Source organism: Schistocerca cancellata, chromosome 6 (genome assembly GCF_023864275.1).
Source record: "Schistocerca cancellata isolate TAMUIC-IGC-003103 chromosome 6, iqSchCanc2.1, whole genome shotgun sequence".
In the NCBI taxonomy this organism is placed as follows: Eukaryota; Metazoa; Arthropoda; class Insecta; order Orthoptera; family Acrididae; genus Schistocerca; species Schistocerca cancellata.
In genome coordinates this window covers 488,290,395-488,434,573 of record NC_064631.1, presented here as the reverse complement: position 1 = coordinate 488,434,573, position 144,179 = coordinate 488,290,395, and the positions used below count along the sequence as shown (strand labels likewise).

At 42.8% G+C, this 144,179-nt stretch overlaps 1 protein-coding gene across 1 annotated transcript; it reads right to left on the bottom strand.

The window, feature by feature from the left end:
• Positions 1-31,203: 31,203 nt before the first annotated feature.
• Positions 31,204-141,973, bottom strand: LOC126191004 (probable cytochrome P450 6a14). Its single transcript, XM_049931685.1, has 7 exons — positions 141,878-141,973; positions 66,853-67,315; positions 63,622-63,876; positions 47,688-47,859; positions 46,377-46,607; positions 36,836-37,087; positions 31,204-32,155 (listed from the first exon to the last, which is right to left on the bottom strand). The coding sequence occupies exons 2-7, from the start codon at positions 67,297-67,299 to the stop codon at positions 31,980-31,982; spliced, it is 1,533 nt and encodes a 510-aa protein (XP_049787642.1). The 5' UTR covers positions 67,300-67,315; positions 141,878-141,973; the 3' UTR covers positions 31,204-31,979.
• Positions 141,974-144,179: the final 2,206 nt, after the last annotated feature.

The following is a 144,179-nucleotide window of genomic DNA, read 5'->3' as shown; positions in this document are numbered from 1 at the left end:
CACCTGCCCCTCTCTCGCCCCCCCCCCCCCCATGTCTGCCATCCTTCGCAGGTATCAGCCATCGGCAGTGGCATTTGTCATAGAATCTGCACCATGGATGGCACACCTGTGCATTATAAAGCTAGGCATCTTAACGTTTCCAAACTTCTGGGCGCGAAAGAAATCGTTCAGGATTTACTGGCTTCCGCTGTGCTCTGACCATCGGACATCAACAAGTCTTCACCTATCCACCTTGTTCCTAAAGATAGCTCCTTACGCTTGTGCGGGAACTACAGGTCCGTTAATACTCGAACAATTATTGAAAACTATCCCATTCCTCATATCCAGGATTTGACGCAATTACTGCATGGCTCGAAGTTCTTCTCTGTGTTAGATTGTTCCAAGGTGTATCACCAAATTCCCATGCACCCACTGGATATTCCAAAGACGGACATCATCAGGCCTTCGGCCTACTTGAATACTGTTACATGCGTTACAACTTGAAAAATGCTGCGCAGACGTGGAAACGGTTCATTGATTCCCTTTTGCTACCTCTGGCTTTCGCTTTTGCTTATTTGGATGACATCTTTATTTTTTCGTCGTCTGCCGACGAGCACCAGTCTCACCTTGATGCAGTTCGTTTTACTCTCGTGGCCAATGGTGCGGTGATCAACCACAATAAATCTCAACTCTGTTCCACATCAGTTACATTCCTAGGCCATACTGTCTCGGCCGATGGCCTCCAACCAACGGATTCTCATCTCGAAACCATTCTCGCACTGCCTCTTCCTGAAGGTTATGGTCAACTTCGTCATTTTCTGGGTATCGTAAACTTTTATCGACACCATATCCCTCGGGCTGCCTCCGTCCAATCGGCCCTTACCGACTCCCTCTCCTGTAAAAATACCACGGGGAAATGAAACTTGGACTGGACTAAACACATCTTCGATGCATTTGATAATCTGAAAACTGCCATCGCAAAAGGCGTCACTCTCGCCCACCCAATCCAGAGTCCCATGTTTATACACTACTGGCCATTAAAATTGATACACCACGAAGATGACGTGCTACAGACGCGAAATATAACTGACAGGAAGAAGACGCTGTTATATGCAAATGATAAGCTTTTCAGAGCATTCACACAAGGTTGGCGCCGGTGGTGACACCTACAACGTGCTCACATGAGGAAAGTTTCCAACCGATTTCTCATACACAAACAGCAATTGGCCGGCGTTGCCTGGTGAAACGTTGTTGTGATGCCTCGTGGAAGGAGGAGAAATGCGTACCATCACGTTTCCGACTTTGATAAAGGTCGGATTGTAGCCCATCGCGATTGCGGATTATCGTATCGCGACATTGCTGCACGCGTTGGTCGAGATCCAATGACTGTTAGCAGAATATGGAATCGGTGGGTTCAGGAGGGTAATACGGAACGCCGCGCTGGATCCCAACGGCCTCGTATCTCTAGCAGTCGAGATGACAGGCACACATGGCTTTAACAGATCGTGCAGTCACGTCTCGATCCCTGAACCAACAGATGGGGACGTTTGCAAGACAACAACCATCTGCACGAACAGTTCGACGACGTTTGCAGCAGCATGGACTATCAGCTAGGAGACCGTGGCTGCGGTTTCCCTTGACGCTGCATCACAGACAGGAGCGCCTGCGATGGTGTACTCAACGACGGACCTGGGTGCACGAATGGCGAAACGTCATTTTTTCGGATGAATCCAGGTTCTGTTTACAGCATCACGATGGTCCCGTCCGTGCTTGGTGACATCGCGGTGAACGCACATTGGAAGCGTGTACTCGTCATCGCCATGCTGGCGTATCACCCGGCGTGATGGTATGTGGTGCCATTGGTTACACTTCTCGGTCACCTCTTGTTTGCACTGACGGCACTTTGAACAGTGGATGCTACATTTCAGATGTGTTACGACTCGTGGCTCTACCCTTCATTCGATCCCTGCGAAACCCTACATTTCAGCAAGATAATTCACGACCGCATGTTGCAGGTCCTGTACGGGTCTTTCTGGATACAGAAAATGTTTGACTGCTGCCCTGGAAAGCACATTCTCCAGATCTCTCACCAACTGATAACGTCTTGTCAATGGTGGCCGAGCGACTGACTCGTCACAACACGCCAGTCACTACTCTTGATGAACTGTGGTATCGTGTTGAAGCTGCATAGGAAGCTGTACCTGTACACGCCATCCAAGCTCTGTTTGACTCAATGCCCAGGCGTATCAAGACCGTTATTACGGCCAGAGGTGGTTGTTCAGGGTGCTGATTTCTCAGGATCTATGCACCCAAATTGCGTGAAAATGTAATCACATGTCAGTTCTAGTATAATATATTTGTCGAATGAATACCCATTTATCATCTGCATTTCTTCTTGGTGTACCAATTTTAGTGGCCAGTAGTGTATTACAATCGATGCAAGCGAGTCAGCTGTGGGCATAGTTTTACAACAGCACACCGCCGACTGCACCTAGCTACTCTGCTTATTTCCGAAAAAAACTTACCAGGAGTCAATGTAAGTGGTCAGCTTATCGCAGTTTATGTTGCAATCAAACAGTTCCGGAGCGTCATGGATGGGTGCTCTTTCACTATCTATGCAGACCAGAAACCTCTCTTGGACGTGATATGCTACCCAGCAAAGGACCATCCGCCACAACACTTCTGGCACATGGACTGTATTTGCCAACATTCCTCGGATGCTTGTTACATCCACGGTGCAGAAAATGCTGTAGCTGACTATCTATCTCGTATCTTGGTGCTTAGTGCACCCTTGAACTTATATGAGCTCACCTGACTCCAGACTGAAGACATCAATACACAGAGATTAATTTCGTACAATTAGTTTTCACTCACTATCCAACCTCTTGTCCTGCTCTTCAGTACGGGATCTTAAATCAATACTTTACACAATTTGTCCCACCCCGGAATGCAGGCAATGACGAGACTAGTCAGCTATCAGCCGCCTTTAATGAATTGTCAGTCCAGTTAAAAGTTGATTACTTAACTCTCTACAGTAAATTGTTGCTTTCATAGGATGGATAGGATGTGTGACTGCTGTGTACAGATGCAGGAGGAGCTGGCCACTGTTCGCGAACAGCTGAATGTGCTGATGGCCACGGTCAGCCATCTTCAGGCTTTTGCCTCGGACTGTAGTGGCCGTGATGAGTCTGGTGCGTCATATGGTACACCCCCGGTGTTACATGCTTCACCCACGCTCCCTGCTGTTGAGACATCTTCATGGGTACCGGGTGCAGTTGGGTCACCCTCTCCCCAAGGGAAGTGGCAGGTTCAACGGCGTTCGCGTCGCACGAGGCGGGGGGTCAATATGGAGGCTGGCCGTGTGGCATCGCCCGCTCTGCATGTGAGTGGACATGTGCCCACTCCTTCAACAAGGTCCGAGCAGGCACATGGTGGGAGGGGTTTATTAGAGATTGGGAGCTCCAATGTTAGGCGGGTGATAGAGCCCCTTAGGGAAATAGCGGAAAGGTCGGGGAAAAAGGCCAGTGTTCACTCTGTCTGCTTGCCAGGGGGTCTCATACGAGATGTGGAGGAGACCCTGCCGGCGGCGATAGAGAGCACTGGGTGCACCCAACTGCAAATTGTTGCCCATGTCGGCACCAATGACTCCTGCCGTCTGGGTTCAGAGGTCATCCTCAGTTCGTACAGGCGTTTGGCGGAGTTGGTGAAGACGGAAAGCCTCGCTCGTGGGGTGGAATCTGAGCTAACTATTTGTAGTGTCGTTTCCAGAACCGATCACAGTCCTCCGGTTTGGAGCCGAGTGGAAGGCTTAAACCAGAGGCTCAGACGATTCTGCGGGGATCTGGGGTGCAAATTTCTCGACCTCCGCTATCGGATGGAGAAATGTAGGGTTTCCCTGAATAGAACAGGCATGAACTACACGCAGGAAGCAGCTACAAGGGAGCGGAGTACGTGTGGAGTGCACATGTGGGTTTTTTAGGTTAGAGAAATCCCTCCCTAGGCCCGACAAGACGCCTCCTGAGACGCGATAAGGTAGCAGTAGGCAAAACGCAACAGGGAATGACAGTATTAATGTGGTAATAGTGAACTGCAGGAGTGTCTATAGAAAGATCCCAGAACTGCTCTCATTAATAAACGGTCACAATGCCCACACAGTACTAGGAGCGGAAAGTTGGCTGTAACCAGATGTAAACATTAATGAAATTCTAAACTCAGATTGGAATGTATACCGCAGAGACAGGCTGGACCGTGAAGGGGAAGGCGTGTTTATAGCGATAAAAAGTGCAATTGTATCGAAGGAAATTGACGGAGATCCGAGATGTGAAGTAATTTGGGTGAAGGTCACGGTTAAAGCAGGCTCAGACATGGTAATTGGATGTCTCTATAGGCCCCCAGGCTCAGCAGCTGTTGTGGCAAAACACCTGAAGGAAAATTTAGAAAATATTTCGAGTAGATTTCCCGACCATGTTATAGTTTTGGGTGGAGATTTTAATTTCCCAGATATAGATTGGGAGACTCAAACGTTTATAACGGGTGGCAGGGACAAAGAATCCAGTGAATTTTTTTAAGTGCATTACCTGAAAACTACCTTGAGCAGTTAAACAGAGAACCGACTCGTGGCAATAAATAACATATTAGACCTTCTGGTGACAAACAGACCCGAACTATTTGAAACAGTTAACGCAGAACAGGGAATCAGCGATCATAAAGTGGTTACAGCATCGGTGATTTCAGCTGTAAACAGGAATATTGAAAAAGGTAGGAAGATTTTTGTATTTAGCAAAAGTGACAAAAAGCAGATTTCAGAGTACTGGACCGCTCAACACAAAAGTTTTATCTCAAGTACAGATAGTGTTGAGGACCAATGGACAAAGTTCAAAACCATCGTACAATATGCGTTAGATGAGTATGTACCAAGCAAGGTTGTAAGAGATGGAAAAGAGCCACCATGGTACAAAACCCGAGTTAGAAAACTGCTACGGAAGCAAAGGGAACTTCACAGCAAACATAAACATAGCCAAAGCCTTGCAGATAAGCAAAAATTACACGAAGCGAAATGTAGAGTGAGGAGGGCTATGCGAGAGGCGGTCAACGAATTCGAAAGTAAATGTCTATGTATCTATGTACTGATTTGGCAGAATATCCTAAGAAATTTTGGTCTTATGTCAAAGCGGTAGGTGGATCAAAGCAAAATGTCCAGACACTCTGTGACCAAAATGGTACTGAAACAGTGGATGACAGACTAAAGGCCGAAATACTAAATGTCTTTTTCCAAAGCTATTTCACAGAGAAGATTGCACTGTAGTTCCTTCTCTAGATTGTCGCACAGATGACAAAATGGTAGATATCGAAATAGATGACAGAGGGACAGAAAAACAATTAAAATCGTTGAAAAGAGGGAAGGCCGCTGGATCTGATGGGATACCAGTTCGATTTTACACAGAGTACGAGAAGGAACTGGCCCCCCTTCTTGCAGCGGTGCACCGTAGGTCTCTACAAGAGCGTAGCGTTCCAAAAGATTGGAAAAGTGCACAGGTCATCCCCGTTTCCAAGAAGGGACGTCGAACAGATGTGCCGAACTATAAACCTATATCTCTAACGTCGATCACTTGTAGAATTTTGGAACACGTATTATGTTCGAGTATAATGACTTTTCTGGAGACTAGAAATCTACTCTGTGGGAATCAGCATGGGTTTCGAAAAATATGATCGTGTGAAACCCAGCTCGCTCTATTCGTCCACGGGTTCCCAGGTAGATGCCGTGTTTCTTGACTTCCACAAGGCGTTTGATACAGATCCCCACAGTCGTTTAATGAACAAAGTAAGAGCATATGGACTATCAGATCAATTGTGTGATTGGATTGAAGAGTTACTAGATAAGAAGGCGTTACAGTCTGGAACCGCTACGGTCGCAGGTTCGAATCCCGCCTCGGGCATGGATGTGTGTGATGTCCTTAGGTTAGTTAGGTTTAAGTAGTTCTGAGTTCTATGGGACAGATGACCTCAGAAGTTAAGTCCCATAGTGTTCAGAGTCATTTGAACCATTTACTAGATAACAGAACGCAGCACGTCATTCTCAATGGAGAGAAGTCTTCCGAAGTAAGAGTGATTTCAGGTGTGCCGCAGGGGAGTATCGTAGGACCGTTGCTATTCACAATATACATAAATGACCTTGTGGATAACATCGGAAGTTCACTGAGGCTTTTTGCGGATGATGCTGTGGTATATCGAGATGTTGTATCAATGGAAAATTGTACTGAAATGCAGGAGGATCTGCAACGAATTGACGCATGGTGCAAGTGTAATGTGCAGCGAATACATAGAATGAAAGATCATTTATCATTTAGCTTCAATATAGCAGGTCAGGAATTGGAAGCAGTTAATTCAAATGGTTTAAATGGCTCTGAGCACTATGGGACTCAACTGCTGTGGTCATAAGTCCCCTAGAACTTAGAACTACTTAAACCTAACTAACCTAAGGACATCACACACATCCATGCCCGAGGCAGGATTCGAACGTGCGACCGTAGCGGTCGTGCGGTTCCAGACTGTAGCGCCTTTAACCGCTCGGCCACTCCGGCCAGCGGGAGCAGTTAATTCCATAAATTATCTGGGAGTAGGCATTAGGGGCGATTTAAAATGGAATGACCATATAAAATTAATCGTCGGTAAAGCAGATGCCAGACTGAGATTCATTGGAAGAATCCTACGGCAATGCAGTCCGAAAACAAAGGAAGTTGGTTACAGTACACTTGTTCGCCCACTGCTTGAAAACTGCTCACCGGTGTGCGATCCATACCAGATAGGGTTGATAGAAGAGACAGAGAAGATCCAACGGAGAGCAGCGCGCTTCGTTACAGGATCATATAGTAATCGCGAAAGCGTTACGGAGATGATAGATAAACTCCAGTGGAAGACTCTGCAAGAGACGCTCAGTAGCTCGGTACAGGCTTTTGTTGAAGTTTCGAGAACATACCTTCACCGAGGAATCAAGCAGTATATTGCTCCCTCCTACGTATATCTCGCGAAGAGACCATGAGGATAAAATCAGAGAGATTAGAGCCCACACAGAGGCATGCTGAGAATCTTTCTTTCCACGAACAATACAAGACTGCAATAGAAGGGAGAACCGATAGAGGTACGCAAGGTAACCTCCGCCACACACCGTCAGGTGGCTTGCGGAGTATGGATGTAGATGTAGATGTAGATGAACGTTTCGTCTGGCCCGGCGTGCAACATGATTGCCGCACCTGGACCCGCACGTGTTTCCCTTGCCGACGTAGTAATGTAGGCAGACACGCGCGGCCTCCTTTAGACCAGTTCGACGTCCCAAGGGGTCACCTTCGGCATGTCCAGATTGATGTGGTCGGTCCTCTTCCCCCTTCTGAGATGTGCAAATACATATTATCTATCATCAGCCGCATAACTCGTCGGGTTGAGGCGGTTCCTCTTGTCTACATAACAGCAGAGACCATAGCACGCACTTTCTTATCCGCATGGCTCACAAGATTTGGCTGTCCTCTTTCATTCACTACTGATCAGGAACGACAATTCGAGCCCATGATTTTTGCTTGACTGTGTGTGCTGTGCAGTGTAACAAAATTCCACACTACGTACGGCCTATCACCCGCAGGCGAACGGCCTGGTTGAGCGGTGGCACCGAACTCTAAAAGCCACACTCATGTGCCACGGTGGGTTTTGGTCTGAGGCACTCCCTTGGGTCTTACTCGGCATCTGTTCCACCCACAAGAAGGACCTGAATGCTTCGCTGGCAGAGATCCTATACAGAGAGCCGCTCCTCCCGCCAGGAGATTTCGTGGAGGGCGCACCGCCGGTTGACGCCATCGACCTTCCGGCCCTTGTAGAATGGGTGCATGCACACGTCGCTTGCCTACAACCATCCCCACCTTGCCCTCATACCACAAAGACCTGGCATCTTGTGAAATTGTGATGCTGCACGATGACTCCGTGTGTGCGACTTACAACCACCTTGGTCGGGCCTGCACCGTGTCTTACATCGTGGAGTGAATACTTTTGTAATGCGTCTCAATGGACAATTTCATACAGTTTCTGTTAACTGCTTAAAACTGGCGAAGTCTCTCTCCGAACAGCGTTCTGACGCTTTCGATCTGCCTGTCATCGGCGCTGTCACGCCTGCTGACACTGCCGACGTGACCTCGAGCGACATTCCGCCGCCTACGCAACAGTGTGACGCAATTGACCCCGTTGGCGCGGTTTCCGAGGCGCCCACTTCTCCCGCTGGACGCCGTCTTCAGCCGCCGCGCTGGCACGAAGATTTTGTGTTCAAGTGAGAAAGGTTCCCTCCGCCGTGCTCCTCACTGCCGGGGGGGGGGGGGGGGCTCTGTGGCACCTCTGGCATAAACCTCCATATCTCTGGACTCGATCATCTTTGATTTATCTTTGTCTATGCTCTCTCAGCGCGTTACGTTTGTACAGCCATGTTGTATTCACTTTCTTTTATGTTTAAATAAATGTTCGACATCTAAAGTATGTTATAAGCTTCTTTTCAGTACCAATATCCAATGCTTGTTGAACGTCTATAAAATGTTTTGGAAGGCCCCTGTTAATAATTATGTACTATTAGGTCGAGTTGCTCTGATTGCCAAATAATATGATCTTCAGGAAGATGTGCCATGCAAATTTCTGTGTTCTTTATAACTAGCAGACTTTCCCTGGGAATTGTTTTTACCCACATATTTCTCTGTCCTTCATCACAAGGACAAGAAAAACCTGGCAGATGTTACCCATTGTTATAGTTTTGTAACTAGCTATCTGTATATACACTCCTGGAAATTGAAATAAGAACACCGTGAATTCATTGTCCCAGGAAGGGGAAACTTTATTGACACATTCCTGGGGTCAGATACATCACATGATCACACTGACAGAACCACAGGCACATAGACACAGGCAACAGAGCATGCACAATGTCGGCACTAGTACAGTGTATATCCACCTTTCGCAGCAATGCAGGCTGCTATTCTCCCATGGAGACGATCGTAGAGATGCTGGATGGAGTCCTGTGGAACGGCTTGCCGTGCCATTTCCACCTGGCGCCTCAGTTGGACCAGCGTTCGTGCTCGACGTGCAGACCGCGTGAGACGACGCTTCATCCAGTCCCAAACATGCTCAATGGGGGACAGATCCGGAGATCTTGCTGGCCAGGGTAGTTGACTTACACCTTATAGAGCACGTTGGGTGGCACGGGATACATGCGGACGTGCATTGTCCTGTTGGAACAGCAAGTTCCCTTGCCGGTCTAGGAATGGTAGAACGATGGGTTCGATGACGGTTTGGATGTACCGTGCACTATTCAGTGTCCCCTCGACGATCACCAGTGGTGTACGGCCAGTGTAGGAGATCGCTCCCCACACCATGATGCCGGGTGTTGGCCCTGTGTGCCTCGGTCGTATGCAGTCCTGATTGTGGCGCTCACCTGCACGGCGCCAAACACGCATACGACCATCATTGGCACCAAGGCAGAAGCGACTCTCATCGCTGAAGACGACACGTCTCCATTCGTCCCTCCATTCACGCCTGTCGCGACACCACTGGAGGCGGGCTGCACGATGTTGGGGCGTGAGCGGAAGACGGCCTAACGGTGTGCGGGACCGTAGCCCAGCTTCATGGAGACGGTTGCGAATGGTCCTCGCCGATACCCCAGGAGCAACAGTGTCCCTAATTTGCTGGGAAGTGGCGGTGCGGTCCCCTACGGCACTGCGTAAGATCCTACGGTCTTGGCGTGCATCCGTGCGTCGCTGCGGTCCGGTCCCAGGTAGACGGGCACGTGCACTTTCCGCCGACCACTGGCGACAACATCGATGTACTGTGGAGACCTCACGCCCCACGTGTTGAGCAATTCGGCGGTACGTCCACCCGGCCTCCCGCATGCCCACTATACGCCCTCGCTCAAAGTCCGTCAACTGCACATACGGTTCACGTCCACGCTGTCGCGGCATGCTACCAGTGTTAAAGACTGCGAAGGAGCTCCGTATGCCACGGCAAACTGGCTGACACTGACGGCGGCGGTGCACAAATGCTGCGCAGCTAGCGCCATTCGACGGCCAACACCGCGGTTCCTGGTGTGTCCGCTGTGCCGTGCGTGTGATCATTGCTTGTACAGCCCTCTCGCAGTGTCCGGAGCAAGTATGGTGGGTCTGACACACCGGTGTCAATGTGTTCTTTTTTCCATTTCCAGGAGTATATTAAGAAAGTCTATCCAGTACAACTTAGTGTATTAACTTATATATACAGTCTTTCACTTATTAATATTGACTTTGTCTGTTGCTTGTAAAAGTTCAATGACAATAAAACTTACATTATTATTATTATGTAATATATCAATGGAAAAAACATGAAACGTCAGAGAAATGCACAATTTCTTTACTATCTCGCCATCCCTGTTGTCACATCTGTCGTAAAAATGCGTTGAAGTGCATACCATTGCTTCTGTGCTGAATCGGAGAGTTACTTTCATGTTTCTGAATAATCTTCTTGTTATATTTAAGTTTCGTAGAAATATCTGCTGGTGTGATTACGCTCGATCTAAGAGTGCCACAATCTTGAGTGGGTCGTTTTTGTGGTGACATTTGAGATCTTGGTCCTGTGACTGCAGGTTAGTCGCTATCAGAATCCGCCTCTCACAAAAATACAGTATATGTCTGAAAGCTTAATGTACTTTTATTACACTGGTGCACAATGTTCACATTCCGGTTGCTATGGGTTTACTTATCGATTGTCATTTGTTATTTGTACGTCAACTGTTGCTATTTGAATTTACATTACATTACATTTATCGTTTTCCGTAGATCCCAAGACCTTTGATACGCTCTGGTAAGTTATATATATGAGTACCCTTGTATTTGACTCCTTTTTGCACTAATGTCACGCTTTTATAGTCCTTATACAGATTGTTTTTGGTTCTGGTATTATAATCATGTTTTGCACTATTTTGTGTGAAAAGAGACACGTTGGAAATGTCAAAGGACATCAATGAGTGTATGTACTGATAGTAGAAGTTAGAATACCAAGTTTCTTAAAGAGGTCTCTGCATGATGATCTAGGACTAACACCAGATATGATTCTAATGACTCGTACCTGAATTTTGAAAATGTTCTCTTTGTGAGAGGAGTTTCCCCAAAAGATGATCCCATAACTCATTAGTGAATGGAAGTTGGCTGAATTAACTAACTTCTTCATTTTTAAATCACCTATTTCTGCTATCATGCATACTGCCAATATAGCTGAAATAAGGCGTTTCATTAAGTCTAGAGTGTAAGTTTTCCAACTTAGATTGTGATCAATTTGCAGCCCTAAAAATTTGACACTGTCTACAGCTTTAATATCATTGTTTGAATACATTATATTTGTATTGTCAGGTATTCTTCGTCAGGTACTAAAATTCAGTGACAATCGATTTGTTGTGAACCACCCATTGATACTTACAAATATTTCATTAGCTGATTGCTCAGTGTGATCAAGGGTACTGTTTTTCACACCAATACTTGTATCATCTGCAAATGCGACAAAATTTGTATTTTGTGACACTGCATGTGGAAGGTCATTAATATTTAACAGGAAAAACGAAGAACCTAAAATAGAGCCCTGGGGCATCCCTTGTCTGATGGTTTCATATTTTGAATGACTAATGTTATGTGGTAAGCCTGATACAGGCACACACTGTTTTCTATTCAAAAGATAGGATGAGAACCATGAGCCTGCTACTCCTGTTATCCCATAATATTTTAACTTTTGTATAAGGATGTCATGCTTAATTCGATCAAAAGCTTTAGCCAGATCACAGAATATTCCAAGTGGTAATAACTCTTGATTTATTGATTCTAATATATCATCTGTAAAAGCGAATATAGCTTAATCAGTTGACAATCCTTTCCGAAATCCAAACTGATTGTGAATGAGAATATTTTTCTGTACTAAGTGCTTATAAAGTCTATTGTACATAACCCTTTCAAACACTTTTGAATACACTTTGGTCATTTGGATATAGTGAGTGGAGCTGTGGATGCTAGAAAATGGATTACCGTGTGGAGAAACCGGAACATAATCAGACATATTCTTCTGTGTGAGCACAATAGAGGAGTGACAGCAGCGGAGGCAGTCAGAAACATTTGTGCTGTGTACGGGGATAATACCTTCGGACAGTGCATGGCAAGACAATGGTTTTCTCGTTTTAAAGAGGATTGTTTTGAAATTAGTGAATCTCCACGTTCAGGAAGACCTTCGTGGTTTGATGAAGATCGTTTAAAAGCATTCATCCACAATGATCCACATTAGTGTACTAGAGAACTGAACTGTCAAATGTGATGAACTGTGATCATTCCACAAACATACAACGTTTGTATGCAATGAGGAAGGTTCAAAAATCGGATGTAAGGGTACCGTATGCTCTAGCCAAAATCACAAAAATCAGTGGGGGCCATAAGAGCATTTCTGCTTGCTCATCATTAATTGGCTTAGAACAACAATGACCATTCCTATTCTGTATCGTTTCTGGTGACGAGAAATGGTCTATATGCTAACATAAGTAAAAGAGAGAAATGGTTGAGCCCAAGCTAAGTAGCAATTCATTGTACAAAGACCTGCATGAATCCAAAGGTAATGTTATGCAAAAGGTGGAATAGTGACGGTGTGGTGTGCTATGGGTTGCTTCCCTGAGGTGTAACCATCACTGCTGAAATTTATTGTCAGCAACTGAGATGTCTTGTAGGCGCAGTCAAGGAACAACGACCAGGAAGACTGCATGAAGTGATGCAGCTCCACGATAACGCCTGTCCAAATTCTACTGGACTGACAAGAAACACTACACAAGAGTTGGGTTGGGAAGTCATTCCGCACCCAGCTTATTCACCTGATCATGCGTCCTCAGATTTTCACCTTTTCCGCTCTCTGTCGAACAAACCTCTAGAACTTCCTTTCCGGATGAAAATGAACTCCGAATATGGCTCAAGGAGGTCTTCGCCTCAAAATCACGTGATTTCTACAGTCGCAGAATCGAAAACTTGTCTCAGCATTGGCAGTTGCTGCAAATAGTGAACAAGAATGTATTATTGATGACTAAAGTCATACACGTTCTGTACCAATACAGATTCTTTCACCAAGATAAAACATCAGAATCTCTCTCTTGAAACAGTAACAATTGAATGTAGCAAAGCGTAATAGGTTTCGTATAAAATGTCACTGCACATAAATATTGTCATTGGTTGAAAGATATTCGCTTCATTAACATATAAGTATAATCAAATAACAGTTCATCCACTTGATACACAGGTTGTAAAATGGTATTATAGAATTGTGATATTACGTCTGCACAGTCCACCGACTCAACGAATCAGCTAACTGTATTCCCGTCAATTCTGCACTAAGCACAGAGTAGAACCGAATGAGTGGCGCAGTGGTTATCGCACTGGCTCGCATTCGGGAGGACAACGGTTTAAACCCGCTTCTAGTCATCCCGTTTTAGGTTTTCCGTGATTATCCTAAATCGCTTCAGGAAAATTCCAGGATGGTTCCTTTGAAAAGGCGGGACCGACTTCCTTCCCCATCCTTCTCTAATCCGATAGGATCGATGTCCTCGCTGTTTGTCCCCTCCCCCAAATCAACCAACCAACCACAGAGTAGAAAAATCTTTGGAATCAGCACTGTGTTCTGCGAACAGCAGCATGTAGCTGGGGTTGTCCCAGGATGACGCTGTTCGTTTATGCTTTCTGCAGGGTTCGAAGAATAAAATATAATTCACGCATTTATTTTGTTTTTACCATTTGTTTGATCGTAATAGTAAGAGGCCATTTTGACATCACATACAATAGCGCAAGGCCCACCGCAATATCGGCAATCGATTCAGCAGACGCCATATTTATTTTAGCATATTTAGCATATATTTTGTATTATAACTTGCAGTAGGCCGCTTCCAGGCAACAGTACATGAAAAATGCATCACAAACAAGTCACTCTTATCAAAAATGGTTCAAATGGCTCTGAGCACTATGGGACTCAACATCTTAGGTCATAAGTCCCCTAGAACTTAGAACTACTTAAACCTAACCAACCTAAGGACATCACACACACCCATGCCCGAGGCAGGATTCGAACCTGCGACCGTAGCAGTCCCGCGGTTCCGGACTGCAGCGCCAGAACCGCTAGACCACCGCGGCCGGCCTCACTCTTATCATAAAATGTCAGTAACGCATCAATGATGTAGGTCTCCAATAGATACTAGGATAAATACGATGTAAGACAAATAACACGTGAACAGGCTGTAGCGTATTGTAATGGATAAGGTCGTGATTTACAGAGTCGAAGGCTGTAGGTTTTCATCTCCCTACATCATAATTTTTAAAATCCTATTGCTGTTAACATAATCTGGGCCTTTCTTACAAATGTAATGCCAATATTTCTGCAATATTCAATGTTTCTACATTTCTGTGTGATTAGAGAACGAAAAATGAAATAAATATTTGGTTGCTTATTTCCGAATATATGGTGATTTCTGAATGTGGTTAGGCAGGAATCTAAGAAAACAGTCTAAACTGCTGCAAATGAAACGAGCAGCAACGACGTTTACAATATAATGCCTCGCTTGTCACAAATATTTCGCTGTTTACCTGTATTTCTGAATATGTGGCGATTTCTGAGTGTGTGGTTAGGTATGAACCTAAGAGGACAGCTTAATTGCTGTGATGAAACGAGCAGCACTAAAATACACTTTCTTCCTTCTGACAAATATTTAGCTCTTTATTTCTGAACTCTTGGCGATTTCCGGGTGTATGGTTTAACAGGAACGCAAGGGGACAGTTTAAATTGCTGTGAGTGATGTGATGAGCAATAACATCCATATTCTTCCTCGTCAAAAACATTTCGCAGGTAACAAGACAACTCAAGTCCTCCTGCAAACCAAAGGCAATTCCGGTTGTTATATTCGTGCCGGTAAGGAGGTATGGACAAGTGTAAGCTGTTATACATGCGAGAGAGGCTCACGTGAACAAAAGTCGACAGCAGTTCCTGCACCCGTCGATGTTGCCCGTTACGTCAAAATGAAGGCAAGTTTGCAAGAAGTGTTGTGAAACGAGTGTTACCTTTGTTGTACCGGCGCAAAGAGAAATACATGAAAGGAGAAAGTGTTTGTATCGTAAAGTACTGTTTTGGTTTCGTCCCAGTTTCATTTTGAATAAATGTTTTAAGTATGCTATTACGTGTGCAAAATGTTTAGGACTGTTGGGCATCTGCTGCAGTCGTTTGTAATTTTCATCACTGTGTTCACACACACATGAAAGGTAATTGAAATCCACAGACTGAAAAACGTTCGTTTCATTTTATAGTGGCGAACATCAAGAGAGAGTGTGTGAAAATTACATGTTTTCCTCTTGAAACACATCTGACAGCTTACACATATGTGATGTATGGCCAGGTCGTTTGTTCGAAACCAGAACATACGCCCTTTATGCAAAAACAAAATATTTGTGAAATGTTTCACTGTTGTCTGAAACGATTGTGTGCGCAATGTAGAAGAAAACGGTGTGTGTGTGTGTGTGTGTGTGTGTGTGTGTGTGTGAGAGAGAGAGAGAGAGAGAGAGAGAGAGATAGGTAGGTATCAAATGCAAATTATTATAGTATCTACAAAAGGCCTACATCTGTTCCACAACATCTACGAAGCAAATCTGTCGGCGCTGGCGATGAATTTGTATTAAAAAATTTACAGGGAGCATTGCGGACGGGTCTACGCCATCCAGACATACAGTGGCCAAGCTGGGAGTGTATGTTGACAACGCAAAAACTGTTTTGCGCATCTAAAAGCGCACTCCAGAGATATTTATACTACAAGGCGCTAATGCCTGTATTTATCATAAAGACAGTGCTGTAGGTCGTTTGTAACAACAAAGAGCTTACATTAGAAGAAGTGTGTTTCACAGCAACAAAGACGAAAAAATGCTCATAGCTCATAAGGTATACATTTTCGAGACCATGATTATAGGAAGTTTTTGTCTTGGTTTTTCATTACCACATGTGAAAATATGGAACTTTTTTTAAATACCCAGTACTTTCCATGTCAGTTTTGTTTTGCGCACCTTGTATTTCAATCAGTAACTCCTGCCGAGTAATTTGTTTTTGATATCCTTTCTTCCAGGAATGGTAGTCATGGTGCTAGTTCAGTAAGGTATGTAGAAGAGCTTCTGCAGGAGACAGGTATGTAGGAGACAGGTTATAACAGAATTAAAGCTCTTTGTGGGGGGGGGGGGTATTCGTACCAGGATGTTCATTTGGTTAGACCATCGCTGCGAAAGGCAAGGTTCTAGATTCGAGTCGTGGTCCAGGACACAGTTTTCTTAAGAAAGTTTCTAGCTCGGTCTGCTTGCATGTGTTCCGTTTCTTGTTTACTGATGAGTATTCTGGCTTGACTTGCTGATATGGCGACACCTTTGTACATCTCTCCAAGATCTTGTTCCCTCTCACTCACTGATGTTATGTCGTCTGCTTAAGCAAATGTGTGAAACCTGCCACTTTCCATTCACAGTCCATTACATCCTTCCCTTTGCTCTCTGTTATGACTTCCTCCAGGGTGAGATTAAACGGTTCGCTTGACAATGCATCTCCCTGTCTTAACGGCGTTCTTATGGCGAAATGCTCCCCAAGTTCTTGCTATCGCTCTCGATTCACTCATACACACTCTAAACATTCCAATGAGTTTATTTGGGAACGGAACCCCTTCAAGGTTTTATACACGCTATCTCAAAGAATACTGTCATAAACACTTTGAAAATCTATGAATAGTACCTGGATTTTTCTATCTCTTTCCCAATTTTTTCAATAATTTGCCAAAGAGAAAACAAATTGTCCAGTCTGATATTCTCCCATGATATTTTCTGCAATTTGTTTTACCTTTAGAAAAAGAAAATGTACAAAGGATACTGTATGCCGCATTAAGTAGACTGATTCGTCGCTAATTAGACCAATACATCTTGCTTCCTTTCTTGTATGTCTGACAGAGGATTGCTGTATTCCAGTTGCCTGGCAGCGCCCCAGTCTTTCTAATGAGCTGAATGAGTTTGGACAGCTAAGTCTGTAACTTGCTTCCTGTATCCTTCAGCATTTCTGCATAGACCATATTCTCTCCTGGTGCTTTATGTTTTTTTTTTTTCTTCCATTGCCTTTCACTATTCTGTCGCCTTTGTTTCTTCTTATTTTTCATCGAAATATACCTCTGGGATAGAACAGCTGAGTAGATCGTTGAAATACTTTTTCCATCGTTTTGAGATTGATTCAGCATCCATATCCATGATTCCAATTTTGTCGTTGATGTACTGAGTTCTTACGTTGATCGCTTTTCTTGCAATTTTCACATGCACAAAGAACCTCCTATAGAACCGGGTTTCTGCTATTCAGCTCCACATTTTCAAAAATTTTTATTACGTATTTTCTCTTTTCAGTTTTAAGTGTTCCTTATGTTTGTCTGTGAGCTTCTAGATAAGTTATCTTTAGTGCTTCATTATTTGTATGCTGTAGCTATAACTCACGTGTTTTCTTCCTTCTCTTAGCCCAGTGATGGATTTTGTGAGTGATGCGCTGACCCAGAATGATAGCACACACAACTTGTTAATAAACACTTTTAATAGGCTCAAAGTTTACACAATACGGTGTCGCTAGGTCACAAAAGAGCTCGCCGAAAACAATACAAAGAGCTTACAAAAGACAAAATATAGCTTGTTGTAACAGTCAACTGTTCATTATGATTTCCCGGTCGACTTTCAGGTCCCTACTCCAGAGGAATTGCTGCTCCCCCCCCCCCCCCCCAAACTTTTTTTTATTAACCCAGAACCCAAGGAACGTCGGGGAACTGGTGTTTGATCTGCCGTCCTGCCCTCTCGGCCTACATTTAGAGCGCAAGCCACCGAACGGTGCGCGGCGGAGGGTACCCTATATCACTACTAGTCTTTTCGCCTCCTATTTCACTCACAAATAGAGTGACGGAAAAGCGACTGTCTACATGCCCCTATACCATCCCTAATTTTCGTATGTTATCTCCGTGGTTCTTACGTGAAATATGTGTTGGAGGCAGTAGATTCGCTCTCAGTCAGCTTCAAATGCCGGTCTACTACATTTTCTCAATAGCGTTCCTCGAAAAGAACTTTGCCTTCCCTCCAAGGATTCCCATTTGAGTTCCCTAAGCACTTGCGTGTTATTCAAACCTCCTGGTAATAAATCTAGCAGCCTCCCTTTGAACTGCTTCAATGTCTTCCTTCAGTCCGGCCTGGTACAGATTCGAAACTCAGGAAGAGGTTGCTCTGCATGCTACATGCAGCCTCCTCTACGAAGGAATCACACTGTCTCAGAATTCTTCCAATAAAACGAAGTCGACCATTCGCCTTCCACGTTCCATTTCACATTGCTTTGCAACGTTACATGCCGATATTCAAATGGCGTGACTGTGTCAGGGGTGACACACCTAATGCTGTATCTGAACATTACGAGTTTGTTTTTCTACTCATCTACATTGACTTACCTTTGTTTTCTACATTTAGAGCTAGCTGTCATTCATCACATTAACTAAAAATTTTAAGTCATCCCGTATTCTCCTACAGTCACTCGAAGTCGGCACCTTTCTGTATACTATAGCATCATCAGCAAACAACCGCAGATTGCTCCCCACTCTGTCCACCAGATCATATATATAGTACATAACAGCGGCCCTTATTTCTGATGAACACAAGCCGTTGAGGACAACATAGTGGGTTCTATTACTTAAGAAGTCTTCGAGCCACTCACATATCTGGAAACGTATTTCATAAGTTCTTACCTTCTTTAACAGTCTACAAAGGGGCACCGCGTCAAATGCTTTCCGGAAATCTGGAAGTATGAAATCTGCCTATTCCCCTTCATCCATAGTTTGCAGTATGTCAAATGAGAAAAGGGCAATCTAAGTTCTACATGAGCGATGCTTTTTAAAATCTTGCTGATTCGTGAACATAAGCTTCTCGGCCTCAATAAAATCTGTTGTATCGGAACTGAGAATACAAAGTTCAAGGATACTGCAGCAAATTGATGTTAGGGATATGGTCTGCAATTTTGCAGGTCCGTTCTTTTGCCATTCTTACACTCCTGGAAATGGAAAAAAGAAAACATTGACACCGGTGTGTCAGACCCACCATACTTGCTCCGGACACTGCGAGAGGGCTGTACAAGCAATGATCACACGCACGGCACAGCGGACACACCAGGAACCGCGGTGTTGGCCGTCGAATGGCGCTAGCTGCGCAGCATTTGTGCACCGCCGCCGTCAGTGTCAGCCAGTTTGCCGTGGCATACGGAGCTCCATCGCAGTCTTTAACACTGGTAGCATGCCGCGACAGCGTGGACGTGAACCGTATGTGCAGTTGACGGACTTTGAGCGAGGGCGTATAGTGGGCATGCGGGAGGCCGGGTGGACGTACCGCCGAATTGCTCAACACGTGGGGCGTGAGGTCTCCACAGTACATCGATGTTGTCGCCAGTGGTCGGCGGAAGGTGCACGTGCCCGTCGACCTGGGACCGGACCGCAGCGACGCACGGATGCACGCCAAGACCGTAGGATCCTACGCAGTGCCGTAGGGGACCGCACCGCCACTTCCCAGCAAATTAGGGACACTGTTGCTCCTGGGGTATCTGCGAGGACCATTCGCAACCGTCTCCATGAAGCTGGGCTACGGTCCCGCACACCGTTAGGCCGTCTTCCGCTCACGCCCCAACATCGTGCAGCCCGCCTCCAGTGGTGTCGCGACAGGCGTGAATGGAGGGACGAATGGAGACGTGTCGTCTTCAGCGATGAGAGTCGCTTCTGCCTTGGTGCCAATGATGGTCGTATGCGTGTTTGGCGCCGTGCAGGTGAGCGCCACAATCAGGACTGCATACGACCGAGGCACACAGGGCCAACACCCGGCATCATGGTGTGGGGAGCGATCTCCTACACTGGCCGTACACCACTGGTGATTGTCGAGGGGACACTGAATAGTGCACGGTACATCCAAACCGTCATCGAACCCATCGTTCTACCATTCCTAGACCGGCAAGGGAACTTGCTGTTCCAACAGGACAATGCACGTCCGCATGTATCCCGTGCCACCCAACGTGCTCTATAAGGTGTAAGTCAACTACCCTGGCCAGCAAGATCTCCGGATCTGTCCCCCATTGAGCATGTTTGGGACTGGATGAAGCGTCGTCTCACGCGGTCTGCACGTCCAGCACGAACGCTAGTCCAACTTAGGCGCCAGGTGGAAATGGCATAGCAAGCCGTTCCACAGGACTACATCCAGCATCTCTACGATCGTCTCCATGGGAGAATAGCAGCCTGCATTGCTGCGAAAGGTGGATATACACTGTACTAGTGCCGACATTGTGCATGCTCTGTTGCCTGTGTCTATGTGCCTGTGGTTCTGTCAGTGTGATCATGTGATGTATCTGACCCCAGGAATGTGTCAATAAAGTTTCCTCTTCCTGGGACAATGAATTCACGGTGTTCTTATTTCAATTTCCAGGAGTGTATATACAGGAATCACGTGCGCTCTTTTCCAGCCTTTGGGACTTGCCACTGAAAGAGAGATTCGTGATGAATGCAAGATAAGTAAGAGGCCAGTAGCATAGAGTGTTCTTTGAAAAAACCGAACTGGGATTTCATCCGTACCTGGCGACTTATTTGTTTTCAACTCTTACTGTTGTTTCTTTACTCCATGAATGCAGGAATGCTTATTACTATGTCGGGTGTACGGTAGTCTGTTAGATGGACAAACGACGATATGTTTGTCAGATTCTCCTGCGTGAACGATTTTTTAACGCGAAATTTAAAACTATGGCTTCCGTTTTGCTATTTTCAGCTGCCATGCCAGACTGGTCAATGAGTGACGGGATGGAAGCCTTAGACCTGTCTAGCGATTTTATATAGGACCAGAATTTTCTCGGGTTCTCGGCCAAATCTTTTGCTAAGGTATGACGGTGGTACTTGTATGCTTCACACACAGATCTTTTCACAGATGCGTGAATCTCTTCTAAACTTTGCCTGTCGTCATTTGCACGTTCTCTTTTGAACCGAGAGTGTAACACAGCCTCTGCTTCCTCAGCATTTTTCTAGTGTTGTTGTTCAACCATGATGGTTCGTTTCCCTCGCTGTTGGTAGACGTCCTGGCGCAAGTAATTGCGCGGCCACTGCTGCTCGTTTATCTACGCGATGTCCATGCCGGTCGAATTCGTCGTCTGGGACGAAGTGGTAACGGGTGGCTGGTCTCAACCCGTAGACGTATTTCGTCCTCCCAGCTGAATCCGTGCCCGTCGTCTATTCTGCAAGGTGAGCGGACCTTAAGGGCACCACACCCTCCCTATCTAACCCGTGTTAATTTAGGCAAGTATTTGACCCATTTCTGAATAACCTATTAATATTTTTACTGTATGTTACATGATGCTAATAGAGTCAACTGTACTAAAATCTACTTAATACATTTTATAGTTTTTAAGAAATAATTTTTTAAATTTGTTAACAAAAATATTTAAGTTTTTTCTGCAGAAAATATTTTTTTGTGAACTTCCTAATGGGGGAATATTAGTGAATATAGTACCAGAGGCGGCCTCTGAAAATTTCATTCATTGACCTATGATAGTTTCTAATACATTGGGGCATATGTACTGAAAATTTTAGTTTGCTGGAAATTGACTTTAAAGAAAAAAGTTTTGAAATTTACTTACAGTTAATTAAAACTGTACTGCTGCATATTATGGCCCTTCTTCGGCCTCTAGCAGGTCTTCCAGCTTCTTTTCCACCTTCCTGGATGTTTGTCTTGCTTTCTTGGGCATAATAGATGCAGACCTGTCTGCATCGGCTATCCTAATTTTATCGCAATGTTGCAGCCCAGTGATCATATTTTCACCAGGATTAATACCCAGCTTTTTCAGTACCCAACACTTATCAATATTACCACAATTGAATTTAATAACAGCTTCAGGAACTCCTAGTTTCAGTGTATGCATGCCTACAAATACAGTTTTAGGAAGGCGGTTCCAAATTATGCTGTTGAAACGTTCATTTGGGTTCTGTGTCTGCCCATGCAGACATTTCCTTAGAAGATCAGGATAAGCCAAGTCTCTGAAAATAGGTTTAACTGCTGTAACAACAGCAGCAGGAAGAGAATCCTGGTGAGAATAAGATTCTCCAGTTGCCTGAGCCCTATTGTATTTGAACCTCGAATTTTCTCCTGATGGACACAATCCATGGCATGGCTTATCATCAGTAGGGGACTTATGGAAGAATATGGCCCAAACATCTCTCTTAATTGCCTCCAGACTTCCTTTAGTTCTCCTAATTGCCTGCCCATAGTATACCTGTTAGTTTTCTATTTCAGTTTTAGTTAACCGACCCTGTCCGGTCAACAATTTTCCATCTTCTAATTTTTTTCCTCTCATATCAACAGTTAGTTTTCTCAGCCTTGTTCCCAAACGTTTTTGAACACATTCTATTTTGCTAATAATGGCATCTCCATATGGTGTAAAGTTCACCACATTGTTGTATGCCTTACTGTCACCATCACCCAAAAATTTGGTGTACCGTACGCCTCTTGTTTCTACAGAGTGATGAAATATTTGTTGTACTCCATGAACTTCCATACCACCACTTGTTCCTCTAAAATTAGTCACACAGTTGTGTTCTTTATGTCTATTGACTTTACAACATTTGCAATATTTAGATATTATCTCCACATCTAACACTTTACCGGTGTCACTACTCCTTTCAGAGAAGTATGTCCTCTCTTCTGCCAACTTCCATCAAGTGCAACTGCAATATCCGAACATCCATCATTTTCTTCCACTGCTTCCCTAGCAGCCAGTTTCATGCTTTCCTCACTGACCTCACATACAGCTTTCTCTAATATTGCAGTCAGTTTTTCAAATTTATTTGGTGGTTGCTGTTAGTTCATCACCGTACAAAATGTTCTCCCTGCAGCAATACCCTTGCCAATGGATTGTAAGGCATAAACTAATCTAGTATTGATTTCCTAAGATCCACTTACATCTGGTTTTGAAGAACTCATAAATGAAATCACAGCTGAGCATTTAGTGCAAATTAAATCCAAAACAATTGCTAGGCCTTTTCTCCCACTGGTACTCTCACAAATTTTCACACTCATTGACTCACCACACTGTCTACATTGTACAAATTTAGAAATTACATCTGATAATATTCTCAAATTTATAATAATGTTCCTGACCTCTTTGTCACTTACAGTAAATTCGTTATAACTCTCTTGAAATGGTGAGAGCTTCTTTGATGATACACTTATTGAAGAATTACAATTAGAAACATCGTTGCCAGGCGACATAATCTCTTGTACAGAAAGCTTTCTAAACTTGTTTCCTCTAAATTGTCGTTTCTTGAAAATGCCTTTACGTTTCGTCAATAAACACAACAAAACACACGTAAACAAGCACTGCAAACGTCAGTGTAACAACTACTTGCGATCACACTTGAACAAAACTAACTGTGTGTTTGAAAGCGTGTTGTTTACAAACAGCAGAAACAAAAGAATACCGATCGTTGCATTCCAAGGATAGCCATCACACTAGGGAGTAAAAAAAAAATCCCTAACGTGCAATGTAGGGGATATAAAGATCTAAAATATATGCAGAAAAGTGGGTGACAGAAAAGTGGGCGTGGCACACACACACGTGGTAGGAAATGCTCTTTAAATGCCCGAAAAAGAATTTTTTCAGCAAAATCCTTTTCAGAGTACTTAAGTAAAACCTTAATCTATCGAAATATGAAGAAAAATCGATTTTTTCGACCTGAACCATGGTGTGGTCCCCTTAAGCACTCAATTGAAACCGTCTCCTCACGCCTGTTCCTAGAAATTTTACAGTTGTGTGGTCCTCTTGTATCACCAGTGTATGGTGACATAAAAGTTGGGTGGATAAAACCATGTTGCAGGAAAAAGTGAGCAGATTTGAACAGATCCCTGTGAATGAAGACTGGTTTGTCACCGTGAGCCTTAGACACGGTCGGCAGCAGAAAAGACATTATCTTCCCGAACTCAGAAATACTCCTCGCCGCTGTAATCTTTGTGGGTTTGTCCGTAATAAGCTCATTTGGCAATGTCTAATTTTCCGCAAATATCATCTGGGCTGTTGTGTATCATATGTCAACTTTCAAGGTGTGGAGCAATTGTTCCACTACACCATTACCTGTGAGATGGAAATGGTGATTTGAATGTACAGTATGTTCAACCGCATAGTCGAAGCAGCTCCTGAATCAACGATGCTTCAAACTGCCTGCTTCGATCAGTCGCAGTCACCTTCAGAGATCCGAATTGTGAAATCCAGCCATTAACCAACGTCTTTGTCACTGTAACAGCGGCAGTCTCTTTAATGTGATATGACTCAGGCCATATTGTGAAACAGTCTGAAACTGTGAGCAAGTAACAGTAATTTTCTGAATATGGCAACGGTTCTACCAAGCAAGACCGCCCATAACGGGGGCGAGTCCCCCCTCCCACATCCCGCTCTAGTTCTTAGGGAAAGGAAAAAATATAGTGTAGTCAGATGTTTTTTCTTTCAAGAAAATGATTTAAAGCTCACGCAGGTTTTTAACAGTGTTGGAACTGGAACTTTTTCATGATTGCCTGCAAGTCGCCATTCGTCTTGCAAAATATAGGGAGCTTTGGCCATAAATGTGAATGAAGTTGCGAATTTAATAAATGTTCTCAACCTCTGTAAAATCGATATAATCATATTCTTTGTAAGACTATTTGAGACCAGTGATGTTGGTCGGAGAGGTTAACTTTGCTTTGTCAGAATGAGTCAGATAGTAGCATAGCGGAATGCATTGAACTGTCTGGCAACGTACTTGGTTTAAAAAAGGGTGGAAGCCGGCCTGCTTTGTAGTGAACGTAGCATTATTTAAGAAGGATTTTGTAATAATATGTTTTAGGGAAGAAGCAAATGAGTTTATATTAATGAAAGTATGATGAAAACCAACTTTGAAGGTAATCTAGTTTTTTATATATATATTTGTAACTGTGCAGCTTCTGATTGTTAAAACATCACGTATGGTTGAAGGTTGCTGTAGAAATTTTATAATGAAGTATATGGTTTTGTCTTGTAATTGAAACAGGTGTCAAGGGAGGCAACTGTACACAGGAAAGTTATTAAGAAATATTTTACTTACTTGTCTAGGTCTGAGAACTTTATGAAAAGGTGTATGGTTGTCGTGGCTAAATGAAACATAGTTAAACTTGGAGTGTTTTTCCCATTTATCAGTCATTAATATTAGTTCCCCATTTTCATTTGCTTTCATGACTGTGTTTGCATACTCGTATTGCACGTCGCCAATTATGTACTGAGAAGCATTTATGAAAATTGTTATGATACTGTCTTGCATTGTACATCGCAAGTACTGCAAATGAAATTTGATTTTTGACAGTCACGTAATTATAATAAGTTGCAGAGTAGAGGGGCATTCAGAGCGCAGAGGCCAATAAATTTAATTACCATCAAAGTTCATGTCCAGTGTAAGACATACTGATTGTCAGAGTGTGTTTGTGAAAATAATATCTATATCAGTTCAGAGGCTTAACACCAGTAAAAGATTTCAGAGAATTTTCAAGTACCAAGAAATCTGCTGCACACTCGAAACTTAATGGAACAGTCTTTGCGCCGCGAAAACCTGAAGATGCACAATTTTCAAGTAGTTTTATCAGAAAGTCAGATGCGTTAATTTTTATGTTCATTTGCTGTGTATTTACAGTAACAGACCTAGTGCAATGATTGCAAAACTTAAAGATTAACAATATCCAGGGCTAATATTTTAAACTGAGTCATTTTGTTTTCATTGAAATCATATTGCTTTCTCGCAGACGAATTGTTTGATGTACCGGCTAGCCTGGATTTCGCATCGTGTAGCGTGAGCTCTGCGTATTTCTGTTTAAAAACAAATGTTCACATAGTTCTGTTGCCCTGCAATGAGGATTACATATATCAAAAATAAGTTTTGCACATTTTTCAGATACCAACTTGACACTTACGAACACGAGTTTTAAATATTATAAGAAACATTCAAACGTTAAAAATATTTCGAACCCCCAGATCTAGGACCCGCATCGCTGTATGGGCACCCTTGCTACCAAGTACTCAGTGCATCTAGGCGCCGACACATAAATACCTACCTTGCATTGCTGGTAACGTTACCCACGTTCTGCAATCCTTCTTTAAAACGGGCCAAATAACTTTCTTTGTCAGTAACCTCACAATGGCATGAACTTCCGGATCAGACAAATCATGAAACGCATAGAAGACCAAACGCCGAATGTGTTCGAGGAACATGACTTGAAGCGTGTTACGAGATTTGTCATACCACAAAGATACAGCCAACTCCGGGACATACACCTGTCCTAATTCCAGGCTGGAATGCCCTTGTTCCCACAGGAAACAAAGAATCGGGTCCAGTACAGCCTTAATGTATGCGACCACATTTTTGGCTCCACTGATGTTATGCACATCCATCATAAACTGCGACAGTAATTCTTTATGCCTAAGCGACCCGTTTGAGAGTCCTTTCGTGTAGAGTGCCGTTAGAGGAGCGTGGTCAGTGTAGGTGGAGAAATGTTTCCCTTCAAGTGAGTCTCTAAAATGCCAGACGGCGGCATACATGGCGTATAACACTCTGTCGATGGTGCCACATGCGAATTATGGTGTGGACATGCAAGCAGTATAGGCTGCACTGCTGAGTCCTTGACTCTGTCGCAAGCTATCAGTTATTCTTCTTCCGGCTGTATATTTCCCTTTTAGGAGTACAGCTGTTTGGGACAGGTGCCGACAGTAGTAGTTTAGCACGCTCAGGAACCTCAAATCTTTTTATATTTTTGGCAGAGATATGTTGCGGATAGTACCCACACGTTCTGAACTTCAAAGCCTAGGAACACATTTATCTTGGTTGATTACCATTCTATACTATTGTAGACGCTAAAAAACTTGGAACAGTTCGACCTTGCGCTGAGTGTGGACTCAGAGAAAACCAGAATGTCATCCATAGAACAAAAGAGAAATTCGGGGCCCCTGAGCAGGTGATGAATGAACATCAGAATTTAAAAGAGCTTTGTAGAACTTAAGATCAGATAAGGCAGAAGGAATAGAAAACATGCCATCTTGGTGTGTAGAATGTATGATTCTTTCGGTATACCATTTGACTTTCGGAAAAATCCAAATGGAATATTGAGTGCTGTCTTTTTAACGTCAGTAGGTGCCCAGGAATTTGTGAATAACGTTGGCCACAGTCAATGACGTTAAAAACTTAGCTCTCGCCATGGAGTTGTTGAAATCCATGATGGGTGGTGTCAGATACCTGTTAGGTGTTCTTGGATTCAGCGCACGATAGTTGTCACATGATCGCCATGTGCCATCACATTTTTGTACCATATGTAAGGAGAAGCCTACTGGCTCTCAGATGGGCTTGTCACTCATTCCTGAATTTGCTTGTCTACCTGTATGTCGTTCTACATCTACATCTACATTTATACTCCGCAAGCCACCCAACGGTGTGTGGCGGAGGGCACTTTACGTGCCACTGTCATTATCTCCCATTCCTGTTCCAATCGCGTATGGTTCGCGGGAAGAACGACTGTCTGAAAGCTTCTGTGCGCGCTCTAATCTCTCTAATTTTACATTCGTGATCTCCTCGGGAGGTATAAGTAGGGGGAAGCAATATATTCGATACCTCATCCAGAAACGCACCCTCTCGAAACCTGGCGAGCAAGCTACACCGCGATGCAGAGCGCCTCTCTTGCAGAGTCTGCCACTTGAGTTTGTTAAACATCTCCGTAACGCTATCACGGTTCTTTGCTGCCGCGAAATTTTCTGGAGTGAGCCATTAGGGTTTGGCTGCCGCCTTTGGACCTGGTGAGGTGCGGATGAAGTGCGTGTTTTGCTGGACCTTAGTCTTTGCCTGTGTTATTGATAAAATGTCAGGAAACTCATCAAAAATATAACTCAGATTCCCTCCGTACTTAACACCTGCGATCTCAGCAACTGTCCGCAGTGCACGACAAATTTGAAATGGCGTATTAATACGCCTCGAAAATGAGGTCACTGACATCTGCTACAAAAAATTCCGTTCGAATAGTTTCTTAAGCCGATGTATAATTTCATTGTCTTCATGCTGCATGCCTTGATGAGTGAATTGCTCGCCAGTGTAAAACTAGAGGAGCCACCATACTGTTCGGTTGGAAATGATTTATCAGCGGCGAACTTAGTTCTGAACCAGTGTTCACCAAAACTCTGTTGCTGAATTTGTTTCCACCACAAACAGCCACCGAGATACGCTGACTGCTCTCGTAAAACCAACTCTTTGAAGATTCTGACTAGGCACGTTACGACTACTGATCGCATCTTGGAAATGAAATCGGAACTCCTCCAAGCTGAGGTCCTTACAGACAGAAGCGAAAGTAGTGCAATAACGTCGTGCGTTGAGTAATTCAGTGCCGAGCACAGGACCACATTTATTTGCGGTACGGAAAAAAGTCTGATGTCCCGTTGTTCTGTACATTAGGGCTGAGACCTTTTCCGTTTCAGGAAAAGGAGACCTTCCGGAATTAGAACAATTTGCCCGTTTAGTGCCGTGTGCAGAAAATCACTGTGACGGTTCCTCCGTGGAAATCTTCCTGCGTTGTGGGCCCAAGTGCACGTCGCGGAATTTTTCGCTTACGGGCTTCTCCAGTACATCCGGCGCGGCGGTCGCGTCAGGAGAGGGGGGCAGAACGACTGCAAAATGCAGCATGACAGTCGGTAGTGCCATTTAGAGGACGTCGAAAGAGTTAGTGTGTTAGCAAGGCGCAGTGCACTGGCGCGCCCAGTCTCCAAAACGCTGGTGAAACCAACATCAGTAATCCTTATCCTTATTTGTCCTGTCTTTATACTCTTGGTTGAGTGCTGACGCCCTCGATTAGTTTTCGTGTCCTCCGCATGTTGTCTATTCTGTAGTGCTGCGACTTGCACGTTACACCTGAACGCTCTCTGCCATCTGTTCTGTGGAATCCACCGGAGTATCCGACTGAATGCCTTGAACGGGGCCGTTTCGTGAAACTGCCACTGAAATGCTTTGTCGATGCTTTGTCGATTCTAGCTACAGTGCTGCCAGCATTGAAATGTAGACAAGTAGCAACGGCTTCCACTTTTTCTGCCAGCACTGTCACTCTGTTAGAGGCAATTCCGCGTCCGCCGGTAGTATCATTCATCATCCACAGGTTATCAGGAATTTTTTTTATCAAAGTATTGTCAATGACCTTTCAGGCAACAGTTCCGACCCTCCCCCCTCCCCCTCCTCCCCCCAGTGACCGAAGTTCTAGCAATTCTTCGTGTGTGACTTGCTTCCGAAGCGCTGGTATGCTAATAACCTCTGTAACCTAATCTCCGGAGTAGGTATTCATTTAAATGTGCAATAATGCAGTAAAATTGGGCCGTACCGTGGTGAATACCATGCTGACAGAAAATGCTTTCAGCTTGTGTGAACAAGATTCCTGGTCTAGATGTCCAGAACGCCCGCAGTTTGACTTCTTGTGCAGTCCCACCTCGTGCAGGAAACGGATGAATCGGTAGTTACTGGACGACGGAGGAGTCTGCTTGCAGTGAGGTGTACTTCGTTCGCGTCCTCCTGTTTAACGTTGCCATTTCCAAGTTGATACGTCATTATCCCGTGTTCCTCAAAATGGCTCTGAGCACTATGCGACTTAACTTCTGAGGTCATCAGTCGCCTAGAACTTAGAACTAATTAAACCTAACTAACCTAAGGACATCACACACATCCATGCCCGAGGCAGGATTCGAACCTGCGACCGTAGCGGTCGCTCGGTTCCAGACTGTAGCGCCCAGAACCGCACGGCCACTCCGGCCGGCCCCGTGTTCCTGCTCGGGTCACCACTGTAGGGTTCCGTGAGTGATGCGCTGGTCCAGAATGATAGCACACACAACTTGTTAGTAAACATCTTTAACAGACACAAAGTTTACACAATACAGTGTCGCTAGGTCACAAGAGAACTCGCCAAAAAGAATACAAAGAATTCACAGAAGACAAACTTTATTTCGCTGTAACAGTCAATTGCGACTTCTGATTTCCCGGTCGACCTCCAGGTCGCTACAACAGGATTTGCGCGACTGCTACGGTCGCAGGTTCGAATCCTGCCTCGGGCATGGATGTGTGTGATGTCCTTAGGTTAGTTAGGTTTAAGTAGTTCTAAGTTCTAGGCGACTGATGACCACAGATGTTAAGTCCCATAGTGCTAAGAGCCATTTGAACCATTTGAACAACAGGATTTGACGTCGCAAAACTAAAAAGTGAGGAAAAATGTAAAGAGTTTGAATTAGATATAAATAATCGTTTCGATGTACTACAAAATGCAGATGATGAAGGAGACGTGGAGAAAGTGTGGCACACTGTGAAGACAGCCATGGCAGACGCTACGAATAAAGTGCAGGGTGGAAAGAAAAAACAGGGAAAAAGAAGTTGGTCTAGTGAGGAATTTCTTTCTAAGATACTCTAAATCAGTTTCATACCGATGAAACGGAGCAGATGATTCTCTGTACTTCTAAAATGATATACCCTAACTGGATTCCATGGACGTTGTCTAACAGTAAAATGTATTATACGAGCAGAAAGTCATATTTTTGTCCTCAAACTGGTCTTCAGGCACAGTAGATATGTCAACAAATTAATGCTGACAACTTTACCTTTTATTTGCTTGTTCATAACCGTATTTTACTACCCGTTACATGCTTTAAGATAAAGGCCTTAAGGTTCAAATGGTTCAAATGGCTCTAAGCACTATGGGACTTAACATCTGAGGTCATCAGTCCCCTAGACATAGAATTACTTAAACCTCACTAACCTAAGGACATCACACACATCCATGCCCGAGGCAGGATTCGAACCTGCGACCGTAGCAGCAGCGCGGTTCCAGACTGAGGCGCCTAGAACCGCTTGGCCACAGTGGCCGGCAAAGGCCTTAAGGGAGAAAACACACGAAGTCAAAAGTTTTCTGTTTTTTCTTTTCGTTACTTCTTGTATTACATTAAGTTTTCTTGATTGATTTATGGCGTGGTCTGTCTTCTTCTGCTGGTCTAAATTTCATAAGTTTGATACATAATTTCCTGAGTTGCTTGTTTCCCTTCAGTTAAGCGACGATTAACTTATAACGAATAGTAGTATTTATTTCGTTGTCATGGTACAAAAAATTTTTCATTCATTGTAGGTGTTTATTTTAGATTAATGATAACAAGCCTTACAACAAAACACGAACTTTTTCGTCTAAACTCTACACAGTTATCAAAGATGGGCAAACAAACTTACAACATGCTGTCTCAGAAATAAGACAACCAAGTGATGCAACTGAAATTCAATCTGGAGCTCAATGTCTCTCAAATTTTCACAATGACGTTATCTTTTGATTCGTAAAGAACACACAAGAATGCGAAGTGCAGACGGTCTTAACAGTCGTTTGCTCCAATAGCGTCAAAGATTCATTAAGATTATATCAATAGATGATACGTAATTCATATGTTTTGTATTCTAATTCACTTAAGGTACGCTACATAAAACAACAGCTAACATACAAGACTTTGACGGTACATAATTAGGCACACACATAAATAGTGCAGATAAGAAAATACGCATATAGAAATGGCCTATATTGCGGAAGAGGTGTAACAAACACACACAGCGGACTTTTGTTGTCGTTAACACGTATTTTCTGTACAGGTGTATGCTGGAGTCGTTCAAAGAATCCTTCCCTACGCACATCGATAAGCAAATCATGACAGTTTCAAAGTCAGTTAAATCTAAATTTCTGCCTCTTTCCACCTGTTGAGAGTTGGCAACTGCTTTCGGAAACATCTTGCCGAGGCAAGTATTATAAAAATAATAGACTTTATGTTTACAAAATTTATGTGTACAGATGCTCACAAAGACACAGTTAAGCTTTTTGGGATCTCGCAACGTAACGTAGCCAAATGCCAGAGACGGGATTCAAGATGAACGAACGCGGATCCATCTTCAGCTCCTTGACAGTCCGGCTGCAGGTCTCTATGTTGTAGCGACTGAGCAAACTAGCCAGTCCGATTTTGGTCTGCATCAGGCCGAATCGCATACCTGTGAACGGAAATCATTGTGCTTTACTTCAGAGAAGGCAAATCAAAACATACACACACACACACGCACACACACACACACACACACACACACACACACACACACACGCATTCGAAATGCGCGTATCCCATTGTCACACACTATCTTTGTTTTAAATTTCATTCATTGCTGTTCAGTTATAACTTCCTCCATTATTTTTATCATCATGTGTTCGTGTCACATATGTATTGTTTGTCCGTCACATATGTATTGTTTGTCCGTCATTCCCATCCTTCAGTGTTTCATAGACTTCCGTGCGAAATTATTCTTATGTTTTCGAAACTTCTGTGCTCCCTCATTGTACATGACAAAGCACAGACTCTGAGATTTTTTCCCGCTTCAGATAAAACAGTACCCCTACCACAATGTTTATAAAAAAGAAGGAACTGTTGTAAGATTCAGAGACACACGATTATATTTTGTATTCTTCTTAGTTCATTAACAAATTTTAGAAGAAACAATTTGCTTTTATCAATTCTCATAAGTCAATCTTGAAATTATTGCATTAAAGTACATGATGCTATTCTTGTTGACTACCTTTCGAAGAAGATATGTTCCCGTCATTCGGTTCACTGCTGCGGAATTACATTAACAGTTTTCTCCTCCCTCCCGCTACTAAAATGTATCTAACATCATCACGTCTCTGTCAACCGTCCACGAAACCTTAAAAGTTGACCTGTCCACACATACACACACACCATTTTTAAAACAGTCACACCATGTTTTTGTCTTACTTTAACGTAGAAAACCGTCCAACTATTCCAACAATCAGTAGTAACATGTAGGCCACGTAGGTGAACAACTAGATATGGGAGGGCTGTGCCAACCCAAACAGTGCGCCACTGTCTCCATCAATATATCCTACTCTTCGTCCCCCCCTCCCCCCCCCCCCTGAACCCCTGCCCACTCCTCCCAGCTCACAGTCTGCCGACGGGGGGATAGTGGCGTACGGCGCTATTATATTGTTCCTATTTGAGCTAGCTACATATATGTTATTTCGTTAGGCTCTTTCCAGTGTAAAAAAAAAAATGTATTTTCATTAAAAAATCGTGTCATAATTCGAAAGGTATAAACGTTAAGGTAACATTTTCGTCGGTTAGAAAATGCGCCAAAGTGTCCAGTAAAACTCAGCGGAAACCGCAACTGGATATTTATTTCCTCGTTCCAGGTATATTCGACGTTGCCTGCCTTACCTGTCACACCCTGTATACTGCCTGTGTGCGTCATTTTGCGCAACGTACACCATGTCTTCTTCCTCGGCCTTTGACAGAATTAGACGAAGAGCGGCCATGGTAAGAAGTCCGATGTTTACCCGAATTAGACGAAGTAAGAGCGGCCTTGGTCAGAAGTCCGAAAACGTCATTGCACCATTCAGTACTTCAGAACGGATGTTTCCTTGACATAGGATAATGGCTACCATCAAAAACACCCGGTAATTGTGTCGTAGAAACATTGGCGGTGCATTCTCTTGCATTATTCAGCATGAAATAACCGCAAGTATTTTCAGTAGTTGTTAGTTCTCTGAAAAAAGAACTGGAGTATATTGTTCACACACCAAGGTACCAGAGGTTTTAGTTTGTTGGAACTGATCGGCCCAACATATCGTGTCGCTCCAGCAGCACACAAGATTCCTATTTTCACATCGTGCAGAGGCTCTTCGTGTAACCGATGATGATTTTCAGTACTTCAGCGTCGGTTGGTTTGAAAATTCACTTTCCTCGATAAAGGCAGCCATGTTTCATCAGAAAATATGAGCAATTCAGTATAAACCCATTCATAATGCAGAGACCGCAAGAGCCTATTGCAGTGGCGACGATGTGCAACAGTATCTGATTTACTGACTGACGCTCCAGTGTGAGGTGGTGAACAGCGCAACGATTTACTCGTACTTCTTTCCAAGGTCACGTCTAACGCATCTTGATCGGCAAAAACCGTTACGCCACTTGCCAAAGTGCGAGAAACGCGACACGGAGTACATAACTGCGTGGCACTGGGCTCACATACCGCCGGGGACACAATACTTCAATCATTCGTAAACCAGCCATCACGCCACGATAATAGACGCTTCATATCTTGAATTGTTTGTTAAATGTTATGTGTACGAGTACACAATTCAGAGTGCCACGCGACTGAATGTGTCTCTAAAAGAACTCTTGATGACGTCACGTACTGCGAAAGAATCTATCCCTCAAGATAGCTGGCTCCCTTTTACTACAAAATGCTGAAATTAATCTGCACACAATAGCCAGCTTTGCAGCTTCTGTGACGTCTTGTAGATATGGTGTTAATTAGCTTCCTTATACTAAACAATAAAGGTATTTAAAACGGATTAACGACAATAGAAAATTACATTACTTAAGCCTAGTTTACACGACGACACTAGGTTGCAGGCAACTGCGCTACCGGCCACTGCGCATGCGCGCCCCGCGTTTGCTCAACTCGTTGATGAAACTAAACACTTTCGGCGTGTTCCAACTTTGGCGACACTAGATGCATGAGTTTGAGGTTATGTGTGTTCGTTGAGTGCAGACAAACTGAAATATGAAGCGGGAAACTGAGAATAATGTTCGCTTTTTGGATATCTATGCTTTGCATAGATGTTTGTGGGATATCAGTGGTACTGATAACAAAAATAAGCAACATATTGCTGCAGCTGAGACCGTCATGTGCTATCATAACATAAATGGTTTGGCAATATATGAGCTGCTGGGCAAAATTTATTGAGTTAGGAGCACATATACAACTGAGTTAGAGCCGGCCCCGGTGGTCTAGCGGTTCTAGGCGCTCAGTCCGGAACCGCGAGGCTGCTACGGTCGCAGGTTCGAATCCTGCCTCGGGCATGGATGTGTGTGATGTCCTTAGGTTAGTTAGGTTTAAGTAGTTCTAAGTTCTAGGGGACTGATGACCACAGATGTTAAGTCCCATAGTGCTCAGAGCCATTTGAACCATTTTTTAACAACTGAGTTAAGAAAAATACAAGCAAGTGTAATTCTAGCTGTGGTAATGCTCTCGTCTACAAGACTAAAATCCCATCGTTTGACTTGGCCAACTGTTTGTTAAGGAATATTGTTGACAGGAGGGAAGGGTATACAAATTAAAGAAGCTGCATTCAATATTCATCTATCTAAAACTTCGCTGCAGTGCTCCCCATTCACATATGTTAGAATTTTGAACTATTGCCACTGTACAGATCTAGCTTCAAGAGAGTAGTATGCAAACCATTCTCTTCTTAATGCGGCCTGCTTCGAATAAATATTGTTGCTAATGTTAATAATTATTACTGTTAATGTTAATAATTATTGGTGTTAATGAAATAGCGTCATCACCAACTAAAACCGTATCTTATAGCATGCCGAGTGTTCTCGATTGTAATGCACGCAATATGATACGTAATTTCAGTTCTGGCGACAGTACTTCATGCATTACATTATCTTTATTCCGTATTGCATAATTAACTCTATCTAGAAAAAGTGAACAGTTCCGGTGACATTCTACAATAATTAAAAGAACTTCTTGGATCTTCCGTTATAAATTATTTCAGCAAGGATGCTGAGCAATCGAGCTGACGTCTTTTCTTCATCCAGTCACGAATCGAAATACGTTTCTTATTTTTTTCTTATGTAGCGATTCCACGCAACAAGCTTTAACTCCATCACAACTCGTGCGACTTGCAGCTGCCAAAACTTTCATTTCAGACGCGACTCAGGGACCGACAAAACGACGGAACTGAAGTGTATACTGATGTCTCCGTGTCTAGTCATATGTGAAACCACTTGCGTGCAACTCATTCCACGCAACCAAACGTCGTCGTGTAAACTAGGCTCTACTTTAACGTTGCTCTATCAATGTCTATTCCTGTTCCGTCTTACTAGAACTCAGAATGAATGCACAGGTCAACTTCCAAAAATCTATCACCAACGATTAACAGACAGTAAATTGCACACCACGCACCAGAACCATATCGCAGACCTTTTGTGAGCAGTGTCACTTTCAGATAAAAGGAACTTGACCGAGAGAAAAGGAGAACGAAAGCGAACTTCATTTAACAATGTAATTCGCCAAACAGTCGTGCAATTGAGATGTTATTTTATTTTATTTTCACTGCCAGTTTCGGCAATTCATTATGCCATCTTCAGGCCCCATATACACCCCTCAAAAGTAATCGATGTTGACGAACTGGGGCCATTGTTTCTGGATGTCGTGAATTCGTAGCTCAAGTGCTTCGAAAACTTGACTGCAATTGTGCTTCCTTCGAAGGAAGCACTTGAGCTGCAAATTCACGAAATATAGAAACGTATGGTCCCAGTACACCAATATCGATAAGGTTTGAGAGATGCATATGGGGCCTGAAGATGGTATAATGAATTGCCGAAACTGGTAGCGAAAATAAAATAAAATAATGTCTCAGCTGCATGGCAGTTTGGCGAATTTCGTTGTTAAACAGTTGACCACCTGCTGTCCATTGTCCACAATGGATCAACAGAGACTGAAAGCGAATTGTTCTGCTGATACAAAACTTTGGGTAGAGCTATTCAGATTTCCTTAAAAGTGACCCATAAACAGAGTGCGAGGTAGAAGGCTGGTCTATTCCCGTTGTTATTTTTTTTTTCCAGAAAGGAAGTCACAGTTACTGATACTCACCAATACAAACACGTGGGCCATCACCGAACGGCAGGTAGACGAAGTCGTGCCTGTCGTTTTTCTGTTCCTCCGAGAAGCGCTCGGGGTCGAAGTGCTGGGGCTGTGGGTAATACTGCGGGTCGTAGTGCAGACCCAGCACGGGTATGATGACCGAGGTGCCCTTCTCCAGCACCCACTCCGTGTCCGGCACTTTGTACGCCTGCGTCACCTCGCGGTTCAGCGTTGGTACCGGCGGATACTTCCGCAGCGTCTCTGAAAAAGACGTGCAGGCGCCACTTCACACTACAGACCTGCGTCCTCATAATGGTCATGGGGCTGTTTTTGATTCGTCCATTTTACAGGAGGCTAATAGTTCCCATTTCACCCTTCGCCGGCCGGGGTGGCCGAGCGGTACTAGGTGCTACAGTCTGGAACAGCGCGACTGCTACGGTCGCAGGTTCGAATCCTGCCTCGGGCATGGATGTGTGTGCTGTCCTTAGGTTAGTTAGGTTTAAGTAGTTCTAAGTTCTAGGGGACTGATGACCTTAGAAGTTAAGTCCCATGGTGCTCAGAGCCATTTGAACCATTTTTTTCACCCTTCGTCGAAGTGCAATCGTACGTGGTTCCAATATTTTACTTCATTTATGTATATAACTTGATCATATTAAGACCTTCAGACTATCTCTTACACAATACTAGGGAGTTACAAATACTTTATTTTTTTTAAAAATACGAGTAGTTACTTATAAATGTCGATAGTATTAATATGATAAATAGTAATACAAAGTAATAGTAAGTAACATTTGATAAATTGTAATATTGCCAGGAATGTATTAAGTATTTTCCAAGATTTTATTAAACAGAATATACACAACATTAGACAGTCATTTAGGTGAATATCACGGTGGTTTTAGGAAGGGAAGGTCAGGCTTTGGACAAATATTTAATCTCAAGTCAGTAATTCACCACACATTACTTAATTCAAAGCACATTGTATTTACGTTTATGGATTTCAGAAAGGCTTTTGATTCTGTTGACAGAGAAACTATAGATAAAATAGCTCGAGAATTTGGCGTAAAGCCTAAACCGACAAACCCAACCCGTGAAACACTTACATGTACAGTCTGCAAAGGCTGAAATTTCACAGCCTTTCAAAATAAAGACAGGGGCACGACAAGCTGACGGGCTATCCCCAATTCTTTTTAATAATATGTTAGAGGAAACAGAGACATTTTGGAACAAAATACTTACTGAACGCAACATCTCGCCTATTAGGTTAGGAAGGGGAAGCAAAAATATCCAAATCAATTGTTGTGCATTTGCAGATGATTTTGATATACATTACGCTAGTGTGGCATCTGCTATAACACAAATAAACCTCTTAGAAGAAACATCCAACAGAACTGGCTTAAGAATTTCTGCAGAAAAAACAAAATTTGGAACAAAAGTTAAGGATGGTACAAAATTCCTGAAAACAAATGTAGAGAGAGTAGAAAAATTCAAATATCTAGTGGAGACAATTCAAGAAAATGCTTTGGAAAAATCTGCAATAGAGGAAAGGTAGCATAAAATGTGGAGAGCCTATGGTATAACCAAAGACCTCTACAATAAAAAGTTCTAATGCAAAAATAGGTGCTACAACACAGCAGTGAAGGCAGAGTGCCTGTATGCAAGCGAATGCCTGGCATTAAACTATAATTGAGATAAATTAGAAGAACTAGAAAGGTGAATTATAAGAAAAATATTAGTACCAATAAACACAGCAGAAGGTTAGAAATTACGAAGTAATGCTGAAATATACCAAAATGTAAAAAAAAATTCGAACCTAATGAGATAAAGAATACATGTTTTTTGGACTTTATGCAAGATAGCAGATTAAAAAATAATATTTTCAAATGTTTGTAAAGTAAAAAGTCCAGAACAAGTTGGATCAACGAACTAAAAAAGGATTTAGAGAGAAACAACATAAAAACTGAAATTATAAACAACAGAGAAGCCTTTCAGGGAGAAGTATTGGAAATGGAAGGATTCCAAGGGAGGGTAGCTAAAAAGACTGGTTCAAAATGGTCTGAAGACAGAAAGAAGTAACATAGTGAACCGATGAAAACATACTGTAAGAAAAGAAAAGAACATAGAACGAGGAACTGAAATTAGAACGTGATCGTCAGATGGCCTATATATATAGACGCCGCGGCTGGCTTAGCGTTAAAAAATCCTATACTACTCCTGCGACGGTCAACGTGATAACTGATGTTGGTCTCGTCGGGTCTGCAGACAGATCATGCAGTCACCTATACACAATATTTCCTCTATCCATCTCGCCGGGGTGATTAGCATGCAGCGTTCTTATCTGAAGAAGACAGCCACATGGACTGTAGAAATATTGTATCTAAATTACTTCAGAATTTGGCTGCACACCCAACAGGAATATCATCAATAATAGTGGTAGCAACAGATACAAGATTACAGGTTATCTCAAATGATGTTTTCTGGCAGAAGGAGTTTTGAAGGGGAGAAATTTATGCAGACTGCATTAGCTAAGTGCTTAAAGAGGAAGGTGTGGTTGGAAACACTGGTACTCTAATAGCTGTAATGGAGTAACGAGTGTGTACAAAACAAAGACAGACATTCTTGTAGTTTTAGAAGATATGTCATTAAACAGGAGGTATTATTCATTTCTTTGATGTTAAAGGGAAATAATTCCAGAATAGGGTTTCTGGTGCCGTAAAGGCCCCCGCAATAGCGATTGGACGATGGAGTAGGACACAAGGATTTTGCTCTGATGATAACGAATGTTTCTGCTGTGTTGTTCCGACAAGAGCGTTAAGGCAGAAGAAAGATATGAGAGACTTTATATGTTGATAACACGGTAGAGGAGAGATAGTGTATGGATATATCTGCACTTGTCTGCAATTAGCCAGAATATCTGTGCATAAGACGGTGAAATATATTTAAAAATCGAATGTCACAGGAATTCTGTTCGCAGGCAGTCATCGCAAGTTCTAAGCGCTGTGAGCCTTCCTAAGAATCAAGTTGCAGAATAAAATCGCTGTAATCAACAATTTGAAGTTAAAAGCATTTGTACAGCTTTCGTTGTCAGATGGAGAGGGGACAGCTTTTTATATTTCTGTAGGGCATGCAGAGACGGTAATACTTTCTCGTACATCGCAGTACTAGTTCAGCCCTGTTTAGATTTTCAGTATTACCCTAGACTCTTCACCGAAAGAGAGATATATATATTTATCCAATTAAGAATTAAATATGATGATATACTCCCGATATTTCGGGCTAATGAGCCTAGAATAAGCAATCAGGAGCGCATGGTTTTGGATAGATTGAGTTTTAACCCTATATCGTGTGCCTCTTTTGATGATGCGTACTGGTGAGCACTTAAGTTCTCGATAGCCGTCTTCCGGTTGACTGGTTTTTCGCTTACGAGGAGACCACCCACATGTAATTCAAAACTCAAGTATTTTTTGGCCAAAGCATTTCGATGCAACACTCAAAAATTATCAAGAAAAACGGTTTTGAAGCTTTCTAAAGAATTTTTATTTCCTATAGTTAAGGTGGTTTTCACGACGGACTGTGTTGGTCAGTTCCGCTTCGCCGTGGCATTTGGAAGCCATGAATAGGAGAAGTTTACTTTGCGTTCTGTGTAACCATTTAGTGTTTATTCGTTATCTTTCTGTTATCGCGTGTCGTGTTCTTTTGTGGTAGCGTTTTCGGCCACATGTTAGTCACGATGTTATCAAGAATGTTTCCCAGAAAAAGCACAATCAGTTTCGAATTTGACAAGGCAATAAGAAATGTTCAACGATGTTCATTAGAAGTGCACGATAGTGGAAGTAATTGGTACCACATCAGGTCAATTTCACACTGCTTACTGTGGCACGAAGCTCTACTGCTTTTTCGTGAAACTCTTGAACCCTGTGTTGTTGGAATTGTTGGAAATGACTTCTCTCAAAAACGGAGGGAAAACAATCCCGCCACCGTGACGCCTCTGTGAGTACTGTCATAATTCCAAATGCTGACCTAGAGTACAAAAATGTGCGCTTGTTTACCCTGTCTCCTGAGGTGGAGAACTGTTACTTGAAAGATTTTAAATAAGTATGGAGGAGTGAAACAAATCCGTAATGCGTGTCAGGCAGAATATTCCCTCTCATTTAACGGTTTGTGGATGAAAGGTGCATGTTACTTACGGTCCACGGATACGAACTTGTTTCATCTGTAATGAATGTGGCCATCAAAGAACGGTTTTCGCAAGACGAGGCTTCGTTTCAAAAAATTCGTTAGAGCAGCGCAGGGAACTGATCGTCGTTGAACTTGTGATGGAGAACCAAGTGATGGATACGGAAGCCAAAACTACCATGTGCAGATTTCCTGTTACCCTCAAAACTGGTAGCAGGAAAACCACCTACTATAGCTGATGTGCAGCTATTAGAAAACAAGAGGCGTCGACTGTGAGACGGAAGCAGCACAGACGAAGAGGTACCTGATTTAGAACAAATCGAGCGGCAAGAGAGAGCGAAACCGGTACCTGAAACGGACGTTTCAAAAACTACAGTAAAGCAGTCTAGACAGCAGCAGAGGAAGTCACACCGACCAACATGCAAGCGGCTCTTGAACCACAACAGGCAGCGGACAATACAGGGTGATCCATTGATACTGACCGGGCCAAATATCTCACAAAATAAGCGTCAAACGAAAAAACTACAAAGAACGAAACTTGTCTAGCTTGAAGGGGGAAGCCAGATAGCGCTATGTTTGGCCCGCTAGATGGTGCTGCCATAGGTCAAACGGATATCAACTCCGTTTTTTTAAACAGGAACCTCCATTTTTTATTACATATTCGTGTAGTACGTAAAGAAATATGAATATTTTAGTTGGACCACTTTTTTCTCTTTGTGATAGACGGCACTGTAATAGTCACAAACATATGGCTCACAATTTTAGACGAATAGTTGGTAACAGGTAGGTTTTTTAAATTAAAATACAGAACGTAGGTACGTTTGAACATTTTATTTCGGTTGTTCCAATGTGATACATGTACCTTTGTGAACTTACCATTTCTGAGAACGCATGCTGTTACAGCGTGATTACCTGTAAATACCACATTAATGCAATAAATGCTCAAAATGATGTCCATCAACCTCAATGCATTTGGCAATACGTGTAACAACATTCCTCTCAACAACGAGTAGTTCGCCTTGCGTAATGTTCGCACATGCATTGACAATGCGCTGACGCATGTTGTCAGGCGTTGTCGGTGGATCACGATAGCAAATATGCTTCAACTTTCCCCACAGAAAGAAATCCGGGGACGTCAGATCCGGTGAACGTGCGGGCCATGTAGTGCTTCGATGACCAATCCACCTGTCATGAAATATGCTATTCAATACCTCTTCCACCGCATGCGAGCTATGTGCCGGACATCCATCATGTTGGCAGTACATCGCCATTCTGTCATGCATTGAAACATCTTGTAGTAACATCGGTAGAACATTACGTAGGAAATCAGCATACATTAAACCATTTAGATTGCCATCGATAAAATGAGGGCCAATTATCCTTCCTCCCATAATGCCGCACCGTATATTAACTCGCCAAGGTCGCTGATGTTCCACTTGTCGCAGCCATCGTGGACTTTCCGTTGCCCAATAGTGCATATTATGCCGGTTTATAGTACCGCTGTTGGTGAATGAGGCTTCGTCGCTAAATAGAAATAGTGCAAAAAATCTGTCATTGTCCCGTAATTTCTCTGGTGCCCAGTGGCAGAACTGTACACGGCGTTCAAATGCGTCGCCATGCAATTCCAGGTGCATAGAAATATGGTACGGGTGCAATCGATTTTGATATAGCATTCTCAACACCGACGTTTTTGAGATTCACGATTCTCGTGCAGTTTGTCTGCTTCTGATGTGCGGATTAGCCGCGACAGCAGCTAAAACACCTACTTGGGCATCATCCTTTGTTGCAGGTCGTGGTTGACGTTTCACATGTGGCTGAACACTTCCTGTTTCCTGAAATAACGTAACTATCCGGTGAGCGGTCCGGACACTTGGATGATGTCCTCCAGGATAGCGAGCAGCATACATACCACACGCCCGTTGGGTATTTTCATCACAGTAGCCATACATCAACACGATATTGACCTTTTCCGCAATTGATAAACGGTCCGTTTTAACACGGGTAATGTATCACGAAGCAAATACCGTCCGCACTGGAGGAATGTTACGTGATACCACGTACTTATACGTTTGTGACTATTACAGCGCCATCTATCACAAAGCGAAAAAAGTGGTCTAACTAAAACATTCATATTTCTTTACGTACTACACGAATACGTAATAAAAATGTGGGTTCCTATTTTTAAAAAACGCAGTTGATATCCGTTTGACCTATGGCAGCGCCATTTAGCGGGCCAACCATAGCCACATCATGTTTCCACCTTCAAGCTAGACGAGTTTCGTTCTTTGTAGTTTTTTCGTTTGACGCTTATTTCGTGAGATATTTGGCCCGGTCACTATCAATGGACGACCCTGTGTACACAGCACGCACCGCAGCAAGTCGCCAAAACAAAACAAGCAGATCAGCAAGTACGAACTCTCGATTAGCAAAACAAAGAAAGCAGTGAAGCAGGAAACGAAAGGGAAAGCGGAAGGAAGTTGGCCGCAGAGGAGAATACGTCTACGACATTGGCCAGAAGGGACACAAGAACAGATGGACTCCGATACCGGCAAGACCCTCCATCTGCCGAGATATTCCTGCCTGGCAGATGACACAGAAATATAATCCAGCCAAATGTCGATGCAGTACGGAAGAAAAACAAATTCGGAGCCTTCAAATATGTCATTATTGCTGCTCAGAGAAAAAAAAGTCCCAATTTGAAACTCAAATAGAGGCTGAAGAGACTAGGATTGTTTTCTTCCTTTCCGCAACTCAAGGATTCAGAGCTTCACAAATAGCAGTAGAGCTCTCTGTCAAGCAGTGTGAACTTGATCTGATGCGCACACAGTCCCCGAGCGAAGAAAACCTCCAACCCGGTCGGGAATCGAACCGGGGGCCCTGCGGTTAGCAATCCGCTGCGCTGACCACTCACCTTCTGAGGCGGACACCGTGACAAACAGGCGGCCGGAATCGTTAACGCAGAAGAACAGAAAGTGATAACACAAAGACAACGAGTAAACACTAAATGGTTGCACGGAACGCAGAGTACGCAAGTACTATTATCCCTGTCATGCAAATGCGGACGTCCAAACTGCGTGCCGTTGCAGATGGAAGTGATTCAGTCACGCAGATCGTCATGAAACTTGCCTTTACTGTAGAGAATTATAGTTCCTCGAAAAATTTCAAGGTCGATTTTCTTGAGAATTTTTGCGTGTTGCATCGAAATGCTTAGAAAGATAGAAATTTGAGTTCTGAACTTCACGTAACATAAATATAAAAGTTACAAAAATCTTATTGCCGGATGGCCTCTTTGTTAGATCTACATCTACATAAATACTCCGCAAACCACCGTACGGTGCATGGTGGAAGATACCTCGTGCCACTACAACTCATTGCCTGTCCCGTCCCACTCGTAAATAAAACGAGGAAAAAACGATTGTCTGAAAGTCTCCGTAAGAGACCTAATTTCCCCCATCTTATCCTCGCGGTCCTTAACAAAATGTCTGCTGGCAGCAGTAGAATCATTCTGCCATCAGCTTCAAATGCGGGTTCTGCAAATTCCAACTAGCACACGGAAAAAGAGCACAGCACGATGCGACAGCCAGGCCCTTGTTAAACACTCAGCGGAAGAACTCATTGGCGCGGCCTGTTGCCGCTGGCAAGGAAACATCTGGGTCAGGCATTCAGCCCATACAATGCTCCGAGCACACCGTCTGTGGAACCTTTACACACTACTTTGTTGTGAGACCCACGCCATCTCATCTGTGTCCATATATTTTTCTGCTGCCTTGGATACTGAAATGGTGATGATCCGTAAGTGAACGTGAAAGAGGTAAACAATGAAATAGTTAACTATGGATCAATACAACAAGTATATTAATTCTCGTCTGTATCTAAAGGAGCTTCAAGTATGTAAGAAGTTACTTATTTCAGTAATTGTAACTCATCAAAAAGTTATTATTTTTATTTGCAGAAAATGTCATCATTTATCACGATAGTTAATTCATTTTTGCTTAAAATACTGAAAGAAAAGCAATGAATCGACATGTTACTAACCTTTCTCTGTTAACTAAGTTAGTGACTTATTTTTATTCAGATGTTTACCATAGGAAGAAACTCTTGTTCAGTTCAATACTATTTTTGTAGTATATTAATGCATATAGCTTTCAGACACCTATCGAAATATCTACGGCTGTTCTGAAATATTACTAGACGGTTGTGGTCAAAATAAATCTGATGAGCCTCACATAAAAAAATCCACTTAGGAGTTCATTAAAGAGTTCTGGTAACACACAAAATTTTGATATGAGTACCACAATTTCCTGTCATCAGGTTAAGTAGATGGCAAGCCTACCGTTAAATCTACAGCTGTACGCATGTCATAAACAAATAGTCGGAGAGATGGGGGCATTCTGAATAAAAAGTAACAGATTTGTGGGTCTGGAGTTGAAACCCAAGAAACTTTTACAAATAAATTTCGGTGAATCTAATTAAAATCCTTTCTGGTACCTCAGAAAATTAACACAGGTGGTAGCAACGCGAAATATTTATCCTCATCGAGGTACATTAGATTATGCTCTGAGGAAGGCCACAGAATTGCAGTCGAAACGTCGAATATTTTATTATTCCGGTGTTTAAAGTATTTTATGTGGTGACGAGCCAGTACTTCCACGAGTATTTCAACGCGATTCAAACCAGCTGCGGAAATGGATGAAGTCCATTGCATTCAACCTCATCGACAGACAGGAGGTTCATCCAGTAATTAGTTCCACAGAGAGCCGGTTTTTTCCCGTAATAGTCTTCCTGTTGTAATTGTTCAACTTTGTTCTTCTCTGAATCATAATACTGGAAATCGAGTGAGGTGGCAGAGAAACGCTTGGCTTATGTTCAAAACAGTCACGACTCGTTTCCTGTCCTGTCGTCATTATTTAGGACTTCGAGCAGAACACACCATATGGAACGTAGTGCCGCACATCTTAACACGAACACCAAGTTCTGTTAGTATTTCATTGCGGGACACTTTTTTTTTAGGAAAGTACCAGGAGACGTAAAAGACAATGAAGCAGCAGTTTTAGTAATTGTTTTCATAATTTTACAGTAAACAATGCTTTTTGGAACGCTGTGGTATTAGCAGTGAGACAGACTTACGGAGGCTCTATTCCTGCCACTTATTCGAGACAGTGTTTAATGAGTAATCTGATCTAAACTGAGGCTTTACATTTTTTACAAACAAAAATTACAAAACAAAACAAAAAACAGCATCGATACGAAAAGGTATTTTAAGACCAAAATTTTATTATACTGCTGTACTAGTAAACTGAATACATAACTAAGTGATATTCATAGGCAAAACTCTAGAAACAGAGACTTTACTCTTCAAATTTATTGTTCTTACCTGAAACAACCTTATCAAGATACGGCATGTTCATAACGTCATCATACGTCAACTGCCCATTAGATTTTTGTATAGTCTCATCGACCTCCTGTTGTAATTTCTTCTGAATATCTGGATTGAGCGCTAGCTCGTGCAACGCGAAGCTCATCGCCGTTGAGGATGTCTCGAAACCAGCCATAAAAAATACTGCGCACTGTGCTGCAAGCTGCCCAGTGTTTAGCTTTATGTCCTCTGTAAACACAGAAAGGTGGAACATGAGACACTGTGAAATGACGCAAGTGGTTCGTTTTAACTGGTGTAGAACCCCTTTAAGAAGCTATGAACAATGAACTAATACTGTTATTACATGTTTATGCGGATTACTAATCGTCCCGGATAATTATCCTTATGGTTTCAGTTTCAAAAAATTTAATAAACACATTTACGTATCAGTAAATGACTCCAAAGCAGCCAACCGGTTGCAACAAAATGTGATTTTATTCAACCTTTGACCGTGCCTTCTATGGATCTTCTTCAGAAACGCTTGTGAGTAAAACTTTGCGTTGGAAAAACACCAAATACTGAAGCGATGTGACATTTGCCTAATGAAAATATGCTGTCGGCGCACATCATTTACACATTATTAAATATACTGGACCCTACGATTAGGGCTTGTCATGTTACAATAGTTAAAATTCACAAATAAAAAGATCAAATGAAATGTCACGTCATGTTATGAGCTGACTACCACACGTGGACCAGCCGCGGTGCCCGAGCGGTTCTAGACGCTTCAGTCCGGAACCGCACGACTGCTGCGGTCGCAGGTTCGAATCCTGCCTCGGGCATGGGTGTGTGTGATGTCCTTAGGTTAGTTAGGTTTAAGTAGTTCTAAGTTCTAGGGGACTAATGGCCTCAGATGTTAAGTCCCATAGTGCTCAGAGCCATTTGAACCACTCGTGGCCCGACACCTCAGACGACTTGCCCAGCAGCCCACGTTTACCTTCCAGTGAAGGCATCCCAGGCGCTAAGATGCCTCTCACCGCTTTCAGCAGTACTCTTTATTCTACAGATGTTTCCGTTTGTCGTTCCACTGGAATTATTGTCATTGGCTATTCTCTTGTTAATCAAATTATGACGTCGATTCTCTCTAATGGTATCAGTTCCGGTTATATTTATCTTATGTTTATTTTCTCTATATGTACAGTGGTTCTGCAACAGCGTACAAGAACTTAAAGAAGAGTGGAAATATTATGAGTTTTTGAGACAGCTTCGATATAAAATAAAATTTTAACTTACTAGTGTCACTTCTTTCCAAACTATAGAGTAACTTACTTGAACTAGCCGACTTTTGTTGATCTTCCTCGGCTACCCTCTGGTCGTCACGCAAATTCATGAGAAGTTGCAAGAAATCCCCTCTTGATATTTTTTGAGCGTCTCGGTAGTTCATGGTGTCCTTCACCAAATTAGTGAAATATCTGTCCACGTCTAAAGGTACAGAATGGATCTAAAGTGAAAAAATAGGAAAATTAATGCTCAAAACTAGTTTACAGTCTGAAGCATTGCAAAACACTGATAGAACTTACTTGCATTCTGAACGGAGACTTTACCAACTTATACACCACATCTAATTTTTATCTAATCATTTAAATATTTTATTAACGAACAGGCCTTATAGCCTCTGTCAACTCTTAGGCGTTAAACTCTAAATAACGTCGGAATCGAAACAACTAGCGAGTAACCGGAATCAATGTCTCAGTGTGTTCCAATGATGGATGGCGCAGCAGCTTCGTCAATATTTCTAAAGTTGTATAAGTTACCATCTAACTTGTGCTTTTCTCACATCTCGACGCTATTCTCAATAGTGGCACATTACATCAACGTTACCGTGAAGAGTTGTAATTCACAACCTTACAAGTGTATGTGTCCTTCGTAGAATCAATGGGGTACAGTAGATGTTTTATTTTATCCTCAGCTGTTTATTTGAATTACACTGTAGGAAATACTGCAGCCAGGTCACAAGTTTCGGGCCTGGGCGCATCGTCAGCTTGCACTTTCTGAAGTCATTCACAGTTGTCTTTACCTGGCCGGATAATAACGACATTATTTTATCCATTTTGGTTGGACAACATCGTAGACTTTTTTAATTATTCTGTAGGAAATACTGCAACTTACTGAAGTGCTAGCTTCAGCTATTGAAAATAATACTTGCTATAACATTTAACAAAATTTGTCTAGCTGTAAAATTGATTCTAAAATACATCAAAGTGAACATAAAGAACAACAGTAAAAGTACACATCTAGCAAAGGACACAAGTGTAAAACTTGCAAGAGTTCAACGCTACCATCTGACGATGAGCTCAGGCCAGAAACTAGTAATGGTATAATAAAATCTTTCCAAGAAAAAATGTGGCCTCGTTGCAGTATTTCCTACAGTGTAATTTACAAATATTCTGTTATTAAAAACGCTGCCAAAGTTTTATCAATCTCAGTTAGGCATAACAATGAACCCTTTATTCCATTCTTATAATCTCTCGAAATATGAATTACATATATCAGCAACCTGAGATGTTATGGCTGTGATATAATCATTAGTTTTTAAATACATACTATCTTTTACGATGCACGAGATAAAGAAATACTCTCTTAAACGCCTTTGTTTGAAAATGTCTTTTCCTGCCTGACTGTATAGCCCTGTGCGCCTTTACTCATACTCAACCCTCAGATATGTTTCTTGAATAAAAACTTTCATTAATCTAAACATAAACAATTAAGTACTTTACATGTTACTAACAGAGTAATAGCTTAATAACCTACTCTTCTTCGTGATGGAAGCTCTTGACTGAACGTCGTCCAAAAATACTAACTTTGGTGCTCAGCCGACACATTGATAACCAATTGTCAGCATATCACATCACAAACTTCTGTTTGTGGGGAACCTCTTTCTCAATACCCTTTCGACTACGGTCCATCGTTACGAACAGCCACATGTTTAACAGAGATAAATGCGAAATTGCGTGCCCAGTGCATTCATCAGGGCATGCAATGTCTGCATTCGTGAGAGCATGTGAAGTTGCCGGCGAATTGATGTTCACCACGGCGACGTTATTTTAAGATCCAAAGGCTCTTCTAATAGACAAAATATTGAAGAGTTGCTTCATAAAAGTCTGTGGTCGTCAACAACATCAGCTGGTGACTGTCACCTACAGATTTGTGGGTCGTTGGCACCCAGGCAAGAACCCAGTAGCACTGCATGCTGGAACAGCACAAATCTCTCAGCACCGTGGTGGCAGAAGGAGGTAGATTAATGGAGACAGGTTCTCCTCAGCGATGAGTGCAGCCTTTGACTGTCGCTTGATGATCATCGTGGAAGAGTACGTCTCAAGTTACGTAGTCCCATGGGTACATTGTGGTGCTAAGTCCGTCATGTTTAGGGCCAGTATCAAGTAGAAATGTATACCTCTCGTCGCTCTCTAGGATAACTTGAGCGCTGTGCTGTTTCGGGACAGGCGTTTCGACGATGTGTTCGTCTCTCGAGACGATAACGAGCGAGCACACCGTGTCCATTTAGGCAATATCTTCCCCCGGCAGACAGCAGTCAATCGAAGGGAGTGCTAAATGGTATCTCATGACATCGACTCGATAGAGCAGTCTTACAATTAGTTGGAACTTGCAGTGAACGTCGCGAGGAATGTTCTTCACACACTGGATGACCTCAAGAGAGTCACCACTGAAGAATCGGACAACATCTCGAAGAGTATTCAAGTACGATATAATACATAATACTAAATGTATTAACCAGTGTCATAACCAGGGTAAATGCCACCAGGGGCAAAATTCGACTTTCACCCACAACTTCCAACGTCTTTCCACATTTTTCTTTCCTTTTTAAGGTTTCGTGCTTCAGACCGTAAAATCGGAGCCCTTACGGGATCACTTTGTTGTCTGCCCATCTGTCTGTCCTTGTGTCTGTCTGTCTGTCTGTCTGTCTGCCCGACTTTAAAAGTCCTTTACCACAGGAACGGGTAGGTATACTAAGGTCCACGGTCCCTTGGCGGTGTAAATCATTGAAGCTTCTAAGTCAAGTTTTAATTTTTCGCGCCTGCTATTAATTCTGTTGTAGTGATTTAGGACAGGGCGCTCAGGGCACGAGGGGACACTTTCCCAAAAGCCAGATAGGTACGGCTTAACTAAGTATCTGCTTCACTTGGAAAGCGTTGTCCTATTTAAAGTCTGACTGTCAGCAGTAGGGATGCCGCTGAATCACAAACTCTTCGGGACTCTTGAGAAAAGCCCAGGCATTCGTATTACAAACAAGTGGGCTTGTTCTTGGGTTGCCGCTTTCATAACAACTCAGAATGCAAACAAACACTTGAAGCAACGCCTAACAGACTACAATCCGCTGAGGAGACAGTAGAAAATGCTGGAAGGTCTTACAATAAGGAACCGACTTGAGAATGAAGTGGAAGTTCCCTGGTTGAATACCATCCCTAAAAGATAGGAAATTTCACGTTGTACAACGACTAGAACGATTAGGCACAGTATTGATCGTTCATTGGGTGAAACTGCAAATAAAAACCACCAATAACAAAGATGATATGATGGAAAATTCAGCATCCTGGAGGGCAGAATGGGGGAGGCCAGTAAGAAAACTGACAAGCATGAACAGTCAAAGGTGTAGACAGCCAATGGACAGAATAAAATCATAGGTCTGTCAGCGGGCAATGAATCCATGAGTCGTTAGCCGAGGAGTAAGTAAGACAGCAATGCAGAGATAGGTATGCCTTCTGGAGGCATGCCAACACACTGCAATGGCACAAAACAATAGGAGAACTTGAAGCAGAAGTCAAAGGCCGAAACTGCAATAAAGTCACACTATGGAGTCAGTCAGGCGCCGATCAGTGACCCTGGAGCTTAGTGGACGTCTGCAGCTTCCGAGTCACTGCCGTCCGTCCGATGCAATCCGACTGGCAACCAGGAAGAAATGCAGCTCGATCCACTACCAATCACGAGAGGCGGTCATTGCCTTCACTCCAGATACATTGGTGTGACACGCCACCGTCGCGCCTCCGCGACTGTTAGCGCATGGAAGCAGTATTTAGCCACGCCTGTATCAGTTCTTCATGGTTCGGCCGCGTGACCAGTCTGTGTCCGTTTGCACCATTGCCTTATCTCTGCTGCCGCCGGGTCGCGAAGGAGGGACCTCTGCTTGTCTGCCCAGCTCGGGCTGCCAACCCGGCCAAAATGAATCTACTAGTCAAACACAGGCCTTAATTTGACGAAGAAACTTCTGAGAATGTACGTTCGAAGCACAATATTGTATGACAGTGAGCGACGATGACGGAAAAACTGAAAAAGAAGATAACCTAATCGTTTGAGATGTTGTGCTACAGTAGGATGTTGAAGATTAGATGGACCGTTAAGATGATGAGTGAGGAGATGAGGAGATTCTCCGAAAAATAGGCGATGGAAGGAATGAATGGAAAACACTGACAAGAAGAAGAAGGGTGATATGACATGTTTTAAGATAGCAGGAAATAACTTTCATGATACCAGAGAGAGCTTTAGAGGATAAAACTGTAGGAGATGACAAGATTGGCATACATCCAATAAATAATTAACGACATAGGGTGCAACTGCTGCTCTGCGAAGAAGAGGTTGGCGCAAGAGAGGAATTTGTGGTGGGGCGCGTCAAACCAGTCACAAGATGTACGGCAAAAAAATTAACAATCAACTAAAAGAGTGCTTCTGGTTTTGACAGTTTGATGGCGTCGTGGCTCTATAGCAGCATTCTGCAGGCCAAACTTTTTACACGCAGTTGTCCACCAACCACATCACAGCTGTAAATTTAGTAAAACTTTCATTTAGTCTACACGTCCTTTCTGTCAGCGTTGTAGCACAGCCTCCTGTATCGAGAAGAGATTAGAATTTGAGTATTTTTCATTCAATAAGGAGATCTTTTCACTCATTTGTACACTTTTCCGCCTCCTTCTGCTAACCCCTCCTCCTCTCCTCATACTCTTCTTCTTATTATTATTTATTATTGTTATTACGCCTGCTCCTGTATAAGTTTTGCACAGATTAGATTACTACGAAGATAACACTGATAGCTCCCCGCCAGGTCCTGGTGCTGTTGAAGGCAAGCCTAGAGGAGTTACCCATATAGTCCGTTATCACGCCATGTCCTTCAGCAGCAGTTCAGCTAGCAATCCTAAGGGCTTCGAAAGAGATATCCACGTAAACAGCCACATAAAGTAAGCGCAGCGCCGGCGAGAGAATAGTAGCGGATCACAGCACGATACGATGTGTCAGTTTAGCCGAGCGATCAGTTACATGCTCTGTATGACGTCAGCGGCCTTTCCCACGTGGCAGTCTTCAGGCGCTTCCTGTCGGCCGCCGGCGGACTAGATTGGAGATTAGATTGGATTAGTTTTTCATGCCATAGATCCGTGCCGAGGAGATCCTCGTGGATGTGAAACAAGTCAATTTTTTTTAAAAAAGCTGAAATAACAATACTAATAGTATGAATATATACAATACATCATTTGTCTCTATTAAAAAATTCGTCAGTGGAGTAGAAGAAGTTGGCCTCTAGTAAGTCTTTCAGGCTCCTTTTAGACTGATCTTTATTTGTAACTAATTTTTTTTTATGTTTGCTGGCAAATTATTGAAGATGAATGTTCCTGAGTAGTGGACCCCTTTTAGAACTAAAGTAAGTGCTTTTAAGTCCTTGTGCAGATCATTTCCTGGTATTGTATGTATGAACTGAGCTGATTGTTGGAAAAAAAGATATATTATTTAGGACAAATTTCATTAAGGAGTAAATATACTGAGAGGCAGTAGTTAGTATACCCAGTTCTTTGAAGAATTTTCTACATGACGTCCGTGAATTTACTCCACAAATAATACGTATTACACGCTTTTGGACTCTGAAAAATTTTTGTTTGATTTGAAGAGTTACCCCCAAATATTATACCATACGACATTATGGAATGAAAGTAGGCAAAGTATGCAAGCTTTTTCATTTTTATGCCGCCTATGTCAGCTAACACTCGAATTGCAAATACAGATTTGTTAAGGCGTTTTTGCAGCTCTGTGGTGTGCTCCTCCCAACTGAATTTATTATCAAGTTGTAATCCCAGGAATTTAAGACTGTCAACCTCTTCTATCTACTCTTCTTCATACTTTATGCATATGCTGGGTGGAAACCTCTTACAGGTTCTGAATTGCATATAGAGAGTCTTCCCGAAGTTTAATGTCAGTGAGTTGGCTTTAAACCATTTATTAATATCCATGAAAATATCATTAGCAGATCTTTCTAGAACTACACTCGACATACTATTTATTGCAATACTTGTGTCATCTGGGCATCTGGGCAGCGATTATTGTAGGATATCGACCTCGCTCTCAGAGGACAAACACAGAGTGATTATAATCGGTTGGTGCACTAGAACTAGAAGTTCCTGGTGTTTTTGTTTTGATTGTTAATATTCCGGTAGCTACGGGCTGATTTATCGATTGTCATTCTTTATTTGTAATTCACTGTTACTATTTGAGTGTATATATTTTCATTTCCTTATTTGAAGATAGTGACAGGCGCTGTGAATGCTAGAAAATGGAGTGCCAAGGCGAGAAATTGGAACATTTCCGACATATTTTTCTTTTTGAGTTCAGTAGAGGGGTGACACAGCAACGGAGGCAGCCAGAAACATATGCGTCATGTATCAGGATAATGCCACTGGACAGAGCACGGCAAGAAAATGATTTTCTCGTTTTGAGGAGGATCCTTTTGACATTAATGACTCTCCAAGTTCAGGAAGACCTCCGGGGTTTGATGAAGATCGTTCAAACGCATTAATCCACAAAGATCCAAGCCAGTATACTCGAGAACTGGCAAATGTGATCAACTGTGATCATTCCACCATCGTGCGACATTTGCTTGCAATGAGGAAGGTTCAAAAATCGGATGTATGGGCACCGCACGCTCTAAGCCAAAATCACATAAATAAGTGGTTGGCCTTATTTGCATCTCTGCTAGCTCGTCATGAATTGGTTCGTGAACGACAACGATCATACCTATCCTCTATGATTACTGATGAAAAGGAATGGTTGAGACCAAACACAGCAGCAAGTTCCTATACAAAGGCCCGCGTGCATCCACAAAAGATAATGTTATATGTCTGATGGAACAGTGACGGTGTGGTGTACTGAACTGCTTTCCCGAGGTATAATGATCACTACTGATATTTATTTTCAACAACTGAGACGTCTCTTAGACGCAGATCAAATACAACCAGGAAGACTGCGTGAAGTGATGCTACTCCACAACAAAGCACGGTCACATTCAGCTAGACTGACAAAATTCACTATTCAGGAGTTGGGTTGGGAAGTCATTCCGCACCCACCTTATTCACCTGATCTTGCGCCCTCAGATTTTCACCTTTACACCTTTTCTATCGAACAATCTTCAAAGTACTTACTTTCCCGATGAAAATGCGCTCCGAAAATGGCTCGACGACTTGTTCGCTTCAAAATATGTGATTTCTACAGTCGCGGAATCAATAAGTTACCCCAGCGTTGGCAGACTGTTGTAAATAGTGAAGGAGAATATGTTATTAATGATTAAACTCTCTCTTATTGTACCTGTTCTCTTGATTAAACGTATGGAAAAACGATACAGTCTTACGCATCACCCAATAATTAAAGTTCCACTTTCGAAACGTTGTAAAATAAGAACCACTGCTCTGACTGACGTCAGATCTGGACAGAATATTATCGGAGAAGAGGAAAGCTTAACGGAAACAAAAAATATTTAATGAAAATTTTTACCGCTAGATGGCGCGGTAAGCGGCAGAATAACCAAAATAAGAGACGCAAGTTACTCGGTTGTTCCTGTTTGCGTCTGGGATGCCCGACTTGACTGTCTCAAAGGAGGATCGAATGCTGCTGGCAAAACTCTTGTACAAGAACGGTGACTGTGCGCCACTAGCTCTGCAGAGGTTAAGGACATTTCAAATTAAAATGGCTCCAAGCACTATGGGACTAACATCTGGGGTCATCAGTCCCCTAGAACTTAGAACTACTTAAACCTAACTAACCTAAGAACATCACACACGTCCATGCCCGAGGCAGGATTCGAACCTGCGACCGTAGCAGAAGCGCGGTTCCGGACTGAAGCGCCTATAACCGCTCGGCCACACCGGCCGACTGGTTAAGGACACTAACGTGTGTGAAAAAAGGCGTTGCTTCCTGGTCTGCCAAGGGACTGAAGAAAATTATTACGAAATATGACAACACAGGTTCTTTTCAAGTGCAGTGTGTCAAAGGGAAGAAAAGAATTGATCCGGCGTCAGTGGAAGACGTTGCCACAGCAATACAGGAGGGGTCGAGCGGTGGGTGCAAACGTGCAACGCATAGGTAATTGCCCAAACTTTGAACATGCCTGAGAACACAGTGCATAAAATTCTACGAAGCACCCTCCATTGTTATTCATACGAAATTAATCATGTTCAGGAGTTGTTCATGCTGACCTACCAATGAGAAAACGCTTGCGCTAGAATTTCTTGCTCGCATGGAAGTGGACGATCAGTGGTCATAGAACATTCTGTGGACAGACAAAGCCCATTTCCATCTCGAAGGACATGCCAATATCCAGAATTGCAGAATATGGGCAACGGAAAATCCGCACGCACATCAACCAGTACCGTTTCATTCTGCAAAGGTAACCGTGTGGTGCGGGTTGTCGGCATCGTTCATAGTAGGGCCTTATTTGTCAAAGGAGATGGGTTCTGGTACCTGTATCGTCGCTGGGAGACTCTGTGAGAGTATTCTGCACACCTGCGTCATTCTAGCCCTTCGACGGCTTGGATGTGTGGGTAGGGTTATTTTTATGCAAAATGACGCCCTTCTGCAAATTCCACAACTGCAGAGGCATTTTGAAAATGCTACAGTTATCAGCCGCCATTTCCCTGCAGCGTCACCGTCTAGATTGGCTGATCTGAACCCGTGTGACTTGTGGCTGTGGGATTATCTGAAAGTTGCTGTTTAGTGTTCTGATTACAAACGCAGATGAACTGAAGCCACGCGTTGCGCAGTACATTCTGAACGTGACCCCAGAGACACTTCGATCTCTTGTGGAACATAGTGTTTCTCAGTTACAGCTTGTGACAGAAAACAGTGGACAGCGTTCTGAACATTTGGGTATTGTGCAAGTCTCATGAAAATTAGAAACAGGTGTCATTTTGCTTTTAATGCGGTTTTTACCCCAGGACAATCGCAGCCAACGTGGTCAACCTTGCCGTGAATGCCAAACTTGTGGAGTCATGCACATTGCAGAGTACTGTTGGATTAATGTGCAACTCACACCCTAACCATCGTGATGAGATTCATCTGTCATTTGTAGTCGAGCCAGCTTACTTTATGACGCTTACTGCGCCATCTAGTGTGAAAATTTTCGTTAAATTCTTTTTGTTCTCATATTGTTTCTCCCTTGTTATATAATATTCCGACCAAATTTGACGTCATTCTCAGGAGCGGTTCTTTTTTTACAGCGTGTTGAAACTGAAACTTTGATTATAATCACCCTGTATATAGCACTTCTTTTTCTTTTTTTTTTTTTACGTTCTCATCCCTTCCTCATTCTTATCCTTTTCACTTGCCCTCCCTCAGATTTCACAGTTTTTCGAAGAATTTCTCTTTCAAACAAAATACATTTATTTTGAATTTATTTAACAGTACACTTACATTTGGTTTCATAAGGCTTATTCTTCCATTCTCTGTTCCTCCTGAATTGAAGCAACACACAGTCATGATATGCAGGTGGGGCAAATTTTCCTCGATCAATTTAAATAAATAATATTCCCATGTTAGCTACAGGCTATAGACCACGAAATAATGGATGTCAAGCAGCGTGTGAGTTAGAACGATAGTGTAACATTATAAAAATTATTCCATTCAATCGTACCATGGTGATATAGCGACCTTATTATGGCTACTACTAAAATTGTCGTATACAGCACAATGTACTTTATTAACTCAAGAATGACGGTTTTCGTCTGAGTAGTGTACCACCAGGTTATCTGTTAATATAAGAGGAGGATGACATTACCATTATCCGACGCGGTCCTGTCGTGGACTACTGTAACAGCAAAGAGAGAACCAGGAAAAAGCAGACCATGAAAACGGACTGGATAAAAACACCGAAAACAGGAGCGGTTGAAAACAGAAGAAAAAAACGACAGAGCAGAATTACCTCATGAGCGTTGGTGACAACAGCACAGAACAAGATCACACGCACAAGCTGTAAATATGGCCCTAGACGAAAACGACACCAGAGGCTACATTCACAAAGAGTGTACGTAATATGAGTGATAAGAGCAAAGTATTGGGCTAACAGCAGGTGGCGCAGTTAGACGGGGTCCAGTGTAGCAACACCAAAAAATCGTAAAATAATAGTAAAAATAACAATTGTTACGAACATATGGAAACCGTATTGGAGTAGAGTAGAAATTAAAATATAAGTAGTCCAGGACGTATAAAAACGCAGCTATGTGTGGAGCATAAGCAGAAAGGCTCAGAGGTGCAATCGCACTAGAACCGAATAAAGTAAAGTTCTTAAAAGCAATAATAAATGAAAAGATTTACAACAAATATAAAGCTAAAATACATGATAAGTAACAGAGACCTTGTTCGTAAAGAACAAAAATAACTAAAAAGTTATAAATTCTTTAAAAGTGGGAAACAGGGAATCACAGAACTTTATTTACAAAAAAAATTGTGCAAATGGCTCTGAGCACTATGGGACTCAACATCTTAGGTCATAAGTTCCCTAGAACTTAGAACTACTTAAACCTAACTAACCTAAGGACGTCACACACACCCATGCCCGAGGCAGGATTCGAACCTGCGACCGTAGCAGTCCCGCGGTTCCGGACTGCAGCGCCAGAACCGCTAGACCACCGTGGCCGGCCGTTTATTTACACTGGTCAACTGACAATTAAGCAACGCATTGTTTTCAATGTACGAATGTTCAACAATTTCAGTTTCTTCAAGAAGGTTGAGTCTCTGTCTTTTGGAGCGTGATGTAAAATCATTAGGTTCCCGAGTATGGGTGGTTGAGCCCGTCCGATTAGCCACGCAGTCTAACGCGCTGCTTCCTATGTGGGAAAGCACAAATCCGCTTGGCGGATTGTGTATTGTGTATGGAACTGGGGACACAGAAACGATGAAGAGGTGTAGTCCTGCCGTAACCCTCAGTGGTTCACAACCCCACAACAGGTCACAGCAGACCACCGCCCCCCCACCCCACCCCCATACGGAACCCAGCGTTACTGTACGGTTCAGCCCCCCAGTGGACGCCCGTCCCCCCACCCCTCTGGGAATTCTCATACCAGACAAGTCTAACCCCAAATGTTTGCATGGTAGAGTACTTATGGTGTACACATACGAGGAGACAGTGTTTGCGCAGCAATCGCTGACGTTGTGTAACTGAGACAGAATGAGAAGCAGCTCGCATTTGGCGAGGCAGATGGAAAACCGCCTTAAAAACCATCCACAGGCTGGCCAGCACATCAGACCTCGACACTAATCATCCCGGTGGATTTGTGCCGGGGACCAGCACGCCTTCCTGCTCGGGCCTAGTGGATTAGTGTCGAGGTCCGGTGTGCCAGCCAGCCTGGTTTCCCTTATTCTGCCTCAGTTGCACTATGTCGGCGATTGCTGCGCAAACACTGTCTCTACGTACGAGTGCACCATAATTACTCTACCGCGCAAAAATTTGGGGCTACACTCGTCTGGTATGAGACGTTCCCAAGGGGATCCACTGGGGGCCGAACCGTACAATAACCCTGGGTTCGGTGTGGGACGGCGGTGGGGTAGGTGGACTGCTGTGGCCTGTTGTGGGGTTGTGAACTACTGAGGGCTACAGTGGGATGAAGCCTCATTGTCGTTTCTAGGTCCCCAGTTCAATACACACAATACAATACACATAGGGTGGTTAACAGCCATTGGATTCAAGGTTTTCTGCAAAGGCTGACCATTGTTGTGAGTACATGTTCGTGAAACCTAGTTTTAAAAGCCAGTGTAAGCCGCTTGACATTCACGGTCCGCGTACGCGAGAGGGAGCATGATGAGTTATCTTTTCGAGGACGCTCGTTGTGAATATAGTATTACTGGACGTTGTTAGAGCTGGTAAACACTGTTCTCCTATTTTGCCCCGAAAAAGTTTAGCTAGACCGTAAGACACATTACCTAAAAGTGAAATCTTAGTATATTTGTAGTTCTGAGGTATGCGGCTAAGAGTAGTTTCTCTGTCAGACAGCGATGTTTTTTGCATATACCAAAGTCATATAATTTGCCATTGATTGAGGTGCAGGTTAAATATAATTTCGCCTGTGAGGAACACCTCAAGTCCAGTGGCCTCCAACCACCCACACTCGGGAACCTAACGGTTTTACTCCACGCTCCCAAAGGGAAGAGACTCAACCTTCTTGAAAAAACTGACATTGTTGAGCATTCGTACATTAAAAACATGTGTTGATTAATGATCAGTTAGTCAGGTCTTCTGTGATTCCATGTTTCCCATTTTTAAAGAATTTATGACTTTTTAGTTCGTCTTGTTCTTTACGACGAAGGCCTATGTTACTTATCATATATATTTCATTGTACGTTATTTATATTTTCATTGTTTTATTTTAGCTTTATATTTGTTGCACATCTTTTCATTTATTATTACTTTTACGAACTTTACTTTTATTCTATTGTAATGCGTCTGCGCCTAAGAACCCTTTCTATTTACACCACTACACACAGTTTAGATTACTACGTATATTTGCCTTTTTATTCCAATATGGTTTACATTTGCATGTCAATCTGTTCGTTATTATTTTACGACTTTTTGCTGTTACTGAACTGCACCCACCTCTTACTGCGCCAATGAGCGCTTGTCGTTTCTAGTAGCACAGTACTGTGGTCGTGGTCGTGCTCTTATCATTCATGTGTGCACTCTAAGTGAATGTGGACGGGCCTCCTGCCCCGTTTTGGTCTACGGCCATATTAACAGCTTGTGCGCGTGGTCTTATTATGCGCTACTATTACTGTTGTCACCAACACTCATGATGGAATTCAGGTCTCTCGTTTTTTCTTCTGTTACCTATCGCTCCCTATTCCCAGCGTTTTTCTTCAGTTGTTTTTATGGTTTGTTTTTCAGTTTTTCCAATTTAGTATCATAACTGTAACTGACACATGCCTCTTGGCAGGAACTTTAAATCTTTTTACATAAGTTATCGTATATACTGCTGTGCTATTTCATTCGACCTGTATCCTGGTTCTCACTTCGTTGTTGCAGCAGCCCAGGTCAGCACCACGTCGGGTTGACTGTAATGTCGTCCTCCCCTTATATCGCGTAGGTCTCCCGCGAGCAAGCAGAAGTGTCGCAGCACGACGTGGCATGGACTAGACTAATGTCTGAAGTAGTTCTGGAGGGAATTGAAACCATAAATCCCGCAGGGCTGTCCGAAATCCGCAAGAGTACGAGGGGGTGGAGATCTCTTCTGAACAGCACGTTGCAAGGTATCCCAGATATGTACAATAATATTCATGTCTGGGGAGTGTGGTGGCCAGCGGAAGTGTTTAAGCTCAGAAGAGCGTTCCTGGAGCCACTCTGTAGCAATTCTGGATGTGTGGGGTATTGCATGTCCTGCTGGAATTGCCCAATTCCGTCGGAATGCACAGTGGACATGAACGGACGCAGGTGATCAGACTGGATGCTTAAGTACGTGTCACCTGTCAGAGTCGTATCTAGACGTATCAGCCACAGACGCCTCACGCCACTACATAGCCTCCACCACCTTCAACAGCCCCTGCTGACATGCGGGGTCCATGGATTCATGAGGTTGTCTCCATACACGTACACGTCCATCCGCTCGATACAAGTTCAAACGAGATTCGTCCGACCAGGCAACATGTTTCCAGTCAACAGCAGTCCAATGTCGGTGTTGACGGGCCCAGGCAAGGCGTAAGGCTTTGTGTCGTGCAGTCATCAAGGGTACATGAGTCGGCCTTCGGCTCGAAAAGCGCATATCAATGATGTTTCGTTGAATGGTTCACACGCTGACACTTGTTGATGACTCAGCATTGAAATCTGCAGCAATTTGCGGAAGGGTTGCACTTCTTCACGTTGAACAATTCTCTTCAGACATCATTGGTCCCGTTCTTGCAGGCTGCAGCGATGTCGGAGATTTGAGTTTTTACCGGATTCCTGATACTCAAGGTACACTCTTGAAATGGTCGTGCGGGAAAATCCCCACTTCATCGCTACCTCCGAAATGCTGTCTCCCATCGCTCGTGCGCCGACTATAACACCACATTCAGTCACACTTAAATCTTGATAACCTGCCATGCACCCGGCAAACGGTCTACCCGACGGGAAGCCCTAGTCACACGACATTTACATTTACCTGCCATTGTAGCAGCAGTAACGAATCTAACAATTGCGCCAGACAATTGTTGTCTTATACAGGGTGTTACAAAAAGGTACGGCCAAACTTTCAGGAAACATTCCTCACACACAAATAAAGAAAAGATGTTATGTGGACATGTGTCCGGAAACGCTTAGTTTCCATGTTAGAGCTCATTTTAGTTTCGTCAGTATGTACTGTACTTCCTCGATTCACCGTCAGTTGGCCCAATTGAAGGATGGTAATGTTTACTTCGGTGCTTGTGTTGACATGCGACTCATTGCTCTACAGTACTAGCATCAAGCACATCAGTTCGTAGCATCAACAGGTTAGTGTTCATCACGAACGTGGTTTTGCAGTCAGTGCAATGTTTACAAATGCGGAGTTGGCAGATGCCCATTTGATGTATGGATTAGCACGAGGCAATAGCCCTGGCGCTGTACGTTTGTATCGAGACAGATTTCCAGAACGAAGGTGTCCCGACAGGAAGACGTTCGAAGCAATTGATCGGCGTCTTAGGGAGCACGGAACATTCCAGCCTATGACTCGCGACTGGGGAAGACCTAGAACGACGAGGACACCTGCAATGGACGAGGCAATTCTTCGTGCAGTTGACGATAACCCTAATGTCAGCGTCAGAGAAGTTGCTGCTGTACAAGGTAACGTTGACCACGTCACTGTATGGAGAGTGCTACGGGAGAACCAGTTGTTTCCGTACCATGTACAGCGTGTGCAGGCACTATCAGCAGCTGATTGGCCTCCACGGGTACACTTCTGAGAATGGTTCATCCAACAATGTGCAATCCTCATTTCAGTGCAAATGTTCTCTTTACGGATGAGGCTTCATTCCAACGTGATCAAATTGTAAATTTTCACAATCAACATGTGTGGGCTGACGAGAAACAGCACGCAGTTGTGCAATCACGTCATCAACACAGATTTTCTGTGAACGTTTGGCAGGCATTGTTGGTGATGTGTTGACTGGGCCCCATGTTCTTCCACCTACGCTCAATGGAGCACGTTATCATGATTTCATACGGGATACTCTACCTGTGCTGCTAGAACATGTGCCTTTACAAGTACGACACAACATGTGGTTCATGCACGATGGAGCTCCTGCAAATTTCAGTCGAAGTGTTCGTACGCTTCTCAACAACAGATTCGGTGACCGATGGATTGGTAGAGGCGGACCAATTCCATGGCCTCCACGCTTCCTGACCTCAACCCTCTTGACTTTCATTTATGGGGGCATTTGAAAGCTCTTGTCTACGCAACCCCGGTACCAAATGTAGAGACTCTTCGTGCTCGTATTGTGGACGGCTGTGATATAATACACCATTCTCCAGGGCTGCATCAGCGCATCAGGGATTCCATGCGACGGAGGGTGGATGCATGTATCCTCGCTAACGGAGGACATTTTGAACATTTCCTGTAACAAATTTTTTGAAGTCATGCTGGTACGTTCTGTTGCTGTGTGTTTCCATTCCATGATTAATGTGATTTGAAGAGAAGTAATAAAATGAGCTGTAACATGGAAAGTAAGCGTTTCCGGACACATGTCCACATAACATATTTTATTTCTTTGTGTGTGAGGAATGTTTCCTGAAAGTTTGGCCATACCTTTTTGTAACACCCTGTATAGGCGTTGCCGACCGCAGCGCCATATTATGCTAGTTTACGTCTCTCTCTTTGTTTGGATCTTCAGTGTATTTGCAGATAACTTGGCAATGCTCTACCTAGGCATTCTTGAGTTAGTAAAGAAGACTGTGCAACCTCAGAGTGTTTTTATTATTAGTGTAACCTTAACCACTTACCCGAAAAATGTCGGCGAGTTTCGGGAACAAATTGCAGAAGTTCGCCTGGAGCGATTCGACGGTCGTTGGCGTAACCAACCGCTTGCCCCAGTAGCGGAATTCTTCATCGGGGTGCTGCAGGCTGTGCACTTCGAATCCGAAGGCACAGGAGGCGATGACGTCAGTGGTGAAGCGCGCCGCGAGGTCGCGGAACTCGGCTTCCCCGGAGCCGCCGTCCAGCACTTCAGCCAGTTCGCGTGCGCACTTCTCCATTATCTGCACAGCTCAGCACAGCGTCTGCCCTTTAGTGCGCGCAAGCTCTGCACGTCCAACGCTAGAAGAAGCATTAATTACTCGAAACGATGGCGACTTTTGGGTCTGACACGAACCTCCGCTGTTCCAACGCTGGACGTGATAATCGGAGTCAGTCCTTCAGTCAAGAAATTGATTCTAGAGCAGAAATTCTGGGCAAGGTTTTGGTGGTGGTTTTCTGTTGTAAAAATTACAGAATACAGAATTTAAGGTCACGTCGACAACGAGGTCGTTAGAGCACAAGATGGGACTGAGGAATATCATCTTCAGTGTCCTTTAAAAGAAACCATGTAGGCACTTGGATGTGATATATTGAAATGGGTGTAGCTCGCAGTAACTGTGCAGAGATGAAAAAGGTTGCACAGGACAGACTAGCTTGGAGAGCTGCAACAAACCAATCTTCGGAGTAGAGACCATCACCACCACAACGACAGCAACATCGTTTGGTTAAGAAACAAAACAGTAGCATACAAAAATGTGGAGCTGTATATATGCAGACTGAAGCGACGAATGAAAATCTGTACCAAGGCCATATCACTGCTGATCATTATGCAGAAGCGCTAACAACTACACCACGCTAGCACACTGGGTTTGTACTACTTCGTGGACTACCTTAGCATGCCACACAGCTGTTTGAATTTAGGGGGAATACCACGTGATGTGAGACGTGAATGGGAATTTGTGCTGAGAAGCGAGGCATACTAGGGTAGTACTCGCAGTTGTGAAAAGCCAGTGTGTTAGTGTGACGTAGTGGTTAGCGCATCTGCCTCCTGAGAAAGAGACGTTGGTTAAAATCCTGGCCTTTGTACCAATTTTCGTTGTTTAAGTCTGCATATATACAACTTAACAGAAGAGATATTGAATTTAATTGATGAAAGGAGAAAATATAACGACAGGAAGTGCAAAATGGCTAAGCAGGGATGGCAGAGGACAAATGTAAGGATGTAGAGGCTTATCTCACTAGGGGTAAGATAGATACTGCCTACAGGAAAATGAAAGAGACCTTTGGAGAAAAGAGAACAACTTGGATGAGTATCAAGAGCTCAGATGGAAACCCAGTTTTAACCAAAGAAGGGAAAGAAGGAGTATATAGAGGGTCTATACAAGGGCAATGTTCTTGAGGACAATGTTATAGAAATGGAAGAAAATGTAGATGAAGATGAAATAGGAGATATGATACTGCGTGAACAGTTTGACAGAGCACTGAAAGACCTAAGTCGAAACAAGGCCCCAGGAGTAGACAACATTCCATTAGAACTACTGACAGCCTTGGGAGAGCCAGGCCTAACAAAACTCTACCACCTAGTGAGCAAGATGTATGAGACAGGCGAAATACCCTCAGACTTCAAGAAGAATATAATAATTCCAATCCCAAAGAAAGCAAGTGTTGACAGATGTGAAAATTACCGAGCTGTCAGTTTAATAAGCCACGGCTGCAAAATACTAACACGAATTCTTTACAGACGAATGGAAAAACTGGTAGAAGCCGACCTCGGGGAAGATCGGTTTTGATTCCGTAGAAATATTGGAACACGTGAGGCAATACTGACCCTACGACTTATCTTAGAACATAGGTTAAGGAAAGGCAAACCTACGTTTCTAGCATTTGTAGACTTAGAGAAAGCTTTGTACAGAGACCAGATGGCAGTTATAAGAGTCGAGGAGTATGAAAGGGAAGCAGTGGTTGCGAAGGGAGTGAGATAGGGTTGTAACCTATCCCCGATGTTATTCAATCTATATATTGAGCAAGCAGTAAAGGAAACTACAGAAAAATACGGAGTAGGTATTAAAATCCATGGAGAAGAAATAAAAACTTTGAGGTTCGCCAATGACATTGTAATTCAGTCAGAGACAGCAAAGGACCTGGAAGAGCAGCTGAACGAAATGGAGAATGTCTTGAAAGGAGAATATAAGATGACCGTCAACGAAAGCAAAACGAAGATAATGGAATGTAGTCAAATTAAGTCGGGTGATGCTGAGGGAATTAGATTAGGAAATGAGACACTTTAAGTAGTAAAGGAGTTTTGCTATTTGGGGAGCAAAATAACTGAGGATGGTCGAAGTAGAGAGGATATAAAATGTAGACTGGCAATGGCAAGGAAAGCGTTTTTGAAGAAGAGAAATTTGTTAACATCGAGTATAGATTTAAGTGTCAGGAAGTCGTTTCTGAAAGTATTCGTATGGAGTGTAGCCATGTATGGAAGTGAAACGTGGACGATAAATAGTTTAGACAAGAATAGTATAGAATTTTTCGAAATGTGGTGCTACAGAAGAATGCTGAAGATTAGATGGGTAGATCACATAACTAATGAGGAGGTATTGAATAGAATTGGAATTAACAGAAATTTGTGGCACAAATTGACTAGGAGAAGGGATCGGTTGGTGGGGCATATTCTGAGGCATCAAGGGATCACCAATTTGGTATTGGAGGGCAGCGTGGAGGGTAAAAATCGTAGAGGGAGACCAAGAGATGAATACACTAAACAGATTCAGAAGGATGTAGGTTGCAGTAGGTACTGGGAGATGAGGAAGCTAGCACAGGATAGAGTAGCACGGAGAGCTGCGTCAAACCTGTCTCAGGACTGAAGACCACAACAAACAACAACATATACATCGTACATGTTTCAGACTTGAAAAGGTCTCTGGAAACATATAGTTTCTTGTGAAAAATGTGAATTTCTATCAAGTGGGCAAGTGCTGTTATTTGTTTTTGTGTAACAGAGTGAAATCATTGAGATTCACAACCTGCTCAGTGTACCTGCCTGGCACTGTCCGTTCAGGGAATCATGTATTTACAAGTCTCTTAAACAAGTGACGACACACAGCAGCTTCAAACACTTTGGATGTAATTTCAAGTGAACAAACAGAAAGCACGACAGACACCACAGTTGACATACACCAGATTCGTGCATTATCGGTACTACACACTTAGAAACGTACCGGAAACATCATCTTCATCTTTCCCGATGTGAATGTGGGAGACAGCTTGTTCCTCAGCAACCGCCATCTCTCGCCAGGCATCAGGAATAAGTGTCCGGAGAGCGGATCTACTTCCTCGTTGATGTAGAAGCCGCGGTCGTGGAAGTGCTGGAAGTCCTTGATCAGCATCCTCTTGATGAGGTCCGGATCCCTGACCACGACGGCAGGGTTGGTGAAGAAGTAAGCGCCGGCCAGCGGCGTCGACGCCGGGACCTTCTCGTACAGGCTGCTGCACTCTTCTCCGAAGGAGAGCCGGAGGAGCACGGTCTTCCAGATGTGGCCCAGAGGGAAGCGCGCCGAAGGGATCTGGGGGATGCTCCGGCGCGTCCAGTAGGAGAGCGAATAGTAGGCGTAGAGCGCCAGCGTGGCGCACGCCGCCACCAGCACGGCGACCACCAGCTGCAGCATGCTGGATCTGTCCCTCCTGCAACCACACCGGCCGCTTATCAGGCACACCGAACCAGCGTTAAACAGCGACTGTTGTGAACACAAACCATTGTGCGCATGCTTGAGTCCTGTACACAACTGCTGACTGCCATATCGACGTCTAACAGGTTTCCCTGGGACAATGGCGCCCTTTTAAGGGAAAATGGAATGGAAGGGGAGGGAAACCAAAATCATTAACTGATTGAAGTCTCCAATGCAGAAAATACGTAAATTTACAAAAATAATGTACACTGCTACGTAAAGAGTAACCACACTGTGGTGAGGAAAGTCATGGGGTAGCGGTATCACATATACAGATGGCAGTAGTATCTCGTACACGAGGTATAACAGTGTGGCAAATTGGCGCAGCTGTCATTTGTACTCAGGTGGCTCATGTGAAAAGGTTTATCGGGGCACGATGGGAATTACCAGATTTTGAACGCAGAATGGTAGTTGGAGCTAGATGCATGGGACATTCAGTTTTGGAAATCGTTAGGGAATTCTATATTCCAAGATCCACAGTCCCAAGAGTGTGCGGAGAACACCAGATTTCAGGTATTACCCCTCACCATGGACAAGGCAGTGGCCGACGGCCTTTACCTAACGACCGAGAGCAGTGGCGTTTGGGTAGAGTTGTCAGTGCTAACAGACAAACAACACTGCGTGAAATAACACAGAAATCTACGTCTACATCTACATCTACATCTATACTCCGCAAGCCACCTGACGGTGTGTGGAGGAGGGTACCTTGAGTACCTCTATCGGTTCTCCCTTCTATTCCAGTCTCGTATTGTTCGTGGAAAGAAATATTGTCGATATGTCTCTGTGTGGGCTCTAATCTCTCTGATTTTATCCTCATGGTCTCTTCGCAAGATATACGTAGGAGGAAGCGATATACTGCTTGACTCCTCGAAGCCCGTACTGAGCTACTGACCGTCTCTCTTGCAGAGTCTTCCACTGGAGTTTTTATCTATCATCTCCGTAACGCTTTCGCGATTACTAAATGATCCTGTAACGAAGCGCGCTGCTCTCCGTTGGATCTTCTCTATCTCTTCTATCAACCCTATCTGGTACGGATCCCACACTGGTGAGCAGTATTCAAGCAGTGGGCGAACAAGTGTACTGTAACCTACTTTCTTTGTTTTCGGATTGGGACGTACGATCAACGTATCCGTTAGGAGACTGCGGCGAAATGTGGCAGCAGACGACCGACGCGAGTGCCTTTGGTAACAGAACATCGCCTGCAGCGCCTCTCCTGCATCTCGTGATCATGTCGGTTGACCCTAGACGATTGGAACACCATGGCCTGATCATATGAGTCCCGATTCTAGTTGGAAAGGGCTGATAGGAGGGTTCGAGTTTGGCGCAGACTCCACGAAACCATGGACCGAAGTTGTCAATGAGGCACTGTGCAAGCTGCTGGTGGTTCCAAAAGGTGTGTGTTATGTTTTCATGGCGTGGGCTGGGTACTATGGCCCGACTGAACCGATCATTCGCTGTAAATCTTATGTTCGGCTACTTGGAAACCATTCTCTGCCATTCATAGGCTTGATGTTCCCAGCCAAAAAATGGTCCAAATGGCTCTGAGCACTGTGGGACTTAACATCTGAGGTCATCAGTCCCCTAGAACTTAGAACTACTTAAACCTAACTAACCTAAGGACAACACACACATCCAAGCCCGAGGCAGGATTCGAACCTGCGACCGTAGCTGTCGCGCGGTTCCAGACTGAAGCGCCTAGAACCGCTCGGCCACACCGGCCGGCGTTCCCAATCAACAACGGAATTTTTATGGATGACAATGCACCATGTCACTGGGCCACAATTGTTCGTGACTGTTTTGATGAACGTTCTAGACAGTTAGAGCGGATGATTTAGACATCCAAATCGCCTGACAAGAATTCCATCGAACATTTATTGGGTATATAGACGCAGCATGGCTCAGTATTTCTGCAGGGGACTTCCAATGACTTTTGCATTACGACAGGCATAAAGAAGTCGGACACGAAATTAGGAGGTATCTCATCACTTTTGTCACCTCAGTATAAGTAACTAGTATCATATTCTACAATTTGCGAGTTGCATGAAGAATGTAGATTTTTGTTCTATACAAGTTAATTCTTACACTAAAGGAAAAACAAAGACAGGCCGCTGTTGAGAATTCCATTTATTAGGGATTAATTAATAGCATTATCAACAGTGGCTGACTGCTGTTTGTACTTTACTGTAAGAGTTAAACTATATTTCCACACAGTCACAATCTCAACATGTCAGTTTTTGTCCAAATGGCATTTTTGTTCTATTTGTCACATTTATTCAAATGAAATACACTAAAGAATAAGAACTAAAGCTGATAATAAGAACAAAAAAAAAAGAACAGCGATCAGGCCCTGAAGACCACGCCATAGTTGATCAACCACTGTGTCATCTTCAGCTATTCATCATCGGATACCATACGGAAGGGATCGGGGTCAGCACACGCCACTCCTGGCTGTTGCCAACATTTAGACCTGTCATTTAAATTTAATATTGAATGTTAGATGGTACTATAACAAATCAGACGGTCTCTGTACCTGCAGCCCTGTGTTCTGGGAAACTGACTGCCGCAGTCAACGACCTGTGTCAATGCAGCACCCTCACCAGCAAACCGCTTCCGCGCTCTTACCTTTTCTGGAGAGGTAATGACCGAGTCCTCGAACACATATCACCCCTCGGGAGCTTCTCTGTGATCAGATAATGTGCCAGTGCTTCCTCTCCCGCATAATTGGCCACCTTACATATCTAGGGATACTTTTTTATTTTTTTATGGCCTCATCCGAGTCGTCTGGACTTGAAACGTCTATGCTAAGTTGTCTGAACGAAACATAAATGTTTTCTCGTGTTTAAAACTGTTACTTGTTTGCGCAGCAAGTATTCCTAGCGAAAAAATGCGCGGCGCATCTTCCGGATTTTATTGCAGCATGTGCCACACAATCTGTAAGGGAGAGACGCTGCTCCTTATAAGTTCATGACCTCGATAGCCAAGATGACCGCACGAGAATCAAAAGCACTCAGTAGAACTTACTGTTAATACAGCTGCTCAAACATTTGGAAATATTTGACTGTTGACCATACACTAACAACCAATCGTGACGCTGAAAAAGGTTTTGAAGTGATATTTCTAGACTTATCTCAGTTATTTCCAAAGAGCTTATGTAAGACTTCCTCGATAGAAATGTAAAACACTTCATTATGGTCTGGTGTCCGCTGAGCAACTGCAGTGCCGATACGCGGACACTCTGTCGGAATTTGCCAAAATTACGAAGGGTGTGCAGTATACACCGCATGCGGCGCCTTGCAGGATTTGACCCTACGTTGTAACCCCCACCCTGTGTCGGAGGCTGCCGTAAAGACGACAATGCAGCTATGATGCACCTGCCAACACCGTCGCAAGGACTCGAGCCCTGGACTGCTGCCTCACCACCGAGGCCCTTGACAGCCCCGTGCTCTGCCGGCACCGCAGGTCTACAGCACTCGCCAGGATCCAGCTACCTTCCCATGTTTCGCGGCTTCAAGTAACGTCTCCTCAGCCTTGCGCCACTGAGACCTGACACAGCTAGCCATAGCAGTCCGTCTTCCGGTACATAGTTCGGTGTACTGGTTCACCTGTTAGTCACTCTCATTCAGTCGCCTTTGCTTGGACAACGGCAGGAGCCACGGCCAGATCTCCTCGAGTCTCGCTTATAGGAGACGTCCCTGGAGCCTGACGCAGTATCGGTGGGCGCTACCCGTGGCCAACAAGACTGAATAATTGTAAGTAATAAACAATACATGACAGTTGTACCCGTAGGCTGCCTTCTTCTGTTGCATCTAACAATGTTATATATCCCTTACTATCAAAATGTTCGTAGATGTGCAGAAAGTAAATATCCCACGTTGAACTAACTATTCTAGTGTTGTCAACGTTTATACAGGGTGCAACAAAAATGTACGGCACAAATTGCAGGACGAATCACTCACATATAGACGAAGAAATTATATTACATTAACATGGGTCTGCAAAACCTTTGTTACCATTTACAACTCATTTTCTCTAACTCGTTAATCACGGGAAACACACAAGAACAGAACGTTAGAATCATGGGGAACATGCGCTCTTGGTGAAGTCTGGTTACGTGGTGCACCGCTAGTATTTTGTTTTACATGTCCCTGTTGCCATGCGACATATGCCATTGTTTGTTTAGAGGTAACATCTACTGTTCCAGTGATCAGTACGACTGTTGCAAGCGCACAATCTACTATGTAGAGTTAACCGCAGACTTCGCCCGTGCAATGGCAGTGTATAGAAATGCAGAGATGGTAGATGCTCATTTGATGTATGGATTATCTGGCGGCAATGGTGTTCACCCTCAATGTTTGTACCCGGAGAGATTTCCAGGACGAACCTGCCCCAGCAGGAAAATGTTTGAAGCCATTGATAGTCGTCTTAGGGAACATGAGGCTTTTAAGCCTGACAATCGCCACCAGGGTAGGCCTGGAAGGACGAGGACACAGCAACGTTAGGCTGCACTTTTTGATGCAATTGACGACGACCGCTCGATCAGCAGCTGGTTTTCCTGCACGGGTACTCCTCTGCGAATCGTTTATTCAACCAACTATCAACCCTAATTTCAGTGCATCGGCATGTATGGGCAGGTGTCAATCCTCACGTAATTGTTTAAACAATTCATCAACAAAGATTTTCTGTCAATGCTTGGGCCGGCATTGTCGGTGACCGGCATTGTCGGTGACAGTTCTGTAGGCCCTCGCTTTCTTCAACCCTGCTCGACGGACAAAATTATCATAATTGCGTAGAGAATGTCCTACCTGATCCGTTAGCAGACGTGCCTTTAGCTGTGCGACAAAACATGTACTTCATGCACGATGGAGCACCTCCTCATTTTAGTGTTAATGTCCGTCGGCTTCTAAATAAGATTCGGTGACAGATGGATAGGCAGAGATGGACCAACTGCCTGGCCTCCACGCTCTCTGGACCTAAACTCACTGGACTTTTTTTGTGGGGGCATTTGAAAGATCTTGTGTATGGAACTACAGGGCAAGATGTTCAGTCTCCGTGCCCGTATTATGGAAGGCTGAGAAACCATACGCAATGGTCTTGGGACACGTCAACGTATTCGAGATTCGCTACGACGCCTTTTCGATGCATGCATCGATCCCCACGGGCGACGTATTGAACATCACCTTTGGGGAAGAGTTGCCTGTGGTATGTTGGTGCGTTCTGTTCGTGTGTGTTTTCCATGATTAATGAGTTGGAGAAAATGAATTATAACAACACAATGTTCCCAGACCCATGATCATGTAACATAATTTCTTCGTCTACCTGTAAGGAATGTGTCTTGTAATTTGTGCCGTACATTTTTGTTACACCCTGCGTAATTTAGTAAGGACGGAAACACTATATTAGCAGATAAATGTTACATATCTTGCTATGTCTGGTTGGCTGCTTTGAGGAGAGAAAACCAACCAGCGAGCTCTTCGGATTAGAAAACAATGGGGAAGGAAGTCGACCGTGCCCTTTCAAGGAACCATGTCGACATTTGCCTGAAGCGATTTAGGGCAATCACGGAAAATCTAAGTCAGGCTGGCCGGAAGCGGGTTTGAACCGTCGTCCTCGCGAATGCGAGTCCATTGTGCTAACCACTAAGCCACATCGCTCGGTATATCTGCCTACGACTGTCTAGGGTGTCGGTTCCTATTTATTGTTTCCAATTAATAGATTTCTTCTTTCACTAATAGTCGCTGGAATATAGTTGGTTTCCGACATCATTAGTATGTATTCATAAATTCTTGACACTTTTTGCAACACTACTTGTTAAGTAAATGCATTGTGCAACATTTCAGCTAAACACAAAGGATTTGATAGTTACATTGGCCAGTCTCGACAATAATTGAAAATATTATGCCGCGTTTGGCATCTAAACTTTCTGTAAGTACCACGTGCGTAGCTTCCAGATCCTTCTAGAACAGGATTTTTTTTTTAAATGAATTTCATTATCACCGTCTTAATTGAAATTACTTTTCCGATATAATTTACGTGATGTTTTCCGGAAATAATTATATTCATTAATTACTAGGCTCGTAAATCTTTATATAAATGTATAAAGATTTACGAGCCTAGTAATTAATGATGGAGGTCGCAAATTCAGACAGTATAAAAACTCTTTGTATAATTATCGAGTGAATTATCGATATAGAATTAGAAAACATTAAAAATTAAAACAGAAATTTAGTTTACATGAAAACTAAAGCACAATAATATTAGTTTCACAGTAAAGCGGTTTTTGACTCATTTAAGCTAACAATTGTGATTGTTAAATTTCATGATTCAAGATCGATGGCGGGCCGCTGTGGCCGAGCGGTGGTAGGAGCTTCAGTCTGGAACTGCGCTGCTGCTACGGTCGCAGGTTCGAATCCTGCCTCGGGCATGGATGTGTGTGATATCGTTAGGTTTAAGTAGTTCTAAGTCTAGGGGACTGATGACCTCAGATATAAAGTCCCATAGTGCTCAGAGCCATTTGAACCAAGATCGATGTTGCTAAATGGAACTATATGACAAATAAAATTATATTATCAGAAAAACTGTGTTTTTGTGATAATATACATGCAAAATTATCTTTAAACGTGCAATATATAATTTAAGTATAAAAATTGACTTAAGTTAGGCCGAAACTTATGCGGAATCGGCACATTTCAAACGAAGTATGAAAGTTCTGAGGAGGCAAGATTCATTACAACCCAAATCTGTATCCAGTATATGCCGTGTTCTTTGACTTCCATAAGGCATTCGATACACTTCTGCTGCAGTGCCATCAAATGAACAAAATTCAAGCGCACGGAATATTAGACCAACTGCGTGAGTCGACTGAAGTGTTTCTAACCAACAGAACACACCATGTTATTCTCAGTGAAGAGAAATCTTCAGACGTAAAACTGACTTCAGGGGTACCTCAAAGGAGTGTTATAGGTCCACTTCCACAATATACAGGGTGATTCACGAAGATATGCAAGTATTTTAATATGTCATTCTACAAGTAAAACTAAACAAAAAAGTGCATATGTTGACTTACGAAGTTACGGATAATAAAAGATTTTGCCTGAAATTTAGTAACTTCGCTAATATGAAGCCATGGCAAAAGTGTACGAGGTTAAAATAAAGCACGACTTCCATTTAGTTTGTTGTTATTGATTTAGTCAGCTGTCTAGGATCCAACCGATATGGTAACGAGCGCAGGAGAAGTGCTGCAGGCGTTGTCGTGCTGTTAACAAAGGCACTCGCTTCGGTCGTCTGCTGCCACAGTCCATTAACGCCAAATTTCGATACACTGTCCTTACGGATACGTTCGTCGTATGTCCCACATTGATTTCTGCGATTATTTAACCCTGTGTTTCTTGTCTGTTAGTACTGACAACTCTACGCAAACGCCGCTGCTCTCGGGCGGTAAGTGAAGGCAATCTGCTACTGTGTTATCCGTGGTGAAAGATAGTTCCTGAAATTTGGTATTCTCTGCACTCTCTCAATACTGTGGATCTCGGAATATTGATTCAGCGTTCAAAGTCTGTTAATTCCCGTCGTACGCCATAACCATGTCGGAAACGTTTTCACAAGAATCACCTGAGTGCAAATGACAGCTCCTCCAAAGCACTTCCCCACTTTACCTTGTGTACGAGATACTACCGCCGCCTCTATATGTGCATATCGTCGTCCTATGACTTCTCTTATCACACTGTACTGTGGGGATATTAATCTAAATCTGAAGCCAAAGGGCAAGAAACAGGAAAGGTACAGCTGAAATAGTGCAGCCGATGCGACAAGAAGGTGAAGATGGTACGTAAAAACGGCATTTGGAATTGATTACACTTTTCTACCAGTTTTCTGTGGCAATAGAGAAGCTACAGCTGAGCTAAAAAATTAAAAATGTTAGCCAGTTTTGGGGATCACCGCACTTAGAATAGTTATATATGATCAAGTCATCTAAGTTCATCTCTTTAATTCTCTCCCTTTGAGAACTTGATAAACGCAAACTTAAAAGCCGTTATTTACTAACTGCACTGTCTTCAACTGGCTCAGGGTGCTAAATGACCTTTCAGTAGTGCATGCTGTTGCCAGAATTGTGAGATAAATCAGAAAGGGTCTTCGTAACCGAAGGAGGTGACTTAACTTTTACTTCACAATTCTTGTTATTTGTTAAGGCATACGAGCTGCTTCTTTTGCAGAAAGATTTTCGATATCATAAAGCGTAGAAACTTAGTACAGACGTCTGACAAAAATAGCTTCCTTTATATTTTTCATGGCGTTGTAACGAATGAAGACTGATTTGGAAGTGGTATTGTCGTTTTCTGTAAGACTTAACTAACACAACCAGAGAGTCGAAGTAAGGAATGAAAACAGGAGTAATTAAGTGGATCGATCACAGGAATCTTAGGTACTTCGATTTCACCATATACATGGATCAATACATTTTAGTTTTGGCCTTCATTAAAATCATTAATTATTTGGGAGAAATTACAAGTGGAGTCATAGAATAAAATAATAAATGGATGATCACTAATAATGTGATAATGAAGATATCTAACAAGTATCTCATTCTGTAACCACTCCTTGAAGTAAATTATTCGACTGTACAAGAGCTGGAAAATATGCATTCAATGAATAATTCATAATCTACATTTCTCAGTCTAATCCAAATATTTAAACAAGAATTCTAGGTCTTCCATGTCCTGTTTGTAGCTGCAAAAATTTATCAAGAACTCATTGGCTAGAATCAAGAACACAAGAAGAAAACTAGCCGAAACGATGCAGTATAAAGTAGCCTGACAATATATACAACTTATTACAATAATTTTCACATAAGTGCTTCCATTTATTGGGTTAGAAGTCGACTCCAGAGTACTTCCAGTTTTCCTAGGAATAGCGCCGGTAAATTACAACGTTTTCGCCCAACATAAGCTGTTTCATACAATACCAAGTTATATTTGTAACTATTTTAATACACAACACAATTTGTGCAATGATTTATTGAGGTTTTTATTGCTGGAACAGGTCGATCAGCGTGTACTTGTTTGTCGTAAAAGGAAATGTTATGTCCAGTAGTTATTGCTGCTTTAGGTGAGCTCCTGTACTGTTTGTTGGAGGGATCTTCTACACCAAGGCCTCTGCATATCTGCAGGTACTGGCGTGATAACTCCTTATTGCCTCTCCTTACATATTCATCCTTCGTCAGGATTTGGCAGTCTGCCATTATAAGGTACGTGGTTTTTGAATGCCTCACATAAAAACGAAACTTGTCAATCCGAATTCTTTCCACAATTAGTCGTTCATGATATTTCCTTCTTAAAGCCTGATCAAAATGGTTCAAATGGCTCTAAGCACTATGGGACTTATCATCTGAGGTCATCAGTCCCCTAGACTTAGAACTACCTAAACTTAACTATCCTAAGGACATCACAAACATCCATGCCCGAGGCAGGATTCGAACCTGCGACCGTAGCAGCAGCGCGGTTCCGGAATGAAGCGCCTAGAACCACTCGGCCACATCGGCCGGCTAAAGCCTGATTACGTACATTTGTTACGATAGTTTGAAATTCAGATCTTATTCTTTTAAACCATAGGTGTGTCCGCCCGTTGTAGATTTTTAATTGTCCAGTTAGCTTAGCTGACTGCCCTTGAAATGGTTTTTCTGTACAGGTTTTATTTTAGTCCCTTTCGACTCTGATACTTGATGTTATGTAGTGTATTTTAGCCTTGTTATTTGCGTGTCCTGTTAACTACGATTATTATCGATCTGTCAGTGGTTCCTCACAACAAACTTCGTAAGGGAGTATAAGTTTAAATATGCCTAGTTATTGTACAGCTGCCCACGTTGCCTTCCAGAATGGACACTAGATACTATGCTTATAGCGTTCTGTGCAGTGAATACTTTATGTTCAAGAAGGTTAAGTTCATTAGTTTGTGTTCTGCATAAACTTTTTTAAGGTCTTGACTACTTGAGTCTCAATTTATGTCGCTTCAGTTATCTCGGTATGGCGATAGTTAGGGGGAGACTATGAAGATCTGCATTGACGGGTTGGTAGTGCAACAAAATGAGAATTGTTTATTTATTGAAAGGCACGTTGTGTACGGAGTAGCTACAGGAATGGCTACGTAAGATGTCGGACTAGGCTCGGGACACGTATTGACTGATGGCTTTCGTGTAGCGTTCGCCGCAGTGTTTCAAGTTTAATTGCTGTCAACGTGTACAAGGTTACACGGTTTTTAAATAGCATTACGGATTATTCCCTGCCGCTTCTTCTTAGAAGATAGGTCCACTTCGGATACTTAAGAGAGAACTGTTGACCGTAGGAATAGAGGGAGAATCATAACTACGCATAACATGCCTCGAGCGCCCGTTAACAGCAATCGCTCTGCTTCTCGACGATACAAGTCAAGTGCTGCCCTCATCACTCTGATCGGTGTGACAGGTAAGCCGCGTTACAAAAACAGCACCACGGGTCTTATTTTACTTATACTTTGTCCATTTTATTCTGTCTACCCTGTACTTATTGGGGGCAGTTGTACTATTGTCGGATAATTGGTTCTGTTCCTCAGAGTAAGAAGATTGCCTTTGTACCGTCCCCTGGAAATGACTAGTAAAGACATTAAATGAATGTTAAAAAAATACTCATCTCTTACTCGCAAGGCGAATTGAACCAAAGACATAACACTGAATAGCGTTTGTGTGTGTGTGTGTGTGTGTGTGTGTGTGTGTGTGTGTGTGTGTGTGTGCATGTGTGTGAGAGAGAGAGAGAGAGAGATCTGGCAGGAAAAGATAAAGACATGACAAAAACTAGATGACAAGTGTTTTGTTTGATAAAATGCTTCATCTGTCTGGCTAGTACCGCAGAACTGAATGGACGGCTCAAATGGTTCAAATGGCTCTGAGCACTATGGGACTCAACATCTTAGGTCATAAGTCCCCTAGAACTTAGAACTACTTAAACCTAACTAACCTAAGGACATCACACACACCCATGCCCGAGGCAGGATTGAACCTGCGACCGTAGCAGTCCCGCGGTTCCGGACTGCAGCGCCAGAACCGCTAGACTACCGCGGCCGGTACTGAATGGACGCACTAACATTTTGCTCGACTGTACCAATTAATAATTTCTTGCTTTGTGTTTTAAAATACATTTGTTATCATAAATTTTAAAACAATATTCTTTTGTTTAAGTAAAAGATCGTCCTTTCCTGGGTTGTAGGACGTTAAGATTAGTGGACTATTCCTATTGTTGACCGCCTTTAAGGCGCATAGTATTAATTTTGTTAAATAGGGCCCAGAGAGCCAAGTTTTGCTAAATAGATGTGATAATTCCTTAACATGTGATGAAATATTTAATAATAGTGGTAAAAATTTTTAGATTTTGCGTCAACTTTCACCCGTACCAAATTACATATGCCGAATGCGTTAACTAATAGCTGCTAGAACGGGAAAATTTTATATTATGTTAAGCAAATGTCATTAGTGAGCTTAACCAAATAAAATGTGGGTTGTTGTCTACATATAAATCGAACCAGATACTTGAGATGAATAACAGAGCTCATGTTTCAAAAAAATTGTAGCCTGGTGCGAGAAAAGAGGATTGCATGTTACGTAATAATTCCACAGCCTGATGTGAGACAAAAAGGTTTGCGTGTTACGTAATAACGCCACAGCTCTGCAAGGACATTTAATAGCCATATTGAAAATAATTCTGCTCAACGTCTACTTAAAAGCGAAGTCGTTTAAGTTACCATTTGGATTTTAACTTACAACGCGTTTAAAGCAAAGACAATATTCACCAAGTATTTTTCATGCTACAGCGGCAATCGTGACAAACCACATCAACGTAAAGAGGCTTTATTTTTTGTTAATTCGTGCTACACCTCGCATGATGTGGCAGGTTGATGGTTACTATCAAAATGTGGATTGTTGTTTCTTGTCTGTGTAGCTAATCAGCGGCAGTTCTTTCGTTTCTGTCCACGGCAACTGATAGTGGTGGCGGCAATCTTACCCGAATCGAGATACTCGCCGGAGACTCTTTAATACGATGCCAAGCGACAAGCTCTGTGTACGAACAGCTTCGGGTGAGACGCGCCTCAGTAATCTGAGTGAAAACAAAGGCCCTGAGATCTCGTAATGCACCCTGTGTGCAACAGCTGATCAGATCTTAAATATATTGTCTGTTGACATCACTGTCAACTACATTATTCACTGAGGCGGCAGGATGACTACATTTGCAAGATGACGGTAGGGCCTCAATATTTCAGTCAATGAGAGCGCTGTCTGCGACAGATAAGCACAGAGGACTGGCGGCTGGCTGGCACATAGTTTTAATGTGTCAGCAAGTTCCGCCACAGCGTACACTTGGCTGCAGATTTAAGGATGCAGTCTGGGAATTTCAGTTTCATTGAACATCAGAGTAATCACTCAACACTTTATGAACTACAAATATACCAGTTACTTAGACAAAAACACTGAATTTTTACTGTATTGTTTATTAACTTGTAGATCAGTATTATATTTTACAATTTGGCTTGATTCAATGGAGAAAACTGGCCCACAAACGTCCAATCAAGGTACGTCACGATAAACATTCAGTTAAATTAATAACGAATGCACGTGAACCGTTATTTCAGACGCACCCTTTGCAAACTATAAAGCACAGACGGCTTTCTGTTTGAGAATCAACGTGTTTCAACAATCTGATAAAAGAAGCAGCTTGCGAGCGTGTACATCATTTTCTAAATTCTAGTGTGGCATCATTACTTTACACCACACTTAATGGGATAGCAGATAGCCAAAATTACTCAGATTTCTTCGACATATTCCGTATTTTAACAAACATCATATTCGAGCATTATAAAAGATGTCTCGAACAATTTGCCATCTCCCTTTGCATTCACGTCAAAGAATGCCATTCTGCTTGGATAACTATTCCTAACCGCAAAGCCTGTTTAATGCGAGAAATGCGAAGTAGCCTTTCATTGTCAAGTAGCAGTTTGTAATCATACAGATAACTGTTACGTGCTCCTTAAGTACTATATGTAGCACCTCCACAGGATCCAAGGTCATTCTGTTGGATGATGAAAGACTGAACGCCTTCTGATAATCCCATGGAGACATGGACGTGTGCATAATTGATATGTGCCTCCCGTTCACCCACACATTCGCTCATCGTGTTCCATACATCCGATTAAGAAGGATAACCTTCAGGGATGTGGAACTGCGCTCAAGGAAAACAAATCCCAGCACCAAAATATAATTAATCTAGAGTAACGAAATTTCAGGAATCCATTTGTCTAGATAACATATTTAAGTAATAAACATTGCAAGATCACAGGTTAATGTAAGCGCGAGATAAACCATTGCAAATGTGAAGCACTGGTACACCGGTGTAACCGCCAAATGTTGAAAACAAGCATGCAAATGTGGACGCATTATATGGTACAGTGTTGGATGTCAGTTTGTGGGATAGGCTTCCATGCTTGCTGCACTTGGTTCATCGATACAGGGACGGTTAATGCTGGTTATGGATGACGCTGGAGTTGTCGATCGATTATGTCCCATACGTACTCGACTGATGATAGAACAGGCCAAGGTACAACATGTCGACACTCTGTAGAGCATCTTCGCTTGTACCAGCTGTATGTAAGCGAGCGTATCCCTATTGGAAAACACCCACTGGGATGGCAGCACATCAAGTCGAATCACCAGACTGACGTGCAGTTTTGTAGTCAGGCCGCTTGGGATAACCGCGATAATGCTCCTGCTGTCATACGAAATCTCACCCAAGACCACACCTCCAGGTGTAGGTCCGGTGTGTTTAGCACGCAGACAAGATGGGTGCATGTCTTCCACTGACCTCCTCCTAACCAACATATGGCCATCACTGGCACCGAGGCAGAACCAGCCTTCACCAGAAAACACAGCAGACCTCCACCCTGCTCTCCAATGAGCTCTCAATTGACACCACTGAAGTCGAAAATGGTGGTGATCTGCACGCGCCAGGGCGTGTGGCTCGGAGCTCTCCTTGAAATAATCGATTTGCATCAGTTCGTTATGTCACAGTGGTGCCAACTGCTCCTCAACTTGTTCTTGCAGATGCAGTAGCTCCACAGTCCATCGCCGAATACCATAGTCGTCCCTCTCCGCAGTGCCACGGCGCAGTCCGGAGTCCGCTCTTCTTGCGACCGTACATTCTCGTTGCCACCGCTGCCAGCAATCATGTAAAGTGGCTACATTGCTCCCAAGTGTTTTTGCAGTTTCGCAGAAGGAACATCCAGCTTCTCGTCGCCCTATTACACGACCTCGCTCAAACTCAGTGACGTGGTGATAATGGCGTCTTTCAGACCCACTGGATACAATTCTGTACATTAAATTTTACTGTCTCTTAGTTGGAACGGAAATATTTTCTCCAGTGGAAACCTCATGTACACATTTATGAATGTTCAGTTTTTTTATGATGTACAAGTGCTGCCAACTGCGGGGCTCACTATAAAAATATCGACAAGCAGTGCGCAGCAGATTGTGACCGTCATAATACTTGGAAGTGTTCCCCTGTATAAATGAATATCATTGTTGTTACTCTGCATGGTAATTATTGAATGATCAGTTTATTTATTACAACAGTGAACATTTCAAAATTAGTTGTTTTAGTCCATAAAAAGAAGCCAGGTGTACAAAGTATATTTGAAAACGGATACATATTTTTGTATAGCTCTTGCATCTAAAATCATTTTAAAAAATCACCTAAGAACATTCCTTCCTCCAGAAAAAATTAAGGTCTGAAATGTCCAAAGGCGTTCTTGACGAACGTCAACTACCACGTCCAGTCTCAAAGGTAACTAAAGCTCACGATCGTTACAGCGTGTATTTGAAGCAAACCTGATTTGCATCCTCATAGAGGCTCCAATAGCGCGAGTCTTACACAGCTGGCGCATAATGGGAATGGACATCATCTTTCAGGTATAGAAACACGCCTACCAACTTTCGTTTATGTCGCACAACTCCTTCTTGGTGTTGCGATTTTTTTGCCGTGACTGTACCAAGGTATCCATTTTTTTTTAAAAAAAAGGCAAATCATGAAAACCTAGTGTGGACAGTGTATTAACTATGAAGAATCACTATACAGCTTAACGCTGTTAAAGTTCATATCAACTAAATTTAAGCAAGTAAATGACAAAGTCGTTATTCTGAACAAGCTGCTCTTTTAGCTTAATATTTATTTCATTGCGTTGATATTTTTAAAAGATTATCTACACATATTTACAATACATTACGCCTTGTCATGCACCTTTACAAGGATCGCTGCAATTTACCATGTAGCTAAAAGAGCTCTTAAATCTGTGAATTAAAATATTCAGATAATTTATGGAAAAAGTTTCTAATGAAGCATGTCTTTAATTTTCGTTAGATTTGGTTGAGATTCCAATTTCTTTATTTTGAATGCGATACTGCTGAATATCTTTGGACCACAGTGCATAACTTTTATCTTATCTGTAGGCGCCCCGTTAGCTGAGTGATGCCGGCACGGTAGCTCAGCGTGTTCGGTCAGAGCTACCCTCTGTAATAAAAAAAAACTGAGTGAACGAAACAACGAACACACTAAACGGCTGTCATCGGACGTCCGTAATGAACAATTCAACGAACAATATAGAACAAAAATTAGATAAAAAGAAAAAAAAGTGGTCAGCGTGGCGGAATGCCATGCCAAGGGGCCCGGGTTCGATTCCTGGCTGGGACAGGAGTTTTTCTCCGAGCAGGGGCTGGGTGTTGTGTTGTCCTCATCATTATTTCATCCCCATCTCCCATCGCCATGTGGCGGCGAATGCAAGTACTTGCTCTCGGCAGCCGAACTTCCCCGAATGGTGAACTACCGCCCCACAATACCGTACGCTCATTTCCATCCGTAGACAAGGAGATAAAGTCTAGAGATAATTATTCCTGTGTTTAGTATTGTATTTCTGTAGATTATAGCTCCGCTCAAACGGGTTTGTATTGGTAGTATTCCTCCAATTACAGCTTATAGTGACATTTTCGCTTAAATTCTCTTCATTGGCTCTAACGGCTGACCACAACTTCTTACGGACTCATAGAAAATTCGACAGCAATGAGTACTTAATAATACTATTAAACATTTCTGGATCTTAAAAGCTACAATAATTACATACAATAACCAACTGCTTTCAATGAACAGAAGTTGCAGTTAAACTGCAAGCAACCAAAAATTGTGCAGAGAAGTGTACACAGTAAAAATGTGTGTGTATACTTCATATTGTCTGAAACAGAGGCTTCTGCGAGACATACCTTCTTTTAGCTAATGAAGTGACAGGATGTCGTACAGACAGCAAATTGAGACGAATATGCGTTGTTCTGGATACACTGCACTAATGGTTTTACAAGTCTCTAACTCTGAGCGATAACGTTATCGGCATGTGATGGAATGATAAAGCTGCACAGCCACCAATGAATGTTCTATGTGAAATGTTCGCAATTTTTTATCTTTTACGCTCCCCTCCACTAGGCATCTTTCGTACTGTTTTTATAGGAATGAAATTGCTTGAGAAGCATCGTGGCTGTGTGATAGCAAACGTGTAGAAAATAATTCAGCACCCAATGACTTTCCGCTTCTGATTCTTTCAAGTATCTTGGCGTGTTCAGATGCACCGCTCATTGAAAGAAGGCGTGATTTCTGTTCCTCGCTTTCGCAGTTTTGCAAACATGTCCTATTAAGCAATAACTGTTCTTCTTTATTTGTATTTTACGTTGTTTTACAGTGGATGAAAGTGTGTATTTTTCATGTTCTGTAATGAAACACCATGTTTTCTAAAATATCTACTAATGATGCCTACTTGCAATGAAAGGATTACTAAGTAATTCTGCATTCAATTTTTCTGTCGTGTTCGTAAACTTAGTTTCAATTTTGAATATTGCAGTCAACAATGCGATATAATCGTAGTTTTGGTTAACCAACAGAACTGTTAGTTCCATTTTACTTCCTGTTCTGTTTTAATTTCTTACCGTTGTTTCCTCTCCACCCAGAGCTGCATGCTGCAATTCTTTATTAGTTTTGTCACATACAAAATAAATGAATATTGCAAGTAAGTCATTGTCACCTGACACCGCTGCTTCTGAAGAACTTTTCCAAGTCTTCAGGCTCTGAACAAAAGTAAATCTGCAGAAAAGTTAGAATCAAATCAGTGGAATACAATATTGCAGGAAACCTGTTTAATTAATTTTGTTAATGTAGTTTTAAGAATTTTCTGCAGCGTCTTTCCTTGTATCTATTATAATGTCAACATCAATCAGTTTCTTTTGAGAAATTATACGCACAAGTAAATACAGTGCAAAGTGTCACTATACTATTAAAAAACCAGAAACAAAATTTAAAAGTATTTTTTACTTAAGTAACTTGACGAAGCACAAGCCTCTGACAAACATTGTAGTTTCATAACTAAATAAGAACAACACTACACCGTATCTCGCTATAGCAGAGTGGTTTCTAACGATGAAAGCCTTGGTAGTTACACCATTTTTTCCCATTAATTTACTGTGGTCAAATAGCATTTAGTAAGAGCTTATACTGCCCAATGTGGGAAACGACGAAAGTTGTGTGTCAAAAAGATTTACTTGCATTTAAATTACATCAAAATGCGATACACTTGACTTGATTTACCCAAAAAACGCATGTTGTTGCGGGAACTACTTGTAGAAATTTTCAGCTTGTTCCTAAGCTCTTATCTGAGGCGAAGAAAATTTTTGTCGAATCATCATGCAGAAAATAGGTTTTTAAAACAGCACCAATTGACATAAAATGCAACTAGAACCTATTTTAACACAAAGCACATGGTTAGATGCACTTATTTACTACACTAAACTCTTAGAAACTGTTAGAGGCACTGTGAATACATTTAATTCACAAAAGTGCAGCTTCGTTACAGATTGCGAATGGCTTCCAGAAAAAAATACGAACTGTCTCTTATCCTTCTGTTCTAATAGCCTCTGCCTTCACACAGCAAGCAATCTAATTTTATTCATTTAATGACTTAAAACTCGACGAAACTTTAGCATAATCGTGTCGCTGAAAGTTGGAGAAATAATATAGCATTTAATAGCAAGAAAACTTGCGGCATGAGAATATTTAAAGCAATAAAAAATTTTAATGGTACCTGTACTGATCTTCTAAGAGATATATTTGTGTCGATGGAGCAAGTGGGAGCAAGTAGCCACTTTTCTCGATTCAGCAATAATTTTCTCAGAGAAGGAAAAGTCTATCGTCTTGTGATGGAAGACCTAAATCCTTGTGAAATACACTCCTGGAAATTGAAATAAGAACACCGTGAATTCAATGTCCCAGGAAGGGGAAACTTTATTGACACATTCCTGGGGTCAGATACATCTCATGATCACACTGACAGAACCACAGGCACATAGACACAGGCAACAGAGCATGCACAATGTCGGCACTAGTACAGTGTATATCCACCTTTCGCAGCAATGCAGGCTGATATTCTCCCATGGAGACGATCGTAGAGATGCTGGATGTAGTCCTGTGGAACGGCTTGCCATGCCATTTCCACCTGGCGCCTCAGTTGGACCAGCGTTCGTGCTGGACGTGCAGACCGCGTGAGACGACGCTTCATCCAGTCCCAAACATGCTCAATGGGGGACAGATCCGGAGATCTTGCTGGCCAGGGTAGTTGACTTACACCTTCTAGAGCACGTTGGGTGGCACGGGATACATGCGGACGTGCATTGTCCTGTTGGAACAGCAAGTTCCCTTGCCGGTCTAGGAATGGTAGAACGATGGGTTCGATGACGGTTTGGATGTAGCGTGCACTATTCAGTGTCCCCTCGACGATCACCAGTGGTGTACGGCCAGTGTAGGAGATCGCTCCCCACACCATGATTCCGGGTGTTGGCCCTGTGTGCCTCGGTCGTATGCAGTCCTGATTGTGGCGCTCACCTGCACGGCGCCAAACACGCATACGACCATCATTGGCACCAAGGCAGAAGCGACTCTCATCGCTGAAGACGACACGTCTCCATTCGTCCCTCCATTCACGCCTGTCGCGACACCACTGGAGGCGGGCTGCACGATGTTGGGGCGTGAGCGGAAGACGGCCTAACGGTGTGCGGGACCGTAGCCCAGCTTCATGGAGACGGTTGCGAATGGTCCTCGCCGATACCCCAGGAGCAACAGTGTCCCTAATTTGCTGGGAAGTGGCGGTGCGGTCCCCTACGGCACTGCGTAGGATCCTACGGTCTTGGCGTGCATCCGTGCGTCGCTGCGGTCCGGTCCCAGGTCGACGGGCACGTGCACCTTCCGCCGACCACTGGCGACAACATCGATGTACTGTGGAGACCTCACGCCCCACGTGTTGAGCAATTCGGCGGTACGTCCACCCGGCCTCCCGCATGCCCACTATACGCCCTCGCTCAAAGTCCGTCAACTGCACATACGGTTCACGTCCACGCTGTCGCGGCATGCTACCAGTGTTAAAGACTGCGATGGAGCTCCGTATGCCACGGCAAACTGGCTGACACTGACGGCGGCGGTGCACAAATGCTGCGCAGCTAGCGCCATTCGACGGCCAACACCGCGGTTCCTGGCGTGTCCGCTGTGCCGTGCGTGTGATCATTGCTTGTACAGCCCTCTCGCAGTGTCCGGAGCAAGTATGGTGGGTCTGACACACCGGTGTCAATGTGTTCTTTTTTCCATTTCCAGGAGTGTATATCAAAAGGAAAGTGGCAAAATAAATGCAGGTATGTATAAAAGCAAGTACGTAAGGCCTGCGGCCTATATATGAATGTATGTAAGTTCCATATCTCTCCCTAAACCACTGGACCAATGTCAGCCAAACTTGGTATCCATATCACTTACTGTGAGGAAAGAATCACTGTGGGCGCCTACCATCAAAGGGGTGGGGGTAGGGGTGAAAGAGAAGGGTAGCCCACGACGCCTGAATTTTCAGACTTCATTTACCCAGTATTTAAGAATGAGAGCACTTAGTTACTTGCAACAAACTTTACACACCATTTCAAGCTTTTACGAAACTTTTTTCCACTGACACCCCCAACAAAATGATGAAAGGAAAAAGTTTACCGCTAACTACGTTTTCGCTGTTCGTGCAGCATAACTGCCGCATCTGACATGACGTTTCAATATATTACTTCTGGACTACCAACTTCATTCGCGACTCAGTTTGCAGACAGCATTCACATGTACCGCTGAAAATACCTGCAAAAGTATACCATTGTACGACACATAGTTCAGGAGATATATCGTCATAAACACTGAAATTCGTGAAAAACTGCAGCATCATTATGACGTTCAATTTTATTACGAAGGTTATTCAATAATTAAAGAGACAAACTGGTCTGGAGAAAAAATTGTTAGTAGCGGAAGTTTGGCATTTTTATGGCTTTAAGTTGGCATAACTGGGATGAGCCCTGATCAGCTGATGTATCAACATTTTTTTTTTTGAAACATCGTGGCAGAATGAAATTCTCATTCTGGAAACGTTTTGTTTATAACCTCATAAATACACTTCAAGATGGCGAGTCCGCTTCAGACGTCCACATTAGTTGAACAACGTTCTGTTATTCGTTTTCTTTTACTCGTTGAAGGCGAGAAACTAGTGAATATATACTGTAGAATGTTTAAATCTTATGGTGAAGGTTGAATGAATCCTGCAAATTTTTACAAGTGGGTAGAGCAGTTCAAAAATGGTCGCGACACAGCGCCTGACGAACACAGTTCTGACCGACCAGTTGCAGTTTCAACTCCCTCACTTGAAAGTCGAATTGATGACATTATTCGTGCCGACCGCCTGTGACTGTGGAAACGATAGTTGATCATGTTCAAATTAGAACTGGTTCAGTTCATAACAAGCTGAAGTCCCGCAAAACATGTGCAAAATGGCTCCCAAAGGAGTTGATGGGGCTACACAAGGAAACCAGGTTGAGAGTTTGAACAGAGATAAAGGAACATTATTAAATAGAAGGTGAGCACTCCCTCAACAAAATTTTAACTTGTGATGAAACTTGGGCTCACTATCATTAGCCACAAGCAAAAATACGAAGCATGGAGTGGAAGCACCAACTCACCGATCAAGAAAAAAATCCAAAACCCAATCATCAGTAGGAAAAGTCGTGTTGACGGTGTTTTGGGATGCTGAAGGTTCAGTTTTTTGTGATTATCTCGAAGATCAGCGTACAATGAATAGCCAGTACTACTCGGATTTGCTTTTAAACAAAGTGAATCCAGCCATGAGAGAGAGACGTCTTGGATCTCAGAAGAGAAGTGTGATTCTCCAGCAAGACAACACACGTCCTCATATTGCTCAACTAACCCGTGAAACCATCGACTAAGTGGGCTGGGAAGTACTGCCTCACACCCCTTACAGTCCTGATTTAGCACCTAGTGATTTCCATTTGTTTGTTGCACTGAAGGAGGCATTACGTGGGAAGAAGTTCTAGGACAACGAGGACGTGAAAAAGTTTGTGGGAAATTGGTTCAAACATCAAGATAAAGAGTTCTTTGCAGTCAGAATAAAAATGCTTGTAGCCCGTTGGAAAAAGTGCATAAATGTTCAAGGGGATTATGTTGAAAAGTAGAAAAAGTATTGTTTTGTAAAAATAAACGCTTTTTTCTCCAGACCAGTTTGTCTCTTTAATTGTTGAACGACCCTCGTGCTTCTTTGCTACTAACTCCATTCGAAACGCAACTCGCAAATAACATCCGCATATGCCGCTCAGTGCACCTACAAAATTAAATCATTGTACGGTGCATGGTTCAGGAGTAATGATGTCATAAACACCGGGATGCGTGAAAACTGCTGCAATATGCCTGAGGTTTAAATTTATGTCTTTGCTACTAATTCTCTTCGCAAAACATTTCACACTGCACTCAAATATGCCGCTGAACGTAGCAATATTTGTATCATTGTGTGACACATAGTTTGGGAGATATGATGTCATAAACACTGAGCTGCGTGGAATGAAACTGCAGGGCAAAATTCGCCAGTGATACAGGTGAAATGTATGTACAGTTATGTGTGAAATACACTGAAGCGCCAAAGATGCATGCGCATTCAAATACAGAGATATGCAAACAAGCAGAATACGGCGCTGCGATCGTCAGCACCTACATAAGACAAGTGTCTAGCGCAGTTGTTAGATCGGTTACTGCTGCTATAATGGCAGGATGTCAAGATTTTGAGTTTGAACGTGGTGTTATAGTCGGCGACCGAGAGATGGGACACAGCATCTCCGAGGTGGCGATGCAGTGGGGATTTCTCCGTACGACCATTTCATGAGTGTACTGTGAATATCAGGAATCCAGTAAGACATCAAATCTCCGACATCGCTGCGCCCGGAAAAAGATCCTGCACGAACGGGACCAACTACGACTGAAGAGAATCGTTCAGCGTGACAGAACTGCACCCCTTCAACAAATTGCTGCAAATTTTAATGCAGGGCCATCAACAAGTGTCAGCCTGGAACCATTCAACGAAACATCAACGATGGGCTTTTGGAGCCGAAGGTCCACTCGGGCAACTCGCGTACCCTTGATGATTGCCACGTCACAAAGTTATATCTCGCCTGGACTGTTGATGACTAGAAACACGTTGCTTGGTTAGACGAGTCTCGTTTCAAGTTGTATCGAGCGGATGGACGAGTACGGGTATGGAGGCAACCTCATGAATCCACAGACCCTGCATGTCAGCAGGGGACTGTTCAAGCTGGTGGAGGCTCTGTAATGGTGTGTGGGGTGTGCAGTTGGAGTGATATCGGATCCCTGATACGTATAGGTAAGACTCTGACAAGTGACACGTACGTAAGCATCCTCTCTGATCACCAGCAGCCCTTCAAGTCCACTGCGCATTCTGACGGACTTGGGCAATTCCAGTGACACCCCACACGTCCAAAATTGCTACAGAGTGGCTCCAGGAACAGTCTTCTGAGTTTAAACACTTCCACTGGCCACCAGACATGAACATTTTTGAGCATACCTGGGATACCTTGCAACGTGCTGTTCAGAAGAGATCTCCACCCTGTCGTACTCTTACGCATTTATGGACAGCTCTGCAGGTTCCACGGTGTCTACTCCCTCCAACACTACTTCAGAGATTAGTCGAATCCATGCAACGTCGCGTTGCGGCACTTCTGCTTGCTCGCGGGGGCAGGTGTACCAGTTTCTTTGGCTCTTCAGTGTATTTCAAATATATACCACATGTATGTAGTAAGCAAAGCCATTGATAAAAAACTCCTCATAACCCCCTTGATCGATTTCAGTCAAACTTGGTAGACAATTACAATCTGGAAAGAAATACAGTCAGGTTAAGAACAAGCACCTCCTATTAGGTTGGGGGTGGTAAGATGAAGAGAGAACATGGCGAGGAAGAGAAGACGGGACGGACTTCATTTATTTGTACATCTAGATACAAATGTATACACTGCAAAAGAGTACCACTTGTATAACAAATATTAAGATTCTTTCCTGTTTTATTAACATATGATACGCGGGAAAAACGACACAGTGTCTCTCTGTGCTCTATAATTAATCTAATCTTGTCTTTTCAGCCCCCTCCGCAACGACACCCAGGGGGCTGTAGTATACTTTCTATAGTAGATTCTTCACTTCGCGCCGGCCGAAATGGCCGAGCGGTTCTAGGCGCTTCAGTCTGGAACCGCGGGACCGCTACAGTCGCAGGTTCGAATCCTGCCTCGTACATGGATGTGTGTGATGTCCATAGGTTAGTTAGGTTTAAGTAGTTCTAAGTTCTAGGGGACTAATGACCTCAGATGTTAAGTCCCATAGTGCTCAGAGCCATTTGAACCATTTCTTCACTTCGCAATGATTTCTTATACTTTGCAATGAGGCTTTCATGGCGTAGGAGACCCTATCTTGAAACATCTGTCACATGAGGCTTTGCTTCGTTTCCGTGTCGCTCTCGTATCGGTCAAATAAACCTGTGACCCTCCTGTGAAGCCATCGTTTAAATGTATCACAAATCGGTAGTGAGAATGTTACGCACCAGCAGTCGAAAATGTGTGACGTATGTACTACAACATATTTTGGTACTACATTATCTCTTTCTCAAAATCTTTGAAATAGGGAAGCAGAAATCATTATTTCGCACTACAACATACTGATGTGGGGACATCGAGGCAAAGAAGATCGCTGATCAACGTCACAGAGGGAAGGAGCGGAGCGTCTGCGCTTTCGACACGCAGTTCGTGCTGAGCGATGCAATAGATAGGTGGCGTTCTACAGGGTGTTACAAAAAGGTACTGCCAAACTTTCAGGAAACATTCCTCACACACAAATAAAGAAAAGATGTTATGTGGACATGTGTCCGGAAACGCTTAATTTCCATGTTAGAGCTCATTTTAGTTTCGTCAGTATGTACTGTACTTCCTCGATTCACCGCCAGTTGGCCCAATTAAAGGAAGGTAATGTTGACTTCGGTGCTTGTGTTGACATGCGACTCATTGCTCTACAGTACAAGCAACAAACACATCAGTACATAGCATCAACAGGTTAGTGTTCATCACGAACGTGGTTTTGCAGTCAGTGCAATGTTTACAAATGCGGTGTTGGCAGATGCCCATTTGATGTATGGATTAGCACGGGGCAATAGCCCTGGCGCTGTACGTTTGTATCGAGACAGATTTCCAGAACGAAGGTGTCCCGACAGGAAGACGTTCGAAGCAATTGATCGGCGTCTTAGGGAGCACGGAACATTCCAGCCTATGACTCGCGACTGGGGAAGACTTAGAACGACGAGGACACCTGCAATGGACGAGGCAATTCTTCGTGCAGTTGACGATAACCCTAATGTCAGCGTCAGAGAAGTTGCTGCTGTACAAGGTAACTTTGACCACGTCACTGTATGGAGAGTGCTACGGGAGAACCAGTTGTCTCCGTACCATGTACAGCGTGTGCAGGCACTATCAGCAGCTGATTGGCCTCCACGGGTACACTTCTGCGAATGGTTCATCCAACAATGTGCCAATCCTCATTTCAGTGCAAATGTTCTCTTGACGGATGAGGCTTCATTCCAACGTGATCAAATTGTAAATTTTCACAATCAACATGTGTGGGCTGACGCGAATCAGCACGCAATTGTGCAATCACGTCATCAACACAGATTTTCTGTGAACGTTTGGCAGGCATTGTTGGTGATGTCTTGATTGGGCCCCATGTTCTTCCACCTACGCTCAATGGAGCACGTTATCATGATTTCATACGGGATACTCTACCTGTGCTGCTAGAACATGTGCCTTTACAAGTACAACACAACATGTGGTTCATGCACGATGGAACTCCAGCACATTTCAGTCGAAGTGTTCGTACGCTTCTCAACAACAGATTCGATGACCGATGAATTGGTAGAGGCGAACCAATTCCATGGCCTCCACGCTCTCCTGACCTCAACCCTCTTGACTTTCATTTATGGGGGCATTTGAAAGCTCTTGTCTACGCAACCCCGGTACCAAATGTAGAGACTCTTCGTGCTCGTACTGTGGACGGCTGTGATACAATACACCGTTCTCCAGGGCTGAATCAGCGCATCAGGGATTCCATGCGACGGAGGGTGGATGCATGTATCCTCGCTAACGGAGGACATTTTGAACATTTCCTGTAACAAAGTGTTTGAAGTCACGCTGGTACGTTCTGTTGCTGTGTGTTTCCATTCCATGATTAATGTGATTTGAAGAGAAGTAATAAAATGAGCTCTAACATGGAAAGTAAGCGTTTCCGGACACATGTCCACATAACATATTTTATTTCTTTGTGTGTGAGGAATGTTTCCTGAAAGTTTGGCCATACCTTTTTGTAACACCCAGTATATTGTGCGCTTAAGAATATATGTTTAAACCTGCAATACCTGCGTTTGGGTGTTATTGGTGTATTCCCTTCCATTAGACGCAGGAAATCATTTACAACGGTGACATCGATTACACTGTACGCTGAGTTATTCGTGACATACCGCCCCACGTCGCTTAACTGTACGTTAAGAATGGTCATCAAATTTACTTCGTTTCCTGTTCTTCTCATCTCTACTGCTCCGACGTCATCGAAAATGGCTACATTTCAGTGTTCTCATTGCGTTCATCATCAAACACCGCCTTGTTCACGTCCACCACGGCGCTCATGGATCACAACATCTAGTTACGAGAACTGAAGATGGCGTACAAGAGCCCGAATCCGGCCTGTGATAATTAATGAACTTTACAACTGCAGCGGAATTTTCAACCATGAAAGGTATGTGCTAAGGTCTGATCAGGGTAGCTCCAGAATATAGTCGGTAGTTGCCAACTGCAAGGTGGAACGAGTACAATATCTTTGAGTAGGACGTTCTTTGATGGTTAAGAGAGCCGGGCGCGTGCAGTAAAAAACCGAGGAGTCGCAGCTAGGTGCCCGGAGGAAGTAGGCGTGTGGTGACAGCTGTAATGTAGGTCGCGCTCGCTGCCCCAGACCAAACCTTAGAACGTAAATGAGAGAAGATATGTAATGATTTCAAATTAGTTTTGTTAGATAATATTCAGAGTTAGGTTTTGTATGTCCAAGGTTTGACACAGTAAGCGTTTGGTAAAATTTTTGTAAGAGTGTTTCGTGCTACAAAAATGTTGGAAATGATAGGTTTTGTGTATGACTTAAATTTTAACAATGTGTTTAAATCTAACAGCCTGAATCATAATCCAAATCCTTTGCTTAAACTGAATATGTAAATGAATAATAGTAGAGTAAAGTTACCCACCAATGAAAGAACCAAGTAAACATCAGGGCCAAAAGTTAATTTTCCAGTACCATCTTAATGCCATTGCACAAACGGCATTATTCTCTTAAATTTTATTGCTGAGTCAAATACAGTTGCATTTCTGGCAAAATGGAGGAGTGCAAGAAACAAGTTCACAGACGCAGTCAGATGCAGGTTTGCTGAATAATTAATTTAGAACAATCTTATCAATGATACATTTCACTTGGCGACATCCTCTATGGTGACGTTCTTTAATATATTTTCTGTAACTGTGGACTTTGTTTTCGAGCATTCTTTTCGCCACCATTGTTTCAGCTGTGCGCTGCATTGCTAGTTAAGTAATATTGAGTTTGATGCTACGCTTGTGAATATTTATTTTTTAGCTCTGCTTCTGATTATACTGATTTTATGTGCCTGTTCTAAATATTTTACCTTTTGTGTGAAAAATATCGTCTTGTGAATTACGACCATTTTGAGATTCTGTCCGCCATATTGTCTCCCTCAGGTTGTCCAAAACACATCGACAGGGTGATAAAGTTCAATTACGCAGTTCCTCAAAATCGCGTAAGCAACAACAACCGGACAATGCCCTAGTTTTGTCAGCTAACCCTCCTACTTAGCAAAGTGATCAGGAATTTGACAACAATGCTGCGGCAAGTAATGACGCCACAGAGCCACAAAATTCCGCATCGGTTCCTCTTCTGCCTTCGAGTACTCAGAACGCAGTAAGCCAATTAGAAATAGTTTCCCATGGCTCGTTCGTGTTAATTCAACTTTCACAAAGCCATGTGGTTGATTCCGACAACCAATTTCTCTTGCAGTGTTCTTCCACAGACAGAGAAATTGTTTCATCTGAGAATTCTCAAACAGATTTTAGCAACCCTTCCCAGCAATATGAGTTGCAATACCCAAATCCCGAGGTGACATCCCCAGCTCTAGCTGAAAATAAATTAGATTGTTTTCTTCGACTACTGAACGAACGTGACGCAAAGCGTGATGAACAATTTGCGCGATACCGTGCAGACAATGCTAAACGTGATGAACAATTTGCTCAATACCGTGCAGAGAATACTAAGCGTGATGGACAGAACGCAAAACGTGACGAATGCCTCACCGGTACTATCAGAAATTAACCCAAACTATCGACACATTTAAAGAAGTAACTGACGTTAAATTACAGGATATCATTGAAACGCATAAGCGCGATGTTACTGACCTTAGGGACAGAATCAATGCAGTTCTTCCACCAGAATCTATTGAAAAGTTGCAACAAACTTCCGCTGCTCATTCTGAGCACATACAGGCCTTAGAATCATGTACCGAATCCCTGACATCTGACGTCACTAAACTTAAAACAAAGGTCAGTGAACAGGGAGAGCAACTCCACTGACAACAAGAAAACGTAACAGAAAATGAATTAGATCAGACAACCCCATTTCCCTTTTCAGAGACAACTGAATACCAAGCTCTGGCTAAATTTAAGAGTAAACAAATTACTATTAATGAACAACAAAAACGAGAACTCAACTCAATTCATAGTAAACTTTCCGATATTCAGCAACAATTACAGGACGACAGTGCGCCTCGTAATTTTGTCCCAGAACAGCAGGAAAATCCGTTTGGATACCAGCAACAGCCCCCATTCATAACTTCACAGGCTACATTTGCACGAGATTACCCTGAGCAAAGTAGTACCTTCCCAGGCAATTTTCCTTTGCCCCATGATGCTGCTCCTTTTCCACGCCAAGACAATGCAGATTACAAACACTTCCTATCAATCAAGAAATTTAAGACGTTCCGGAATAACCCGAATGATTTACATCCTCTTGATTGGATTCAGCAATTTACATTAGCTTTTCCTCCAAATTGGCCAGTGGCACATCAATTAGAACTTGTCTGCAGTTTCTTGGAGGGCGAACCTGCAACGCGAATGAGATACATTGCACGGCAATGTTTGTCTTTCCAGTCGTTCCAGCAACAATTTCTTGATGCTTACTGGAATCCCACTTCACAGCGTGCTGTGAAAGATCAGCTGCTAAGTATGTCACCATTTTATAATTCACAATTTGGCACTTTGACACAATATTTTGACCACATGATTCAACAGAATCAACATTTAACTGAACCTTACAGCTCTTCCGGCCTCATTCATCTTTGTATTTCAAAATTACCTAGATCATTGAGAGTTCCGTTGCTGACAGGAAATCGCACAGAAAACTTGAACCCTATTCGTGATGTTTTACAGTTTCTTGAACTGGATGAAACACACAATCAACTATCTAGTCAACACTCTTTCCCGGAATCACCAAAGAATAGAGACAACCGTTTCCGTAATAACGGCAGGCAGCTTCCGAATAATAGACCTCAATATGGAAATGCAGGATGCTTTCTTCCACAATCCCAGTATCAGCTGAATGTTGTGAATGCCTACCCACCCAGGAATCAAAATTATCATCCCCTTCCATCAATGTTGTTCCGCAATGGTCAATATGGCAATACCCCACAAAATAATCGGCGGTACAGTAACAACCAGAGAAACTGGGAAAATCCGCGGAATAATTCCAACACTCCTTTGTACAAAGAAACCAAATGTGGCACCAGAACCGCCATCAACCATACGGAACCAATGATTACTACCAACGACGATAAACCTTTTATCGCCCACCCACTCATCAGTAAAGTCAACAGAATTTTCCAAATCGTATTGATAATTATCCAAGTCATAACCAGAGACAAACCAATGATAGCCAACAGAATTGCGGCAATGACAGATGAGTACCATTTCATCAACCTGATTCCCGGTTCCACCCCAGACATGATTTCAGTCAATAATTCATCAGGTAGAACAGTACAGTTAGTAGACGTTCGTCCACCAAATCCACGAAACAATGGAGATCATCAGCGTGAGACAGAACACCAACAATAAAGTAACTACTCTGCCTACCGCGTGCTCGCTGCAGCGCAAGCGGAGCCATGATTCTTCTGAAAAATTTACATCACACGTTATCCGTTGTGACGATATACGAGAGGACCATCTGCTGGAAAAAATCGAACTACAACCAACTGTTCATCATCCCCTCATTAATATTTCGATAGACACACACAAATTCTCTGCATCCTTGATTCGGGTTCTCCCATTTCTATTATTAGTGAAGCAGCTTTCCAAAAATGCGCCACTGTTTCTACCATTCCAACACTTCCGGTTTTTCATACTAAGGTCAGTAGTGCTGTTCCTAGCAAAAGTATAGATATTAAACAGCAATGTTATCTGCAGTTTCAAGTCGATACACATTTTTTATATGCTACATTCCTAATAGTTCCGCTTCTCACTACAGACGTCATTTTGGGGATCGATTTTTTGAACAAATATAAAGCAATTTTAGATTTTGAAGATCATTGGATTCGTCTCTGTGATGATGGAGTTTGCTTCTTTTTGGACTTTCACAAACATTTGTCGCAAGCAGAACAAGACCTTAACAAAATTAATTTCATTCAGTCTCAGCTCCCGTCGGACGTAACACTGACGTCATTTTTTGTTCCTTCCCCAAACATTGACAATGACGATACGACACCAGACATTGGTAACATTATTCAGGATAAAATCAAAGTAGGTGATTCAGCTTCAGTTCAAGAAAAGGAAGATTTACATGTCATTTTAACTGAGTTTTCCCATGTTTTTGACACGGCTCCAGGCACAATTAAAGATTTTTTATATGAATTTCAAGTAAAATACCCCTTTTGCTGTTACACCTTATCCAATACCGCTAGTTCACCGTGACAAAGTCAAACAGGAAATCCAATCTATGGTAGCTCACAATATTATTGAAACTGCTACCAGTCCATACAATTCTCCAATACATGTTGTGCCTAAACGGGATGGTTCAATTCGTCTTGTTTTGGATTCGAGGCAGATCAATACGATCATCATACCAGAGACGGATAGGCCACTAACTTTGGATGAAATCTTACAACAGTTTCACGGCGTATCTATTTTTTCCTCCTTAGATCTTCGGTCCAGTTTTTACCAAATAGAATTACACCCCAACTGCCGCAAATACACAGCTTTTCTCTGTTTTGGTCAGTGCTACCAGTTTTGCAGACTCCCCTTTGGGTTAACAATCTCATCTGCAGCCTTTATCCGTGGACTAAATACTGTGTTGCCACCTCATTTGAAAGACAGGATTACCACTTACGTGGATTATATTCTCATTGCCGTCTCTTCCTGGCAACAGCATAATGGAATATTGTCTCAACTTCTTCACTCGTTTTCTAGCTTCGGTGTTACAGTAAATTTAGAAAATTTTTTAGGCCATCTTATTTCATCATCCGGAATTCAACCGGACCCTGATAAGCTACAAGCAATCCATGACATCCAAGTTCTTCGCACTAAAAAGCAACTTCGCAGTTTTCTTGGAATGATAAAGTTTTTTCGCAGGTTTATTAGCAGCAAAGCTTTAGATACGCCAACTTTATGTAAATTAACAGGAAAAAATTATCTCTGGATTTGGGATAATGCTGCTCAAAAGGAGTTTGAGACCCTAAAACAGTCTCTTATAGGTGCACCCCTGTTATCTCACCCAGATCTTACTACTGATTTTTGCATTTCAACATCTCTTTCAAGAGCTCATTGGAGGTGAAACTAAGGTACAAAAAACATCGTATTTGCTAGTCGAGTGTTATCTTCTTCAGGAAGAAACTATTCCATCACTGAATTAGAAGCTCTGGCTGTTGTATCGGCATTTTCCAAACTTAGACCTATTCTTTTTGGTAGACACACTACAGTATACACAGATCATAGAGCACTAGAATTTTTGATGTCAGCTCAAAATGTCGTTGCTGACGCTTTATCACGCACTTCAGACACCGACAGTACTGATCCAGCCAACATCTTTCAACCTCTGAATTATTAAGTGGTTCTCTGTGAATGGACTCTCACAAAATTTTCAGAAAACACAGTATATTTTGGGGTAATGCATCATTAAGAGAAAAAGTATTGATAGCACAAAAGTGTGTCATCAGAATAACAGCTGGAGGTCACCCAAGATCAGCTTGCACACCTTTATTTAAGACGCTAGTCATGTTCACAGTACCTTCACAATACACATATTCACTTAAGAAATTTGTAGTAACCCATTCCAGTTCAAAAATAGTAGTAAAGTGCATACCTGGAAGAAAGGATGATCTTCACTATTCTGCGTTAAATCTGACTTTTGCACAGAAAAGGGTGAACTATGCTACCACAGAAGTCTTTGTTTATTTACCAACTTGCATTAAATCCTGACAGAAAGCGAACCCACATTTAAAAACTAATTAAAAGAATTTCTGAATGACTACTCCTTCTACTCAGTAGATTAAGTTTTAATTATGAAGTATAAATGTAAAAAAAAAAAATTATATCATGTTAAGAAAATTTACGTTAAAGTGACACGTTACACATCACTAACAAGGGGAGGCCGCCAATTGTAAAATTCAGATTCGATTCATACTGCGCATAATAAAAGCTCATGGCCAGAGGTGTAATGTGGCAAAGCACCAAGATGCACTTCTCAGCCGTGGTCGAGAAAAACGACAGTTAAAAGAAACCGTTGCGGTGAAATACTCTCTCTACGATTAACAATCTTCTACAGCGTCGTGGCGCAGCGGTAAGCGCTCGGGCTCGTAATCCGAAGGTCGCCGGATCGAATCTCGCGCCATGCAACTTTTTTATTATTTGTTTTTGTAATTCAAATTTACACACACACACACACTTCCCGGCAATCAGTTGCAACAATTATGCATATAATAAGTTGTTGAAAGTCGTTTGTCGTGGAAAAATAATACTTGAAATAAAACACAATATCACAAATAATATTCAAGTGGATACAATTTATTGAAAAGTTCGGTATACACTCGCACATAATTAACAATTAGTGACCAGAAGTAGCTGGAGTATCGCACGAACCAGAGTGATAGTTATCATAGAAACATGGAAAGCAGAAAACAGCACGACATCGAGCACATCTGATAAACGATGCGTTTTTACAAGAACAATTGTTCTTTTAAATTATCTGTTGGGAAACACACCTGATTGACATTCTGAAAAATTGTTCTATCGTTCGGCAGGTTTGATGCATACCACGCGTATCGTATCATATCGGCAAAAATCGGAGAAGACTATTGGTGGTGGACGATGGGTTGGATTTTTATACAATCGTCTCTGGAGTTGATGTCACGGTTTCGCTCGATTAAAAAAGCACAATTTTGAAGGCGCTTGATCAATTTTTTTACCTGCCGGTAAAAATACACGTCACACAGTTGGACGAGAGGAGTGCACATTGGAGGAATGACTTTAATAGTGCACGTTGGTAACCCTTATCGTCCTGGAATATCTCATCGTATAACGCCGGGTTCGTTTTCCCACCCCAAGAGTCGATCAGAAGGAGAAATTCTTTCTTTTGTATGTATGGTTTCAAAGCATTACGACAGAGGTCCATGAACAAACCCGTTGTTAGTTTACCGGATTTGGAGGATGTAATAACAACGTTGGTATACTTCTTATACGAAAACAAGAGGCAAGACTCGTCCAGACATCGTGATTGAATATTGTGCCGTATACGAATGCGTCACCTTGTTCATGCCGTGTCGGGTTACCAGGACAGCCTTTGACCCTTTAACGTCGAGAGTTCTGTTGAACGTGGACTGGTACTGGCACCCTGACAAACAAAACATAAAAATATCGTTTATATAAGAAATATATGAAATCTGTGTTGTCTATCATATATCAGATTATCATATTCTATCATCATGTCATATGACATTTGTGAACAGTTCTTTACGTACCTGTTTGATCATTATTAATTATGAAATCTTTGTCGAAGTTAATTATCAACGTTCGCGTCTGGATCCGAAATGTGTCCGCTGCGGCCAAAATTTCGTCTTGGGTAGCCGTCTCTTTCCGGGCAACAAATTTTGTGATTTTCCGTTGCCGAATCCCATGCTTCTTTTTAAATTCGGTGAACTATGTTTTTGAAGCTTTGAAGTTGAAATCTGGGAACTGACTTCCAGCGCCCAAGGCCCACTGCTGCAGGTTTCTGGTAGTAACTTGCTGGAGGTTTTGTCGAGATTCTACGAAGCGATCATGCACCCATGAATCGATGGTACAATATTTATCAAATTTGCTACCGCCACGTTTGATTTGCTCTTCCCACCTGGATAAATAGCCCATATTTGTCAAACGAGAGCACCCCTCTTTTTGTAGAGCTTTGAGACTCCAGCCTGGATGTTCTTTGGCCAGATTGACAGCTCTAATTTTGTAATCCAGAGAAATATAGTCGTACCCTTTTTTTTTTTTTTTCTCGTCCGGCTCGTATCGTCTGATGATTCGTTGGCAATGGGACTAGTTTCAGCGTCTTCGTAGGCATTATTATCGTCGATTTCATTATGTCTATCAATTCCTCATCATGAACGAGGGTTTTTTCGGCGAGCATTTGCAGCGTATTCTGGAACATTTCTTCCCCAATTACCATGGCTTCTTCGTTGATTGATGACGACGGTTCTGCTGCGATGCGATTACTGTTACGAAGGAGGCTTTCAAAATACACCAACGCATCTTTCAATTGTTGTTTTGCCACTTCACTGTGTATAGAATCTTCTTCGATCACATCACTTTCATGCGAAGGGCCCGGATCGCTCTCCAGTTGTACCGCCTCCATTTTTCCGTTTGTTTAACAGGGTGTACCAAAGTTCTCACGTACGCGCTGATTTTCGACGATGTTATAAGTTGCGCTAGGGACCGCATCTACATTCTTTCGAAGTTAGCAGGCAACTACGCTGTTATGCGGCGGCTCGTTTCGGCCCATTCAACATCTGTCCTTCAAGTGTAACGAGCGAGTAACGGAGTTTATAGTTCATACCTGCCACAGCAAATTTGTGTTCGTGGGGTCTCTATTCTAATTCGAACGTTTGACTTACACTGTACGTATTCGTTTCGGAATATCGTTTCTACGTCTTCCGTTAACTATACGTGGTAAACATTATGAAGACAATTAATAACATTTGTGGAATACAACTTTGTTTGCGGAAAACATAATGATGTTCGAAGTCGCCAGTTTGTCCACGACAAACGACTTTCAACAACTTATTATATGCATAATTGTTGCAACTGATTAACCGGTTTTCGAACCCTTTCAGGTTCATCTTCAGATGATTTCGGGAGGATCCGGGAAGTTACATCATTACTGGTAGTAGCATAATGCTAGGTGCTAGTTTGCGACAGTATAGGCGGCTTTCTTCGTATCTGTCTGCCTCCGTTTTGATGTCCAGAACACTTTCGCACGAACTATATTAGTTCGTGTGAAAGTGTTCTGGACATCAAAATGGAGGCAGACAGATACGAAAAAAGCCGCCTATAGTGTCGCAAACCAGCACCCAGCATTATGCTACTACCAGTAATGATGTAACTTCCCGGATCCTCCCGAAATCATCTGAAGATGAACCTGAAAGGGTTCGAAAACCGGTTAATGTAATAAAGCATTATTATTGAAAAAAGTGACTGGTTGCAGTTGTGTATAACTTATTTACATAAAAGAAAGGTTGCATGACGCGAGATTCGATCCGGCGACCTTCGGATTACGAACCCGAGCGCTTACCGCTGCGCCACGACGCTGTAGAAAATTATTAATCGTAGAGAGTATTTCACCGCAACGGTTTCTGACATCCAGGTACGAAGCTTCGAGGTTCACTATAGTAAGGTTTTCTATTTCTTCTTTAGTGAAAAAAAAACAAGTTTCTTTAAAAGTTTCTTAAGTCCTACTTAAAAACTACTAGTATAGTCATATTTCGCTTCTACGATCTAGTTTTCGTAAAAGGAAACATATCGATTTTACTCGTTGGAGAACTCTATGTTAACGTAGTTTTCAACTCTTAAATAAAAGGTTTTATTGTTCATATCACATTTACCTGCCCCATTTTTAACGCAAACTTTCTTTTTTACTGAATCTAGTAACTTCTTCTCGAGTTAAAACTATAATCTGTTTTTCTTTAAGAACTAAGACACTAATATCCCTATACAATTCGTAGAATTGAACAACAGAAACGGCCTTCAATAACAGTAAGGTTCTTTATACAACTCATCTCCTCACGTGGACTTCTTCTTAAACAATTCTCTAATTTCACTATATAGAAACATTTCGCAAAACCTTTTACCTAACCTATCTTTAAATTTTTCTTTACATTCATTTTAAAGTCCGTCGTCACATAGTTGAGAGTTGTACGAGTTTCTAAACACTATCTGTTGTTAAAAAAAAGCGTCGAGAGTACCATTGTGCAGAAATCCACAAGGAGACACAGTACCTGTACGTAGGCAGGAAAAAATACAATTTTTGTAACCTTGGCACGGAAAAAAATCTTAAGATTTGTATTTCCCGATTTTGCGATTGCAGTAAAATTACAAAAAATGACTGCAGGGCAAGAGAGGCAGAACAGCTCCGACGCAAACAACACAGAAAACATCATTGTGAATTTTTTCACTTGATAATCAGGGAAACACACTTGCTATGCATGCAAAAACTAACTGATGCAGTGTTGTATTGTTTAAATCACAAAGATGTGATGACAGAGGTTTATCGACAATTTCGATTTCTTTTTTCTACTACTTTCATTTCCATACTTCTGTCAATGATATATTGGATTATACTGTTCTTACTTATGTTACTTGCAGATTAACCATTCGTGACTGACATTGGAGTTATGAAAATGTCCGTTGACTCGTACTTATTCGAATCTACTCCCATGCTGCAGGTGTGATGGGAGTACTTTTTAAATCTATTATTTTACTACTGACCGTAGTTTTTCAAAGTCTGATGCATTTCGTCTGTACTGACGTAGGATGTTATCCTTTGAGTGACGAGAAATATTTGTAGTATTAAAATATACTTTTCCAAGGAATCACTACGTGCAGCACTTAGGAGGGTTCTGATCTTTAACCCTTTCCAGCCCAACTTTTATTTACTTGTGGGAAAAAATATTTTTTTGCGTGTTTCCCTACATAATAATTGTAATAATATATATTTATAAGAAATTTTGTTATTTTTTTGTTTTTGGAGGGAAATTTGGGATGACTCCATATGGCATCATTGGGCAGGATTTGTTTCCTTCAGTCAGCTGGCTGGGATGTCACAGTGCTTGGTAATGGAACTTGAATGAATATTTTAATTACACAATTTGATGCAGTTTATTAAAGAAAAATTAGTACATACAATAATGCAACTTGCATTTCATTACAATTTTATGTTTTTTTACAGTATGATTGTTACTTTACATGAAAACAGTTCCTGTCTTTGGTAAAGTAAAGAGGTTTATTACATTTGATGCATTTCGTTCGAGAATATGCTGCAATGCACAATTTACATCTCTGTTTGTTTTCTACATGCTGTGACCAGTGTCCAATGTTGTCATACCTTACATCATCAAATGGGTTGGGAACCAATGGGGCTCGTTTCTTCACAACTGTAGGCGATGGACTGTCATCTGATGGCTGTCCTCGTCTTCTTACCAAAATGTCTCCTGCTTTTAGTAGTCCATGAGCTACATCAGACCGAAAAATCAACAGAGACATGTGTTTGGTAATCCATCTTTGTCTGCAATGTCGGCGGTATAGGGGCCACGCATTCACAACACACATGTCAAGGAGGTGGGATACGATCCTTAGATAAAATCTTTTCACATCTATATTACTCCTATACAAAGCCACCAGTATGTCATGCAGATCAACTCCTCCTATCGAACGGTTATATTCTTTAACAATGTTTGGCCTTGGAACATCAATATATTTTCGTTCTCCCATTGACCAACGTTTCACTGGTTCTACTGGACTTACTCCTTCATATGATGATACAAGAACGACAGACTTGTTATCATACCACTTCAGCGCTATGATGTTCCTTTCTGTTTCAGTTCGATAATCGTATGATCCTCGTCCCTGCTTTTTCAGCTCACTGTCTGCTTTTAGATTGCAGCCTTGAAGTCTTGTGGGTCTAACAGTTCCAACAGCCAAAATGCCATAGTTTTTCAGGGCAGAAATAAGATTGTAAGAGGTGAACCAGTTGTCTGTAAACACTTTAAAATTTTTATATTTTGGCAGTCCTTCCACAAACCTTATCACAATATGACCACTTACACCAAGACCAGTATCATTATGTACAGTTCCCTTTCCTCGGTATATTTCAAAATCGTACTCAATTCCACTAGAACCAGCATGGGCAAAAACTTTTATACCCCACTTGTGTGGTTTGGTTTTTACATACTGTTTCAGGGATGAATGACCTTTGAAAGAAATGATTAATTCATAAACTGAATGATATTCCTCAGGTTCAATAATTGAAAAACCTTGTTTGATTTTGTCAACAAATGGTCTCACCTTGAACAGCTTGTCATAATTAAGGACTTCTCTTCGTTTCATTTTAGTGTTGTCATTCACATGTAAATAATTTCTTAGCTTATCAAACCTATTTCTAGGCATTGAGTCCGCTATTGGAGAAAATCTTGTAGCCTCTGCCCAGTACATTCTGTAACTAGGCATTTTCACAACACCTGCTAGGATGTTTATCCCTATCTACTTTTCTGTTTCACGAACATTTGTATCTAAGGATGCACCTGTTTTCTATGTGCAGTATAGATTAGATTGCTCGACTAGGTTCTGGATAATGTCATCACTACACATTGTTGTGAAATACTGAAAAGGTGTCAGTTCATCCCCTGGAGGGACAGAAAAAACTGCATTACGTGATGTGTCCACTTCTTCAATGTCCTTCATTCTCCACCGAAGATCCCGGTGTGTATCACACTGAATTTTCTGAGCTGAATGACTTGGTGCAAGGCTTGGCTCAGCAAGTAATCTTCAAGCTAAGGGAACATCATCTTCATCATTGGCTTGAGGGTTCAGAATTTCAACCATATCAAGGTCCATTCCTTGAAGAAACTGTATATCCAGTGTAGTAGGGTCCTGCTGCCGAGCATTTTCAATCTCTTCCTCCACATCAGACGTATCAATGTGCAAATCAGATAAATCACCTTCGAGAAGCAGCAATATTTCTTCTTCTGATAATGAGTTATGATTGCGAATCGTCTGGTAAACAAACCAGGAATTTTTTACTAAAGCAGCAAAAAAAACTGGTAAATTATATCAATAAAAATTTTAACATATTAATATTAGTTAGTATAATAAAGCTTCAAAAGAAACTTAAAAATATTAGCGTTACAGATCATGGTAAACTTTAGTCGAAGTTATTGCATGTACTACATTTGGTAACATAACAAATGCCCAATGATGCCAAATGGAATCATACATGTTTGTGACTTCCAAGCAGAAAATTACCGTAACTAGCATTATTTTCAAAGTGTTTACTAGTTAATTTACACTTTCAACAATAATTTATTAGTGCAATTTTTATATTAGTTTTCTTCCTTTACCTTCATATAATATTTTGAAAGTCCAGCTGGGTGCACTGTACCGTAGACACCATGCAACAATACTTTTGTCAAGGCATTGTAACCTGGTGCTCTCTGTTTTAACGAATTCACGGTAGCCAACCTAAGAACAATGAACTTTAGAAAGCCCTACACACATGTTTATAATCTTGGGACAAATAGTTTGGCCTTGGGAAAAAGTTAAATATGATGATGCCATATGGCATCACTGGGCTGGAAAGGGTTAATAAAATGATATTTCCTACGACTTTGTGTACCTTTTTAGTGGTCGTGGAAGTCAACAAACTCTCAAACGAAACAAAGAACGTAAAACTAGTCTCTACCGTCGAACTTTTATCACCCTTTAGAGGTAATCGCTGTAATTATCTGAACGACAGCCTTATCTTGCGTTTGGAGTTACACGTCATTGTTCAACAGGCGATGAAGCGTCGTTTGACTGTTCACCTTGCGTTATCAGATTTTGATGCTCCATCGAACGTATTCTACGCTGAGTGACTTGTTCACATCACTTCTCGTAAAATTTAATGCAACTACTATTATTTTCCTGTATTTGTACTTATAGGACGACTTACTTGACGAGGAATGAATTGTTGTCATGACTTTTGCCTTTTGTTTCCCTGCACTCTTGTTTCTCTCTCCGCTTTTACTCTTTAAATGCAGAAATGCTTTCGCCATCGCAAAGATTTCTCTTTACGTTTATTTCCACTGTTGCGTTCAATTTGCACGCGCCCTAGGGGCCGTCTGCCGGGACCTCCACCTAACCTCCTTAAACAGTCTTTCAAAGTTTATGGATAACAGGTCATGTCACGAGGAACAAAGTTTTGTTATGTTGCTAATAATCAAATCGTCTGTGCCATACGAAAGGGGGTAGGCCTAGAAAAATTAAAGTTCCTGATTTCGCTTTCTCCGCTTACAGTCACTCATCCTTAAAAGTTTCCGTCTTGAAAGTCATTCAGTTAATTTACTGGGGTGGGTAGCAGGCACCACACCTGGTTAGTAGATGCTGCTAGGAAGTTAGGTGAAATCTCGACTCTGGCATCGCCGCGAACAGAAGTCATTCCCCCATGACGTGATCTGTAATTCTTAGACGTCAGGTACAAAGATTGTGGTGAACCGAAATTCGGGCACTTCAATGCCACACCGCGATTCCATGCATACTATGCCTGTAATAAAATTTCTTCCCGTGCACATTTTCGGTAGAAAATGAACATCAAAGAAAGGCAGTTAGGCATCACATATGAATGGCAAGCGTCTTCAGTCAATAGCGTATTCGTGTGTTGTCCAGTTAAAAGACTGTGAAGTGTATCAGTAGTGAAGTTTGTGAAACAATAGAACCAAATACAAATGTTTCCGGTAAATTTAAACACGCTGATAGTTCGATAAACTCTGCTGCAATTACTTATGCAGGTTTAGGTTTACGGTCTGTCAGAATTTACAATTTGTCCTTTGAAGTTTCATCTGATAAAATAGGAGATGGTCTGAATATTTATGGCACTGTACACTATGTTACAGAGGATGCATGGTCGGTAAAATGTATGTATGGTAAACTAAATGGAAACAGGGTAACCACAGTAGATATGTAGAAACGTATCACGTCCTACCTGTTTACCAGTGGCCACAGAGCGCATATAAAATACAAAAATTAGCCCCGTACTTGTTAAATCGGCAACTCAGCGGAGGATCTGAGGGATTCTTGTGATCGGAGGAAGTCTGTACAATTTCCTAGTGACACGGACTACCAGCCGATACGTACGTACGCAACCATTTGGCCGAGGCAGAATGGAATCAGTGTTTGGCAGTCTAATCAAGAGAATGAGGTTGAATGTGTAGAAGCAACGAATAATGAGTGAAAACAAATAAAATGGAAATGGCGGGTATATCACAGTCAACTATACCAAAATCTAACAAACTTTATACGGCCCTAGAGTGTCTAGGAACGTAAAATGAGCAGACAGAAACAGAAATGAACGCTAGTAGAATGGAATAAACTGTAGATACTCAGCAATGAATCCATGAAGTGGGCTTGGCATGCACTCTTGATCAACAAATAAGTGAGTCGTCAGTAACTATGCAAAAGGAGGAGGAAATTATGGAAACTACGAATGAGGAACAAATGATAACCGAAGAAATGGGAACAAAGGCATATGTTGCTACATGTCAGTCTGAGAACTGTGAAATGATCAGTTCCCTCTGGCTAGTGGCGCAAGGAAACGACGTCGTGATGCAGCCGAAAATGCCGGCCTCTTTGGTCGCTAACAGAGGAAGATCTAGAATAAAACAACGAACAAAATCATCACAAAAAACGAAAGACTGTAGAAAAGAATATTGACACTTGTAACGAAACCTATTAAAGACTTTAATTTACCGAAGTATGCGATACCCTCCAAATTCAACCTGTTTAACGAGTTTTTATGATTATAGAAAAGTTATTGTGAATGTTAACAATGATTGTATAACATGTCTCCATAAACAGTCAACCCATTAAATTATACTGAATAACTGACCCACACAAAAGTTAATATCACTTCATCACTGATACAGCAAATGTCATCATGTAAAAACACTAAGTTCATCTTAAATAATTAATATGAAGTACGAAAAATAGTGGTCAACTTACGTATTTTGAATCAACTTAAATAAAAATCACCCAGTGAAACCTATTTGTTCACTAGGAACGTTTTCACTCGGTTTTCACGTAAACACTCCTATTTTAGACAAAAACCAATGTAATTCTTAATAATTCATGTTATTTACTTATTTATGCAAATTAGAGAAGTCAGTTGACAAACTTCTAAAACACGGCCTTTTTTGTAACAAAGAATTATTCTGTCAAGTCAACAAATCTGTCATTTTAATAACCTGTTAAATTATGTCACTCGATATAAATTAATAACTTTTCTGCACAAATTACGATAACAGATGTACATGTTACTTATAAACTGTATCTCTTTTTAGTAGTTCTTTGACAAGGTTATAAATACAAGCAGGGTCAGGAGCGGAGTCTGAATGTTACTTTGGTAAAGTGTATGTGTGTTATTGTTCGAGGTGGATAAACATTGCAAAGAACATGTAAAAGAAGTGCTACTTTTTGTTGTGTCATTGTCTTTGGTGGACAGTGAAATTAAGATGGCCACCAGAGTAATAAATATTTGTTGGTTTCGCTCAAAAGCACATCAAAAACACGGGACCTCATCTTTTTACCCCTAGACAACCAGATTTAGAGTCAGCATTAGCATCGAGACACAGCAGCGATCCAGCAAGCAGCAGCGATTACCACAATGCACTTTAATGGTGCCAACCTAACATCAAGTGCTAACAAGCTCCGTAAATGGGAGTGAAATAGTGCGATTGTAGCGACCATTATACACTCCAGGTGTTAGCAAAAAGAAACATATGGTTGAAGACAAAGACCAAGTAGACGTGCCAGTCAAAGCGTGCACACACGAGATGGATAAAAATATCAAAACACAGTGAGAAATGTATGCTCGAACATTAAAGCAGATGCTAGCCAAGCCTGCAAGTTGCACCGTGTCAGTCGTGGTTGTGAGTGCATTGTTTGGAAGTAAGTCAATTCTGACGTAGGTAGATTATTGGTGGTCTTATAGTGGGTGCTTCCATAACCAACGGAACCGACGTGGTATTTCAATAAGCACCGTATCAACAGTTTGTATCACCCACAGCGAAAGCGCGGTCTCAGGCGTCTTGTCACGGTCCGCGCGGCTGCCGCGTCTGAGGCTCGAGTCCTCCCTCGCGCATGGGTGTGTGTGTTGTCCTTAGCGTAAGTTAGTTCAAGCTACATTAGGTAGTGCGTAAGCTTAGGGACCGATGACCTCCGCAGTTTGGTCCCATAAGACCTTACCACAAATTTCCAAATTTTCAGCGAAAGCGGAGAACCTCATCCACTATGTCACAACGCTGACGAAATTGTGCGTTGAGTGATCGCGTCAAACGGTCATTTAAGAGGATTATAACGAAAGGTGGCAGGAGTAAAATACAGGGAGCGAATGGCTATTTACAAAATTAGCCCCGTACTTGTTAAATCGGCAACTCAGCGGAGGATCTGAGGGATTCTTGTGATCGGAGGAAGTCTGTACAATTTCCTAGTGACACGGACTACCAGCCGATACGTACGTACGCAACCATTTGGCCGAGGCAGAATGGAATCAGTGTTTGGCAGTCTAATCAAGAGAATGAGGTTGAATGTGTAGAAGCAACGAATAATGAGTGAAAACAAATAAAATGGAAATGGCGGGTATATCACAGTCAACTATACCAAAATCTAACAAACTTTATACGGCCCTAGAGTGTCTAGGAACGTAAAATGAGCAGACAGAAACAGAAATGAACGCTAGTAGAATGGAATAAACTGTAGATACTCAGCAATGAATCCATGAAGTGGGCTTGGCATGCACTCTTGATCAACAAATAAGTGAGTCGTCAGTAACTATGCAAAAGGAGGAGGAAATTATGGAAACTACGAATGAGGAACAAATGATAACCGAAGAAATGGGAACAAAGGCATATGTTGCTACATGTCAGTCTGAGAACTGTGAAATGATCAGTTCCCTCTGGCTAGTGGCGCAAGGAAACGACGTCGTGATGCAGCCGAAAATGCCGGCCTCTTTGGTCGCTAACAGAGGAAGATCTAGAATAAAACAACGAACAAAATCATCACAAAAAACGAAAGACTGTAGAAAAGAATATTGACACTTGTAACGAAACCTATTAAAGACTTTAATTTACCGAAGTATGCGATACCCTCCAAATTCAACCTGTTTAACGAGTTTTTATGATTATAGAAAAGTTATTGTGAATGTTAACAATGATTGTATAACATGTCTCCATAAACAGTCAACCCATTAAATTATACTGAATAACTGACCCACACAAAAGTTAATATCACTTCATCACTGATACAGCAAATGTCATCATGTAAAAACACTAAGTTCATCTTAAATAATTAATATGAAGTACGAAAAATAGTGGTCAACTTACGTATTTTGAATCTCCTTAAATAAAAATCACCCAGTGAAACCTATTTGTTCACTAGGAACGTTTTCACTCGGTTTTCACGTAAACACTCCTATTTTAGACAAAAACCAATGTAATTCTTAATAATTCATGTTATTTACTTATTTATGCAAATTAGAGAAGTCAGTTGACAAACTTCTAAAACACGGCCTTTTTTGTAACAAAGAATTATTCTGTCAAGTCAACAAATCTGTCATTTTAATAACCTGTTAAATTATGTCACTCGATATAAATTAATAACTTTTCTGCACAAATTACGATAACAGATGTACATGTTACTTATAAACTGTATCTCTTTTTAGTAGTTCTTTGACAAGGTTATAAATACAAGCAGGGTCAGGAGCGGAGTCTGAATGTTACTTTGGTAAAGTGTATGTGTGTTATTGTTCGAGGTGGATAAACATTGCAAAGAACATGTAAAAGAAGTGCTACTTTTTGTTGTGTCATTGTCTTTGGTGGACAGTGAAATTAAGATGGCCACCAGAGTAATAAATATTTGTTGGTTTCGCTCAAAAGCACATCAAAAACACGGGACCTCATCTTTTTACCCCTAGACAACCAGATTTAGAGTCAGCATTAGCATCGAGACACAGCAGCGATCCAGCAAGCAGCAGCGATTACCACAATGCACTTTAATGGTGCCAACCTAACATCAAGTGCTAACAAGCTCCGTAAATGGGAGTGAAATAGTGCGATTGTAGCGACCATTATACACTCCAGGTGTTAGCAAAAAGAAACATATGGTTGAAGACAAAGACCAAGTAGACGTGCCAGTCAAAGCGTGCACACACGAGATGGATAAAAATATCAAAACACAGTGAGAAATGTATGCTCGAACATTAAAGCAGATGCTAGCCAAGCCTGCAAGTTGCACCGTGTCAGTCGTGGTTGTGAGTGCATTGTTTGGAAGTAAGTCAATTCTGACGTAGGTAGATTATTGGTGGTCTTATAGTGGGTGCTTCCATAACCAACGGAACCGACGTGGTATTTCAATAAGCACCGTATCAACAGTTTGTATCACCCACAGCGAAAGCGCGGTCTCAGGCGTCTTGTCACGGTCCGCGCGGCTGCCGCGTCTGAGGCTCGAGTCCTCCCTCGCGCATGGGTGTGTGTGTTGTCCTTAGCGTAAGTTAGTTCAAGCTACATTAGGTAGTGCGTAAGCTTAGGGACCGATGACCTCCGCAGTTTGGTCCCATAAGACCTTACCACAAATTTCCAAATTTTCAGCGAAAGCGGAGAACCTCATCCACTATGTCACAACGCTGACGAAATTGTGCGTTGAGTGATCGCGTCAAACGGTCATTTAAGAGGATTATAACGAAAGGTGGCAGGAGTAAAATACAGGGAGCGAATGGCTATTTACAATTTGTACAGAAACCAGATGGCAGTTGTAAGAGTCGAGGGACATGAAAGGGAAGCAGTAGTTTGGGAAGGGAGTGAGACAGGGCTGTAGCCTCTCCCCGCTGTTATTCAATCTGTATATTGAGCAAGCAGTAAAGGAAACAAAAGAAAAATTCGGAGTAGTTATTAAAATCCACGGAGAAGAAATACAAACTTTAAGGTTCGCCGATGACATTGTAATTCTGTCAGAGACAGCAAAGGACTTGGAAGAGCAGTTGAACGGAATGCACAGTGTCTTGAAGGGAGGATATAAGATGAACATCAACGAAAGCAAAACGAAGATAATGGAATGTAGTCAAATTAAGTCGGGTGATGCTGAGGGAATTAGATTAGGAAATGAGACACTTTAAGTAGTAAAGGAGTTTTGCTATTTGGGGAGCAAAATAACTGATGATGGTCGAAGTAGAGAGGATATAAAATGTAGACTGGCAATGGCAAGGAAAGCGTTTCTGAGGAAGAGAAATTTGTTAACATCGAGTATATATTTAAGTGTAAGAAAGTCGTTTCTGAAAGTATTCGTATGGAGTGTAGCCATGTTTGGAAGTGAAACATGGACGATAAACAGTTTGGACAAGAAGGGAATAGAAGCTTTCAAAATGTGGTGCTACAGAAGAATGCTGAAGATTAGATGGGTAGATCACATAGCTAAGGAGGAGGTATTGAATAGGATTGGGGAGAAGAGGAGTTTGTGGCACAACTTGACTAGAAGAACGGATCGGTTGGTAGGACACGTTCTGAGGCATCAAGGGATCACCAATTTAGTATTGGAGGGCAGCGTCGAGGGTAAAAATAGTAGAGGGAGACCAAGAGATGAAACACTAAGCAGATTCAGAAGGATGTAGGCTGCAGTACGTACTTGGAGATGAAGACGCTTGCACAGGATAGAGTAGCATGGAGAGCTGCATCAAACCAGTGACTGAAGACCACGACAACAACAACAACGAAAGATAAGAGGACAGCAGTTGGAAAAGTCACTTCAGACCTGAATGTCGCTCGCGTGAACTCTTTTAGCGCCAAAACAACAAGAACGGAACTCAATAAGCAGGGAATTGCAGGACAAGCTGAAATTCCAAAACCACTCACCAGCGATGCAAATGCCCGCAATCGTCTGTGCCATACGAAAGGGGGTAGGCCTAGAAAAATTAAAGTTCCTGATTTCGCTTTCTCCGCTTACAGTCACTCATCCTTAAAAGTTTCCGTCTTGAAAGTCATTCAGTTAATTTACTGGGGTGGGTAGCAGGCACCACACCTGGTTAGTAGATGCTGCTAGGAAGTTAGGTGAAATCTCGACTCTGGCATCGCCGCGAACAGAAGTCATTCCCCCATGACGTGATCTGTAATTCTTAGACGTCAGGTACAAAGATTGTGGTGAACCGAAATTCGGGCACTTCAATGCCACACCGCGATTCCATGCATACTATGCCTGTAATAAAATTTCTTCCCGTGCACATTTTCGGTAGAAAATGAACATCAAAGAAAGGCAGTTAGGCATCACATATGAATGGCAAGCGTCTTCAGTCAATAGCGTATTCGTGTGTTGTCCAGTTAAAAGACTGTGAAGTGTATCAGTAGTGAAGTTTGTGAAACAATAGAACCAAATACAAATGTTTCCGGTAAATTTAAACACGCTGATAGTTCGATAAACTCTGCTGCAATTACTTATGCAGGTTTAGGTTTACGGTCTGTCAGAATTTACAATTTGTCCTTTGAAGTTTCATCTGATAAAATAGGAGATGGTCTGAATATTTATGGCACTGTACACTATGTTACAGAGGATGCATGGTCGGTAAAATGTATGTATGGTAAACTAAATGGAAACAGGGTAACCACAGTAGATATGTAGAAACGTATCACGTCCTACCTGTTTACCAGTGGCCACAGAGCGCATATAAAATACAAAAATTAGCCCCGTACTTGTTAAATCGGCAACTCAGCGGAGGATCTGAGGGATTCTTGTGATCGGAGGAAGTCTGTACAATTTCCTAGTGACACGGACTACCAGCCGATACGTACGTACGCAACCATTTGGCCGAGGCAGAATGGAATCAGTGTTTGGCAGTCTAATCAAGAGAATGAGGTTGAATGTGTAGAAGCAACGAATAATGAGTGAAAACAAATAAAATGGAAATGGCGGGTATATCACAGTCAACTATACCAAAATCTAACAAACTTTATACGGCCCTAGAGTGTCTAGGAACGTAAAATGAGCAGACAGAAACAGAAATGAACGCTAGTAGAATGGAATAAACTGTAGATACTCAGCAATGAATCCATGAAGTGGGCTTGGCATGCACTCTTGATCAACAAATAAGTGAGTCGTCAGTAACTATGCAAAAGGAGGAGGAAATTATGGAAACTACGAATGAGGAACAAATGATAACCGAAGAAATGGGAACAAAGGCATATGTTGCTACATGTCAGTCTGAGAACTGTGAAATGATCAGTTCCCTCTGGCTAGTGGCGCAAGGAAACGACGTCGTGATGCAGCCGAAAATGCCGGCCTCTTTGGTCGCTAACAGAGGAAGATCTAGAATAAAACAACGAACAAAATCATCACAAAAAACGAAAGACTGTAGAAAAGAATATTGACACTTGTAACGAAACCTATTAAAGACTTTAATTTACCGAAGTATGCGATACCCTCCAAATTCAACCTGTTTAACGAGTTTTTATGATTATAGAAAAGTTATTGTGAATGTTAACAATGATTGTATAACATGTCTCCATAAACAGTCAACCCATTAAATTATACTGAATAACTGACCCACACAAAAGTTAATATCACTTCATCACTGATACAGCAAATGTCATCATGTAAAAACACTAAGTTCATCTTAAATAATTAATATGAAGTACGAAAAATAGTGGTCAACTTACGTATTTTGAATCAACTTAAATAAAAATCACCCAGTGAAACCTATTTGTTCACTAGGAACGTTTTCACTCGGTTTTCACGTAAACACTCCTATTTTAGACAAAAACCAATGTAATTCTTAATAATTCATGTTATTTACTTATTTATGCAAATTAGAGAAGTCAGTTGACAAACTTCTAAAACACGGCCTTTTTTGTAACAAAGAATTATTCTGTCAAGTCAACAAATCTGTCATTTTAATAACCTGTTAAATTATGTCACTCGATATAAATTAATAACTTTTCTGCACAAATTACGATAACAGATGTACATGTTACTTATAAACTGTATCTCTTTTTAGTAGTTCTTTGACAAGGTTATAAATACAAGCAGGGTCAGGAGCGGAGTCTGAATGTTACTTTGGTAAAGTGTATGTGTGTTATTGTTCGAGGTGGATAAACATTGCAAAGAACATGTAAAAGAAGTGCTACTTTTTGTTGTGTCATTGTCTTTGGTGGACAGTGAAATTAAGATGGCCACCAGAGTAATAAATATTTGTTGGTTTCGCTCAAAAGCACATCAAAAACACGGGACCTCATCTTTTTACCCCTAGACAACCAGATTTAGAGTCAGCATTAGCATCGAGACACAGCAGCGATCCAGCAAGCAGCAGCGATTACCACAATGCACTTTAATGGTGCCAACCTAACATCAAGTGCTAACAAGCTCCGTAAATGGGAGTGAAATAGTGCGATTGTAGCGACCATTATACACTCCAGGTGTTAGCAAAAAGAAACATATGATTGAAGACAAAGACCAAGTAGACGTGCCAGTCAAAGCGTGCACACACGAGATGGATAAAAATATCAAAACACAGTGAGAAATGTATGCTCGAACATTAAAGCAGATGCTAGCCAAGCCTGCAAGTTGCACCGTGTCAGTCGTGGTTGTGAGTGCATTGTTTGGAAGTAAGTCAATTCTGACGTAGGTAGATTATTGGTGGTCTTATAGTGGGTGCTTCCATAACCAACGGAACCGACGTGGTATTTCAATAAGCACCGTATCAACAGTTTGTATCACCCACAGCGAAAGCGCGGTCTCAGGCGTCTTGTCACGGTCCGCGCGGCTGCCGCGTCTGAGGCTCGAGTCCTCCCTCGCGCATGGGTGTGTGTGTTGTCCTTAGCGTAAGTTAGTTCAAGCTACATTAGGTAGTGCGTAAGCTTAGGGACCGATGACCTCCGCAGTTTGGTCCCATAAGACCTTACCACAAATTTCCAAATTTTCAGCGAAAGCGGAGAACCTCATCCACTATGTCACAACGCTGACGAAATTGTGTTATTGTTCGAGGTGGATAAACATTGCAAAGAACATGTAAAAGAAGTGCTACTTTTTGTTGTGTCATTGTCTTTGGTGGACAGTGAAATTAAGATGGCCACCAGAGTAATAAATATTTGTTGGTTTCGCTCAAAAGCACATCAAAAACACGGGACCTCATCTTTTTACCCCTAGACAACCAGATTTAGAGTCAGCATTAGCATCGAGACACAGCAGCGATCCAGCAAGCAGCAGCGATTACCACAATGCACTTTAATGGTGCCAACCTAACATCAAGTGCTAACAAGCTCCGTAAATGGGAGTGAAATAGTGCGATTGTAGCGACCATTATACACTCCAGGTGTTAGCAAAAAGAAACATATGGTTGAAGACAAAGACCAAGTAGACGTGCCAGTCAAAGCGTGCACACACGAGATGGATAAAAATATCAAAACACAGTGAGAAATGTATGCTCGAACATTAAAGCAGATGCTAGCCAAGCCTGCAAGTTGCACCGTGTCAGTCGTGGTTGTGAGTGCATTGTTTGGAAGTAAGTCAATTCTGACGTAGGTAGATTATTGGTGGTCTTATAGTGGGTGCTTCCATAACCAACGGAACCGACGTGGTATTTCAATAAGCACCGTATCAACAGTTTGTATCACCCACAGCGAAAGCGCGGTCTCAGGCGTCTTGTCACGGTCCGCGCGGCTGCCGCGTCTGAGGCTCGAGTCCTCCCTCGCGCATGGGTGTGTGTGTTGTCCTTAGCGTAAGTTAGTTCAAGCTACATTAGGTAGTGCGTAAGCTTAGGGACCGATGACCTCCGCAGTTTGGTCCCATAAGACCTTACCACAAATTTCCAAATTTTCAGCGAAAGCGGAGAACCTCATCCATTATGTCACAACGCTGACGAAATTGTGCGTTGAGTGATCGCGTCAAACGGTCATTTAAGAGGATTATAACGAAAGGTGGCAGGAGTAAAATACAGGGAGCGAATGGCTATTTACAATTTGTACAGAAACCAGATGGCAGTTGTAAGAGTCGAGGGACATGAAAGGGAAGCAGTAGTTTGGGAAGGGAGTGAGACAGGGCTGTAGCCTCTCCCCGCTGTTATTCAATCTGTATATTGAGCAAGCAGTAAAGGAAACAAAAGAAAAATTCGGAGTAGTTATTAAAATCCACGGAGAAGAAATACAAACTTTAAGGTTCGCCGATGACATTGTAATTCTGTCAGAGACAGCAAAGGACTTGGAAGAGCAGTTGAACGGAATGCACAGTGTCTTGAAGGGAGGATATAAGATGAACATCAACGAAAGCAAAACGAAGATAATGGAATGTAGTCAAATTAAGTCGGGTGATGCTGAGGGAATTAGATTAGGAAATGAGACACTTTAAGTAGTAAAGGAGTTTTGCTATTTGGGGAGCAAAATAACTGATGATGGTCGAAGTAGAGAGGATATAAAATGTAGACTGGCAATGGCAAGGAAAGCGTTTCTGAGGAAGAGAAATTTGTTAACATCGAGTATATATTTAAGTGTAAGAAAGTCGTTTCTGAAAGTATTCGTATGGAGTGTAGCCATGTTTGGAAGTGAAACATGGACGATAAACAGTTTGGACAAGAAGGGAATAGAAGCTTTCAAAATGTGGTGCTACAGAAGAATGCTGAAGATTAGATGGGTAGATCACATAGCTAAGGAGGAGGTATTGAATAGGATTGGGGAGAAGAGGAGTTTGTGGCACAACTTGACTAGAAGAACGGATCGGTTGGTAGGACACGTTCTGAGGCATCAAGGGATCACCAATTTAGTATTGGAGGGCAGCGTCGAGGGTAAAAATAGTAGAGGGAGACCAAGAGATGAAACACTAAGCAGATTCAGAAGGATGTAGGCTGCAGTACGTACTTGGAGATGAAGACGCTTGCACAGGATAGAGTAGCATGGAGAGCTGCATCAAACCAGTGACTGAAGACCACGACAACAACAACAACGAAAGATAAGAGGACAGCAGTTGGAAAAGTCACTTCAGACCTGAATGTCGCTCGCGTGAACTCTTTTAGCGCCAAAACAACAAGAACGGAACTCAATAAGCAGGGAATTGCAGGACAAGCTGAAATTCCAAAACCACTCACCAGCGATGCAAATGCCCGCAACATTAAAACGATGTACCGAATCCATAAAACCTGGACAGTGGAGCAATGGAAGAATGTCGTTAGGTCGGATGAGTCTTGCTTCACACTGTTCCCTATTTTTGGCCGAGTTTACGTCCCAGGAGTGAAAAATGGTAGGGTCTAGGATTTGGTGATGATTTGGACAGCCATATCGTGGTATTCCATAGGCCACATAGGTACTCTGTAATCTCACATTAAAAATGGTTCAAATGGCTCTGAGCACTATGGGACTTAACTGCTGTGGTCATCAGTCCCCTAGAACTTAGAACTACTTAAACCTAACTAACCTAAGGACATCACACACATCCATGCCCGAGGCAGGATTCGAACCTGCGACCGTAGCGGTCACGCTGTTCCAGACTGTAGCGCCTAGAAACGCACGGCCACTCCGGCCGGCTAATCTCACATTACTGCCATGGATTATGTGACCATTTTGGCTGATCAGGTCCATTCCATGGTACAATCTTTCTTCGCGATGGTTCTGCTTTTTTCAAGACGGCAGGGCCCCTGTTCACATAGATCACATCTTACTGGACTGTTTTTGCGAGCACGAGGATGAACTGTTGCTTCTCTCCTGATCCAGATTTTAATATTTTTGAGCCTTTGCGACCTGCTTTGAAGAGATGGGTGCATGATCGCTATATACCTCCATCATCGTTACGTGAACTTGGCACAGGAAGAATGGGATAACATTCTCTTAAAAACCTTACAGGATCCGTATTTATCCCTTCCGAGACGACTGTTGAAAGCTGTTTTGTATGTCAACGGCTTTCCTACACCGTATTAGGCACAGCAATGCGCTGTGTCTTTGGTGTTTCACATTTTTGTTCAGCTGTATTCGTTACGTAGATGTTAAGTCGGTACTGATGCATTTGTTGGTTTCCATATGTCACGGAAACCAAGCGTTTCAATGGGCATCTTTAGTTCTGCCGAAGTGTCGAAGTTTGGATTGTGAGAAGTAACATGAAATAAAACGTTGAAGCCTCTGCTTAAGATAATTTTCTGTACTTCCTTACGCAACAAGTATAATACTTCCATCTTTAAAAAAATTATTCTCTCTGTTTTATTATTTGCGTCATAGGGGGTTAATACAGAGGGCGCCGTTTCCGAGTTCATTAGCATTGAAGTTAGCCAACCAAGCCTTTGTACGCGCAAATTCAAGCGGCCCGCCAGATAAAATTATGTGTGTCAGTTGTTCCCATAGCGTAGATGAAAGCGCACAAGACTGCCCAGCCTCTGGCTCTGGTTCTATCCTTACTGCCACAGCCTGTCCAATTTTTGTATCTCTTTCTTGTTCGGTTTTAGGAAACCAAGTGAAGAGCACATAAAGATTAAGAGAATAGTAGCCCATGGCCGCAAACGTCAGGGGAAAGTGGTAGCAGAGGTCGAAGGTTGGGACGGAAACAAGAGACTGATCCATCTGAAAAAAAAAAAGAAAAAGATATTTGACATAATGAGTACACAGGGCGTACGACGTGAATACAGCTCTAATTTTACCTAATACCGACGGTGCATTGACTGCCGGACGTGCCCCAACACGCCGGGATTTTCTTTGATTGTTGCAGCCGTGCGGACGATTCTTGCAACGAGATCCATTTCAGACTCCACAGGATTGCGATGCGTGAAGGATTTCATGGCTCCCCACATAAGGAAATCAAGTCCCAATAAAGCCGGTGAGCGTGTGGGGACGACGGAACCGGTCCACCACACCCTATCCACAGATGCGGGAATGACATGTTCAAATCCCTACGAACAGCCAGTCGAAAATGAGCAGGCGCCCCGTCATGCTGGAACCACATGCTATACCTCAAATTTGCTGGAACATCTTGAAGCTAGTCAGCAAGAACCTGTTCCAGTATTCTCTTGTACAGTACCACTTAGCGGCATACGGCGACGTTTGCGACCATGGGTTGCGCTTCTAACAATACCACCACTTGCAAAGTAGATTAGAAATCAGATTAATAATGTTGCTCACGCAGCATATGTTCGCTTTATAGGGCAACAACTAAATTATTGACTGTGGATGGTATCGTCAGAATAGAAATAATGATGTCACTGTAAAAAAGTCATTAATTTGGCACTTATCTTGAATGGATTCCCACGTAGATTTCGTCGAAGTAGTTACGGCTCATCTTGTTGATTCTAGGGTGATTCCACTTTGGCTGCTAGAAGGTTCGGATCTGTATTTTAGCAATATTACAAGACCTAAAAAATGCGTTTTTCAGGAAATTCTTAATGATCAAACAATCCCAGATCAGAACAATGGTATGGTAGAAGTAATTTTTGACTTGGTGTTCACGATCCACATTTTAATAAACTTCTTGCAAATTCACATATACTTCTTACTTGTCACATCATCAAGAAAACAGTTTTGTATCAGTCTTCATATATTTAATTTCTACTTTAACCAAACACAAGACTTGACTGTTCTTTTACAAAGCGAAATAACAACATAACTTCTGCAAAGTGAAACAAAGACTGCTCTGTGCGCATTCACGCCAAAACGATTACAAGTAAGTCAAAGATTATGACAGTCTCACAGAAATGAATAAACACAAGAACCATATCACTGTAATACACTCCTGGAAATGGAAAAAAGAACACATTGACACCGGTGTGTCAGACCCACCATACTTGCTCCGGACACTGCGAGAGGGCTGTACAAGCAATGATCACACGCACGGCACAGCGGACACACCAGGAACCGCGGTGTTGGCCGTCGAATGGCGCTAGCTGCGCAGCATTTGTGCACCGCCGCCGTCAGTGTCAGCCAGTTTGCCGTGGCATACGGAGCTCCATCGCAGTCTTTAACACTGGTAGCATGCCGCGACAGCGTGGACGTGAACCGTATGTGCAGTTGACGGACTTTGAGCGAGGGCGTATAGTGGGCATGCGGGAGGCCGGGTAGACGTACCGCCGAATTGCTCAACACGTGGGGCGTGAGGTCTCCACAGTACATCGATGTTGTCGCCAGTGGTCGGCGGAAGGTGCACGTGCCCGTAGACCTGGGACCGGACCGCAGCGACGCACGGATGCACGCCAAGACCGTAGGATCCTACGCAGTGCCGTAGGGGACCGCACCACCACTTCCCAGCAAATTAGGGACACTGTTGCTCCTGGGGTATCGGCGAGGACCATTCGCAACCGTCTCCATGAAGCTGGGCTACGGTCCCGCACACCGTTAGGCCGTCTTCCGCTCACGCCCCAACATCGTGCAGCCCGCCTCCAGTGGTGTCGCGACAGGCGTGAATGGAAGGACGAATGGAGACGTGTCGTCTTCAGCGATGAGAGTCGCTTCTGCCTTGGTGCCAATGATGGTCGTATGCGTGTTTGGCGCCGTGCAGGTGAGCGCCACAATCAGGACTGCATACGACCGAGGCACACAGGGCCAACACCCGGCATCATGGTGTGGGGAGCAATCTCCTACACTGGCCGTACACCACTGGTGATCGTCGAGGGGACACTGAATAGTGCACGGTACATCCAAACCGTCATCGAACCCATCGTTCTACCATTCCTAGACCGGCAAGGGAACTTGCTGTTCCAACTGGACAATGCACGTCCGCATGTATCCCGTGCCACCCAACGTGCTCTAGAAGGTGTAAGTCAACTACCCTGGCCAGCAAGATCTCCGGATCTGTCCCCCATTGAGCATGTTTGGGACTGGATGAAGCGTCGTCTCACGCGGTCTGCACGTCCAGCACGAACGCTGGTCCAGCTGAGGCGCCAGGTGGAAATGGCATGGCAAGCCGTTCCACAGGACTACATCCAGCATCTCTACGATCGTCTCCATGGGAGAATAGCAGCCTGCATTGCTGCGAAAGGTGGATATACACTGTACTAGTGCCGACATTGTGCATGCTCTGTTGCCTGTGTCTATGTGCCTGTGGTTCTGTCAGTGTGATCATGTGATGTATCTGACCCCAGGAATGTGTCAATAAAGTTTCCCCTTCCTGGGACAATGAATTCACGGTGTTCTTATTTCAATTTCCAGGAGTGTATATCGATACATCGGAGTACCTATACATTAATAAAACCAAATGGGAATATTGTCACAAAAATATGTCTGTTACTTCGCAGAAAAGTAGTACGATATTACTGGTATCGAGGACTGTGGTTGGTGTGCCGTAATGGTCACGTAAATAAAGAACCATTACACGCTGCAGCTCTGAATCCTTATGGTGTGCCGCCCCTCCCCTAGAAGTATGTCACGAAATTTCTGGGACACACTGTATATGTGTCATTTGAGTGGCGCGTGATGACTAAAATTTCATTTTAGGACTCTGTCGAAATTAATCTTCATTAGACTTTTGTGATGAAGTGGCGACTGTCTCTTGTTTGGATTTGAAAAAGAATGCATTTGCGTATATTACAACTCTACTGCGGCTTTAACTACAGCTCAGCTCAGATTTAAGTCAGTAGTGGCTTGAAACCCTGTAATACCGTTGTAACATGTCCCTCTGCGAACCGATCATCCTTATCCATAAGACACGATCATTAACTAACAATATGCTGTTTTCATTATTTCAGTTTGGTAAATAGTTTCTAAAGCCAAGACCGCATAAACATTTCTTTATGTACAAACAACCGGTTTGGACAGTCTATACTCTCATCTTCAGGTGTACACATTTTTTGTTATAAAATTTGTTCATTTTGAGCTGGAACTAAATTTTATAACAGATATTTCTGAAGATTTAAAGATGGCAACAAAGTCTGTTGAAGCCGGTTGGTTGTAAAAAGAAATATTTAAGTGAGCTTGGCTTTAGAAAGTTTTTACCTAGCAAAACAAGTCGCTCCTTCAGATTTGTCATCATGAGAAAATTCAATCAAATTATTTCAGTTAATGGCACTAGGGAAACTAAAGAGAATGCTACAAATTAGTAAATGCTAAGTGGCCGTATTTATCCAGTAACTGGCGCTTAAGTCTACGTGCACAGGACACGTGCATTCGTTTTTATTTTCTTGTCTTAATTCTTTGTAGCCGGTAATTTCCGTAATGTAGCCCTAATACCTTAGTGATATAGTTTAATCTCTCGTTCTTGCTCTAATATCCCTCCCTGCACTCCAGGGATGTGGAGAGAGATTCAGGCGCGATATTTGTGTGGCTCGTAAGCGTAGTTCTGGTTTCGACCGCTGCGTGGCGTCAGGTGGCAGCAAACACGCCGCACGGTGCTGGCTGTCGAGAATCAGACGCACATAGCTGACCAGTTCTTCACATCATGGCTGAGAACGTCATATGTACGTCACCCCTTTCACAAACCGTTAATTATGCATCAACATACTGTTCCTCCAGATGCACGCCCAACGTGTTCTGAAAACCTTTACACTGATGCTGCTTACTTTTTCATTTATGTCTATTTGAATCTTGTCTTTAATCATGTATTTTCCTAAAATGATATTACTTTTTCTCTTCACAAAATTAACAGCAACAACTTCACAAACGTTCTTTTGGAACACAATGCATACAACATCGTGCCACGTAATAACATTTAATAACAAGATCAGATTACGACTCTTGACATTTCAAAGTCTCAAGAGAGGTTGAAAGTTTTACTATACAAATTATCTCTTTCTTTCTTTATTCTTTGTTAACAAAAATAGGCATAGTCCGACACTCTTGGAAGAGGAGGAGGAGATTAGTGTTGAATGTCCTGTCGACACAACGTCATCAGATACGGAGCGCAAGCTCGGATTAGGGATGGAACGGGGAGCAAATCGGCAGCACCCTTTCAAAGGAACCATCCGACATTCGCCTGAAGCGATTTAGGGCAATCGCGGGAAACGTAATCAGGATGGCCCGACGCGGGTTTTAATCGAAGTTCTCCCCAACGCGAGTGCAGTGTGCTAACTACTGCGCCACCTCCCGCGGTTTGACACTTTCGGCATTTTCTTCATCCCTCTGTGTCCGATGGCGTTAATTGCTCTCTCGGATGTGAAGACATCCATCGTTGCCAATTTCGTGCTGCGCAGCTTATGGAACAAAATAAAACAACACCTTGTGTAATTATGTGCGAAGAGTACTGATTACATAAATATAAAATCATAAGTCATAATTATATTCAAACATAAATCGACTTACCATATACCGCTGATGCCGTAAAGACCGGCAATGATATGGCTCAATATTTCGGAGCACTACAACCACCTCACAAATGGGTGACGTTTTTGTTCGGAAATAGCTGAAACTACTAAAAAAAGGTGCCAGGCACAGTGTAGGGTAGTGATTCAGTATCTGGAGTCTTTATTAAGAAGAAATTGCAGTAAATACCAAAGAAATTCCTAAACGTACTGCTACAATCTTGACTGGTCGGTGTAACCCATACGAAATGTAACAGAAATTCTCGGCGAACTTTAATTGCAATCACTGGAACAAAAAACGACGCGTTTATCACGAAATTCCTTTAAGTAATTTGAGGGACTCAGCATTCTAGGAAGACAGTGCAGCAATTCCGTCAACTCAATTTCTCTTGCAGCAGTCAACTGAACAAGTTGAGAGCGATCAGGATGCTTACGGAGAAAAGAAGTCATTGTTCCCTTTACCGCATGCGCGGATAGAAAGAGACTAATGCTGGTTTCTGCACTGTATCTCCATGCTCTTCATAATAACCTAAGTGTAACATACGTAGACCTAAAATTAGGTTTAACGTAGTAGCAGTGATGTCTGAAGTCATTATTAAGTAATCAGTCATCAGAAGCGTAACTGAGACAATGAAAATATTTCATTAATGAACTGGGACTGGGTGTTGTGTTGTCCTAATCGTCATCATTTCATCTCCATCGACCCGCAAGTCGCCGATGTGGCGTCAAATCGAAAGACTTGCACCAGGCGAGCGGTCTACCCGACGGGAGGCCCTCGTCACACGCCATTATTATTATTAATGAATTCTGTGCGAGGGACAGCGAAGAAATGAATGCATCTGGCCTCTCAGTCTTCCTAATCTGACCTCTCGCTGAAGGTTATCCTGGATACGCTCTTATCTTGTTTATGCGAGACATTCCTCCACATAAGGCAAGTGCTTTCCACTCTGTAAGTGTGAAGGACAGATGCGATGTGTGATTATTTTATGAGCCATTGTCATCACTCTGTTTACGTTTGTGTTTCTTTGCGAGTTCACTTACCTAATTTACCTACATCTATAAACGCCAGAAGTTTCCGAACGATGTTTTTCGGGCCTAAAAAGAGACGAACTATTTTCTCGGATGTACGAGAGACTCGATGAAATACCGATGTAGTGACCTTATTTTTCCTCTTCACAGCCGGCCCGTTGTGGGCGAGCGGTTCTAGGTGCTTCAGCCCGGAACCGCGCTGCTATTACGGTCGCAGGTTCGAATTCTCCCTCGGGCATGGATGTGCGCGATGTCCTTAGGTAAGTTAGGTTTAAGTAGTTTCTAAGTCTAGGGAACTGATGATCTCAGATTTTAAGCCCCATAGTGCTTAGAGCCATTTGAACCATTTGAACCCTCTTCACAGAATGTATACTGAGGTGAAAAAGTCATGGGCTGGCGAAATGCGCACATAAAGATGGCAGTAATATAGCGTACACAAGGTAGGAAAGGGCAGTGCATTGGTGAAGCTGTCATTTACACTCAGGTGATTCATGTGAAAAGGTTTCCGACGTGATTATGGCCGCACGGGGGCAATTAACAGACTTTGAAAGAGGAATGGTAGTTAAAGCTAGGGCATGGGAAATTCTATTTCGGAAATCGTTAGGGAATTCAATATTCGGGGATCTACAGTGTCAAGAGTGTACCGAAATACAAAATTTCAGGCATTACCTTTCACCACGGGCAACGCAATGGCCGACGGCGTTCACTTGACGAATGAGAGCAGCGGCATTTGCATAGAGTCTTCAGTGCTAACATACAAGAAACACAGCGTGAAATAACTGCAAAAATTAATGTAGGATGTATGACGAACGTATACACTACGACAGTGCGGCCAAATGTGACGTTAATAGGCCATGGCAGCAGACGATCGACGCGAATGCCTTTCGTAACAGTACGACATCGCCTTCAGCGCCTCTCCTGGGCTCGTGACCATATCGGTTGGACCCTAGACTACTGGAAAACGGTGGCCTGGTCAGATGTGTCCAGATTTCAGTTATTAAGAACTAATGGTAGGGTTCGAGTGTGGCGCAGAAACCACGAAGCGATGGATGCAAGTTGTCAACAAGGCACCGTGGAAGCTGGCAGTGGCTCCATAATGATGTGTTCTGTGTTTACATGGAATGGACTGGGTCTTCTGGTCCAACAGAATGAATGGAAATGATTGTATTCGGATATCTGGAGACCATTTGCAGCCATTCATGGACTTCACGTTTCCATACAATGTTGGAATTTTTTATGGACGACATTGCGCTTTGTCACCGGGCCACAGCTGTTCGCGAGTCGTTTCAGTAACATTCTGGACAATTCGAGCGAATGATTTCGTCATTCAGATCGCCCAACATGAAACCCGTCGATCATTTATGGGACATAATCGAGAGGTCATTTTTTGCACAAAATCCTGCACCGGGGGGACAGCATGGTTTAGTATTTCTGCAGGGGACTTCAAACGACTTGTTGAGTCCATGCCACGTTGAGCTGCTAGACTAATCCGGTCAAAGGAGATCCGATAAAGTATTAGGAGGTATCTCATGACTTTTGTCACCTCAGTGTCAAGTGAGTATTATAACATGTGAGATAATTGTATTCTTGTTGCTGCAAAATGTAATGGTAATGAAGAAAAGACTATGGCGAAATCTAGCAGATGAAAACATATAGCAAAAGTTACTTACTTAGTTAATTACGTACTTACAGGGTGTTTCAAAAATGACCGGTATATTTGAAACGGCAATAAAAACTAAACGAGCAGCGATAGAAATACACCGTTTGTTGCAATATGCTTGGGACAACAGTACATTTTCAGGCGGACAAACTTTCGAAATTACAGTAGTTACAATTTTCAACAACAGATGGCGCTGCAAGTGATGTGAACGATATAGAAGACAACGCAGTCTGTGGGTGCGACATTCTGTACGTCGTCTTTCTGCTGTAAGCGTGTGCTGTTCACAACGTGCAAGTGTGCTGTAGACAACATGGTTTATTCCTTAGAACAGAGGATTTTTCTGGTGTTGGAATTCCACCGCCTAGAACACAGTGTTGTTGCAAGACGAAGTTTTCAACGGAGGTTTAATGTAACCAAAGGACCGAAAAGCGATACAAGAAAGGATCTGTTTGAAAAATTTCAACGGACTGGGAACGTGACGGATGAACGTGCTGGAAAGGTAGGGCGACCGCGTACGGTAACCACAGAGGGCAACGCGCAGCTAGTGCAGCAGGTGATCCAACAGCGGCCTCGGGTTTCCGTTCGCCGTGTTGCAACTGTGGTCCAAATGACGCCAACGTCCACGTATCGTCTCATGCGCCAGAGTTTACACCTCTATACATACAAAATTCAAACGCGGCAACCCCTCAGCGCCGCTACCATTGCTGCACGAGAGACATTCGCTAACGATATAGTGCACAGGATTGATGACGGCGATATGCATGTGGGCAGCATTTGGTTTACTGACGAAGCTTATTTTTACCTGGACGGCTTCGTCAATAAACAGAAGTGGCGCATATGGGGAACCGAAAAGCCCCATGTTGCAGTCCCATCGTCCCTGCATCCTCAAAAAGTACTGGTCTGGGCCGCCATTTCTTCCAAAGGAATCATTGGCCCATTTTTCAGATCCGAAACGATTACTGCATCACGCTATCTGGACATTCTTCGTGAATTTGTGGCAGTACAAACTGCCTTAGACGACACTGCGAACACCTCGTGATTTATGCAAGATGGTGCCCGGCCACATCGCACGGCCGACGTCTTTAATTTCCTGAATGAATATTTCGATGATCGTGTGATTGCTTTGGGCTATCCGAAACATACAGGAGGCGGCGTGGATTGGCCTCCCTATTCGCCAGACATGAATCCCTGTGACTTCTTTCTGTGGGGACACTTGAAAGACCAGGTGTACCGCCAGAATCCAGAAACAATTGAACAGCTGAAGCAGTACATCTCATCTGCATGTGAAGCCATTCCGCCAGACACTTTGTCAAAGGTTTCGTGTAATTTCATTCAGAGACTACGCCATATTATTGCTACGCATGGTGGATATGTGGAAAATATCGTACTATAGAGTTTCCCAGACCGCAGCGCCATCTGTTGTTGAAAATTGTAACTACTGTAATTTCGAAAGTTTGTCTGCCTGAAAATGTACTGTTGTCCCAAGCATATCGCAACAAACGGTGTATTTCTATCGCTGCTCGTTTAGTTTTTATTGCCGTTTCAAATATACCGGTCATTTTTGAAACACCCTGTATATCCATCCCTATATCATTGATATGTTTTCATTGTAGACTTTGTGGTTCATTTTTACGTACGAAGATGTAGGATAATTAATTAACTAATTAATTATCACCCCCACTAGGCATCGAAATAGACGCAAAAGTCGATACATAGGATGCGCTGAGCTTAACTCAGATTCGCTGGTCAGCAGGCGGCTTTGAAACTTGGCCGCACTGCAGGCACTGTCACTGTGCTTCGACCACACTTGGAATGGATGTTTGTTCACATGTTCCCAAAGAGGTACTCTTTATGTGACGTAGGCTTTCGTCGCTGCTGTCACTGGAGTTAAGATCTTCTCGGTTGTACGGCCACTTCATACTAGTAACACAAATAGATATTTAGACACCACTTCGCGCCACCACCCAGCCCAGAAGCAATCAGTGCTCAACACACTGTCTTCACAAGCGTTCCGTATCAGTGATGATAACAGCTTGGAACAGGAGGAGGAGTTGGATTTTTAAAGAAGACAATGAAGACCAATAGCTATGACAATTTGTCCATAGACAGGGCTTTTAAGAGAAATATTAATTATTCTAATAGGAACGACGAGAAACCGCCTTCCCACTGTATTAAGTTACCGTTTCTTCGTGGGGTCACTGATCGCATAAACAGAATTCTAAGGAAAAATGCTTTTCAGATCACTTCCTTCAGTCAAAACAAAAGACATTTTCCGACGGAAAAGTATGTGCCTGATTGTCTGCACACTGCGGGCGTGTACGAAATGACATGTGGATGCGGCAGAGTGCGTGCGCACAGGCGAAATGAGAACAACCGTTAAACAATGTATTACGGAACACGAACATCACTTGCGGTTAAAACAAAGTATAAAACGGCGGTAGCGGAACATAACGAGAACTGTTGCCTTGTCATAGATTTCAATAACGTATGTGTGCTTGTTAAGGTAACCAACATTTGTAGAGAACAAGTCTGAGAAGCGATTGCTATTTCAAAGAATGGCATGTAACTGCAATGGAGACGACGGCTACACGCTTCCGGCACCGTGGATCCCCGCCATGAAGGATGTGAATACGCGGCAGCGGCCAGCGAGCGATGCAAACAACGCCCTGGATGTCTGCCAACAACAATATTTTGGATAAATATTACCACTCTCCTGCAATGCTCTTTTCGCTTCTAGCCAATGATGTTGGCCTGCCAATAGTAGCAGGAGGAATTTTAACTAACAACTCTTCTCCATCGTAAGTGCGGGAAAAATTCCTTTCTAACCAATTACTACGGCCCATCCACGGTAGCCACGAGATTTCTACCCAATAATCCCACTTCTCCAGCACAAGCTCGGGAAGACTCCCTTACATAATAAAAGGCGACACTGGTCTCTGGCAGTGCTCAATCTAATGTGGACACCACAAGACCTTGAAGAAGATCAAAGCAGAGGGGTCGAAACGTCGAACGTCTGAAGAAATATGACGCGCCTGACAACCCAGAAGATTTTAACTTCAGATACGCTTTGCTTTCTGCACTACAGCTGCGGCCTCGGGTTTGATATTTGCTTGGCCGTTTTTATGTTTAGCTCAGCAACAGTCACTTTCTTCTGGGCGGGCCTCAGTAAATTTGAAGAAAGACGTTATGCCGCCAGGCTGTCTTTAAAATATTTTATTTGCGCTACTATTTTCAGGCACTGCCCACTCTCAAGTGCATATAAACAACATAAAAACACACGATAAAAAAGACAAAAAACTAAAACTGAAATTAATATATGTACATTGGATCTAGCATTAAACCAGCATAGTAGTAGTAGTAGTAGTAGTAGTAGTAGTAGTGGTTTAACACTATACCATATGTAGATTATCACTCATGTTTTCATGTTTTAGCTTTCTTCTCTTTTTTATGGCGTATTGTTATGATTTTTAGTTGGACTTTAGAAAGTTCGGTGCCCGAAAGTAGTAGTGAAAATAAAATATTTGAAACGCAGTGCATTATGAGAGCGTGCTGAAAAGTAGTGAACCCGAAATTTTAATGTGAATACTCTTCAATCGTTTAAATAAAACAAACGTTATTAACATTCTACATATTCATTAATCATGTCTACCTATTTGTAGCCGTCTGCCGCTAGAGGGCTTCGAACTGTGGTGTGTAACGTAACTATGTCGGTGCGTGAGAAAGAGCGTGATGTAATCTAAAGCACGAATTCGTCCTCACGTCCTCTCCTCCAGCAAGACAATGCCGCACCACACAGGAGCGGGGCGGCATCTTCATCAATCCGACGCCTTGGGTTCACTGTTACCGATCGTCCTCCATACAGTTCTGACTTGGCCCCATCCGGTTTTAATCTGTTTCCAAAACTTAAAGGACACTTTCGAGCACTTCACTTTGACAGTGATGAAGCGGTGCAGGCAGAGATGAGGTTGTGGCTCCGTCTACAGTCTCACATTCTACAGTGAAGGTATCGACAAGCTGGTCTAGCTGGGAGAAATGTGTTCGTAGCCACGGTGACTATGTTGGGAAATAAATACATAGACACGAAGAATAATGATGTAGACAGATAATAATAATGTTTGTATTATCTTTAAAAAAATTCGGAGGCATTACTTCTCAGCACACCTACCTATTAGGGTATCCGCTTAGCGTTATTTTGTAATTCTGTGGTCAATTAAGAGCGGAACTTATATGATTTTTAAATAAAGTGGGTCTCACCACCCAGACAAAAGATTGTTTTGTAAAACTTGTGCAATAACAATTTCTCAATATCACGGCAGCAGTCCTACAGATGGTGCAGCATACCTCAGTGAAGTATGCTGAGCAGCACAATGGGATGCCCCATCTCTTCAAAAAAGTTCCAGACGGTCTTAGTTGATCTGATACATACTCCAAATAGACCAGAATTGTTCGAAAATGAATTGCGTTCGCTTGTAAACAATCTGCTGCGTTCGTAGAGAGGCCTATCATACAAGGATATCAAATGGGTAATTATAATTCTCTTCCACTCTTCACAGGCTTCTTTTTAATACACTATAGTAAGATCTTCGCAAAATTTTTCAGTCTCTGCTGTTCCCTCTTAGTGAGAGGAGAGATAAAGTGAACGCAAGCCTCTGTTCACAACCTGAAGTTTCTTGTCCGCAGCTCGTTGTCTGGGGTTGCTACCTCTGGATCACTGGGTCCCAGGTTCGATTGCCGGCCGGAGTGGCCGAGCGGTTCAGTCTGGAGCCGCTACGGTCGCAGGTTCGAATCCTGCCTCGGGCATGGATGTGTGTGTTGTCCTTAGGTTAGTTAGGTTTAAGTAGTTCTAAGTTCTAGGGGACTGATGACCTCAGAAGTTAAGTCCCATAGTGCTCAGAGCCATTTGAACCGGCCGGGTTGGGGATTTTATACACCCGGGGACTGGGTGTTTGGTTGTCCTCACCATTTCATCATCATTCGTGAAAGTGCCGAGATTGGACTGTGTAAAGATTGGGATTTGTACGGGCGCTGATAACGGCCCAGTAGAGCGCCCGACAAACCAATCATCATCTGAAGTCTCTTGAATAGCCCATTAACGAACACTCTAAGACAAGGAAAAAAGACGTGTCACGAAGGAATTGTCGGAACGGGACGGACATCGATCGATGTGACGTGCATGTAGAGACGAACAAAAGAGTACAGCCGCGCGGGATTAGCCAAGCGGTCTAGGGCGCTGCAGTCACGGACTGTGCGGCTGGGCCCGGAGGAGGTTCGAGTCCTCCCTCGGGCATGGGTGTGTGTGTTTGTCCTTGGGATAGTTTAGGTTAAGTAGTGTGTAAGCGTAGGGACTGATGACCTTAGCAGTTAAGTCTCATAAGATTAAAAAAAAAAGTACAATTTCGGAAAAATTGGATGATTTATTCAAGAAAAAGAGCTTCACGAACTGAGGAACTCAATAACGTGGTGGTCCACCTCTGTCGGGCGAGCAGTTATCCGGCTTTGGCATTGACTGACAGAGTAGTGGGATGTCCTCCTGTAGGGTATCGTGCCAAATTCTGTCCAACTAGCGCGTTAGAGCGTCAAAATCCCGAGATGGTTAGAGGACCCTGTCCATAATGCTCCGAACGTTCTCAATTGGGGAGACAGCTGGCAACCTTGCTGGCCAATGTAGGGTTTGGCAACCACGAAGATAAGCAGCAGAAACTCTCGGCGAGTGCGGAAGAGCGTTATCTTGCTGTAATGTAATCCCAGGATGGCCTTCCACTAAGGGCAACAAAACAGGACGTAGAATATCGTCGACTTAGCACTGTCCCGTAAAGGTGCCGAGGATGACAACCAGAAGGGACCTGCTATGAAATGAAATGGAACTCCAGCCCCTCACTCCTAGCTGCCGTGCCATATGGCGGGCGACAGTCAGGTTGGTACCCCCACCACTGTCCGAAGCGTCTCCAGACACGTCTTTGCTGGTCGTCGGGGCTCAATTCGAACTGCGACTCATCAATGAAGACGATTCTACTCCAGTCAGTAAGACTCGCGCTTCGAATTGAGCCCTGATGATCAGTGAAGATGTGTCTGGAGACGCCCTGGACAGTGGTGGGATACCAACCTGAGTATCGCTCGCCATATGGCCCAACAAGCAGGAGTGGTGGTCTTTGGTGCCATTTCTATTCACAGCAGGACCCCGTTGGTTGACATCCGTAGCACCTTTGCAGCACAGCGGTACGTCGATAATAATCTACGCCTCGTTTTGTTGGCATTCATGGCAAGCCACTGTGGGCTTGCCACTCACGGCGAGAGTTTCCACTGTTTGTCTTCGTGCTTGACAAATCCTACCTTGGCCAGCAAGGCCGCCGGATCTTTCCCCAGCTGAGAACTCTTGGAGCATTACGGGCAGGACCTTCCAACCGTCTCGAGATTTTGACGATCTAACGCGCCAGTTGGACAGACTTTGGCTCGATATCCCTCAGGACAACATCCAACAACTTTATCAACCGATGCCAAGCCGAATGACTGCTTGCATAAGGGTCAGAGGTGCACCACCGCCTTCTTGAGTTGCTCAGTTTGTGAAGCTCTTTTTCTTGAATAAATCACCATTTTTTTCTGAAATTATAATCATTTTTTTGTCTGTATACGCACGTCACGTCCACGGTTTTCACCCCATTCGAATAATTCTTTTGCGTTGCGTAATTTTTGTTCCTTAGAATGTGTTATAGAAACACAAGAGGAAGTGGGTGGAAATGAAATACGATACGGTGAGAAGAATTCGGCAGATCAGCGAAAGATCTAAGTGGAAATAAGTCTCCAGAATTATTGGCATCCCTGCGAGAGCCAATCATGAGAAAATAATTCCTTGTGGGATGCAAGATTTATGAAACAGATGAAATACCCTCAGAGGTCAGGGAAAATGGCAAATGTGGATATTACTGAAACATCAGTTTAATAAGTCATGGATGCAAAATCTTGACAATCTATTTACAGACGAGTGGAAATACTGGCAGAAGCCGACCTCTGGGTACATCAGCTTGGCTTCCAGAGAAATGAAGGAACACGTGAGGCAATAAGGTTTATCCTAGGAAATAGATTTAAGAAAGTCAGGGCAGGGGGTGACGACAGGCTGGGCATGCGGCCATCCCTTAAATTAATCGTGCAAAATCTTTAAATAACCATGTCGAGACTGGGCAGATGCACGGCAAAGACATAAGAAATAGAAAAAGTGTAGCCTGGTGCAGAAGCGACACGTGCAAGACGAGCATTTCTAGCAAGATGCAAGTAGAAGGTTTCGAAACGTGGTGCTATAGACGAATGCTGAAGATTAGATAGCTAAATGAGAAATCACTGAATGGAATTGGCGGAAAAAGAAATTTATCGGAAAACTTGACTAAAAGGAGAGATAGGTTGGTAGGACACATCCTGAGGCATCAGTGAATTGTCAGTTTGGTAACACTAGGGAGTGTGAGGTATGGAAATTGTAGATGGAGACCATTACTTGAATACAATAGTAAGATTCAAATGGATATGGGTAACGGTAGGTATTCGAAGATGATGGGGGCCTGCATAGGACAGCCGAGCGCGGAGAGATGCGTCAAACCTGTCGCTGGGCTGAAGAACACAACAACAACAAAATGCAGCAGGTGGCGAATGTGTAGAACAGGCTGCATGAAACACTGGATCTGAATGAGTCTAGCAAAATCAAGCGCTCTCTGTATCAGTACTATGCAGATGTGTGAAATACTCTTCTTGTTTTATATGTTCACAGGCAATCAGCATATTATATACATATTTCTGAAAAAAAATAGAGAAAAAGTACCACATTCAGATGGTTTACAGCAATTTAGCAAATGAAATGACAGTAACAGACAAACTATAACACAAACCAAAAAATGATGTAAATTACTTGCTACAATAATTTTCAACTTCATAGTGAAGGAGAGCTGACGTAACATATTTATATGCTCAACCAAAGACGTGCATTAGTTAGTCAGTGGGATCAGCATTGACAAGATTAAATGCATTTGCCTATCGTCCTTAAAAGCGTTCCTTTGACTTCTACAGTAGATATATGCAGCTGATGTGCTCATTTGTTACGTTACTTATTTGTTATTTAGCTGTATCCAATTTCATCGAAACGAAATGCAATCTTGCAAGTCTACTAGACTTGTAATATAATAGGGTCTTTTCATGGGTGGAGAAAGCGATCCTTGTTTCTCAGAGACACTTCTCTGGCAGTGCAAGCAACATGTAAAATGAATATTCGTCAGTGTTTCTACCTAAGCAGAGGTCACAAACAAGAGTAATGATGGTATGGAATGAGTTTATACTTGGCGATTTTTTCCACCGTGTAAAAACTCTAGAGATTGATCGGTAAGAGGATAGGGAACAAAAAAGGTCTAATGAATTTATGTCCGGAAATGCATGGTTCACATGCTAGAGACCATTATTCAGTCATATATAGTTACAGAGACCGCGGTCTAATACGCGCTGTACCATGCAGCCACAGTTACAGTATGCATGGTTTCCTCCTAGAGGGTGGTAATGTTCCTCATACGTCATCTCCTACCGCCCTCTCCTGCCATAGTCATTTGTAATGTTGTGTCCAATTCACTTCTCTTGCTGACTCATCTTGTAGTGGATGTGATGCAGCATTTTACACAATGGTTCCGTATTCGAATCGAGAGCTTGCCGACATGGAGTTTTACTTACGGAAAGGCAAATGGCAACGATCGGCGAGCAGAGACCTGTCTTCGCCGACAACAACCACCGTACTCAAAGTTTGCAACATTGTTTCGCCGTTTGTATGAGATAGGACCATTTCAGGAAGCAGAAAAACATGAAGGACGTACCCGAAATATTTCGGACACCAGACTTGGAGGAAAAGTGGTTAACACTGTGGAAGGCGACCACCGTGTCAGTACCAGGCTGTTGGCCCGCCAGTGCAGGGTAAGCCAGACGGACGTTTGACACATTCTCCATGGCAAATGTTGCTGCGCTTATCACTTACAGCGCGTGCAAGGCTTACTAGCGACAGACTTTCCACATCGGGAGTAGTTTTGTTACTGGTTTCTTGACCGGGCAAAAACGATCCTGGGATTTGTGTCATCCATTCTATTCACAGTTAAGACCACCTTTACTCAGAGTTGGTATCTTCAACTTTCATTATAGTCATCTATGGGATAGTATGCAGAACCCCCATGGTATGGTGACAGTGAATCATCAGCATCGTGCAGTCGGAATGTGTGGGCCGGAATAATTGGAAACCGTATTTTGGGACCAGTCTTCCTTCCACGTTGCTTAACAGGCTGGAACTGTCGGCGTTTCTCGCAGGTGACTTTGCCACCCCTGCTGGAAGAAGCACCATTGATGATTCGAACGGTTATGCGGCTGCTGCATGATGGTGTTGCAGCCCACGTCGCCGTTAACGTCCGGACGCATCGCAATCATGTCTGCCCAGGTCGATGGATCGGTCGAGGGGGTCCAGTTGCATGGCCTGCTCGTTCACCAGATCTCAACCCGTGCTATTTCTGGTTATGGGGCCATCTGAAAAATATCATGTATGCAGAGCCAATTCCAGACATGGAGACACTGGAACAGTGTATTCATGCTGACTTCGACACTGTTCAGATGCAGTCTGGCCCATATGAATGTGTGAGACAGAACATGCTACGCTGCATACGCTCATGCGCTGAGGCACATGGAAACCGCTTTTACACATACTGTAAGTGTGGCTACATGGTACACGCGTATTAGACCGCAGTCTCTGTAACAATGTATGGTTGAATAAATGGTCTCTAGCATGGAAATCGTGCCTTTCCGGACGTAAGTTCATTTGATTTTTTTTTTTTTTTTTTTTTTTGTTCCATATCCTCTGGTCAATCGATCCCTAGAGTTTGTACATGATAGAAAAAAAATCGCCCTGTGTAGTCGCTACTGAAATTTGCAGCTACAAATGAACAATTCTACTGCACAATGCTACAATGAATACCAGCCGATTACTGTCGATACCTCCGCTCACAGCATCCTTTACAAAAGTGCGAAGTAATGTCACGCGTGTAATAGATAACTACGCAGCGTTGCTAGAAACAGTCGGAATAGATATACGATTATAAAGAAGTAACATGCTCAGAACTTCAATTTGTTGAAAATAAATAAACGATATATGATATAGATGCATATAAGACGCAACGATTCTGTCACGATAAATATCCAGAATATCTAATCATATGAATCGCTGCAAGAAATAAGACGTGTTGCAGATCAAAAATAAACTGTTATCTAACAAAATACAATGCACAGTGTTCTAGATCTTCTTCTTCTTCTTGTCCCATGCCTTTTCCTGTTTGTTCTACTGGTTCGGCATTGTTTGTTAGATTCTGTCAATGTTAGTGACAGTTGGTAGCCGGTCGCCATTCCTGACGCCACTATTCCTCCCCCCCCCCCCCCCCCCCCCACTCCCATCCCCATGGGATGGAATCTGTGTACTCCATCCGTCTGCGCCTATAATAAACCGAGTGTCTCCTCTAAAGCTCGTCAGACCCATTTTCTCTGGTATTTCGCTAGGTATTTGCAGCTCGTGGTCTTGCGGTAGCGTTCTCGCTTCACGCGCACGGGGTCCCGGGTTCGAGTCCCGGCGGGGGTAAGAGATTTTTTTCTGCCTCGAGGTGACTGGATGTTGTTGTGTCGTCTTCATCATCATCATTCACCCCCATTACGGTCGGGGGAAGGCAATGGCAAACCACCTCCACTACGACCTTGCCTAGTACAGCGGTGCGAGTCTCCCGCATCGTCCCCTAAGCTTCTCGGAGTATTGGACATCATCATTAATAGGAATAGTAAAACAGGAAGAATAATCAGTACTCCACCAGCGACTGAGCAGCAGGTACTGGGTTGGTGCTGTCACTGTCGGAGTATTCCTTACTCTTTGTGTTTTACTGTACCTGTTAATACACATCGGTAAAACGAATAACGCATTAGACCAACATGGCTAAAGATCATTTTGTTTATAACGGGAAACTAGCCGACGCTTTCTATCGACGTTGGACGTCCCATGAAAGACGTGATAGGCAGTATCTGTTCGGCTGACTTGAGCTACAAGCTGAAAAAATGAAATTTCAAATATCTGCCGAAACGCCAGAGAAAATGCGCTTAAAGGTAAGAAACTCACCGTACGGCTGCCTGAGGTGGGGCGTGCGTACCAGCCAGATATTCATCTAGTGGTATGTGGGAAACCGCCTAAGAACAATATTCGGGCTGCCCGGTTCACCAGACCTCGTTATTAATTCGCGTGGCGGATTCAATGGGCGAGGGGGCGCTATCAGCGCAGGTCGCACATTGTTCTAGATGTATTTAGGAAATAATTCGTGTAGATTAAAGTTCATGTACTTAAGAAAAGTAGTTCGTAGTATTATTTTAGGTTTTGTTCTCTTTTACCTTTCATTTTCTCTTCTCTTCTCTTTTAGATATAACAACGTTATTTGTCTACTATTGTCTGAATGAGCAGGCTGCCGTAATATCAGGCGACTACTAGTCAGTGAAACTTGCATTTGCGATGATTCTGAAAGAGGAATATCACTGTGTCTTGTCAGTGAAGGCATTCAGGACAGACACATTTTCTAATCTTACAACTACTGTTCACAGAAATATCATTCATATTTGAAGCAGAAAGATACAGCGCGTGTTCGTTTCCTTCCACTGCATCACTACAGAAGTACCACTCTTAGGGAATAATTGTACAGAAGAAGACAGAGTCCACGTTGAACGTGAATTCGTAAGTTTCTTTTAAGTCACTTAATCTGCGTATGTCCGATTGTAAGGTTTTGCGTTAAAGAAGGTCCTGTTTTGCAGCAGCAACAAGTGCAAGGAATCGCAACTTGCTTTTCTTTTAACTTACAGCGATTATGGAGTAAAACCAAGCGACATGCTCCATAAAAAAGTATTGTTTGCCATCACAACTATAAATTAAAAAGTCATATTTTGACATGTGTAGTCCAAGATCTAGATTTTTTAAAAAAGGGTGAATTCGGTGGAGACGCAGCAGAAATACGAATTGAACCAAGATTGGTGGAAAGTGGAGAGGGTATGGGGATTGCCGATGTCGTTTTCGAAGGAGTGTTCTCTGACATCCTCATCAGCTAATTTAGAGAAACCACATGAATCTAGTGTTGTAAGTACTGTGCCACCTCATTCACTGTGTTTCAGGTTTATCTCACCAATTAATGTTTCCTTGTAATATGATGCGCTCTAAATTATTTTAGCCATGTATCTCTCACCTGTACGTTTCTTATCACGATAAATTGCGACCAGAGGAAATTTGTATTTTGTATACGAGTTTCTAGCTAAAGCATTGTGTCGCATTTTTCAAACATGTTTGAAATTAAAACCAAACTGTTTAGCAGTGTGGCTAAGAAAATGGACTCCTATAGGGAATATGCGCGTCTCAAATCATCTTCTGCCGATACTGATTTAGTTTTTCACTAGATTTTCCTAAACTAGTACAGGTTAATGCCGGGACAGTCACTTCTAAGGCCCAGTTTTCTCCACTTTACCTTCTCACCGTCGTTAAAGACCTCAACGTCAACAAGACGCTTAGCTCTGACTTTTCTTCCCCACATTTCAAAATTAAAGAATCTAATAAAAGAGGCACATTTCACTACAGTGCTTCTACGTCTACATTCAAAGACTGCAAATCAATGTGTACTGTATGGAACTACATCACACTTTAGAACACGAGTGAAAGGACGACTACGCGCGGCGGTAAGGGAGGGAGGGAGGGACTGCGCCCCTCCCCCAACCCCCGCCCCACCCTAGCTCTCAGGGAAAGGAAAAATTATAGTCCAGTCAGGCGTTTTTCTTCCAAGAAGATGATTTAAAAGACGATATTAAGCAGAACAGGGTCGGAAACTGAACTTTTTTATGGCTACTTACATGTCGCCATTCGTCTTCAAAAATATTAAAAATACTCAATACTCCCAGGCCTACCGCCCCCCCCCCCTCCCTCGCTTTACAAACTATCATATGGGCGCCCTTCCACGAGTGCAGTATGTAGTGTTAGATTAATCATGACAAGATTCTTGTAAAACTGGGACAATATTGTATTGTTATCTGTCAATGAAAGGAATTCTCTAAGTACAAGTGTCAACTGCGGAGGATGTTTGATGAAGTACCTAACGATGCAAGTATTTAAGGATATTCAGAACTGTCAAGTGGAGTAGGGACGCCACAATAACACCATACGTTAAGGACATTGTTTCCAACCTCGATCTGGTGGATGCATCCGATATGTGCGCTCCATTCGTTATTATAACAACGCAGACAGCATCAAGGAAAATATTTCCACTGACAACTTTGAGTATAATTTTCACAAAGTTAACTTAAATTTAAGTTTAGTAACGCAAGTACAAGCGTTACTGTGTAATTCGCTGTGAAAACTGCAACAGCAAAAAAATCCTTTCTCAATTATCGCTGTATTCCCACGCCGTCTTAAAATTAGCCAAGTCATCGTGAAGTCAAGCATATCGATAAACCAAAAGTGTGGATTATTAATCACTGTATCTGTTAAGAGTTATCGTCTCCAACGTCTCGCTAGTTGCTGTCCACTGAAAGCCATAAATTTCTTAGTAAACAACTTCTTCCATTGGGAAGTTTATAAACCGTGCTTGCGTTAATCGTTAGTAGAACAGGATCATCAGACGAAAATAAGATATCAGGACAGCAGTATTGAAGCTGAGTATATAGTACTCGTAATTACCTGTATCTCGCGCGGAACAACACCAGGCGAACGCCAAATGTGGATACACACGTCCTTCACCGCTTTCTCTGGCCTGTGTTACGAGGCCGGAGGATGATGTAATTTGGACCGATGGCAGCGCTGCATGGCGGCAGGACGAGAAACTTCAGCTGATTCATTTGTGTCCTCGCCGGAGGTGGCAAACTTTGATACGGCTCCAGAATGAGATTTTCACTCTGCAGCGGAGTGTGCGCGGATGTGATACGGCTGTACTACAAGAGTAAGTAGTTTGAGTCACGCATAGGGCACTTCGGCGTTTAGCAACTACTCGGACAGACGGAAGAGGACTTTCACACTATAAGTGTGTCACGATCTTTAGGAAGCGCTGTTCCTGGACGTCTCCAAGGTGTTTGACATAGGGTGACACAGTGGTTTGCAAGTATCCCTGGGAAATGGATCCTGATGCCACACATACGTCCACCTGAGTACGACCCTAGCCCATATTTAGGATTCATACAGCCTATTGCTGAACATGTGGTGTTGGCCCTACTCGGAGACATTTTATGAAAACGACCTGCAAAAAATTACATTGTACAGCAGTTTCAGAATCTAAAGCCTATAATGCAGCCTTTAAGTTTTATTACTTAATTCTATAAAATTTTACTATGCACTCTATGGTTTAATAAGTTGATAAGATGGGAAAAAAACAGAAGAACTGAAATCATTTAACGTGTTCAACACGATCTATTAACATAGCTGTGAACACCTACAAAAAAGTCGAGATTAACGCAAAAATCAACATTTCGCTTTTACTATAAATGTTCTGCAACCATAAGCAAATATCTTTATTAGGTAAATTAATAATAAGAAAAGACATGTATCAACCGAGCAAATTTTTCCTATATTCCATTCAAATACAATACTTGACCAAGTAGTCAGCCTTAAAATGAAAGTTTTAAATAATCTTTTTAGCTAATTGGTTTCCACCTATACTTCATACTAACAATATCTTCATATCTACATCTACATTTATACTCCGCAAGCCACCCAACGGTGTGTGGCGGAGGGCACTTTACGTGCCACTGTCATTACCTCCCTTTCCTGTTCCAGTCGCGTATGGTTCGCGGGAAAAACGACTGTCTGAATGCCTCCGTGCGCGCTCTAATCTCTCTAATTTTACATTCGTGATCTCCTCGGGAGGTATAAGTAGGGGGAAGCAATATATTCGATACCTCATCCACAAACGCACCCTCTCGAAACCTGGCGAGCAAGCTACACCGCGATGCAGAGCGCCTCTCTTGCAGAGTCTGCCACTTGAGTTTGTTAAACATCCCCGTAACGCTATCACGGTTACCAAATAACCCTGTGACCAAACGCGCCGCTCTTCTTTGGATCCTCTCTATCTCCTCCGTCAACCTGATCTGGTACGGATCCCACACTGATGAGCAATACTCAAGTATAGGTCGAACGAGTGTTTTGTAAGCCACCTCCTTTGTTGATGGACTACATTTTCTAAGGACTCTCCCAATGTATGTCAACCTGGTACCCGCCTTACCAACAATTAATTTTATATGATCATTCCACTTCAAATCGTTCCGCACGCATATGCCCAGATATTTTACAGAAGTAACTGCTACCAGTGTTTGTTCCGCTATCATATAATCATACAATAAAGGATCCTTCTTTCTATGTATTCGCAATACATTACATTTGTCTATGTTAAGGGTCAGTTGCCACTCCCTACACCAAGTGCCTATCCGCTGCAGATCTTCCTGCATTTCGCTACAATTTTCTAATGCTGCAACTTCTCTGTATATTACAGCATCATCCGCGAAAAGCCGCATGGAACTTCCGACACTATCTACTAGGTCATTTATATATATTGCGAAAAGCAATGGTCCCATAACACTCCCCTGTGACACGCCAGAGGTTACTTTAACGTCTGTAGACGTCTCTCCATTGATAACAACATGCTGTGTTCTGTTTGCTAAAAACTCTTCAATCCAGCCACACAGCTGGTCTGATATTCCGTAGGCTCTTACTTTGTTTATCAGGCGACAGTGCGGAACTGTATCGAACGCCTTCCGGAAGTCAAGAAAAATAGCATCTACCTGGGAGCCTGTATCTAATATTTTCTGGGTCTCATGAACAAATAAAGCGAGTTGGGTCTCACACGATCGCTGTTTCCGGAATCCATGTTGATTCCTACATAGTAGATTCTGGGTTTCCAAAAACGACATGATACTCGAGCAAAAAACATGTTCTAAAATTCTACAACAGATCGACGTCACAGATATAGGTCTATAGTTTTGCGCATCTGCTC

Excerpts from the sequence above, each read along its gene's own strand:
- LOC126191004 (XM_049931685.1), bottom strand. The coding sequence starts at position 67,299 with ATGCTGCAGCTGGTGGTCGCCGTGCTGGTGGCGGCGTGCGCCACGCTG. Across the intron at positions 63,877-66,852 it reads AGATGAAGATGATGTTTCCG|ATAATGGAGAAGTGCGCACG; the intron begins GTACGTTTCTAA and ends TGAGCTGTGCAG. Across the intron at positions 46,608-47,687 it reads ACAAAAGTCGGCTAGTTCAA|AGGACATAAAGCTAAACACT; the intron begins GTAAGTTACTCT and ends CTGTGTTTACAG.